The sequence below is a fragment of the Coregonus clupeaformis genome, chromosome 25 (genome assembly GCF_020615455.1).
Source record: "Coregonus clupeaformis isolate EN_2021a chromosome 25, ASM2061545v1, whole genome shotgun sequence".
NCBI lineage: Eukaryota > Metazoa > Chordata > Actinopteri > Salmoniformes > Salmonidae > Coregonus > Coregonus clupeaformis.
The window spans coordinates 4,084,654-4,228,832 of NC_059216.1; the positions used below are offsets into that span (position 1 = coordinate 4,084,654).

General features: G+C 45.2%; 2 protein-coding genes and 1 pseudogene across 7 annotated transcripts; 2 read left to right on the plus strand and 1 right to left on the minus strand.

Moving 5' to 3' along the window:
- The first annotated feature begins 18,488 nt into the window (after positions 1-18,488).
- Positions 18,489-56,090, plus strand: LOC121539391 (homeobox-containing protein 1-like). Of its 4 annotated transcripts, none has more exons than XM_041847859.2 (10): positions 18,489-18,709; positions 36,688-37,278; positions 44,269-44,354; positions 44,640-44,750; positions 46,873-47,029; positions 47,244-47,326; positions 49,667-49,762; positions 49,853-49,947; positions 50,152-50,235; positions 50,725-56,090. In XM_041847859.2, the coding sequence occupies exons 2-10, from the start codon at positions 36,689-36,691 to the stop codon at positions 51,091-51,093; spliced, it is 1,671 nt and encodes a 556-aa protein (XP_041703793.1). In that variant the 5' UTR covers positions 18,489-18,709; position 36,688; the 3' UTR covers positions 51,094-56,090. The 4 variants fall into 4 exon arrangements, with proteins under 4 accessions (XP_041703793.1, XP_041703794.1, XP_041703795.1 ...); XM_041847860.2 differs by having other exon boundaries at positions 49,856-49,947; XM_041847861.2 differs by having other exon boundaries at positions 49,859-49,947.
- Positions 56,091-57,728: 1,638 nt separating this feature from the next.
- Positions 57,729-117,872, minus strand: LOC121539392 (kinesin-like protein KIF13B). Of its 3 annotated transcripts, none has more exons than XM_041847863.2 (40): positions 117,700-117,871; positions 116,737-117,076; positions 110,620-110,713; positions 87,123-87,135; positions 86,709-86,769; positions 85,952-86,044; positions 85,614-85,794; positions 84,170-84,257; positions 83,334-83,468; positions 79,214-79,326; positions 78,914-79,025; positions 77,966-78,178; positions 77,445-77,555; positions 77,120-77,254; positions 76,898-77,028; positions 76,197-76,283; positions 74,198-74,391; positions 73,675-73,954; positions 73,281-73,443; positions 72,763-72,909; positions 72,135-72,284; positions 71,640-71,765; positions 71,036-71,209; positions 70,519-70,676; positions 70,260-70,392; positions 69,751-69,900; positions 68,897-68,926; positions 68,541-68,640; positions 68,164-68,290; positions 67,962-68,017; positions 67,589-67,713; positions 67,014-67,289; positions 66,564-66,716; positions 66,156-66,233; positions 65,927-65,980; positions 65,679-65,802; positions 64,177-64,277; positions 61,079-61,141; positions 59,905-60,622; positions 57,729-59,618 (listed from the first exon to the last, which is right to left on the minus strand). In XM_041847863.2, the coding sequence occupies exons 2-40, from the start codon at positions 116,804-116,806 to the stop codon at positions 59,410-59,412; spliced, it is 5,526 nt and encodes a 1,841-aa protein (XP_041703797.2). In that variant the 5' UTR covers positions 116,807-117,076; positions 117,700-117,871; the 3' UTR covers positions 57,729-59,409. The 3 variants fall into 3 exon arrangements, with proteins under 3 accessions (XP_041703797.2, XP_041703796.2, XP_041703799.2); XM_041847862.2 differs by having other exon boundaries at positions 59,914-60,622; positions 64,177-64,310; XM_041847865.2 differs by lacking the exon at positions 59,905-60,622 and having other exon boundaries at positions 59,506-59,618; positions 64,177-64,310; positions 117,700-117,872.
- Positions 117,873-127,705: 9,833 nt separating this feature from the next.
- On the plus strand, positions 127,706-129,758 carry LOC121539765 (annotated as a pseudogene).
- The last annotated feature ends 14,421 nt before the right edge of the window (positions 129,759-144,179 follow it).

Genomic DNA, 144,179 nt, shown 5'->3' on the forward strand with positions numbered 1-144,179 from the left:
AGAGATTTTTGGGGTTTGCGAATTTCTACCGCAGATTCATCCGGGATTACAGCCGTGTGGCCGCTCCGTTAACTGCCTTGACTTCCAGTATCAGGAGCTTCAAGTGGAATCGGAGGCGGATCGAGCGTTTCTGGATTTGAAGAGGCGATTCACCAACGCACCGATTCTCTCTCAACCGGACACGGCCCGTCAGTTCGTCGTTGAAGTGGACGCGTCTGATGTGGGAGTTGGCGCCATCCTGTCGCAGCGATGCTCCACGGACAGTAAACTCCATCCCTGCGCCTACTACTCTCGTCGCCTTTCGCCTGCGGAGAGGAATTACGATGTGGGTAACCGGGAGCTTCTCGCGGTGAAACTTGCCTTGGAGGAGTGGCGCCACTGGTTGGAGGGGGCGGAGCAACCGTTTATTGTCTGGACTGACCACAAGAATCTTGCTTACGTGCAATCGGCTAGACGTCTCAACTCCCGTCAGGCCAGGTGGTCGTTGTTTTTCGGACGATTCAATTTTTTCCCTGACGTTCCGACCTGGATCTAAGAACGGCAAGGCGGACGCCTTATCTCGGATGTTCTCCAAGACGGAGGAGGGTGGGTCCAAGACCGAGACAATTCTCCCCCGGAACTGCGTCGTGGGAGCTGTTAGGTGGAAGATTGAGGAGGAGGTGATGGCGGCTCTTCGGACGCAGCCCGGTCCCGGTAACGGTCCACCCGGTCGGTTGTTTGTGCCTGAGTCGGTTCGTCCTGCGGTCCTCAAATGGTCCCACGCCAGCAAGATGGCTTGTCACCCTGGCGTGGCTCGGACGATGGCGTTTCTTCGCAGACGTTTTTGGTGGCCTGCCATGGCCGAGGATACTCGGGGGTTATGTTGCTGCCTGTCCAGTGTGTGCGCAGAATAAGAGTACCAATCGGCCCAGCTCTGGACTACTTCACCCCCCTTCCTATTCCCCGGCGACCATGGTCGCATCTGGCCCTGGACTTTGTCACTGGGTTGCCCGCTTCTGAGGGGAACACGGTCGTTCTGACTATCGTGGACAGATTCAGCAAGTTCGCCCACTTTGTGCCAATTGCCAAGCTTCCCTCTGCCTCGGAGACGTCCGAGATCCTGGTTAGGGAGGTTTTCAGGGTCCACGGGTTGCCCAGTGATATCGTTTCCGACCGTGGCCCTCAGTTTACCTCTGCTGTCTGGAAGTCCTTCTGTTTGGCCATTGGAGCTACAGTCAGTCTCACATCTGGTTTTCACCCCCAATCTAATGGTCAGGCGGAGAGAGCCAACCAGAAGATGGAATCCACGCTACGCTGCCTGGCCTCTTCCAACCCCACCTCCTGGGTCTCTCAGTTGCCTTGGGTTGAGTATGCCCACAATACTCTCCCTACATCTGCCACTGGGATGTCTCCCTTCCAGTGCCTGTATGGCTATCAACCTCCCTTGTTCCCTTCTCAGGAGAAGGAGCTCTCAGTGCCTTCTGTTCAGACCCATATTCGTCGTTGCCACCGGACCTGGCATCGGGCCAGAAAGGCACTCCTTAGAGTTTCGGACCGGTATCAGCTCCAGGCGAATCGTCGCCGGATCCCCGCTCCCACCTACACCATCGGAGATAGGGTCTGGTTGGCCACACGGGATCTTCCTTTACGGACTGAGTCTAGGAAGTTGTTACCGAAGTTCATTGGTCCGTTTGTGGTGGAGAAGGTGATCAACCCGGTGGCAGTTCGACTCAAATTCCCGAGGACGCTCAGAGTCCATCCCACCTTTCATGTCTCCTGCCTCAAGCCTGTTTTCCTCAGTCCTCTGTTGCCTCCTCCGCCTCCTCCTCCTCCTCCTCGGATGATCGGAGGTGGTCCTGCCTACACGGTGCGACGCATCATGGATTCCAGACGGCGGGGCCGGGGTTTCCAGTATCTCGTGGACTGGGAGGGGTATGGTCCTGAAGAGAGGAGTTGGATTCCGCGGCGACAGATCCTAGATGCTGACCTCATCCGTGACTTCTACCGCCTCCATCCTGGCGCTCCGGGGAGTCCGCCCGGTGGCGTTCGTCGGAGGGGGGTACTGTAACGATCCCGGCAGTCTGAGTCAGGTCCTGTCTGTGGACTAGTTTTTTCTGCTCGGGATCTCCAGTTTCCCGAGGGTTCTGGAACGCTCCGGGGAGCTCTCTTGATTTCCGCACCTGCATCCCATCAGCAATCTGCACACCTGGTCCTGATCATCACCCTTCTTAGGCTCTGGCCTAACATCCATTCCCTGCCGGATCGTTAGCCATGAACAGTAGGTTTACCAGAGTATCAGTCTTAGAGCTTCTAGCGTTAGTTTTGTTGTTTTGCACCTTGTTGGTTTGTTGTTTACTTACCTCCGTTTTGTTCCATCTGCAGTCACTCGTCCGGAACCTTCATCCAACCTCTGCCTGGTGGTCGGCGGCTGCCGAGCCATGATTGGATCAACCACTGCACCCCCAACAACTAATCAACGCCGCCCGCTCTGTTCCCTGGATTATTCAGCATCACTCTTGAATTTGTAAATAAACACTCACCTTCGTTTCAACTTACCTTGTCCTGGTCTGCTTCTGGGTTCTGGCTTTGTAACTCGTGACACATTCCTCCTCCTCCAAACACGGTGAGTTGAGTTGATGCCAAAGAGCTCCATTTTGGTCTCATCTGACCACAACACTTTCACCCAGTTCTCCTCTGAATCATTCAGATGTTCATTGGCAAACTTCAGACGGGCCTGTATATGTGCTTTCTTGAGCAGGGGGACCTTGCGGGCGCTGCAGGATTTCAGTCCTTCACGGCGTAGTGTGTTACCAATTGTTTTCTTGGTGACTATGGTTCCAGCTGCCTTGAGATCATTGACAAGATCCTCCCGTGTAGTTCTGGGCTGATTCCTCACCGTTCTCATGATCATTGCAACTCCACGAGGTGAGATCTTGCATGGAGCCCCAGACATTTTTGACATGCGTTTTTCTGGATTTTTTTGTTGTTATTCTGTCTCTCACTGTTCAAATAAACCTACCATTAAAATTATAGACTGGTCATTTCTTTGTCAGTGGACAAACGTACAAAATCAGCAGGGGATCAAATACTTTTTTCCCTCACTGTATGACTTGTTTTACTGTGGATATAGATACTTTCTATTGAACCTGTTTCCTCTAGTATCTTCACAAGGTCCTTTGCTGTTGTTCTGGGATTGATTTGCACTTTTCGCACCAAAATACGTTCATCTCTAGGAGACAGAACGCGTCTCCTTCCTGAGCGGTATGACGGCTGCGTGGTCCCATGGTGTTTATACTTGCGTACTATTGTTTGTACAGATGAACATGGTACCTTCAGGCGTTTGGAAATTGCTCCCAATGATGAACCAGACTTGTAGAGGCTACTATTTTTTTTCTGAGGTCTTGGCTGATTTCTTTTGATTTTCCCATGATGTCAAGCAAAGAGGCACTGAGTTTGAAGTTAGGCCTTGAAATACATCCACAGGTACACCTCCAATTGACTCAAATGATGTCAATTAGCCTATCAGAAGCTTCTAAAGCCATGACATCATTTTCTGGAACAACAGGCTAGCTCCTCTGAACAACAGTGTCCTGAGGAGAGAGCACATTTTCTATGCCAGGCGAAATCGTGCCTCATTAGCTCATTGTTATGGATGCATCCAAATAAATGTCACTAGAAAACAGCTTAAACAAATGCAGCTACTGTTGTTATTCTGGCTGCACTGTTTGACGTGACTGTAAGTTAGCTGTAGTTGGCTAGCTAGCAAGCAAGGGATAAGAACTTTGCCAGCCAGTATGGCAATGGAACATTTAGAACGAACGACTGGGTCGCGTCCATAGATACAGATTTTTAGATTTTAGTCATTTAGCAGACGCTCTTATTCAGAGCGACTTACAGGAGCAATTAGGGTGAAGTGCCTTGCTCAAGGGCACATCGACAGATTTTTCACCTAGTCGGCTAGAACCAGCAACCTTTCGGTTACTGGCACAACGCTCTTAACCACTAAGCTACCTGCCTCCCTACAGAACATAAGACTGAACGACTGGGTCGCGTCTCTGGCAACCGAACTGATAGAACGAAAGACCAGCCGGCTTGAGTAGCAACCCTAGATTTGTGTCGGGACTATATCTTGTGGAAGGATTAAATAGTATGAATAAATTCTGAGAACATGGCAACCATGTTCTGTGTATGTTTGGTGGGACATTGATGGAATATTCTCCTAACTCTCAGAAAACTGGACGTATGAATGTTCTTGCAATGTCCCATGAAACGTGTCTAGAACATTAATATTGTATATTCTGAGAACATGGCAACATGGCAACTGAGTATACAAAACATTAAGAACACCTCATGCTCTTTCCATGACATAGACTGACCAGGTGAAACTAGGTGAAAGCTATGATCCCTTATTGATGTCACTTGTTAAATCCACTTCATTCAGTATAGATGACAATCCTGTCTGAATACTTATGTAAATGTGATATTTCATTTTTTATTTATTTTTAATACATTTTCAAAAATATCTAAAAACCTGTTTTTGTTTTGTCATTATGGGGTATTGTGTGTAGATTGATGAGGAAAAAAACGATTGAATCCATTTTAGAATAAGGCTGTAACATAACAAAATGTGGAAAAAGTCAAGGGGTCTGAATACTTTCCGAATGCACTGTAAGTACGTCTGATGATGATATAGTTTTCATAATCTAATAGTGGTCTAATTGGAGCACTAGTCTTGCTTGATCTAAAGGTAGTAAATTGATGGGCATCACTGACAGACAGACAAACAGACATACAGCTGGACAGACAGACAGCTGGACAGACAGACAGATGGGCAGACATACATTTTCCTCTCACTTATTAACAACTGTCTCCCCAACCCCTCTGGAACTTTAGGAGTGCACCCCACGACCAGCTTCTCAGATTAGTGTAATTCAGTTTGTCAAGTATAACATTATTAGTGTGTGGAGGTATGTGTCTCTCCAGCTCTGCCTGAGTCTAATCAAATCAAATCAAATCAAATTTTATTGGCCACATGCGCCAAATACAACAGGTGCAGACATTACAGTGAAATGCTTACTTACAGCCCTTAACCAACAGTGCATTTATTTTTAATAAAAAAGTAAAATAAAACAAGAACAAAAAAGTGTTGAGAAAAAAAGAGCAGAAGTAAAATAAAATAACAGTAGGGAGGCTATATATACAGGGGGGTACCGGTGCAGAGTCAATGTGCGGGGGCACCGGCTAGTTGAGGTAGTTGAAGTAATATGTACATGTGGGTAGAGTTAAAGTGACTATGCATAAATAATTAACAGAGTAGCAGCAGTGTAAAAAAGATGGGGTGGGGGGGCAGTGCAAATAGTCCGGGTAGCCATGATTAGCTGTTCAGGAGTCTTATGGCTTGGGGGTAGAAGCTGTTGAGAAGTCTTTTGGACCTAGACTTGGCACTCCGGTACCACTTGCCGTGCGGTAGCAAAGAGAACAGTCTATGACTAGGGTGGCTGGAGTCTTTGACAATTTTGAGGGCCTTCCTCTGACACCGCCTGGTATAGAGGTCCTGGATGGCAGGAAGCTTGGCCCCAGTGATGTACTGGGCCGTACGCACTACCCTCTGTAGTGCCTTGCGGTCGGAGGCCAAGCAGTTGCCATACCAGGCGGTGATGCAACCAGTCAGGATGCTCTCGATGGTGTAGCTGTATACCTTTTTGAGGATCTGAGGACCCATGCCGAATCTTTTCAGTCTCCTGAGGGGGAATAGGCTTTGTCGTGCCCTCTTCACGACTGTCTTGGTGTGTTTGGACCATGATAGTTCGTTGGTGATGTGGACACCAAGGAACTTGAAGCTCTCGACCTGTTCCACTACAGCCCCGTCGATGAGAATGGGGGCGTGCTCAGTCCTCTTTTTTTTCCTGTAGTCCACAATCATCTCCTTTGTCTTGGTCACGTTGAGGGAGAGGTTGTTATCCTGGCACTACACGGCCAGGTCTCAGACCTCCTCCCTATAGGCTGTCTACCCCCCCCACACCCCCCTCAGATTTAAATTGTTTCCTGATGAGGGATAGGCCTAGTAGGCTGGTCCCAGATCTGTTTTGTGCTCTTGCCAACTAACTTCATTAGTGTCATTGGCAAGCCAAACATTTGCAAGAGAGCAGCAAAACAGAAAGATTTGTACAGTACTTCAAATATTAATTTGTAGCCAATTTAATTGTAATGGTTAGCCTATGCAAAAAGTAGCTCTACAACTTTCTAGACGTATTTGTCACGCATTGCGCACAGAAAACATTGGGCCCGAATGATAGTCCCGAATGAGTGCCATTTGTAACGGGTGACGCTGATCCCATTTTTCACACATTCTACTGATGGGAGAGCACAGTTGCATTGACAATACACCATTTTAATCGACTCGTGTTGTGTATTGTCAATGCAACTGTGCTCTGAAACATAGATCAGCGTAGAGTTTGGAAGACGGGTTGTGAGAGGGATGCCTCTCCGCTCCTTCCAAGCCTGTTGGCAGAAGCTCTTCGGGTGAAAGTAAACAGACATTTCGATCCAGTTAATTAGAAATCAGAAAGTCCTCCCCAATCAACAGCACAGGTGTTATTGAAGGCCTATAGCAGGGGTAAGCAACCCTGTTCCTGGAGTGCTGCAGGTACTGCAGGATTTTGTTCCAACTAGGCGCCACACCTGACCATCTGAGCTAATTAATCAGCCAAAGAAATTCAACACGCCTGCGGCATTCCAGATTAGGTAAGTATTGTGGAGTAACTACAATGTTGTTGATCCATCCTCAGTTTTCTCCTATCACAGCCATTAAACTCTTTAACTGTTTTAAAGTCACCATTGGCCTCATTGTGAAATCCCTGAGCGGTTTCCTTCCTCTCTGGCAACTGAGTTCGGAAGGATGCCTGTATCTTTGTAGTGACTGGGTGTATTGATACACCATCAAAAGTGTAATTAATAACACCATGCTCAAAGGGACATTCAGTGTCTGCTTTTTTAATTTTTTTTACCCATCTACCAATAGGTGCCCTTCTTTGCGAGGCATTGGAAAACGTACCTGGTCTTTGTGGTTGAATCTGTATTTGAAATTCCCTGCTCGACTGAGGGACCTTACAGATAATTGAATGTTTGTGTTAAACACTATTATTGCACACAGAGTGAGTCCATGAAACTGATTATGTTACTTTTTAAGCAAATTATTTATCCTGAATGTATTTAAGCTTGCCATAACAAAGGGGCTGAATATGTATTGACTCAAGACATTTCAGCTTTTAATAAAAAAAAAAATTGTAATAGTTTTGAAAAACATAGTTCCACTTTGACATTGTGGGTTATTGTGTGTAGAACAGTGACAAAACATCTCAAATTTAAATTCAGGCTATAACTGTGGTCCTCTGTAGCTCAGCTGGTAGAGCACGGCGCTTGAAACGCCAAGGTAGTGGGTTCGATCCCCGGGACCACCCATACACAAAAATGTATGCACGCATGACTGTAAGTCGCTTTGGATAAAAGCGTCTGCTAAATTGCATATTATTATAACAATTTTTTGGGTTTAGAAAGTCAAGGGGTGTGTGTGAATACTTTCTGAAGGCACTGTATTTGTATATGATGGTGTGTATAGACATTATGGACAGTATATTAATAGAAAAGGTATGTACAGCAGTAGTTATATAGGATGAGCCATGACTAGGATGAGCCATGACATATACATACAGTGGCTTGCGAAAGTATTCACCCCCCTTGGCATTTTTCCTATTTTGTTGCCTTACAACCTGGAATTAACATTGATTTTTACTTTGTAGAGCCACCTTTTGCAGCAATTACAGCTGCAAGTCTCTTGGGGTATGTCTCTATAAGCTTGGCACATCTAGCCACTAGGATTTTTGCCCATTCTTCAAGGCAACACTGCTCCAGCTCCTTCAAGTTGGATGGGTTCTGCTGGTGTACAGCAATCTTTAAGTCATACCACAGATTCTCAATTGGATTGAGGTCTGGGCTTTGACTAGGCCATTCCAAGACATTTAAATGTTTCCCCTTAAACCACTCGAGTGTTGCTTTAGCAGTATGCTTAGGGTCATTGTCCTGTTGGAAGGTGAACCTCCGTCCCAGTCTCAAATCTCTGGAAGACTGAAACAGGTTTCCCTCAAGAATTTCCCTGTATTTAGCGCCATCCATCATTCCTTCAATTCTGACCAGTTTCCCAGTCCCTGCCGATGAAAAACTTGGGATGGTGTTCTCGGGGTGATGAGAAGTGTTGGGTTTGCGCCAGACATAGCGTTTTCCTTGATGGTCAAAAAGCTCAATTTTAGTCTCATCTGACCAGAGAACCTTCTTCCATATGTTTGGGGAGTCTCCCACATGCCTTTTGGCGAACATATTAGCATTGACATGAAATCAGTCAACGAGCTGAAACGAGCCACTTACTATTCCCCACATGGCAGTTTCTTGTCATTCTTGCTAGCAATCTGGCCATCCAGAATCTCAACAACATGCTGACTTCTGCCCCATGGAAGCGCGTACTTAATTTTTGTGACGTTGTCAGCTAACCCATCTATGGGCTGGAGATAGAAGCTGTTTTTCAGTCTCTCGGTCTCAGCTTTGATAAACCTGTACTGTATCCGCCTTCTAGATGGTAGCGTGGTGAACAGGCCATGGCCTGGATGACGGATCTTCTTGGCCTCCCTGTGACACCGGGTGCTGTAGATGTCCAGGAGGGCAGGCAGTGTGCCCCCGGTGATGCATTGGGCTGACCGCACCACTTTCTGGTTGTGGACGGTGCAATTGCCGTACCAGGCGATGATACAGCCCGACAGGATGCTCTCAATGGTGCATCTGTAGAAGTTTGTGAGGGTCTTAGGGCCCAAGACAAATTTGTTCAGCCTTCTGAGGTTGAAGAGGCGCTGTTGTGCCTCCTTCACCACACTGTCTCTGGGAATGGACCATTTCAGGTTGTGAGTGATGTGCACACTGAGGAACTTAAAGCTTTTCACCCTCTCCACTGCGGCCCGTCGATGTGGATGGGGGCGTGCTCTCTTTGCTGTCTCATGAAGTCCACGATCAGCTCCTTTGTTTTGTTGACATTGAGGGAGAGGTTATTTTCCTGGCACCACTCCTCCAGGGCCCTCACCTCCTCCCTGTAGGCTGTCTCGTCGTTGATGATAATCAGGCCTACCACTGTTGTGTCGTCAGCAAACTTAATGATTGAGTTGGAGACGTGCATGGCCACGCAGTCATGGGTGAACAGGAAGTACAGGAGGGGGCTGAGCACAGACCCTTGGGGGGCCCCGTGTTGAGGATGAGCATGGTGGAGGTGTTGTTGCCTACCTTCACCACCTGGGGTCGGCCCCGTCAGGAAGTCCAGGACCCAGTTGCGCAGGGCGAGGTTCAGACCCAGGGCCCCGAGCTTAGTGATGAGCTTGGAGGGCACTAGTGTGTTGAAGCCTGAGCTGTAGTCGATAAACAGCATTCTTACATAGGTATTCCTCTTGTCCAGATGGGATAGGGCAGTGTGCAGTGCGATGGCGATTGCGTCATCTGTAGATCTATTGAGGCGGTATGCAAATTGTAGTGGGTCTAGGGTGTCAGGTAAGTTGGAGGTGCTATGATCCTTAACCAGCCTCTCAAAGCACTTCATGATGACAGAAGTGTGTGCTATGGGGCGATAGTAATTTAGTCAAGTTACCTTCGCTTTCCTGGGTACAGGAACAATGGTGGACATCTTGAAGCAAGTGGGGACAACAGACTGGGATAGCAAAAGATTGAATATGTCCATAAACACTCCTGTCAGCTGGTCTGCACATGCTCTGAGAACGCGGCTTGGGATGCCGTCTGGGGACGGCAGCCTTGCAAGGGTTAACACGCCTAAATGTCTTACTCACGTCGGCCACGGAGAACAAGAGCTCAAAGTCCTCGTGAGCTGCAGTGGCCTGCGTCGGAGGCTCAGTGTTTTCCTCGAAGCGGACGAAGAAGGTATTTAGTTGGTCCAGGAGCGAGGAGTCGGTGTCCGCAACGTGGCTGGCTTTCCCTTTATAGTCCGTGATTGTCTGGAGTCCCTGCCACATATGTCTTGTCTGAGCCTTTGAATTGTGACTCCACTTTGTCCCTGCACTGTTGTTTTGGCTCTTTGATAGCCTTAAGGAGAGCATAGCTGGTATGTTTGTACACGTCCATGTTCCAAGTCACCTTGCCGTGGTTAAATGCGGTGGTTCGCGCTTTCAGTTTTGAGCGAATGCTGACATCTATCCACGGTTTTTGGTTTGGATAAGTTCTAATCGTCACAGTGGGAACAACATTCTCTATGCACTTCCTGATGAACTCAGTCACAGAGTCAGTGTATATGTTGATACTATTTGTAGCAAGGGGAGTAGCAATGGTCAAGAGTGCTCGATGCACGAGTAGCACGGGAGATGTGTTGATAGAACTTTGGTAGCGTTTTCCTCAGATTGCCTTTATTAAAGTCCCCAGCTACAATAAATGGGTGTCACGGATTCTGCCGAGGCTGCCCCTCCTCCTTGCTTGGGCAGGCTTCGGCGTTCGTCGTCACCGGAATACTAGCTACTGCCGATCTATGTTCTATGTTTCTATGTTCTACCTGTTGTTGTCTGATTGTCACACACCTGTTTCCCATCATGTAATTACTCCTTCCCTGTTTAACCCGGTGGCTCCCATTGTGTTTTGTGCGTGTTTGTTTTTCGTTTCGTGTGTCATTTGGTGAGCGGGTTTATTCCTCCCTGTGTGGAGGTATTTTGTATTGGTTTCTTTACTTATCAGTAAAGTACATTTTCATTGAGTTCTGTGTCCTGCGCCTGACTTCGACACACCGCATTACACTGACACTCGTGACAATGGGGCCTCAGGATATTCCAGTTTGCACCAAGTCCAGTGTAGTTCCTCGAGAGCCGTCGCGGTATTGGCTTGGAGGGAAATATACACGGCCATGACGATGACCGAATAAAATTATCTCGGGAGGTAATGCAGTCGGAATTTGATGGTGAGGTATTCCAAATTGGGAGAACAAAAGGACTTGAGTTGCTGTACGTTACCACAATCATACCATGAGTCATTAATCATGAAACATACACCTCCGCCTTTCTTTTTCCCAGAGAGTTCATTCTTCCTGTCCACGCGATGGACGGAGAACCCCGCTGGCTGAATGGATGGGGAAAGTATATCCGGAGGGAGCCATGATTCCGTAAAAACAGAGTATGTTACAGTCCCTGATGTCTCTCTGGAAGGAGATCCTCGCCCTGAGATCGTCGACTTTATTGTCCAGGGACTGAACGTTAGCGAGTAATATACTTGGAAGCGGTGGATGGTATGCACGCCTCCTGAGTCTGACTAGGAGCCCACTTATTTTTCCTCTTCTATGGCAACGACATCTTGGAGCAGCCCCTTGGGGAGTTCAAACAAAGGATCCAATTCAGGGAAGTCTAATTTCTGATCTAAATGCTGGTGAGTGATCGCTGATCTAATTTCCTAAAGTTATTTTCGTCTGTAGGTAATAATGCAAAAAAACGTTTTGAGCAAATTATGTAAGAAATAACACACAAACATTTTTTTTTGCAAAGTTGGCTAGGAGCTAGAAACAGGGTGACCATGTCATTTGATGAGAGATTAACTGCTTCTCTTCTAGTTTTTATGAGAAATATTACTATGATGAAAATTGTCTGCATAACCAAATATTATTCAACTCAGACACCAATACATACCCCACAAGCAATGCCACCAGGGGTCTCTTCACGGTCCCCAAGTCCAAAATGAATTCACGGCAACGCACAGTATTATAGAGCCATGATCCCATGGAACTCCCTTCCATCTCCAATTCCTCAAGCAAACAGCAAAATTACCTCTAAAAATTGATAAAACAACATCTCATTGCACAATAGGGTCTGAGTGATGAGCACACACACACAAACACACAGACACACTCTAACACACACAATGTACACACACATTATTCTTTAGTTATATTGTTTGTTCATTGTTACATTTTACATTTGTGTGATTGTCTATCAGTATATCAGTGTTTCTTTAAATTTATTTAAAAATGTATATATTTCCCTTTATTACTTTCCAACCCCACCACCCCTTCCCTAATTGGAGTAAACTATTGAACAACAATGCTTAGGCCTCTACTTCCAGCTTATACATACTATATACATTTTATGGACATAGTCAATTTTACAATAATTATATTTTGTTTGTTTTTACTCCTGAACTTCCTCTACCCTCAACCTCTCCGATCATTTTCATGATGTCCATCCAGTTTGCTTCTATATGCCATATCTTTCTAACTATGCTCTTTTCACGAAAGCTCTCAACCTATAACCTATATACTTATTATGGACACAGTATGCTTACATTATTAGTTATCTAGTTGTTATTAGTTGTTGTTAGTTGTTATTAGTCCCATCCTACAACTCCATTCAACACCATCCATCTATCTCTTAACACCATCCATATTGGATTTCTATTTGCCATATACAGTGGGGAAAAAAGTATTTAGTCAGCCACCAATTATGCAAGTTCTCCCACTTAAAAAGATGAGAGAGGCCTGTAATTTTCACCATAGGTACACGTCAACTATGACAGACAAAATGAGAAAAAAATATCCAGAAAATCACATTGTAGGATTTTTAATGAATTTATTTGCAAATTATGGTGGAAAATAAGTATTTGGTCAATAACAAAACTTTCTCAATACTTTGTTATATACCCTTTGTTGGCAATGACACAGGTCAAACGTTTTCTGTAAGTCTTCACAAGGTTTTCACACACTGTTGCTGGTATTTTGGCCCATTCCTCCATGCAGATCTCCTCTAGAGCAGTGATGTTTTGGGGCTGTCGCTGGGCAACACGGACTTTCAACTCCCTCCAAAGATTTTCTATGGGGTTGAGATCTGGAGACTGGCTAGGCCACTCCAGGACCTTGAAATGCTTCTTACGAAGCCACTCCTTCTTTGCCCGGGCGGTGTGTTTGGGATCATTGTCATGCTGAAAGACCCAGCCACGTTTCATCTTCAATGCCCTTGCTGATGGAAGGAGGTTTTCACTCAAAATCTCACGATACATGGCCCCATTCATTCTTTCCTTTACACGGATCAGTCGTCCTGGTCCCTTTGCAGAAAAACAGCCCCAAAGCATGATGTTTCCACCCCCATGCTTCACAGTAGGTATGGTGTTCTTTGGATGCAACTCAGCATTCTTTGTCCTCCAAACACGACAAGTTGAGTTTTTACCAAAAAGTTATATTTTGGTTTCATCTGACCATATGACATTCTCCCAATCCTCTTCTGGATCATCCAAATGCACTCTAGCAAACTTCAGACGGGCCTGGACATGTACTGGCTTAAGCAGGGGGGACACGTCTGGCACTGCAGGATTTGAGTCCCTGGCGGCGTAGTGTGTTACTGATGGTAGGCTTTGTTACTTTGGTCCCAGCTCTCTGCAGGTCATTCACTAGGTCCCCCCGTGTGGTTCTGGGATTTTTGCTCACCGTTCTTGTGATCATTTTGACCCCACGGGGTGAGATCTTGCGTGTAGCCCCAGATCGAGGGAGATTATCAGTGGTCTTGTATGTCTTCCATTTCCTAATAATTGCTCCCACAGTTGATTTCTTCAAACCAAGCTGCTTACCTATTGCAGATTCAGTCTTCCCAGCCTGGTGCAGGTCTACAATTTTGTTTCTGGTATCCTTTGACAGCTCTTTGGTCTTGGCCATAGTGGAGTTTGGAGTGTGACTGTTTGAGGTTGTGGACAGGTGTCTTTTATACTGATAACAAGTTCAAACAGGTGCCATTAATACAGGTAACGAGTGGAGGACAGAGGAGCCTCTTAAAGAAGAAGTTCCAGGTCTGTGAGAGCCAGAAATCTTGCTTGTTTGTAGGTGACCAAATACTTATTTTCCACCATAATTTGCAAATAAATTCATTAAAAATCCTACAATGTGATTTTCTGGATTTTTTTTTCTCAATTTGTCTGTCATAGTTGACGTGTACCTATGATGAAAATTACAGGCCTCTCTCATCTTTTTAAGTGGGAGAACTTGCACAATTGGTGGCTGACTAAATACTTTTTTCCCCCACTGTATATGATTAATGGGTTAAAGTGAAGTTGTCCTATTCTATAGGTCTAAGGCTGCGTTTACACAGGCAGCCTAATTCTGATCTGTTTTCCAATAATTGGTCTTTAGACCAATCACATCAGACCTTTTTCAGAGCAGAAACCGATTGGTCAAAAGACCAATTAGGTTAAAAAAAAAATCTGTATTGGACTGTCTGTGTAAACACAAACGTAAATCTGAACTAAATATGAGGGTAGAGGAAAACCACCCATTCACTCTGCTTGGTGCCACTGTCATGGTGCATTCACTTTGGTCATATTTTGTAAATATATATATATATATATAGTGCTTGAGACCATTTCAGATCTAAATATATAAATATATATATCTATTCAAATATCTTGCATATCTTATTTTCCATCATTATCAATAAATATGCGTAATAATGTTGGCAGTTCATGCGTAGGATTTTAACCTATAACCCGGATTGCCATTGTATTACATTACATTTTTGACAAGCAATTATTATTTTAGCAAACATTTATTGTGGTTCATCCTATATTCTCCCTAACATCCTTACCCCCTTGCAACAGATGTGGGATAAACACACATGCACATACTCTAACACACTCAACCCCTTTCCTCCACAATCAACCATACAATCAGATGCTCAACGGTTGTTACATTCCAGAGCCTAACTCAAGAAAGGACCTGATTTACGAATTCATTTACGAATGCATATACAGTTACAGTTGTTTGAGAAAGCATGCAAGATTTAGCAAAAATTGACAACAATGTGAGATTTGATTAATCTATTTAATCTATGTCAAGTCCTAGGTGATGGAGATCAGATCCATCCTCTTCACCTGAGACACAAACACTCTGGTCCCCCGTTTTAACAATTTTTTCCAAGCATCTCCGTGCAGTCAGACCTTTGATTATTTTTTGCCACCTGGGCCACAATGATAAGCCCCCTCTATGATTGTCAGAGTGTGACCCCCTCCCCATGGGTTACTGCAGCCAGTGTTGCCAGCACTGCCACTACCTGGGTGGGGGTACCCCACCGGAATCCCCACCGGCTAGGTACAAGGTCGTCAAGGTTCTCATTAGCAGCTTTGAGAATTTCCTTGTATATTATGCTCTCCCATCAGGGGGCTCTGGCTTTGTAGGACCAACCCTGCCAGGCAGGCTCAGAATCTTGAGGGGGCGGTGCTGCTCAAGTAGGTCTCTGACCGCATGTATTTTTCTGTTTTTGCTGCATATAGGCAACTCACAGCAGGTCCATAAAACAGATGGGCACTTCTCTTTGGTGTATGGGTCGCTCAGGTGGGTGTCTAGGATATAGGGTTGGGGATCGTTCCATCATGATAGGACAATAAAAAAAATAGATTAGATGTATACTATATTTTAAAAGGTATATCCCTCATCTGCACAAAATTGAAAGCTCTCTCTCACAACCCCTGCTCACAGACACACGTTGGTTCTGGGATATGCAACCATTTCCTTTCTCACTCACTTAATGCCACACTTATTCAAACACAAAAACGCACACCACACCTTCCATCACAATTAATCCACACATACCCACATACTGTGCCTTCTTTGTCTTCTGTTTGCTATGTTTTTATCTCCACTATGTTGATTGAGTACTTGTTCTAATTTAGTTGTATTTGCAGATGTATTATTTTGCTTGTTATCTTTTCTTGTAATACCGTCTTATCCCTTTATAAAATACTATACCTACAGTCGTGGTCAAAAGTTTTGAGAATGACACAAGGTCTTTTGGTCTTCACAAAGTTTGCTGCTTCAGTGTTATGATATATTTTTGTCAGATGTTACTATGGTATACTGAAGTATAATTACAAGCATTCCATAAGTGTCAAAGGCTTTTATTGACAATTACATTAAGTTTATGCAAAGAGTCAATATTTACAGTGTTGACCCTTCTTTTTCAAGACCTCTGCAATCCGCCCTGGCATGCTGTCAATTAACTCCTGGGCCACATCCTGACTGATGGCAGCCCATTCTTGCATAATCAATGCTTGGAGTTTGTCAGAATTTGTGGGTTTTTGTTTGTCCACCCGCCTCTTGAGGATCGACCACATGTTCTCAATGGGATTAAGGTCTGGGGAGTTTCCTGGCCATGGACCCAAAATGTCGATGTTTTGTTCCCCGAGCCACTTAGTTATCACTTTTGCCTTATGGCAAGGTGCTCCTTCATGCTGGAAAAGGCATTGGTTGTCACCAAACTGTTCTTGGATGGTTGGGAGAAGTTGCTCTCGGCGGATGTGTTGGTACCATTCTTTGTTCATGGCTGTGTTCTTAGGCAAAATTGTGAGTGAGCCCACTCCCTTGGCTGAGAAGCACCCCCACACATGAATGGTCTCAGAATGCTTTACTGTTGGCATGACACAGGACTGATGGTAGCGCTCACCTTGTCTTCTCCGGACAAGGTGTTTTCCGGATGCCCCAAACAATCGGAAAGGGGATTCATCAGAGAAAATGACTTTACCACAGTCCTCAGCAGTCCAATCCCTGTACCTTTTGCAGAATATCAGTCTGTCCCTGATGTTTTTCCTGGAGAGAAGTGGCTTCTTTGCTGCCCTTCTTGACACCAGGCCATCCTCCAAAAGTCTTCGCCTCACTGTGCGTGCAGATGCACTCACACCTACCTGCTGCCATTCCTGAGCAAGCTCTGCACTGGTGGTGCCCCGATCCTGCAGCTGAATCAACTTTAGGAGACGGTCCTGGCGCTTGCTGGACTTTCTTGGGCGCCCTGACGCCTTCTTCACAACAATTTAACCTCTCTCCTTGAAGTTCTTGATGATCCGATAAATGGTTGATTTAGGTGCAATCTTACTAGCAGCAATATCCTTGCCTGTGAATACCTTTTTGTGCAAAGCAATGATGACGGCACGTGTTTCCTTGCAGGTAACCATGGTTAACAGAGGAAGAACAATAATTTCAAGCACCACCCTCCTTTTAAAGCTTCCAGTTTGTTATTCTAACTCAATCAGCATGACAGAGTGATCTCCAGTCTTGTCCTCGTCAACACTCTCACCTGTGTTAACGAGAGAATCACTGTCAATGTTTTTTTGGGATTAAGTTCATTTTCATGGCAAAGAGGGACTTTGCAATTAATTGCAATTCATCTGATCACTCTTCATGACATTCTGGAGTATGTGCAAATTACCATCATCAAAACTGAGGCAGCAGACTTTGTGAAAATTAGTATTTGTGTCATTCTCAAAACTTTTGACCACGGATGTACTATAAATGTGCTTTATTATTACAATCCCTACCATGGCTAGTATTGGGTGTTCTATTATTCGACTCCTCAATTAGAACTTTCAGAATCACTGTATCAGTGTGTTACTTGTTGTGTTTTATATTTTTGTGATGACCCAAGGAAGAATAGCTGCTGCTTCGGCAAAAGCTCATGGGGATCCGATAAGCCAATGGGGTGCATCAGGGACTCTCGAAAAATCTTGCCGCCAGGACGTGGAAAGCCACCAACAAAGCCACCAACAAATTAACGAAGATAACATTTTAAAGCATCTCTTAATCAGTTCGGTCGCAAATTGAAAAAGCAACTACTCTCTAAAGAGGTAAGCGAGTTGTGGTGTTCAAAATGTTTGATTGGACTGTTGTGCCATACAGTGACCTATGATGTCATAAACGGCATCCAACATGTCACCCCAATCGAATTATTATGATCGCCCCTCCTTTATGACATCACTGCTATACGATCAAATTGAATGTTGATGATTTCAACAGGGTGATTGAAATGTGACTATGGAATAGAGTTTTCTCCAATCATAGTATTCCAGTATTGCCTGTAGTGAGACACCATGTAGTGAGTAGGTAGAGAACAACATGGCCAACAGAGAAAGGCTGTTTTAACACTTTGCTTCTTCACTTATAGAGAGCTTACTATTAAGTTAGGGTTGAAAGGGTGATTGGTGGTTCTCATGCCTGTGACTCCAAGCCTGCCCTTACCCTCTTCCTTACCCAGACCAACCTAACCATGGCCAAACTACACACTAAACAGGCACTCAGCTACCGTTTCTCCTCTCTCTCTCCCAGACCAGGACCACATAAGCACACACACACACACACACACACACACACACACACACACACACACACAGCCCCCAATGAGAACACATTAATAATGTGCAAAAGCATTTGATTGTGGTCTTATTTAGGTCTGTGGAAAAAATGTATGTGAAAAACTTTAAAAACTTTGTGGAAAGCAATACCTTCTGTATCACAGAAAAAGTTTGATTGTATCATTAGTCAACAAGTCCGCCAGGGGGCGGTCAAAGTAAATCAAATAGACTGCTACAAGCAACGCATTTATCAAGGGTGCATTCAAGATCATATGTTTCTGGGACGTTGCTGCAACAGCAATTTCCAAAACTACGAATCCCAGGGAACCTCACCGCACTTGCTATGTCAATATGGCCACTGTCAGACAGACAAAGGCAAATCAGTCTCGCCACGAAATGAAATCAAAAAGGCAGACTAGAAGAGGACGTCTGTCATTGTGAAAACCGACTGGTGCCTGTTCCGTGTCAGGGATATAGAAGAGGACTTGTCGCGAGGACCAACTAAACACCGGTTTATTAAATGCTGTAGTGGACGGGAGCTCTAGAGTCTAAGATCAAGGTAAGACTTGCAAGGCTGGCAGCTAGTGAGTTTGCTAGCATAACTAGCATTTCTGCAGGCTCGCCCGCACTCATTGGCACTGGTCCCAATGCTAGTCAGCAAGTTAACTTTAATAGCTAGCTGGATGAGCGTTGCTGGTCAGTGGTAGAGGCGGGGCGAGAGGTTTTACTCCGCCCAAAATCTGTCCACGAAAATAAACCCACGAAGTAAGGAATTTATCTATTGAAGTCAATGAGTGTCTAATTTGGTCAACAAAACATTTAATTGCTAATTTGCTACGTGAGGCTTATTTGACCGAATAGAAGTTTCGTAATGGTTAGGTTGTTACGAATGCACTGATATAAGTGGCCGCACGTGGTATTTCGGCAATTTGGAAAAAAATGACTTTATATTGGAATTGTGCCTGTTGTCATAGAGACAGATAGATGACTCATCATGGATATAACCCGTTTTGTCATGGACATTGCTATTGAGGACTTCCACCATGTAAAAGTAGTCAACTGGGTAGGACTCATTGTCCCTTGTAGCTCAGTTGGTAGAGCATGGCGCTGGGTTCGTTTCCCACGGGGGGCCAGTATGAAAATGTATGCACTCACTAACTGTAAATCGCTCTGGATAAGAGCGTCTGCTAAATGACTAAAATGTAGGGATTCCTATGAGTTAGGAGCAATCAGCCAATGAAGAAGAAGAAAATGGACTAAGCCTTAATGGCGCTGCCCAGGCTGTCACAGACGCTATAATGTCACATATAATCTACAAAGATGAGTCCTCTAGCTATCGCTGTGTCCTGTTGTTCACATGCATTATCTGCCTTCTCATTGGCTAGAGTGGTGGTGCATATTCATTAAGTAAACCGTTTACTGTTTAAGAAACAAACGGAAGCAAACAGAGCAAAACTTGTCTATTGGACAAGTTCAAGTAAGTCTGTCCCCGTTTTGTTCCGTTTGTTTCCGTTTAAGAAACGTTTTGTAACATAATTTGCGTAATGAATATGCCCCTGGTCTTGCCTCCTCCTGTCTGCCTTCTATCTTTTGATGACATGTAAATCAAATCAAATCAAATGATTGGCCACATGCGCCAAATACAACAGGTGCAGACATTACAGTGAAATGCTTACTTACAGCCCTTAACCAACAGTGCATTTATTTTTAATAAAAAAGTCGAATAAAACAACAAAAAAGTGTTGATAAAAAAAAGCAGAAGTAAAATAAAATAACTGTAGGGAGGCTATATATACAGGGTGGTACCGGTGCAGAGTCAATGTGCGAGGGCACTGGCTAGTTGAGGTAGTTGAAGTAATATGTACATGTGGGTAGAGTTAAAGTGACTATGCTTAAATAATTAACAGAGTAGCAGCAGCGTAAAAAGATGGGGTGGGGGGGGGGGGCAGTGCAAATAGTCCGGGTAGCCATGATTAGCTGTTCAGGAGTCTTATGGCTTGGGGGTAGAAGCTGTTGAGAAGTCTTTTGGACCTAGACTTGGCACTCCGGTACCGCTTGCCGTGCGGTAGCAGAGAGAACAGTCTATGACTAGGGTGGCTGGAGTCTTTGACGATTTTGAGGGCCTTCCTCTGACACCACCTGGTATAGAGGTCCTGGATGGCAGGAAGCTTGGCCCCAGTGATGTACTGGGCCGTACGCACTACCCTCTGTAGTGCCTTGCGGTCGGAGGCCAAGCAGTTGCCATACCAGGCGGTGATGCAACCAGTCAGGATGCTCTCGATGGTGCAGCTGTATAATTTTTTGAGGATCTGAGGACCCATGCCAAATCTTTTCAGTCTCCTGAGGGGGAATAGGCTTTGTCGTGCCCTCTTCACGACTGTCTTGGTGTGTTTGGACCATGATAGTTTGTTGGTGATGTGGACACCAAGGAACTTGAAGCTCTCAACCTGTTCCACTACAGCCCCGTCGATGAGAATGGGTGCGTGCTCAGTCCTCTTTTTTTTTCCTGTAGTCCACAATCATCTCCTTTGTCTTGGTCACGTTGAGGGAGAGGTTGTTATCCTGGCACCACATGGCCAGGTCTCTGACCTCCTCCCTATAGGCTGTCTCATCGTTGTCGGTGATCAGGCCTACCACTGTTATGTCGTCGGCAAACTTAATGATGGTGTTGGAGTCGTGCCTGGCCATGCAGTCATGGGTGAACAGGGAGTACAGGAGGGGACTGAGCACGCACCCCTGAGGGGCCCCCGTGTTGAGGATCAGTGTGGCAGAGGTGTTGTTACCTACCCTTACCACCTGGGGGCGGCCCGTCAGGAAGTCCAGGATCCAGTTGCAGAGGGAGGTGTTTAGTCCCAGGATCCCTAGCTTAGTGATGAGCTTTGAGGGCACTATGGTGTTGAATGCTGAGCTGTAGTCAATGAATAGCATTCTCACGTAGGTGTTCCTCTTGTCCAGGTGGGAAAGGGCAGTGTGGAGTGCAATAGAGATTGCATCATCTGTGGATCTGTTGGGGCGGTATGCAAATTGGAGTGGGTCTAGGGTTTCTGGGATAATGCTGTTGATGTGAGCCATGAGCAGCCTTTCAAAGCACTTCATGGCTATAGACGTCAGTGCTACGGGTCGGTAGTCATTTAGGCAGGTTATCTTAGTGTCCTTGGGCACGGGGACTATGGTGGTCTGCTTGAAACATGTTGGTATTACAGACTCAGTCAGGGACATGTTGAAAATGTCAGTGAAGACACTTGCCAGTTGGTCAGCACATGCTCGGAGTACACGTCCTGGTAATCCGTCTGGCCCTGCGGCCTTGTGAATGTTGACCTGCTTAAAAGTCTTACTCACATCGTCTACGGAGAGCGTGATCCAATAGTCATCCGGAACAGCTGGTGCTCTCATGCATGCTTCAGTGTTGCTTGCCTCGAAGCGAGCATAGAAGTGGTTTAGCTCGTCTGGAAGTCTTGTGTCACTGGGCAGCTCGCGGCTGTGCTTCCCTTTGTAGTCTGTAATAGTTTTCAAGCCCTGCCACATCCGACAAGCGTCAGAGCCGGTGTAGTACGATTCAATCTTAGTCCTGTATTGACTCTTTGCCTGTTTAATGGTTTGTTGGAGGGCATAGCGGGATTTCTTATAAGCGACCTGGTTAGAGTCCCGCTCCTTGAATGCGGCAGCTCTACCCTTTAGCTCAGTGCGGATGTTTCCTGTAATCCATGGCTTCTGGTTGGGGTATGTACGTACGGTCACTGTGGGGACGACATCATCGATGCACTTATTGATGAAGCCAGTGACTGATGTGGTGTACTCCTCAATGCTATCTGAAGAATCCCGGAACATGTTCCAGTCTGTGCTAGCAAAACAGTCCTGTAGCTTAGCATCTGCGTCATCTGACCACTTTTTTATTAACCGAGTCACTGGTGCTTCCTGCTTTAGTTTTTGCTTATAAGCAGGAATCAGGAGGATAGAGTTATGGTCAGATTTGCCAAATGGAGGGCGAGGGAGAGCTTTGTATGCGTCTCTGTGTGTGGAGTAAAGGTGGTCTAGAGTTTTTTTTCCTCTGGTTGCACATTTAACATGCTGGTAGAAATTAGGTAACACGGATTTAAGTTTCCCTGCATTAAAGTCCCCGGCCACTAGGAGCGCTGTCTCTGGATGAGCGTTTTCCTGTTGATTTATGGCCTTATACAGCTCATTCAGTGCAATCTTAATGCCAGCATTGGTTTGTGGTGGTAAATAGACAGCTATGAAAAATATAGATGAAAACTCTCTTGGTAAATAGTGTGGTCTACAGCTTATCATAAGATACTCTACCTCAGGCGAGCAAAACCTTGAGACTTCCTTAGTATTTGATTTTGTGCACCAGCTGTTGTTTACAAATATACAGACTGCCACCCCTTGCCTTACCGGAGTCAGCCGTTCTATCCTGCCGATGTAGCGTATAGTCCGCTAGCTGTATGTTGTCCATGTCGTTGTTCAGCCACGACTCGGTGAAACATAAGATATTACAGTTTTTAATGTCCCATTGGTAGGATAACCGTAATCTCTGGTCATCCAATTTATTCTCAAATGATTGAACATTGGCTAATAGGATTGATGGGAGAGGCAGTTTACTCGCTCGCCGTCGGATCCTTACAAGGCACCCCGACCTACGTCCACGATATCTCCGTCTCTTCCTCATGTGAATGACAGGGATTTGGGCCTTGTCGGGTATCTGTAGGATATCCTTTGTGGCCGCCTCGTTGAATAAAAAATCTTCGTCCAATACGAGGTGAGTAATCGCTGTCCTGATATCCAGAAGCTCTTTTTTGTTAAAGAGACGATGGCAGAAACATTATGTACAAAATAAATTACAAATAACGCGGAAAAACACACATAATAGTACAATTGGTTAGAGGGCTGTAAAACGGCAGCCATCTTCTCCGGCGCCATTCTTAATGGCCAGAGTTGGAGCGGTTTACTGTCATCCAATTTCCATTGTTAGAGTGGTGTTTGTCAGTGGGTACTTTATAGCTAATGCCAGTTCAGCTTTTATGAAGTCGTTGGAAAAGTCTGCTTGCTCTATAGAGGTTGTAAAGATTACTAGCTAGCTAACTAGCGAGATGTCATGTCATAGCTACAACAAAGATTTGTATAACTAAACCAAGATAGACTACAGTCTGTCGTTTCCAATGAGACCAAATGAGTCATAGTGGGCAGAACAAGCAAGGAGGTGGGCAGAGCCAAGCACGAGCTAGCGATATCCTAATGACGCGTTCTAGCATGCATCCGCATATTTCCGTTAGGGAACGCCTACTCTGTGAAGTGCTCGTGTGCAATAACTCAATTCGCCTTTGCACTCCTTCTAAACAATGCGATTTGTAAAAAACCTTTGCAAAGGGTAAAGTCTATAAAACTTGGTCCAACAGATTCTAGTTTGGGGAACAGAAAACTGTATTGAGATAAAATGTTTCATCGATGAGAGCATTTGCAGAATGTCTGCCTAAATCCATCTCGTTCCATCTTCTCCCAGTGCCGGCCAGTAGGCTTCCTCTCACTACCATATTTGGTAGTGAGTGGAAACACCAAGCGGCTCCTTCACATTTTATACATCCGGTGAAATATCTGTCTCATTGTTACATCTGTGGCTACAACGTTAGCTTATATATTTGTCAAGCAAACTAACTAGCTAGTAATTAACGGTACCCTGTAGCTTGTTGTCATTGAACAACCATGCTGCCATACTCAACTGGTTAGATCACTAGCTAGCAACATGAAGTTTGTGAACACAAGCCATGCCATACTCAACTGGTTAGATAGATCATGTCAAACAGAGCTATTTGCAAAGGATGGGCTAAGTAATCTAGAGCTGGACCGTGACCCCTCCTATTCCCAAACACTTTGCAAACAGTTATCAACTCTTACCCCTGGGGCGTTAGCTTGCTGTTTATCTACAGGTTATACAGTGGGGAAAAAAGTATTTAGTCAGCCACCAATTGTGCAAGTTCTCCCACTTAAAAAGATGAGAGAGGCCTGTAATTTTCATCATAGGTACACGTCAACTATGACAGACAAAATGAGAAAAATAAATCCAGAAAATCACATTGTAGGATTTTTAATGAATTTATTTGCAAATTATGGTGGAAAATAAGTATTTGGTCAATAACAAGTTTCTCAATACTTTGTTATATACCCTTTGTTCGTATCAGGTCAAACGTTTTCTGTAAGTCTTCACAAGGTTTTCACACACTGTTGCTCGTATTTTGGCCCATTCCTCCATGCATATCTCCTCTAGAGCAGTGATGTTTTGGGGCTGTCGCTGGGCAACACGGACTTTCAACTCCCTCCAAAGATTTTCTATGGGGTTGAGATCTGGAGACTGGCTAGGCCACTCCAGGACCTTGAAATGCTTCTTACGAAGCCACTCCTTCGTTGCCCGGGCGGTGTGTTTGGGATCATTGTCATGCTGAAAGACCCAGCCACGTTTCATCTTCAATGCCCTTGCTGATGGAAGGAGGTTTTCACTCAAAATCTCACGATACATGGCCCCATTCATTCTTTCCTTTACATGGATCAGTCGTCCTGGTCCCTTTGCAGAAAAACAGCCCCAAAGCATGATGTTTCCACCCCCATGCTTCACAGTAGGTATGGTGTTCTTTGGATGCAACTCAGCATTCTTTGTCCTCCAAACACGACGAGTTGAGTTTTTACCAAAAAGTTCTATTTTGGTTTCATCTGACCACATGACATTCTCCCAATCCTCTTCTGGATCATCCAAATGCACTCTAGCAAACTTCAGATGGGCCTGGACATGTACTGGCTTAAGCAGGGGGACACGTCTTGCACTGCAGGATTTTAGTCCCTGGCGGCGTAGTGTGTTACTGATGGTAGGCTTTGTTACTTTGGTCCCAGCTCTCTGCAGGTCATTCACTAGGTCCCCCCGTGTGGTTCTGGGATTTTTGCTCACTGTTCTTGTGATCATTTAGACCCCACGGGGTGAGATCTTGCGTGGAGCCCCAGATCGAGGGAGATTATCAGTGGTCTTGTATGTCTTCCATTTCCTAATAATTGCTCCCACAGTTGATTTCTTCAAACCAAGCTGCTTACCTGTTGCAGATTCAGTCTTCCCAGCCTGGTGCAGGTCTACAATTTTGTTTCTGGTGTCCTTTGACAGCTCTTTGGTCTTGGCCATAGTGGAGTTTGGAGTGTGACTGTTTGAGGTTGTGGACAGGTGTCTTTTATACTGATAACAAGTTCAAACAGGTGCCATTAATACAGGTAACGAGTGGAGGACAGAGGAGCCTCTTAAAGAAGAAGTTACAGGTCTGTGAGAGCCAGAAATCTTGCTTGTTTGTAGGTGACCAAATACTTATTTTCCACCATAATTTGCAAATAAATTCATAAAAAATCCTACAATGTGATCTTCTGGATTATTCTTTCTCCATTTGTATCTCATAGTTGACGTGTACCTATGATGAAAATTACAGGCCTCTCTCATCTTTTTAAGTGGGAGAACTTGCACAATTGGTGGCTGACTAAATACTTTTTTCCCCCACTGTACATATTTTTTTTTGCATTACATAACTGTCTGGACTGGGTTTGGGTTATTAGATTGTGCACGTGCGATTGTTATTGAGTGGAACGTCCGCGCCATATGATGGATGGGCGTTCGTTTCACTGTTGATTCACCGTGATTATGTCATTTGAGTCACCATGTTGAAAGCCCCCACTTAACATTAATCTAGACAGGCACCTTACCAAACTGACACCCCTCCTCTTTGAAATAAAACAACATTCTATTTTTTACATTATGCACTCTCATCACATACTTTGAGGCATTTGACTATAGCTTTTGAAAGTAGGCACCCCTAACAGGGGAAATAGTTTGGTTTAACTACAACCACCAGCTAAAGATTGACTTGTCAACCAAATGTTTGCTCGCCATTGATTAAACCAATTACTTGTCTTTGGATGACAGTAAACCACTCCAACTCTGGTCAATGTTTGAGTCTCCCTAGTTAAGCATGCACATGTTTCCTGTAGTCCAAATGTGTATATCATTACTCGGGTTACCCATTGCATTTCCTTGTGTAGGCTCTGTGTTGCAAGACTAGTTTAGCAGTCAGTGTTCGCAATACAAAACCAGCAGCACAGACAGACACCAAATTTACCAGCAGTGTTGGCCTTTTCAATTTGAACAGAAACAGTTTACTCCAAACGGAAAACATTTTGCAACGAAAACAAGAGTTTCTATTGGACAAATTCAGGTAGGTCCATCCCAGTTTCGTTCTGTTTGCTTCCGTTGGTTCCTAAACTGTAAACGGTTTCCGTTGCAAGATGATGTATAATGAATACACCTCATTATCCACCTTTCACCAGGTACCTGGTAATGCAAAAGGTTTCTAGGCACAGGGAGTCAGGGAACGTTTTCCATTTGCTGTGAAGCTAGTGGCTACCTTCCACATCTGGCTAAATACATCGTCCTGGCTCCTACTCTTTTCCAGGGGTCCTAACGATTCAACTAAACAGGTTACAAGCTTGGAATGGTTTATTAGGCATGGAAACATGTGTAGCTGCAGGCTAAGATCTTTTAGCTTGTGTACCAGTCTGTTCGTGCCATCATCTCACTCCTTTCCACTCCTTGTCATGCCAAACATGACAGGGAGTTGGAATGATGGCACAAACAGATCTGGGACCAGGCTAAGATCTTTTGCTCCTGAGGACTATAATTTTCTTGGCATTGCAGTTTCCAGCACAAACATAGTACAATGGATGCAAAGAGGTCAGTGGAATGAAGACCGTGGGGGATAGAAGAAGGACGCCGGATTGGCGCACATTCAACAAATCTCATCTAACAATCCATCATGATTGATGTATTGTAACAGGCTGACAATGTGGTTACTAAAGTCCGATTTGGATATATTTCACTGTTTTCACTGCATAACATTTAGAAGTTGTTACTTTTCAGATTTAGAAGAAGTGACTGCTAAATGCTAGCATACAAAATCTGTGGTGGTAGTCCAAGTCGTTTTTAACTGCAGTGCAGTTGATTGGTGATGATGACATGAACATGTATTGGGGTTGACATCAATACAAGCATTATACTCCAATTTTTTACCTCAACATAGTGTGAAATACACATATAAACAATAGCCTAAATTTAGGGAGGCAATGAGTAGATGGGGGATCTTTGCCCAAAGGCATCTTTCCCCCACGCATTTCCATGTTATTTCTATTGTTTGGGTGGAGTTCCATTGACCTCTTTACTGCATCTATGGTTTCACAATCGTAATATGCTAATAGTTGCGTCCATTTGTGTAGTATAAGTCACTCAGTCAGACCCAAACATACTCAGTGCATGTGTGAGAGTTAATGTTTTTTTTTTCTTCTGCTGAGTCAGATCTGACACACAGAAACTTTAAAAGCCATGAGGCTCTCAGGGCATAGATGTCTCTGTCTCTGTCTCTGTCTCTCTCTCTCTCTCTGTCTCTGTCTCTGTCTCTGTCTCTGTCTCTGTCTCTGTCTCTGTCTCTGTCTCTGTCTCTGTCTCTGTCTCTGTCTCTGTCTCTGTCTCTCTCTCTCTCTCTCTCTCTCTGTCTCTCTCTCTCTCTCTCTCTCTCTCTCGTAGAGATCTATAAAGACAATTGACCAGTGCTAGTCTGCTCAGCAGTATGAAACCTCTGTCCTCCCAGAGCCTCTGCGCCAGAGGAAGACAGGAAGGTCAGGGAGAGGAAAGAAGATTTGTGGAGAAACTTGTTTTATATTTAGTCATTTTAGCAGACGCTCTTATCCAGAGCGACTTCCAGTTAGTGAGTGCATACATTTTTCATACCGTGGGAAATGAACCCACAACCCTGGCGTTGCAAGCGCCATGCTCTACCAACTGAGCTACAGGGGACTACAGTTTTAGTGAACTAAGGAGCAGCAGCTTGACTCCAGCCCAGGGTTTGTAAATTACAGACTGACTAACTATAATTGTTTCTCATGGTTTCTTCTTTTTGTTCCTGCCCACACCTAGCTGGCTCACCTGATTCAACTAGTCAAGCCCTTGATGATTAGCCCAGTTCATTTTTAGTTGAGTCAGGCGCGTTTGCACTGGGCTAGAGCAGAAAATGTAGGGTAGGAGTTGGTGCATTGTATAAGGCTGTACATAACATATAGGTTATATGCAGATCTCATTAGCACAAATAGAACACTTACTACCAGATATGGTGATGAGAGGAAGCCCAGTGGCCGGCAGTGGGAGAATATGGAGCGAGATGGATTTTGGCCGACATTCAGCAAATTTTTTCATAGATGAAACATTTTGATCTTAATACAGTTTTATTTCCCCCAAACTAGAATCTATTATGAACAGAGTGGACTAAGTTTAGTAGACTTTACCCTTTGCGAAAGTTTATAAAAATTGCATTGTTTAGGAGTGCAAGGGCGAATTGAGTTATTGCACACGCGCACTTCAGAGTAGGCGTTCCCTAACGGAAATATGCGGATACATGCTAGAACGCGCCAAATAGGATCTCGCTAGCGCGTGCTTGGCTCTGCCCACCTCCTTGCTTGTTCTTCCTACTATGATTCATTTGCTCCCATTGGAAACAACAGGCTGCAGTCTATCTTGGGTTAGTTCTCTTTGTCACTACTGTGTAATATGGATGAAGACTATGGCTAGTCCTTCTCCACCAGCCTTCAGTCAGTAGGTCTAGACTCTAGCCTGTTTGTGTGTGTTGTGCGTGTGCATGTTTCTGTGCACGTGCGTCCGTGGTTGTGTGTGCCCTCTACTGTTTTGACCCTGTCTGTCTCTGTCTGCCTGTTTGTACTGTACTGCACTTTTTAATGCATGCAGCGTGTGTGTGTGTCTCATATCTGTGTGTGTGTGTGTGTGTGTCCTGGCTGTGTATGTATGTTTGCACAGTACTGTATGTATTCTATACACTGTCCTATGACTCATCCCCACCCTCTTGAAAGGGAAAATATGGAGGTTGGCTGCTTAGGATGGACATTTTTCTTGGCCTTTTTCCCAAGTCGCACTCACTCTTAACCTCCCTCCCTCCCTCCCTCCCTCCCTCCCTCCCGCCTCTCAATCTTTCTTCTCTCTCGCTCTCATGCATGTGTTCTCTGTCAGCTCTTTCTCTCTCACACACAGATGGGTTTCTCTCTCTCTTTCTATTTCCATCTCTCTCACCCTCCTCCCCCCATTCACTCTATCTAAGTCTGTCCGTATCTCTGTCCGTATGTCTGTCCGTATGTCTGTCCGTATCTCTCGCTCTCTATCTCTCTCTCTCTCTCTCTGTCTATGTCTCTGTCTCTGTGTGTGTTGGTCGGTCGAATAATCCATTTAATATCTGGGCTGCAGCTGCTGAACCAGTCTTCTCTAAGCATGCCGCTGATGAGGAGATAAAGCGTGTAAGCTGTATGATGTATGTTTCTGAGTGCATACATGTCTCAGCGTAGTCTTTTGTTAGAGCTGGCATAGTCTCCCGCATAATAAAAGCTTAGGTCCATACATGTCTTATGTCTATGTAGTAGTTTTCTGGATCTATACCAGGCAGTGCCTAAGGGAAGGGTCTGGGAGTAGTTTTCTGGATCTAGACCAGGCAGTGCCTAAGGGAAGGGTGTTACGGATACAGGTATCCTGTGTTTTTGTGTGTTTCTCTCCTTCTGCCCTAATCACAGGTGTCCTGTATGTTCCTGATTGGTGGTCGTTGAGGTGTCTGCTGATTGGACCAATCAGTGAACATTCCTGTGAATAGCACCACCTGTTACTCGTTTGTTCAATCACACAGCCCATTGTATAAAAACCAGTCTTGTGTTTGTTGAGAGAGAGAGATTTTTTCCATATGTGAGTATGGACACTGTTGTGTCCTGTGTGTTGTGTACTCACTAAGTTGTTGGTTACCCTGTTGGTAACTTTATTAGAAACTATTTCTTTACCTGAGTGTGGATACTGTTGTGTCCTGTGTGGTGTGTACTTATTTAATTGCTGATTACCCTGTTTGGTAGCTTTGTGTGTTTCTGGGAAAAGGGGAGTTTAAGCTAGTTGCCCTTGGGCGTACATTACCCGTAGGAAGAAATCTGTCTATAAACACTAGTTAGACCTGAGCGGACCACCCACTGTATTTTTGTATGGTAGCAGTAGCCTAGCGGTTCTTGAGGCAGGCAAGATCAGTTTAGGGGGTTTTACACTATTGTTTCATTTCTTGGGTCCTGCTCAGCCCTTTTTCCCAAACCCTTACCGTGTGTTCAGAAATAAACACTTTGTGTTTGACGGTAGTTCATGGTTGTTGGGTCATTTTTGGTTCTCACTGTTCCCTGCCACACTTATAATTTACATGAATTTATGTTACGGGTCTCATGTCCATCCACCCTAGATGTTTAGAGCCACGGGGTTCGTAACATAAAGTGGGGGGCTCGTCTGGGATCCTATCTATCCCATGCTACTCATGTAAATTAGTCAGTGTCTGGTTCAGTGTTGAGCTTGGCAGCTGTAACTACCTGTTTTTTTGTGTGTTCAGTAGTCGACGGCTCGTGTTGCTAGTAGGATGGCTACTTTTGAGTTGGAGGCATTTTTTGGAAAACCCTACGTGGGAGGTTTTTGATAATTGCCGTAGAGTGGATCTACAGGCTTTGGCTGACCACTTTTCTGTACCCATACCGAGGGGTTTAGTGAAAGCAGAAGTTAGGGAAGTAGTGCTAGCGATATTGTTAAACGAGCGAGTGCTTGAGTTACCGCCGCCTGAGTCTGCTGCTCCTGTAGGGGATGTGGTTGCTGTTCCTGTAAGTCCATCAGTGTCTGAGGACGAGGCTAAGGCTTCCTGCCACATTGCCCCGTTATGACCCACTCTCCCCACTGACTGACAGTGATGCCAGGATCGATGTCCGCTCGACACGGCTCCAAATGGAGGCGGAAGAGCGGGCACAAATCAGGCAAGACAAGCTGGAGATGCGTAAGCTAGAGGCAGAACAGGAGACGCGTAAGCTAGAGGCAGAACAGGAGACGCGTAAGCTAGAGGCAGAACAGGAGACGCGTAAGCTAGAGGCAGAACAGGAGACGCGTAAGCTAGAGGCAGAACTGGAGACGCGTAAGATGGAAATGGAGATGCGTAAGATGGAACTGGAGGTGCGTAAAATGGAACTAGAGGCAGAAACAGCGAGGTTAGTCTCTGCTAATACTATGCCTGCTAGTGAGCCATCCTCACCAGCTGTGTCATCTGCTACGTTTGATATTAGTAGGCAGATCACCTTGGTACCTGTGTTCAGGGAGTCAGAGGTTGATTCCTATTTCAGTGTGTTTGAACGTATAGCGGTAGCATTGAAATGGCCCGACGAGGTATGGTGCCTATTACTTCAGTGTAAACTAACAGGTAAAGCCCAAGAGGTTCTGGCAGCGCTACCTCTTGAAGACAGTTTGAATTATGAAGTGGTCAAAGCTACTGTTCTTCGTGCCTATGAGCTTGTTCCTGAGGCATATCGACAAAGATTTAGGTCTCATAAAAAGTCTCCTACACAGACTTATGTGGAGTTTGCTAGAGACAAAGGAAATCTGTTTGACAAATGGCACAGTGCTAGTAAGGTAACTGATTTTAACTCTCTACGGGAGTTAATCTTGTTAGAAGAGTTTAAAAATTGCTTACCGGAACGCATTGTAGTTTATCTGAACGAACAGAAAGTATCCTCACTGTCGGAAGCGTCTGTATTGGCAGACGAGTTTGTGTTGACGCATAAGAGCGTGTTTTCGGCTCGCACGGAGAGCAGGGCTGCGGAGTTGCTAACTTTTAGTCCTAGTCGACCAGCAGTACATCCAGCACGCCCAAAAGATGTGCGTCACTGTTTCTATTGTCATAAGGTGGGACATATGGTTAATGATTGCTTTCTGCTAAAAACGCAAACCGGGGATGCCTCAGCACGCCAGGCCGCCAACGGGTGTTGGGCTGATTCGTACGGTTGTAAGGCCGGAATCAAGACAGAGGCCTCATAGTGAATGTGGTTTGAAAGGCCCTGTCCCAGATCACAGTTATGAACCGTTCATTTTTGAGGGGTTTGTTTCTATATCAGATGACGAAGCGTCTCAGCGTCCAGTTAGAATCCTCAGAGATACTGGTGCGGCGCAGTCGTTCATACTCGCTGATGTGTTGCCCTTGTCCAGTAATACATATTGTGGTTCCAGTGTGTTAGTACAAGGAATTGAAATGGGTTTCGTCCCAGTGCCATTGCACTTTGTGAACGTACACTCTGAGTTAGTCAGTGGATTGTTCAGAGTTGGCGTACGTCCTATGTTGCCAGTAAAAGGTGTGACATTTATAATGGGCAACGATATTGCCGGAGGAAAGGTAATACCCATATTGGAGGTATTGGATAAAAGTGACCAGTCTCTCTCCGAGGAGCTGGCACAGGGTTATCCAGATGTGTTCCCCGCTTGTGCTGTCACACGTGCTCAAGCACGACAAGTGGGTGAAGTGATAGATTTGTCAGACACGATTCTATTCAGAGAGTGTGACCCAGAGGATAGTTCGGGTGCTACCTCTGGTAAGCTGGTGCAGTCTGACCAACAGTCCAGAGAAAGGAAGAAGGATGTGGAACTTGTTGCTGAGGCAATACAGTTACCAGTTACTCGTGAGCAGCTGATCGCTAACCAACAGGTTGACATTAGCCTGGCTAAATGTTTTTCTAGTGTTGTCTCAGAGGAGGAGCTAAAGAAGAAAAACATGGCATACTTCATTGATGGTAATCTCCTCATGCGTAAATGGACATCCCATGTTGACGCTGGCGGAGATTGGAATGCTGTTTACCAAATAGTGATTCCTACAGCCTTTCGACCAAATGTTTTATCCCTCGCTCATGATCACCAGTGGTCCGGACATCTGGGAGTCACCAAGACTTATGATCGTGTTTTGCGACATTTCTTTTGGCCTGGCTTAAAACAAGATGTGGTTCAGTTCTGTCGGACTTGCCACACCTGTCAAGTAGTTGGGAAACCGAACCAGGTTATTTCCCCGCGCCTCTTTGTCCCATACCGGCCATAGGTGAACCATTCGAACATGTGATGGTTGATTGTGTTGGACCATTACCAAAAACAAAATCTGGTAACCAGTTTATGTTGACAATTATGTGTGTGGCCACCAGGTACCCAGAGGCCATTCCTCTGCGAAGGATTACTGCTCCGGTGGTGAGTAAAGCGTTGATCAAATTCTTCTCAACTTTTGGATTACCTAAGGTGATACAAACTGATCAGGGTACGAATTTCCTTTCTAAACTTTTCAAACAAGTGTTAAAATCCTTGTCAGTTATACACCGTGTGTCAAGCGCATATCACCCAGAGTCTCAGGGTGCGCTTGAACGTTGGCATCAGACCCTGAAGTCTATGCTCCGTAAATATTGCTTGGAATCTGAGAAAGATTGGGATGAGGGGAGTTCCTCTAGTGTTGTTTGCTGTCCGTGAGACAGTACAGGAATCCCTAGGGTTCAGCCCAGCTGAACTGGTGTTTGGACACACCATGAGAGGACCTATGAAAGTCCTTAAGGATCAGTTTTTGTCACAAGAGTTGTGTGTGAAAGAAAATGTGTTGGACTACGTTAGTCGCTTTCGTGAGCGCCTACATGCTGCCTGTGCTCTAGCAAAGGAAGCGCTGTCTTCCTCACAGAAACGGATGAAACGACACTATGACACACAGGCTGTTTCTCGTTCACTGCAGCCAGGTGACCGAAGTTCTTGTGTTGTTGCCTGTGCCAGGAGCGTCATTGTCAGCACGTTTCTCTGGTCCTTATGTCATTGAAAAGAAACTAACTGAAACTGACTATGTGATACAGACTCCTGATAGAAAACGCCAATCTCGTGTGTGCCACGTTAACATGTTGAAGACATACCACAACAGACCCGTCACTCAGGTAGACAGTCCAGAGAAACTGGCCGAGTCGGCTGTCTCTGTTGCTGCTACGGCTGTAGTGGGAGGTCATGTTAATGATGTGGACGGAGATGGTTTGGAGTTGCGCAATACTCAGCAGCAGTGTGCTAGATTGCCCAATTCAGAGATGCTGCTGTCTCTCCCGTCAAGCCTGATTCATTTAACGGACAGACAGTCAGATGATATTGTGAGACTATTACACAGCTTTCCATGTCTTTTTAATGATGTTCCTACATGTACAAATGTGTTAGAACATGACATTAATGTTGGAAACGCTGCACCTATCAAGCAACATCCTTATCGTGTCAACGTCGCTAAGAGAAAGATAATGAGGGGTGAGGTCGGTTATTTGCTGGAGAATAACCTGGCTATGCCAAGTTCAAGTCCTTGGAGTTCTCCGTGCATTCTGGTTCCTAAACCTGATGGGACATCCAGATTATGTACGGACTATCGGAAAGTCAATGCGGTCACAGTGCCCGACTCGTTCCCGTTACCCAGACTGGATGACTGTATTGATACTGTTGGTGCTGCTACTTATGTAACCAAATTAGATCTTCTAAAAGGTTACTGGCAGGTGCCGTTAACCCCACGTGCCTCCGACATCTCTGCATTTGTGACCCCAGATCACTTCCTACAATATGCTGTCATGGCATTTGGGATGCGGAACGCACCAGCCACTTTCCAATGCCTGGTTAACACAGTATTGGCTGGAGTTCCTAATTGTAGTGCTTACCTTGATGATCTGGTAATTTATTCAACTGAGTGGTCTGATCATGTTAACACTCTAAGGGTAGTGTGTGAACGTCTAGCAACCGCTTCTCTAACCCTGAACTTAGCAAAGTGCGAGTTTGGGAAGGCCACTGTTACTTATCTTGGTAAACAGGTCGGCCATGGTCAGGTGCGCCCTCTAGATGCCAAGGTCTCAGCTATAAACGCATTTCCCGCACCTACCACCAGAAGAGAGCTACGCCGTTTTTTAGGGATGGTTGGCTACTACCGTAGTTTCTGTAAAAATTTCTCTGCGGTAGTTGCTCCATTAACGGATTTGCTCAGTCCGGCGAGAAAATTTGTATGGTCTGAAGATTGTTGTACTGCTTTCAACACTGCTAAAGCACTCTTGTGTAGTACTCCTGTTCTTGCTGCGCCAGATTTTGAGCGGCCGTTTAAACTGGAGGTAGATGCAAGTGCCAGAGGTGCTGGTGCTGTTCTACTGCAGCAAGACCAGAGTGGAGTGGACCATCCTGTCTGTTATTTTTCACGGAAATTTAGCAAATGTCAGACAAACTATTCCACCATTGAACAAGAAGCTCTAGCTTTGTTGTTAGCTCTGCAGTACTTTGAAGTTTATGTTGGTTCCAGTGCATTACCAGTGGTAGTGTATACTGACCATAACCCCTTAGTTTTTCTCCACCGGATGTACAACCAGAACCAACGCCTTATGCGTTGGGCACTTGTCGTGCAAAATTATAATTTGGAGATCCGCCACAAAAAGGGGTTAGATAATGTGATGGCAGATGCTTTGTCTCGTGTTTGATGATTTAGGTTTTTTTTTTGTTATCCTGGCAGGATGATTATTGAATTTTGGGTGTTGTGATAGTACGTGTGTCGCAAACCATTTTGGTTTGCTCTTTTAAGGGTGGGAGTGTTACGGATACAGGTATCCTGTGTTTTTGTGTGTTTCTCTCCTTCTGCCCTAATCACAGGTGTCCTGTATGTTCCTGATTGGTGGTCGTTGAGGTGTCTGCTGATTGGACCAATCAGTGAACATTCCTGTGAATAGCACCACCTGTTACTCGTTTGTTCAATCACACAGCCCATTGTATAAAAAACCAGTCTTGTGTTTGTTGAGAGAGAGAGATTTTTTCCATATGTGAGTATGGACACTGTTGTGTCCTGTGTGTTGTGTACTCACTAAGTTGTTGGTTACCCTGTTGGTAACTTTATTAGAAACTATTTCTTTACCTGAGTGTGGATACTGTTGTGTCCTGTGTGGTGTGTACTTATTTAATTGCTGATTACCCTGTTTGGTAGCTTTGTGTGTTTCTGGGAAAAGGGGAGTTTAAGCTAGTTGCCCTTGGGCGTACATTACCCGTAGGAAGAAATCTGTCTATAAACACTAGTTAGACCTGAGCGGACCACCCACTGTATTTTTGTATGGTAGCAGTAGCCTAGCGGTTCTTGAGGCAGGCAAGATCAGTTTAGGGGGTTTTACACTATTGTTTCATTTCTTGGGTCCTGCTCAGCCCTTTTTCCCAAACCCTTACCGTGTGTTCAGAAATAAACACTTTGTGTTTGACGGTAGTTCATGGTTGTTGGGTCATTTTTGGTTCTCACTGTTCCCTGCCACACTTATAATTTACATGAATTTATGTTACGGGTCTCATGTCCATCCACCCTAGATGTTTAGAGCCACGGGGTTCGTAACAAAGGGTCTGGGAGTCGTTTTCTGGATCTATACCAGGCAGTGCCTAAAGGGAAGGGTCTGGGAGTCGTTTTCTGGACAGGCTATATACAATACAGCAACAGCCCCCATCTCTCCAACATCCATCAATCCCTGAATGTCTCATCCACTGTCTTCTCCCTCTCTCCTCCTTTCTCCATTCATCCTATCTAAACTCTCCTCTCTCTCACTCCATCTAAACCCTTCTCCTCTCTCCTCTCTCTCTCTCTCCAGAATGTCTCGGTACACCGACGAGCCTCGTTTCACCATCGAGCAGATTGACCTGCTCCAGCGGCTGAGGAGGACGGGGATGAACAAGCCAGAGATCCTCCACGCCCTGGACACCCTGGACAGACTGGATCACCAGCACGGACACAAGTTCGGACGCCGTCCCCAGCCCCAGACGCAGCCCCACCCCGCCTATCAGGGGCCGACGCCCAATTGCAACACTAATACAACGTCTTCTCCCTCGTCCGATAACGTTGCAGCGTCCTCATCAACGTCCACGACCGCCACACAGACTGGTTACCTGGGGAATGGGAGAGGGAGTGGCCTGTCACCGTCACCTAGCAACAACTATGATATGTCTCCGCCCCCTCCGGTGGTTGTATCTGCCCCGGTGGCTATGGCAGTGGTGGCGCAGAACGGGCATGGGGTTGGTGGTGGCGGTGGCGAGCTGGTTGCCATGACGAACGGGAAGTTGTCTCCACCGCGGTTTCCTGTCAGTGTTAGTGCGGTGAGTGGCGGCGTGATGGGGAGCAGCTACGGGTTTGAGGCCAGCGAGGAGGAACTAGACGTGGAAGACAAAGTGGAGGAACTCCTGAGGTGAGGAGGAGGAGCCTGAGTCTTTTCTGAACACATCAATAGGCACAAAATGGTAACCAAACAAACTACCCTTTACACTACCTGAATGTGTCTAATAAGAATCCTCATTTTTGTTTTGGGTTTTTAGTGTTTTCTAGTGAACTAGACCTTGAGGCCAGAGTTTAGTAATGCATTAGGTGACACCTGTGTCTAAACACAGTCACCACATCAGGCCCACACACACACACACACACACACACACACACACACACACACACACACACACACACACACACACACACACACACACACACACACACACACACACGTCCTGTCTGTCAACCCTTTCGCTGCTCTTTTGTATTGTGTGTTGTTCGCAGTGATAAAGTCAGTATTGATTAGATGGAGTGATGAAAATGAAATGAAAGGGAGGGAGAGAAAAGTGGCAATGGATTTCTGGCAGCTCAGCACTGCCTCTGATTCTCTCTCACGTTTTCCATGAAGAGGAATCAATATAAATGTAAATGAGAAGGCAGTGTATCGACAGACAGAAGAAAGACTGTGTGTGTGTGTGTGTGGGCCAGTGTTTTCACAGACACGTCACATTTATGGGAATTGGTCTCTCTCTCGCCCCACTCTTTCTTTCCCTTCTCTCCCCCCCCCCTCTCTCTCGCTCGGTCTGTCTTTTGTTACATTCCCTCTCTGACAATCACACATACAGCGGCACTTTGTCACACTGGCTGGCACACACCAAGGTTATTATACTAAACGAAAACTGAAACTAAAATAAAAACTAAAATTGGAAAAACAATTAAACTGAAATAAAAACGAAAAACATTTGAAAAACTATACTGAAACGTATATTTGACTGCAAAACTAACTAAAATAAAAACCATAAATTATGTTTAGTTTTAGTTTTTTATCGAATGGGGTTTTCGAGCTTCTGAATCTGGCGGGTAAATGCTGCCAGTAGATGCCAACGTTTCAAATAGGCCTAGCTTGTGTGTCACTAGCTATCACCAGCTAACAGGGAAGAAATACGGAGGCGAACACGAAGTGTGACTGAGCCAAGCTAGAACAGCTTGTGAAGTTGCTGGAGCCTTTCGCAATCCACACCGACCAACTTCAAACTGACATCCAGTCGCTGTCTGATGTGGTTCCGTGCCTTCTCAACCTTGAGGCACACTTGCAGTCAACTACTGTTGCAAAACAGTTGCCACAGGTCCTCCTGAAGTCACTGCGTGAGCGCTTTGCGTGCATACTGACAACTTCGATCCAACCCCTGGAGCAGCTTGCCTGATGAGGCAAGCTGCTCAACAGAGATGACGTCACTGATGAGGCAAGCAGAGTATTTTGTACTTCAGCAAATCAGAGGGTACAGCCGTGGAGCAGCAAGACCCCAGGAAGATGCCAACACGATGAATCCAGCAAGCATCTCGATTACATTTTCATTTACATTTTCGTCATTTAGCAGACACTCTTATCCAGAGCGACTTACAAATTGGTGCATTCACCTTATGATAGCCAGTGGTACAACCACTTTACAATATATCCATTTTTTTGGGGGTGGGGGAGGGTAGAAGGATTACTTTTATCCTATCCCAGGTATTCCTTAAAGAGGTGGGGTTTCAAGTGTCTCCGGAAGGTGGTGAGTGACTCCGCTGTCCTGGTGTCGTGAGGGAGCTTGTTCCACCATTGGGGTGCCAGAGCAGCGAACAGTTCTGACTGGGCTGAGTGGGAACTGTGCTTCCGCAGAGGTAGGGGGGCCAGCAGGCCAGAGGTGGATGAACGCAATGCCCTCGTTTGGGTGTAGGGACTGATCAGAGCCTGAAGGTACGGAGGTGCCGTTCCCCTCACAGCTCCGTAGGCAAGCACCATGGTCTTGTAGCAAATGCGGGCTTCAACTGGAAGCCAGTGGAGTGTGCGGAGGAGCGGGGTGACGTGAGAGAACTTGGGAAGGTTGAACACCAGACAGGCTGCAGCGTTCTGGATGAGTTGTAGGGGTTTAATGGCACAGGCAGGGAGCCCAGCCAACAGCGAGTTGCAGTAATCCAGACGGGAGATGACAAGTGCCTGGATTATGACCTGTGCCGCTTCCTGTGTAAGATAGGGTCGTACTCTGTGAATGTTGTAGAGCATGAACCTACAGGATCGGGTCACCGCTTTGATGTTAGCGGAGAACGACAGGGTGTTGTTCAGGGTCACGCCAAGGTTCTTTGCACTCTGGGAGGAGGACACAACGGAGTTGTCAACCGTGATGGCGAGATCATGGAGCGGGCAGTCCTTCCCCGGGAGGAAGAGCAGCTCCGTCTTGCCGAGGTTCATCTTGAGGTGGTGATCCGTCATCCACACTGATATGTCTGCCAAACATGCAGAGATGTGATTCGCCACCTGGTTATCAGAAAGGGGAAAGGAGAAGATTAATTGTGTGTCGTCTGCGGAGCAATGATAGGAGAGACCATGTGAGGATATGACAGAGCCAAGTGACTTGGTGTATAGAGAGAATAGGAGAGGGCCTAGAACTGAGCCCTGGGGGACACCAGTGGTGAGAGCACGTGGTGTGGAGACAGATTCTCGCCACGCCACCTGGTAGGAGCGACCTGTGAGGTAGGACGCAATACAAGAGTGAGCCGCGCCGGAGATGCCCAACTCGGAGAGGGGGAGAGGAGGATCTGATGGTTCACAGTATCAAAGGCAGCAGATAGGTCTAGAAGGATGAGAGCAGAGGAGAGAGAGTTAGCTTTAGCAGTGCGGAGAGCCTCCGTGACACAGAGAAGAGCAGTCTCAGTTGAATGACCAGTCTTGAAACCTGACTGGTTTGGATCAAGAAGGTCATTCTGAGAGAGATAGCAAGAGAGTTGGCTAAAGACGGCACGCTCAAGAGTTTTGGAGAGAAAAGAAAGAAGGGATACTGGTCTGTAGTTGTTGACATCGGAGGGATCGAGTGTAGGTTTTTTGAGAAGGGGTGCAACTCTCGCTCTCTTGAAGACGGAAGGGACATAGCCAGTGGTCAAGGATGAGTTGATGAGCGAGGTGAGGTAAGGGAGAAGGTCTCCGGAAATGGTCTGGAGGAAAGAGGAGGGGATAGGGTCAAGCAGGCAGGTTGTTGGGCGGCTGGCCGTCACAAGTCGCACGATTTCATCTGGAGAGAGAGGGGAGAAAGAAGTCAAAGCATAGGTTAGGGCAGTGTGAGCAGGACCAGCAGTGTCATTTGACTTAATAAATGAGGATCGGATGTCGTCAACCTCCTTTTCAAAATGGTTGACGAAGTCATCCACAGAGAGGGAGGAGGGAGGGGGAGGAGGAGGATTCAGCAGGGAGGAGAAGGTGGCAAAGAGCTTCCTAGGGCAGTGCTTCAGAAATATAGCTTCCTCTCATCGAAGATTGTGTCTGAGGTCACTGTCCAGCCGGAGGGTCAGACTGGCAGAGAATGACATGCCCCATGTGAGCTGCCGAAATACCTGGAAGAGGTAAAGGTGGACATGTTTATATAGTCACTTCTCCAGTTCTGGCAGGCAAGGAGAGCTGGTTATCAAAAGCTGTGCCCTGTGGCACTGGATCTGGTATCTGCCCCTGCATGTTCGTGGAAAGAATATTCTCTGTGTGTGGACAACTGCCATCAGTCTTGAGAAACCGAACAACCAACTCTCTGGAACGCAGTCTTCTAGAAGATGAACCAGAATATTGTTTGGTTGAACAGAAACACACACAAGCTGGCTGCGAACTGATAGATTTGTGAAGAAGTGTTGTATTGCTTGTGTTTTTGCTGTTGTTGCAGCTGTTTTTATTAACCAGTGATAGTCAGTGATACATGTTTAATATTACATAAACATAACATGTCAAATGTGCCATGACTTCATTTGTTGTTTTTTCCTCTCTTTCCATCAGGTAAAGGTACTTGATTATTCTTACATCTACTACTAAAGTAAAAAAATGCATTGGATTGGTGTAAACATGGGCAAGAGAGTTTCCTTCCACCAGTCTAACCTTTAAATCCAAGTCACATTAGGATTGATTTATAATTTAAACCTAACCAAACCTATGTCCTGGCCATGGAGTTGTGTGGAGTCCTCAAGTGGCCAAAAGCCAATGTTAGCATGGGCAGCGCCATTGAGGACTTTCACCATTTTTATTTTGTAAACTCGGCGGGACTTCCAGCTTCATTGGCTGATCCCTCCTGATGACCGGGTTGGAGTTGTGACAGCCGGGTCATCAGGAGGGACCAGCCAATACATTTTACTTGTAAAGAAGAAAATTGTCTATTTCAGATGGAGAGGGCCTCAATGGGGCTGCCCATGCTCTCACAGACACCATCATGACACCGATACAAAGATGTTATGTCTTTCCAAGTCTATGGTCCTGGCCCATCACCTTATGTATTAGTGCCCCCCACATCACAAAAAAACTATAGGCCTACAACACCTAAATGGCTCCTAGCCTCCCACGCATAGGCTACTTTATGTCCATAATACTGAAACTGAAACTAAATAATATAAAAATGAAATAGAAATGTGTTTATCGAACTGAAACTATACTGAACAAAAATATAAACGCAACAATTTCAAAGATTTTACTGAGTTACAGTTCATATAATAAAATCAGTCAATTTAAATTAATTAATTAGGCCCTAATCTATGGATTTCACATGACTTGGAATACAGATATGCATCTGTTGGCCACAGATACCTAAAAAAAAAGGTAGGGGCGTGTATCAGAAAACCAGTCAGTGTTTGGTGTGACCATAATTTGCCTCATGCAGCGTGAGACATCTCCTTCGCATAGAGTTGATTAGGCTGTTGATTGTGGCCTGTGGAATGTTGTCCCACTCCCCTTCAATGGCTGTGCAAAGTTGCTGGATATTGGCGGGAACTGGAACACACTGTCGTACATGTCGATCCAGAGCATCCCAAACAGGGCCTAAAATTAACGTTTTGGTCCGCCAACCACTGTGGCAGCCACTCAGATTTTCTTTACCAGCAAAATAGTTTTTTCCCGCTAAAATTACACCAACAAAAAACACAAAAAAACAGTTAAGCATGCTTTGTAATGTTTCTAAAACAATAAATGTATTACTAGTAAGACGTAATGTGGTACAGTGCCTTTCGGAAAGTATTCAGACCCCTTGACCTTTTCCACATTTTGTTACGTTACAGCCTTATTCTAAATTGTATTTCAAAATAATAAATCCTCAGGAATCTACACACAATACCCCATAATGACAAAGCGAAAACAGGTTTATAGAAATGTTAGCAAATTTATAAAACAAATAAAACTGAGCTCAGGTGCATCCTGTTTCCGTTGATCATCCTTGAGATGTTTCTACAACTTGATTGGTGTCCACCTGTGGTAAATTCAATTTATTGGACGTGATTTGGAAAGGCACACCCCTGTCTATATAAGGACCCACAGTTGACAGTGCATGTCAGAGCAAAAACCAAGGAATTGAGGTCGAAGGAATTGTCCATAGAGCTTTGAGACAGGATTGTGTCGGCACAGATTTGGGGAAGGGTACCAAAACATTTCTGCAGCATTGAAGGTCCCCAAGAACAGTGGCCTCCATCATTCTTAAATGGAAGAAGTTCAGAACCACCAAGACTCTAGAGTTCCTCTGTGGGGATGGGAGAACCTTCCAGAAGGACAACCATCTCTGCAACACTCCACCAATCAGGCCTTTATGGTAGAGTGGCCAGACGGAAGCCACTCCTCAGTAAAAGGCACATGATGCCCGCTTGGAGTTTGCCTAAAGGCACTTAAAAACTCTCAGACCATGAGAAACAAGATTCTCTGGTCTGATGAACGAAGATGTGGAGTGCTGTAAAGATGGTTGTCCTTCTGGAAGGTTCTCCCATCTCCACAGAGGAACTCTGGAGTTCTGTCAGAGTGACCACCGGATTCTTGGTCACCTCCCTGAGCAAGGCCCTTCTACCCTGATTGCTCAGTTTGGCCAGGCGGCCAGCTCTAGGAAGAGTTTTGGTGGTTCCAAACTTTTTCCCATTTTAAGAATGATCGAGGCCACTGTGTTCTTGGGGACCTTGAATGCTGCAGAAATGTTTTGGTACCCTTCCCCAGATCTGTGCCGCCACACAATCCTGTCTCGGAGCTCTACGGACAATTCCTTCTACCTCATGGCTTGGTTTCTGCTCTGACATACACTGTAAACTGTGGGACCTTATATAGACAGGTGTGTGCCTTTACAAATCATGTCCAATCAATTGAATTTACCACAGGTAGACTCCTATTAAGTTGTAGAATTAATTAATTATTAATTAATATGCCATTTAGCAGACGCTTTTATCCAAAGCGACTTACAGTCATGCGTGCATACATTTTTGTGTATGGGTGGTCCCGGGGATCGAACCCACTACCTTGGCGTTACAAGCGCCGTGCTCTACCAGCTGAGCTACAGAGGACCACGCAGAAACATCTCAAGGATAATAAATGGAAACAGGATGCACCTGAGCTCAATTTCGAGTCTCATAGGAAAGGGTCTGAATACTTATGTAAATGTGATATTTAAGTTTTTACTTTTTTAATACATTTGCAACATTCTAAAAACCTGTTTTTCGCTTTGTAATTATGGGGTATTGTGTGTAGATTGATGAGAAAACACCCAATTTAATCAATTTTAGAATAAAGCTGTAACGTAACAAAATGTGGGAAAAGTCAAGGGGTCTGAATACTTTCCGAATGCACTGTATTTCCTTTTTTTTTATTCAGTCTTTCCTTCCTATCCAACTCAATTGTACTTTCCGGTCTCCCGCTCTTCATGGCTTATCTTCATTTTCTCATTTCCTCTCCCTTTATCTCCCTATTTCCACAGTCATCTCTCTCACTTCCTTTCCCTTTCTCTCCCTATTTCCACAGTCATCTCTCTCATTTCCACACTAGTCACCTTTCTCTCTGTTCCTTGCACCATCCTCTTTCTAGCTTCCTAGCAAAGGGAACAATGTTGTCTTTCTTTTGTATTTTTCCTCTCTCATTCGTTCTCTCTCTCCCTCTCTCTCCCTCCAGAAGGGACAGTGCCATAATCAAGGAGGAGATCAAGGCGTTCCTGGGGAACAGGCGCATCTCTCAGGCTGTGGTGGCTCAGGTCACAGGTCAGTATGCTCCCTAGTGGCTAATACAGCACACTACACTCAGTTGGAGTGGAACTGTGCTCACTTTGGTGTACACTAAACACAGAATCGTCATCATGATTTCTATGAGTGTTAGTGTGGCTTGAATGACAAATAGCAAGTACTTCATCCACTGTATATGCATTGGCTACTTAATGAATCTTGCTTTCTGTGCTCTTTCTTTCTTTCCCTCCCCCTGGTCCATCCTCTCTGTCTGTCTGTCTCTCTTTCTCTCTGTCTCCCTCTCTTCCTCCCGCCTCCCTCCAGGTATCAGTCAGAGTCGTATCTCCCACTGGCTGCTGCAGCAGGGCTCTGACCTCAGCGAACAGAAGAAGAGGGCCTTCTATCGCTGGTACCAGCTGGAGAAGACCACCCCTGGTAATGCCCACCACCATCACCCCCATGCCCAGCCCCCCGCCCAGTCCCACCACGCCCCCCACCTCCAGCCCCTCCTCAGCCCCCCCACCTCCAGCCTCCCCCCTTCTGTCCAGTCCCTCTTCAGTTGTTCCACCCGTTCCATCCACTATTAGAGGACTCTTTCTGACTCTGCCCAAACTAGAGAGGGCAGAACGGGTTATACAATGAGAACTGATGGGTGAGTCCATTAACTATTTCTTGGCATTCTAGGGCTGGAAAGTAATGATGGCCCATCCAAATCCTCCCTATGTATCCCTAAACTGTTACTTTGGCCCAATGTAATGCACTTTTCTAGGGGGCACTAATGCCACATCTGTCTTTGTTTGTAGTCACTACATGTGACTACACTACCCATATGCCCTCTTGCGCCCCCTCTGTTTCAATAGGCATAGCTACTCCGCAGACACGCACCATGCAGTATTGAAGTCCTTCCCCAAAAATTTTCCAGTCAGTATTTGTCCTGCCCAAATCCTTGAGCTGTTACAGCACCTTTCGAACTCCCCTACAACCTGTTTCTGCCCCCACAACCCCATTGTGTGTCTAACTCCATCCTGTGTCCAAATGTGTCACTTCCCATTTCCTGTGTCCCTCCCTTCCCTCTGGGTGCAGCAGCCAATAAGCTATCACAACCACAAATATTAAAATGCTCATTAGTGGCTGGTGTTTATGAGTAGGAGTACTTGTAGTTGTATAGCTATGATGTTGCTACTACAATTGAGTAGAAATGTAAAGTGCTTTAAGCGCTGTATAAACCTCATTAATACGTTATTATGATGACTATACCTATACCTTAAAGAGTACTGGTTTCTGACTGTATATGACCATGGTGAAAAACAGATTTTTAATAAAAAGCAAACTTGTGAAATCACACCGGCCTCACCTCTCTGTCTGTGTGGAGGGGAGGGTGTAGTGGCGCGCCCTGGTGGACTGTGTATGTCACAGCACCTATAGACTATTACTGTAAGTGTGTACAGTGCTACATACAGCAGAGCTATTCACATCTGGGCCTCCAGCTCTGCTGTACTGCAGGTTGTTCTTCTTTCTCCCAAGTCATTGATTGATTGATTGATCCATGCCATTGATTGGCCCAATAGTCCACTTAAAGGTCTGAATCAGTCCCTGGTTGGAGGGGGTGAAACGACAGTGGTGGGGAACTCGAGGTCCCGATTTGAAACCTGCTGATCTGTGTTGACTGTCTCTATCAAGATGGATAACATATTATTGTAGTTATTATTTTAGTTACAATAAAAAAACATGCATAGATGTGAGTCATAGATTTGCAGTCAGAAAAATTATACATGTAGGTTCTAGTCTCAAGCAAGAACATCCATAGATCATTACATGAGTTACATATTTATATGTAAACAATCACATTCCCAACCCACCTTTCCCTGGCGGTGTGTGTGTCACAGCCATCCATCAGCATTACTTGTTCATTAGGTTAATGCTCTTGCTGTGGAGCCATGCCACCAACACTCACTACATAAACGAGTCCATATTACTGTCCAGGCACACACACACTCACACACATTCACACACACACACACACACACATTCACACTCACACACATTCACACACACACACACACTCACACACACATTCACACACACACACATTCACACACACACACATTCACTCACACACACAAACACACACACACACACACACACACTCACACACATTCACACACACACACATTCACACACACACACATTCACTCACACACACAAACACACACACACTCACACACACACACACACACACACATTCACACACATTCACACACACACACACACACTACATTTGATGAGGCTTCAGAGGGGGTTGACTGTGAATTACTGTCCACAGTCCAGGTTCTTCGTTTATAGTCGCCACACAGCCAATATAACACTCTATAAAGTTATTGTTCTTCTAAACAATAGGGTGCTGAATCATCATAAATGGACTCATCAACAATGAAAATGACAGCATTTTCCAAATAGTAGATTTCAAACATTCTGAACGTTTCACCTCACTAAATACACCCATGGCTAGTTACATCATGGTTGTGTTTCCATGGTTACATCATGGTTGTGTCTCCAGGTGCAACTCTGACGATGCAACCCGCCCCCATGGCTCTGGAGGACGTGGTGGAGTTGCGGCAGACTCCGCCCCCTATATGCTCCACCCCCGGGAGCTTCCGTCTGCGCCGAGGCAGTCGCTTTACCTGGAGGAAAGAATGTCTGTCTGTGATGGAGAGGTGAGGAGGAGAGCGAGAGAGCGAGAGAGAGAGAAAGAGTGGTGATGGGGAAATAGTTGAGGAGGGAAAGGGTGTAAGGGAGGCAGATGTGATGAGTTGTTGTTGTTGTGCTTGATAACGGGTGTGAGTGGGGAAAGGAGCATTCGTTACCTTTGGAAGAAAGTGAATGTTGCCTAATAAATAATGTTGTGGTTATTTGTGTTTTCTCTTCCAGTTACTTCAATAAGAACCAGTACCCTGATGAAGCTAAAAGAGAGGAGATCGCTAACGCCTGCAACGCTGTCATCCAGAAGCCAGGTGAGAACCAGCAGGAGGAAAGCGGTACTTACAGTGCCTTCAGAAAGTATTCACACCGCTTGACTTTTCCCCCAAAAAATTGTTACAAAGTAAGATTCAAATGGATTTAATTGTAATATTGTGTCAACGATCTACACAAAATACTCACATTTAATGTAATTTTTTTATTAATGGACAATAAAACACTATCTTGATAAGTATTCAACCCCCTGAGTCAATACATGTTAGAATCACCTTTGGCAGCGATTACAGCTGTGAATCTTTCTGGGTAAGTCTCTAAGAGCTTTGCACACCAGGGGGCTCATTTATCAATCATGCGTAGGCACAAATCTGTGCGTAAACCATGCGTGGGATCATTTCCATGAAAAGTGTGAGATTTATCAATATGATTGTTTGCTCGAGAGTGTGCGTAAATTTACGCACAGCCAATACCATGAGTACGCACAGTGCCAAGTGGTGGAATAAGGGAACTGCTTGTCAAACGTAGAATGGGGAAAACATATGTTGAAAAGAATTGAGAGTAATAATTAAATCATTCTCGATTTCATTGTGAATTCATGTAACACATCTTGACAGGCTATATATAATTTGACCACATCAGTGCATTTGTTACGATAATAATCCATATAAAGTAGGTCTACAGTCATTAAATTCGAGGCACGTGTGAATATTGTTGAAATACTATTAAATACTGAGATCTTGCTCTGTTGGAAGATTTGACACACGCTGCATTTCTCAGAGACAAAAGCAAACGTCAGCGGGAGATTGAAGATCGGCATCTCACAGCCCTCGATGAGCCAATGTTTTGGAGGCAATCATCAGCAAAACCAACTGTAACATACAATTTCCTTTCACCATCGCACAACAGGTTGACGTAGAGGGGTTTCTTTGCCATCAATGGGTTCCCAAATACGAAGGGAAAAATAGACGGCACCCACATTGCCATAAAAGCGCCATCCCAAGACGAGTTCAACTATGTGAACAGAAAAGGCTTCCACTCTTAATGTGCAGGTGATAGGTTATGTGATGTGCCAAAAACACTGCTGAATGTAGTGGCCAGGTGGAACGCACGACTCGTTCATTCTGCAGAACAGAAATGTTGGCCTACAGCCTGCAGGTGGAGCTGTTGAGGATGGATGTCTTATTGGTGAGTGTTGCCTACTCATCTGAAGTATACTGAACAAAAATAGAAACACCAGCTGAAATAAAAGATCCCAGAATTTTTCCATAAGCACAAAAACCTTATTTCTCTCAAATTTTGGACACAAATTTGTTTACATCCCTGTGAGTGAGAATTTCTCATTTTCCAACATAATCCATCCACCTGACAGGTGTGGCATATCAAGAAGCTGATTAAACAGCATGATCATTACACAGGTGCACCTTGTGCTGGCGATAATAAAAGGTAACTCTAAAATGTGCAGTTTTGTCACACAATGCCACAGATGTCTCAAGTTTTGAGGGAGCGTGCAATTGGCATGCTGATAGAGCACGGCGCTTGTAACGCCAAGGTAGTGGGTTCGATCCCCGGGACCACCCATACAAAAAAAAATAAAAAATGTATGCACGCATGACTGTGAGTCGCTTTGGATAAAAGCGTCTGCTAAATGGCATATTATATTATATTATAATGTCTACCAGAGCTGTTTCCAGAGAATTTAATGTTCATTTGGCAGTACGTCCAACCGGCCTCACAACTGCAGACCACGTGTAGCCACTCCAGCCCAGGACCTCCACATCCGGCTTCTTCAGTTGCGGGATCGTCTGAGACCATACACCCAGACAGCTGATGAAACTGAGGAGTATTTCTGTCTGTAATAAAGGCCTTTTGTGGGGAAAAACTCATTCTGATTGGCTGGGCCTGGCTCCCCAGTGAGTGTGGCCTGTCTCCCCAGTGGGTCCCTCCCAGGCACAACCATGGCTGCGCCCCTGCCCAGTCATGTGAAATCCATAGATTAGGGCCTAATTTATTTATTTCCTTATATGAACTGTAACTCAGTAAAATTGTTGAAATGTTGCGTTTATATTTTTGTTCAGTATATGTGACTTGTTTAGCACAATTTTAGTCCTGAACTTATTTAGGCTTGCCATAACAAAAGGGTTGAATACTTACTGACTCTAGACATTTCAGCTTTACATTTTTTATTAATTTATAAACATTTCTAAAAACATAATTCCACTTTGACATTATGAGGTATTGTGTGTAGACACAAAATTCAGGCTGTAACACAACAAAGTGTAAAAAGTAAAGGGGTATGAATACTTTCTGAAGGCACTGTATATTGAGTAAGGTCACTTTCAAGACTGAGTATGTGTGAGTGCATGTGTTTGTGTGTGCAGGGAAGAAGCTGTCTGATCTGGAGAAGGTCACGTCTCTGAAGGTCTACAACTGGTTCGCCAACCGCCGCAAAGAGATCAAGAGACGTGCCAACATAGGTAACGTTTACGACCCCCTCGGGGTGTGTGTCTGTGTGTGCGTGCATGTGAGCTCAGATATGTTATGGCGAGGTCTATTTTTTCCCGAAGAAGCAGCAATCCTGGAGAACCATGGGATCAAAGTCCAGAGCCCTGGAGGACACTCCAACAGCGATGAAATCGACGGGAATGACTTCCCTGACCAGGTAACCACCCGTAAGAAAGTGGAATGGTCCAGAACCCATGCACTTTGTGTTGTATCTGACAGCCAAGACCAATCTACCTTTTTAGGGGTGGATCACCCCTGAGAAATTGAAATGGTCTCTCCCAGTTTGTGTTGTATATTGTAGCCAAGACCATTGTGCCATTATAGGGGTGGTTTAACACCTTGCCTCTTTGTTTTCCTACAGGGCTGTGAGGTCCCTCTGTTTGAGAAGAGAGTTGGGACCAGACCTTTCAGTATCAGCCGACTAGACCTGTCCTCTCCCACACAGGTACTGTATGGACTGTATAATGTTAGGAGAACTCCTATCGTATTGGATTACGTTATGGGTTACATATTCATACTGTACTCCATGTTTGGTACAGAACTCTATACCAAATCTGTTAGACGGGTAGCTAACCAGCAAGTGGGGGAAAACTAATTATTATAATTTGTTTGCATGCGTTTGACCATGCTAACCAGTTGGCTTCCGTAACCGAACAAGGGTGCATCTCAATAGTCTAAAGCAGATTCTCGATCTGAAAACACAGGACAGTGGAAAGCAACCTGGTAGACTTTGCTTTAGCTCTCCATGTCTTTCAGGTCAGTGTAGGTCAGGGGTCTCAAACTCAGTGCCCGCGGGCCAAATGTGGTCTGTGAACTGATTTAATGCGGCCCGTGGTTTTGCTTAGTAAATGCGCCACACAGTTGTCTGTCTCAGGGTTGAAGACCACAGATGTGTAAACATGACCCATGACTCCTCCCCCTCTTGCGGTTGCAGGTGCCCACCCTGCTGCCCAGTTGGCTGGCGGCTTGGCCTGGCTCGGGCAGGGGGGGCTTGGCCGCCCAGAGGGCCAGCTCTCTGATTTGCCGCTCCTTGCTCTCGGGAGCGGGTCTCGCTCAGGGGGCAGGGATGGAAGGTTCCAGACTGACAGGTGTGTCCTGGTCTGTCCCCTCCCCCCCCTCCCTCCAGGACGACTCCTCCACCAATCACAGCAATGCCCTGGAGCACCAGGACCCCATCGCTCTCGCTGTGGAGATGGCGGCGGTCAATCATAGCATCCTCGCCCTGGCAACGCAGGCGGGGGGAGGATTGGCCCTGGGTGGGACAGGCAGTGACATCAAGACAGAGGTGGTGGAGGACAACTAGTGGGTGGGGGGGAGAGACTGAGGAGGAGAGGGAGGGAAAGGTGTTTATGTATACGTGACAGTGAGAAAGAGAGAGTGCACATGGGGATGAGGCCTATAGTAGAGTATGAAAACATTACGTTTGGGAGTTTGTCAAGGTGCAAGTAGAGCTTATTGGAATGTTATACTGTAAATCAGGGGTGTCAAACTATTATTTTTTTTGCCCCACGGGTCCTACCTCCACCCCATCCCCTAATACCTCTACCACCCTACTCCCTAGTAAACACTTTTAGACTGTTGGAGGTGTTGGGAGGCCTGGTTCTACCTCCACCCCTATCCCCTATAATACCTCTACCACCCTACTCCCTAGTAAACACTTTTAGACTGTTCTAGAGGTGTTGGGAGGCCTGGTTCTACCTCCACCCCTATTCCCTAATACCTCTACCACCCTACCCCTTGTACTCCCTTTAGACTGTTCTAGAGGCATTGTGTTGGAAAGTCTGGTCCTAAAGTTGTGGGTGTATGTATGGTATATACTCTTGTCTGTGTGGGTCTAAAGAATCAGAATAGGTTATTATGGAACCCTGCACACCTCACTCTAAGCATGGAGGACCCCTGCCTTGGCTTTCTGAGTTTGGCACCTCTTCCCCAAGGTGCACTGCACACTTTGATTATCTTACTCCTTTTACTACTCTCTCATTGCTCTCACTCCATCTTTCTCTTACTCCTGTCATCACTCTATCCCTCGCTCTTTGTCTCCCCCCTCCAGCTTGTCAGTATGAGGGAGACGGGAAGTGGTGAGAGTTTTGAACAGGCCTCTGTAGAAGCCTTATATATTCCCTAAAATATATTCACTTGTTGTAGCACTACCTAAACTGGTTAGGTTTAAAGCCAATGAGATCAGACATTCATTATATTATTGCTCACGAATTATGATAACAAACTGCCCCTGAATTCTTAATAATGAAGGGAGTAGATAGAGGGAATCATGCTAGCTAGTGAGAGGGGCTTTATGTGTATGTGGTTGTTATGGGGATAACTATAAGCATATTGAAGCTGTACCCAAAGCATTTGTTTTTAGCTTTTAACCTTAATTTAAGGCTGCTGATGTTATAAACATGTTCCCCAGTTGAAAGGAAATTATTTACGCTTTTAAAAGATTGCCAATCAAGGGTGCATTATACATTTCCCTATTATTATTGGTACTGGGAGTAACACTTCTTTTTCTATCTTTTCTATATGCATTATATGTTCTACACACAAGCTGTTATCTAAGATACTTACTTTTAGATTGTATTTTCTCTTTTGAAAAAACACTTTATGGGAGAAACTACCATGTAAATGGCGCTTCAGTTTCCTCCCCTCGTAGCTTATTGGTCATCCTGAGTAATTGACAGACCAGGCAGGCAATAGGAGGAAGGAAGACTGATCTGCTGGCTGACATGTGTTCAAAGGTAAGGGGTCAAGGGTTAGGGGTCATTTGGTGTTTCAACAAACACCTTCCCCCCACCACCCCTTCCCTATAAGCTAATTCCCAGGTCACTGCTTTTAATGAGAAATAATAACTTTGTTTTGCTAACCTTACAGGGGTAATTCAAGTTGACTAGTTTTGTTGTGTAGGCCCTTCTATTATGATGAAATCTACAGACCTCAATTCCCAACGATTAGGAAACTTTCTCATTGCCAGATCTACACAATGATTGGAGTGATGGGATATGGCCCCAGTCTATCGTTAGACCAATTCTAAAGTATTGACAAGTGTCTCTTGTGACAGACTGTTGGCTGACCAGCATGCATGCAAGATTCAAGGTGCAGAGACTAACGTTGATGTTTGGGGTGAACTGTCCCTTTAAGTCATCCAGTATGTATTGAATGACAGACCTGAGGATGGTTCCTGCTGCTTCAGAGATTGTGAATCTGAGGTTCTGCTAGCCATTAACCTAGTGCTTTGTTCTAATCAAATATGTATCTTACAAGATAAAAAAAGACTATTCTAAAGAGAGGCAGAAAAACATTTTTATTTTCAGTTTGTTACTTAAATTTTTCCATGTGTAAAATACTGCCAAACAGGAATGTATATTAGATTAATCGTTTGATTCATGAAATGCTTTTTATTTTTTATATCATGTTTTGTGTTGTTCGTTTTCCATTTTGATATGCACAATCTGCCCTGTGTGTTTTGTATTGCATCACTCAAAGGCAAAGCTTCTTCCTTCAGGTTTCTGAGGTCTTTACTAGTCTCTTGAGACTTAATGCCATATCAAGTAGCTCGCTAGCACACACTATTTGGTTTTGCATCTGACATCACCCTGTCAAATCTCTACAAATTAAATTGGTACTGTTTACAAAACCAGGTGAAAAGGTTGCATTTGCTGAAGACTGATACTCAATGAACTTTAACCTTTGTGGGAGGTGCTTTGCCTTTGACATTCCGAAGGAACAGCTATTGCCAGTCCTTGTTCATACATAAAACTTGAATACATGAAATATAACGACAAATGTTCTATAAGATGAATATCAATCAAATAAATCACTGTTGTATCAGATTTAAATAGTTAAATTAGTCCTGTTATCTCCTACTTCAGAATTTAGTGCCTTTTTTGGACAGTAGACTGTTCTGTAATGGAATATGTAGAAAACTATGCCTTTGTTACATTTTCTCATTTGTTTACTGTACCTACTAGAGAATAAAGAATGATCGATGAACAATGCGTGTTTTTGTTGAGCAACTGAAGTCTAACTGCATGATTTCACAAAATATGTATCAATTGGTTAAAATCCTAACTTGAGCTACACGTTTAACTCGAATTGCCATTGACATCAATGCATGACTTGAAAGGATTCTGGAAGTTTACGCAGCCTTATCCATAAAATAACAGCAGACGATAGAAATCTGTAAATCAATTCATTTTTTAAATTATTTCCTTTACAGGGAGATTATTGTCCAGGCGATAAAAAAGACAAATGAATTATAATACATGATTATTCTTTGGATTTCAGCATAGAATTACACAGAACAATTAAATTAATCAAAACCCAAACTTGCGCTCAGATTGTTAAGTCTTAATATATACATCCAGTCACACCTACACACATTCGCTCACAGAAATACTCAAATAATACACTTCACAACAACACAATCAGATACGCAAATTATTGTTGAAGATTATTAAAAATGATAATAATAACGATAACTCAAGACTCCAGGACGAGGCACAAACCAGAGCTGGTCTCAAGTGAGTCGTGTCCAAATTGGCACCCTATCTATTTTCTATGCACTCTATGGGGAGTAGGGTGCCATTTCAGACGCAACCATTGTGAAAGGAGAGTTGTACAAACGGTCTGAAGATCGGGCCCAATTCCATTTCTGTCCCTGGCCCCTTCCTCCAGCTCCTACCCCTTTAGTATTGAACACCTGAGAGATAGCTCAGGACAGAAATGGAACGTGGCCGCTGAGAGTTGGAGGTAAAAATTCTCTACTCTAGTTGACGTCTCTGTTGGAGAAAAATATTCTCTGCTCTAGTTGATGTCTCTGTTGGAGGTAAAGATTCTCTGCTCTAGTTGATGTCTCTGTTGGAGGTAAAGATTCTCTACTCTAGTTGACGTCTCTGTTGGAGGTAAAGATTCTCTACTCTAGTTGATGTCTCTGTTGGAGGTAAAGATTCTTTACTCTAGTTGACGTCTCCGTTGGAGGTAAAGATTCTCTACTCTAGTTGACGTCTGTGTTAGTATCCTCTACTAACATGAGCTCCCATTGTCCCATAAGCCAGTGGCTGAATGTGTACAGTGAGTCTGACGTGGTCCACGTGTAGATTGAAGTAATTCTTACAGTATACAGGTTTCTCTATGGCGGGAGTTAGGGTTTGTAGTTATTGAGTCTCGCATTGCCAGACAGAGGTTTTTAGTTATTAAACCCAGAGGGGGACAGACGGACAGACTGACTGACTTGAAGACTATCTTGTAGACTGAAGGCCACATAAAGGCAGGTGTCATATTGCTCTGAGCTCTGGACCAGGGTTGCCATAGATACAGATATACAGGAAATGCATATATTAGAAAGGCAGATAAACAAATATATAGTCTTGAAATATTATTTCCCCCATAACGGTTTGTTGCATCTGTGTCCTTGGGCCTTTAAAAATCTATGCTCACAGTAGCACTTGATTAAAAATATTCTTTAAAAACACAGAACATGCCTTCTGTGGAATGATGAAAGAGTAACAGTATAGATGGATCCTTAATCAGGTATAGACAGTCGATAAGGGTCAAACTCAATAGAATACCTGGGGTGTATTCATTAGTTGCAGGCCGTAGCAAAAAGCGGTTTTCCATTTACTCCAAACAAGAGTTTCTATTGGACCAATTCAGGTAGGTCCCTCCCCGCTTTGTTTCGTTTGCTTCATGTTCCTAGTGAATACACCCCTGGTGTGGTTCTGAGCACGTACAGTCACAACCAGATATGTTAAAGTCCATGATGACGACTATTGAAATGAAAGCCAGAGGATGCCTGTATGACAGGCACGACAAATGGAGGTCACTTCCCCTTCCTGGCGTTACACAGCATTCAGGTACACGTGTACCTGCTTTTCAGTACAAAAATGTATGCACTCACTACTGTAAATCGCACTGGATAAGAGCGTCTGCTAAATTACAAAATAAATATATTACTGTGAATTTTTACGTATAGCTTTTACGGTGAATGAAGTCTCCGCGAATGCGGGAACATTGCCTTTAAAAGGTGCATAGCTGACAAAGCCTGAACAGCTTGAATCCCGGCCTTACTGCCTGTGAACGAGCAGATCTGTAACTGTATTTTGAGTCAGAAGCGAAGACTCCACCGGCAATGTCAAATATTCAGTATCTCAAAAGAGCTAACAGTTAGAAATATGAACCGATAAAAGTTACTGAATAATGAAATGTGTTTGAATCAGAACTACTTGCGTGTATCATCCAACTTCCGGATAGGAGCGAGAGAGAGAGAGAGAGAGACAGAGACACACACAGAGAGAGAGAGAGAGAGAGAGACAGAGAGACACACAGAGCGAGAGAGAGAGAGAGAGACAGAGAGACACACAGAGAGAGAGAGAGACACAGAGAGACAGAGACACAGAGAGAGAGAGAGACAGACACAGAGAGAGAGACAGACAGAGACACAGAGAGAGACAGAGACACAGAGAGAGACAGAGACACAGAGACAGAGAGAGACAGAGAGAGAGAGACAGAGAGAGAGACACAGAGAGAGAGACAGACAGAGACAGACAGAGACAGAGAGAGAGAGAGAGACAGAGACACACAGAGAGAGAGAGAGAGAGAGAGAGAGAGAGAGAGAGAGAGAGAGAGAGAGAGAGAGAGAGAGAGAGAGAGAGAGAGAGAGACAGACAGACACAGAGAGAGAGAGACAGACACGGAGAGAGAGAGAGAGACAGAGACACAGAGACACAGAGAGAGAGAGACAGAGAGAGAGAGACAGAGAGAGAGAGAGAGAGACAGACAGACAGACAGAGACAGACAGACAGACAGACAGACAGACAGACAGACAGACAGAGAGAGAGAGAGAGAGAGAGCGAGAGCGAGAGAGAGAGAGAGAGAGAGAGAGAGAGAGAGAGAGAGAGAGAGAGAGGGGGATATAAAGAAATAGATAAGACTGAAGTGATCTCAAACACTCTTCAGTCTCTGTGCAAAGAGGTGTGGAGACGCCAAATCCATCCGATACACCACCTGCTCTCTCACTCTTCATTACAACACCGCACACATACACACCAGGGAGACTCAGTTCCCCTCCTATTACCACAAGTATGATCACTCGGTGAAGGCTTGACGACAAACTTTAAAAAACGCCTAGCTATAGTAAGAGCAACGTAAAGGGTCCGAGCAACTTGGGGCCAGTACATAAAAGGCAACCATGACAATAAATAAGCACTTGCTCGTCCCATCTCTCTACCAACTGGCCACTCATCAGCCCATAGACAACTCCTCCTTACTCTCTCCCATCTCAAGTGGTGTATAGAAGGCTAAAAATCAAGACTAGAATCAAGATCAACTCCCAATAAGAATTATAATGTCAATGATCTAATCAATTTACAGTTATATTACAGTGGCTATAGCAGCGCCATTTCTCATAGAATCACTTGTGCAATCAACAACTTTTTTTCAGTACAATTTAGAAGGCTTTGTCTATTTCACATGATAAAGGCATATGTACAACCATTAAAATATAAGAAACATTGCAAATTTAGGCTTCTCTTAAAGCATATGATAAAGACTCGAAAGAAATGTCATGGTGAAGGGGTATATCTTTCAGATCCTTCATATTTGTGACTCTGCTCCATGCTTTCTGAATGGACTAGTGTTAAAACACATTCTGCATCCCGTTACAGCTTGTACCTCGGCTCACTAGGTGAGACTACACAGTTTACATTTTTATTCAATGGATTTAAAGGGGCAATCTGCAGTTGTTACATCCATTTTTGGATGTTTAAATTAATGATATACACCCATTGATTGATTTGAGAGTGGTTACATTTCTCCAGCCCCATTCCTATTTACCAAAACTGTGGCGGGGACCCCACTTTGTTGTTGTTTGAACTGCAGATTGCCCCTTTAAGTATTAACTTCAAATGTCTAATAAAAATGAGATTCATTACATTTTGGAGGAACTTCAGGGATCAATTAACATTTTAATTAAAATTCCATAGTTTCAAACCAAATTGCTTGTAAAACTTAAACTAAAAAAAACGATCTCCCACATCCTTGCCTTCTTCATCTCCCAAAGCCATTGAGTCAGTATGTAAATGTTAGACCCTATTACAGATCTGTAGCTTCACACACATTAAGAGCACCTTTCTAAAAAATAAATGGTGAACATATGCAGAGATCTTTTTTCCCCAAACACAAATCAATGACCAGCATAAAACATACCAGTCCTAACTTCCATTCAACTTCCGCTCCACACGTTACATAAAGCTCCACAACATGAACACAATGTTACCACAAAGTTACATACACACAAGACCAGCAGTCCAGTACACACCACTGCTACTTCCTCAAACAGTTCTAGAACCAAAGACAACCATTCTGCTAACACCTCTAACGTGCAAAATCTCCCAGTAAGCACCCGGATGTTAAAAATACATTTAAGAAAAGCAATTTCAACTAATTTTGCTCTCTGGGCTTCTCATAGTGGAAACATCCTTCAACTGACTTCTCAACTTACAATTTAAAACCAATGGCTATTACTGTTGCACAAACCACGTCGTCATAACGACGGTGCTTCATATTTCAGATCAGCCGGAGACGTGCATACACACACACACACAGACAGAGGGATCATTTTTCTCCCAGCCTACTGTACATGGCCATGGTTAAAATCAGCTTCAAGGGCCAAACTTCTAAAACACAGGCACACACACACACACATCTTCTCACAGGTACGTCCACGTCCACTCTACAGTCCAGGAGATCACCTCACACTTACACAAGGCATTCTCGTCAAAGCTCAACAGAGGGCAAAATGTGCATTAAATAAAACCACTAAGAAACATTACAAAGGAAAATCAACTCATGAATCATGAAGGCACATTCTGGAAGAATCGATCACTTCAGATGAATGACTTCACATGGGGGAAACAGATATAGTAACTGCTAAAATGTCAGTCCACAAAAAGGACCGATAATATCATTTAGTTAAAAGGGACCGTTCCATTCAAAAATAAGGGGGGAGGAGGGGAGTAAAATGGACAGTTCCATCGAAAAAGAGGAGGGATGGGGGTTCCGGTCAGAGTCTGGTGGAATAGCAGTCTCATTCTTTCAGAAGGATTCTCGAAGTGTGACCAGAGTTTGATGACATCAGAGGAAATGATGTCATCACTTCAGAACCTGAACCTTGGCCCGCGGACAAACAGTCCCCATTGGCCACCCTGTGGGTCACTTCATATAGACAGCAACACTCTGTAGCCTACTTCAGGTGCTGTGGAACCACTCAGGTCCTGTGCCCAATCCATGCCACAGGCGGCACCACCAGTGCTGTGTCCAGATGGGGAGACAGCACAGCAGCAGCAGGGGCTTGTTGGGTAAAGGTCTTCCCTATTGAAATGAATCCAGACAGATCTAACCCAGAGCACTAAGGTACTGTTACATAGCTATGAGTGGGCACAGGACAGGGACCGTTTTCCATTAGATGCAGTAGTATTGCATAGTTAGGGGGAGATTGAGAGAGAGGGGGCTGAGTGAGACGGAGGCTTAGAAACAGGATGTGTGGGTTTTCTAGTTGATCCGAGCCAGGAGACAGAGGGATGTGTGGAATAATGGTCTCTCCCTGCCAGACCTGTTTCTCTCCAGTTCAGCTGCTCCAGGACTTGCGGTTCTCCCCTCGCCTGTTAGTGGACTCTCCCCGCAGAACGGGCTGGTAGAACTCGCCGCTGCGCCGGTTCTCCGGGTTCCGTTTGGTGGAACGCTCCCGTCTGAAAACCCGGTCGGGACGCACCAGGACACCGTAACCAGGGTTACAGCGGAAGTAGTGGCGCCCGCCTACGGAGCCGTCGTTCTTACCTGTAGAGAGAGGGAGGAAAGAGGGAGAGGAAGATAAGAGGGAGAGAGGAAGGAGGGAGGGAGAGAATGAAGGGAAAGGAGTGAGGGGTAGACAAGGAAGAGAGTTGGTTTAGTATTTAGAATTTCCTAAACTAAGCATTGCCTGCTCTGATGAGTCTCATGTGCATGCGGACAAGGACACGGTCCTCTAGATTTTTATTTTCAGGCTATTTGCATAGATTCAATTTCTTACGGTGTTATTATGTTGAGTCATGCAATTCTGTGTAAACAGTAAACACACACACACCAAACACACCTGAGGGCGAGTCGAGCTCCACCCCGACCCACACACCCTCGGCGAACTCAGTGTTGCCCACGTAGCGCACAGTCCCGCCCTTATTGGCTCCCACCGTCACGCACACCCCCTCTCTCAGCCAATCAGGTAGCACGTAGTCGCGGCCGCCATCCTCGTCGTCCAGGACGATCTCCAGTCTCTCCAGACTCCCCTGTCTTCCTCCTCCTCTCGCCTCCACTTCCTCCCCCAGGATGCGCTGCTGGAACGACTTCAGGTCCGACGTCGACACCCTCTGCACGGAGAAGGGCTTGTTGCCCGTGGTGACGCTGTTGACGTTGGAGCCGGGACCGGTGGTGGCCATTTTGTTGTCATACTGAGGAGAGGCAGCAGTAACACCGTTCTGTTCAGCTCGCTGCTGGGTTCTGGGTAACGTAGTTTCAGGAGCATCAATCCCCTTTAGCCCCACCCCTGCATCTAGGAGGGTGAGAGAGGAGGAGGTGTGGAGGGGGGTGGCAGGGTGGTCGCCACTGGCGCTGGCTGAAGCCTCTGACAGGGTTGCCATGGAAACGCTAGTGGAGAAGTAGCCGCTGGAGGCCTCGCTGATGGGGCTGAGGGGGTAGTCATGCGGGTCATGCTGGGAGGACTGAACAGGAAGAGGGGCGTCGGTGGATTCCGACCACCTGTCATTGGTCAGGGCCGGGATAAGGGTGGTCCTCCCTACCATAGCAACCTACGGGGAGGAATCACGGCAACGGCAATCACACCACAACAGGAATTTAAGAACTCCATCAAACTTAAGACTGACTGGAGCAAACCAGGACATCATGTTGCATATCGCCACCACAATTTCCATCAATATCATAATGATCATCATCACCACCATCTTCATCATCATCATCATGAGATCCTTAGATCCCCTAACTTACTACCTACCATAGCTTCATAATACAGTCAATACACTGTCTGAGCCTGGAGAGATGTTGCAAACTAACTGATTTCAACTAATCAACTACAACTAGACTAATCTCTAACAAACTACAACTCCCAGTGAGCACAAGACGTTGAAAAGACGTCCTTTCAACCCAAAATATGTATTTTTAACGTATTGTGCTCATAGGGAGTAGAACACTAATAAAGGGGGAGCAGACAGGAGGAGAGTTGAAAAGAGATGACAGAGGGTTCTTACCGGTTCTATCCGGATCCTGCTGTCTTCAGGCCCCGTTGTCTGCATGATGATACGAGGCATGTGCTGCCAGGAAGACAGAGAAACACAATTATGTTCAAAGGTTTGAAGAAAAGATTCAATTGTTCATTGAAATACATCAGTATTCTCTCACATTGTCCATAACTTTAGGAGTTAATTTCAAAAGTCAAAAAGCTCAGTTGATTATATTCAGCTCTTTACAAAAATGGTTTTAATCCCCAAAAAATAATGACTAAATCCATTGTAGAATTATCTATCTTTAAAGAATGACAAACAGATGGTGGTATTACTAAATAACTAAACATATCGTCTTTATGGAAATTAAATAGCAAGCTTGGCATATCTTACATCCAGTGTTCAGCGACTTTAGACTTCATTATATATGGACATAACCAACTCAGTGGCATTTGGTGTGAGTGTCCGCCCTGGGTTTGGAAGGTTGGGAGTTCGATCCTCGGCCGAGTCAAACCAAAGACTGGCACTCAGCATTAAGGAGATAGATTGGGGGAAAGGCCCTGTCAAACTTTTTTTTGTTCTTCCTTTACCTTAAGGCTCGGACACACTGGTAGTGTTTGCCGGCCGAGAGTACTTAGCACCTCTAAACAAAGTGCTGGCACTTAATTTGAAAACATTTGCGCAAATCGATTCTACATGTAGAAACGCGCCAAAATGTCAGCAGTCAGATGTCCACCAGCTGGTTAGGGCTGGGCGATATGGCCTAAAAATCATCATTTCCCCCCCCTTTAACTTATGGCCGATTCACGAAACAGTGCATTCGGAAAGTATTCAGACCCCTTCCCCTTTTCCACATTTTGTTACGTTACAGCCTTATTCTAAAATCAATAATTGTTTTTTCCCTCATCAATCTACACACAATACCCCATAATGAAAAGCAAAAACAGGTTTTTAGAATTTTTTGCAAATGTATTAAAAATAAAAAACTGAAATATCACATTTATATAAGTATTCAGACCCTTTACTATGAGACTCAAAATTGACCTTAGACTCAAGGCTGTAATCGCTGCCAAAAGGGCTTCAACAAAGTACTGAGTAAAGGGTCTGAATACTTATGTAAATGTGATATTTTAAAACGGAAATATCACATTTACATAAGTATTTACTCTATTTTTAATACATTTGCAAAAATTTGTAAAAACCTGTTTTTACTTTGTCATTATGGGGTATTATGTGTAGAGTGTGTAAAAAAAAGTAATCCATTTTAGAATCAGGCTGTAACGTAACAAAATGTGGAAAAAGTCAAGGGGTCTGAATATTTTCAGAATGCACTGTATTTCACTCAATTATTTTTATGTTTTCTCTAAATAAGCTTTGTTGTACAATTAAAGGTAAACATTGAGCAATAATCCAATGAATTCAGGGCTCGTGAAACTATACCTTATTGCACATTTATAAAAACAGACTAGACAGCTAGTATAACAGTCTGTGGCTAAAATCCTGCTAGTGGTACATTGTACCGCAATGCCACACACAACAGAAACTGAGCAATCATTTTCCAGAATCAATCAATGTTCATTTTGAGGAGTTGAAACATAAAAAGGGTATCCTCTATTGCAGTAAAATAATGTCTCGATGTGTTTCGATGATCATATGACTGATTATGTTGAACCAAACTTCAAATGCAAATAGCGAGTTGAAACTGCTTGACCGAGAGGAAGAAGTGATCTCTCACTCTGCGAGTGGTGCAGTGGTCTAAGGCGCTGCATCGCAGTGCTAGCTGTGTCACTAGAGATCCTGGTTAGAATCCAGGCTCTGTCGTAGCCGGCCGCGACCGGGAGACCCATGGGCGGCGCACAATTGGCCCAGCGTCGTCCAGGGTAGGGGAGGAAATGGCCGGCAGGGATGTAGCTCAGTTGGTAGAGCATGGCGTTTGCAACGCCAGGGTTGTGGGTTCGATTCCCACGGGGGGCCAGTATGAAAAAATTATAATTTATGCACTCACTAACTGTAAGTCGCTCTGGATAAGAGCGTCTGCTAAATGACTAAAATGTAAAATGTAAAATGTCATCTTTGTTGTTGTGAGTGGCAGGGGGAAGGGCTTGGTGTGTGGGGGGGGGGGGGTCTTGGTGTGTGTGAGGGGGGTTGGTGTGTAAATGGGTAGGTGCCCAGTCACAGCAGAAGGAGTGAAGGAGGCGAGACCCAAAAAACAACAGGAGAACAAACGGACATAAACGCTCATAGAAAATGTAAAATAAGTTGATTTTCGCAATACAGGCATTTGGAATATCGTGCAAAAACATACATTCAAATGAATCTAAATTGATTTATCGCCCAGCCCTACAGCGGGTGGTCCCTAAAACACACCACGCCGAACAAACGGCAGATCAACAGCAGATCAACATTAGGTGCGGTGTGTGTGGTCCCTTAGACCAATGCTTTGAGGATCCTTTATAAAACTAAACAGCTCAAGAAGAAGAAAACATTATTGGAGAGATGTAGGAATTAGCGCTTTGTTTTTTGTGTTAAACCATTCATTCATGCTTACCTTCCATTGAAGTCATTGCATCACGGTGCTATAATGACTATAATACCACTAGACTCTACCCCCAGTCTGTCTTCTGAGAGCGGCTCGTCTAAAAGCCTATTATACAAGTGTGTTTCATCTGGAAGCTGAGTGTAACATTCACTGGTCTAGACGTGTCTTCCTTTGAATGCCCTAAAAACCATCTCCACTTTCCTCCGCTCAAATGCAGATGACGATGAGTCTCATAAAAGGCCTGATGGACAAAATAAAAATGGAAATATAGGCCACACTGAAAAGAAAGCATGGATTACAGCAATGGTTTCTGAGTCAGACAGAAATGTGTCTTTATGGAGGCAGAGGATGAGGAGACGGTGAACTATAGTGGATTATAGACTCACATCGACCGTCCAGTTTCTCTGGGCTCCCAGTTACTGACTGGTGCTGTGGCTAGAAACAGGGTTCGGTTTATTTGGTGGATCACAAGAAAATGGGAAAGGCTTCAGTGGGTTCACAACATAAAAAAGGGAACAATTTATTTCAACCAAAAGGTCAAAAGGTCACTGGATGACGGAAGGTCAGAGGGGTATGTGTGCCCTACCTGTAGAGAGTGGGGTGAAGGGCGTAGGGGCTCCTTCTTGTCCTCGCGGGCAGGGAACAGCGACTTGAGCAGCTTGGGCATCTGTGGCACCAGGGCTTTGACTGAAAGATAAGAGGCAGCAAGCCCTGAACGACCTGAGGGGAGAATCGGTGAGAGAAGAGAAGAGAAGAGGAGGGAGGAGGAGGAGGAGTAAAAGAGATGAGGAGCAGGAATAAAAGATGGGAGGATTGGAAGGTAGCGGAAGTGTGAGTGATTAAGACAGGAAGTTGAAAAGCAAGCCCAGGAAATGACATTGAAAAAAGACACACGATGAAGAAAATGGCTGGACCAGGTCAGAGACAAGACAAAGAATTGATTAAAATAACCGAAAATAATCAAATAAAGAAGATGATTTTAGCATGTGATAACATATTATAATCTCTGGATTATAATCATAAAATATTGCCAATTAATTTGAATAATTAACTGTCATTGGGTCACTCTCACATCCATTTCAATGACATCACTGAGAGAAAGTGAAATCAAACAAAGAACACTTAAAACAGGAGACAACCTAGTAGACAGGAAAGAGAACCACACCAAAGGTCTACTGCACAGAAAAGAGAGCGATGACAGGAGAAGAGAGAGAGAGCGATGACAGGAGAAGAGAGAGAGCGATGACAGGAGAAGAGAGAGAGAGCGATGACAGGAGGAGAGAGAGCGATGACAGGAGGAGAGAGAGAGCGATGACAGGAGAAGAGAGAGAGAGCGATGACAGGAGAAGAGAGAGAGAGCGATGACAGGAGAAGAGAGAGAGAGCGATGACAGGAGAAGAGAGAGAGAGCGATGACAGGAGAAGAGAGAGAGCGATGACAGGAGAAGAGAGAGAGCGATGACAGGAGAAGAGAGAGAGAGCGATGACAGGAGGAGAGAGAGAGCGATGACAGGAGAAGAGAGAGAGAGCGATGACAGGAGAAGAGAGAGAGAGCGATGACAGGAGAAGAGAGAGCGATGACAGGGGAAGAGAGAGAGCGATGACAGGAGGAGAGAGAGCGATGACAGGAGGAGAGAGAGAGCGATGACAGGAGGAGAGAGAGAGCGATGACAGGAGGAGAGAGAGAGCGATGACAGGAGAAGAGAGAGCGATGACAGGAGGAGAGAGAGAGCGATGACAGGAGAAGAGAGAGAGCGATGACAGGAGAAGAGAGAGAGCGATGACAGGAGAAGAGAGAGAGCGATGACAGGAGAAGAGAGAGAGCGATGACAGGAGGAGAGAGAGAGAGCGATGACAGGAGGAGAGAGAGAGAGCGATGACAGGAGGAGAGAGAGAGAGCGATGACAGGAGGAGAGAGAGAGCGATGACAGGAGAAGAGAGAGATGATGAGAGAGAGAGAGAGAGAGGTGGAGACTGAGGTAGAGTCAGCAAGGCCAGGTTAGTAGAGCAGTCTCAGGGGGAGAAAGGTAGAGAGGAGAGGGGGGCAAGGGGAGGGGAGAGTAGAGGAGAGGGGGAGTCAGGCCCTTACCTTGCTCTGGGTCCTGGCTCAGGTTCTGTGAGGGAATAGTAGGGGGAGAGGAGGAGGGGCGAGGCAGGGTGTGGCTGAACTGGGGCGAGGTCATGAAGATGTCCTGCTGGCTCTCCCAGCGTGTCTGGAGAAGAGAAGAGAGAGAAAAAAACAAGAGTTAAAAGATGTGAGGGTTGATCCGTGTAGTTTGGGATGTGGGGTTGTTCAGATTGAATAGTAACAGTTCTACAGCTTCAACAGGGTTGTACCTTGTTGTCGTCCAGATTGCAGTTAGATGACAGGTCCTGTCTGCTGCCAGAGAGCTGAAGACGCCAAGGAGAGAGAAAGAGAGAGAGGGAGGAAGGAAGGAAGGAAGGCAGGGAAAAAGAGAAATGTCATGACCTCAGTGGCTTAAAACTATTCAATAAATCAATAGGACCCAGTAATACCCCAACATACTTTTTTGCTTTAGTTTTTTACAGAAAATGTGCCATTTACCCTGTGTACACTGGGGGAGCTGAGACTGCGTCTGTTGCCCTTCCCTTTGCCCGCCAGGTGCTCCTTCACCGCCACCTCCTACACACACTCACAAAACAGGAACATGAAATAAGCAACAGTACTGTTAATACAAATTTGTGTTAAGCATGTGACCAGCGTTTCCTGGGGACCCCAAGGGGTGCACATTTTGTTTTTTGCCCTAGTATTACACAGCTTTTTCAAATAACCAACTCATCATCAGCCTTTGATTAGTTTAATCATCTGTGTAGTGCTGGGGAAAAAACGAAATGTGCACACCTTGGTTCCCCAAAACCGAGTTTGGAAAAAGCTGCTGTAGATAGTCCTAGTGTGAAGGTGTATAGTGACCTGTCGTAGGTAGATAGTCCTAGTGTGAAGGTGTATAGTGACCTGTCGTAGGCGGTCCAGAGTGAGGACGTTCTCTACGGCCAGGACACTGCGGAGGTATTTCTCTATGGCTGCCTCGTTGTCGGCCGACTTGGGGTTCTCAGTGCTGGCAGCTAGACGAGCCAACATCTCCCTGTCCTCTGAACCCTGGGCATCCTGAGAGAGAGAGAGAGAGAGTAGAGCTGCCAAAAACACACAGACTATCTCAATTGCTAAAAAATCCCCTTCATCTGCACTGGTTGGAAAACACTACTTGACAGGTGAAAACAATATGGTCGTGCCAAGGGCATCATTAGGTTGGCATTTCACCTTCTTCATATCAGTGCAACGAAGGAGAGGACGTGAGGAGAGGACAGACTTGTAGCCATTGTAGTAAATCACTACCAAAAAGAGCCATAGTAATTGATGATAAATTAAGTCATTTCCTGTTTCCTTCCTGTGTCCCATCCTCACCCCGGGGATGTTGGAGACCACCTCAAAGGTGACCCCACAGCCGGGGATAGAGGAGCGCGTGGACATCCTCTTGAGGAGGTTCTGAGCGAAGCCCTGTCTGCTGGGGTTCAGGTTGACACAGATCCGTTTCCTCAGCACCAGCTGCATGTCTGCCGGATGGCTGAGCTGCACCACGCAGCGCACCGTCAGATAAACCCTCTGCTCCGTCCACGCTCCACCGCGGCTCAGCTGGGGACACTGGTGCACTGTGGAGTCCCACGACGCCTCAGCTTTTACCTAGTAGAAGGGGTGGGGATACAGGGTTGTGTTCATTAAGGATGCAAAATTCCAGTAACTTTCCCAAAATTCCCACGTTTTCCAGAAATCCTGGTTCATGGATTTCAGATTTCAAATTTCTGGAAAACCTGGGAATATTGGGAATTTTGCGACCCTGTTAGGGACCATATGGAGAACGGACTGCTGAAACGGGGGGGGATTAGGTGGACTTGCCCAATGAGAAACACTTGTTTTGGTTTTCCATTGCAAAACGTTTTACTACTACGCCGTGCCCTGATGAAAAGGACCCTGGTGCGCACCTCTTCATCGTAGTGTTTGACGATCTGCAGGTCGAAGAACTCTTCCTCATCCTCGCCGCTCAGAGTGGCGTCCCAACCCCCAGCCTCCGGGACCTCCAAGGCATCCTGGGAACTGAAGTCATCCGCTGGAGAGGAGAGAGAGAGGAGAGGACGAGGATGGGAGAGAAAGAGGGGGGTGGGGAAAGAGAGAAAGTGGGGATGGGGGGATGGGAGAGAAGGGGGGAGGGGAGATGGATAATGCGGGGATGGGAGAGAGAAAGGGGGGAGAGGGGGGAGTAGATGGAGAAGTAAGAGAAAAGTGAGGATTTGAATGATTTACTTATTGTCACTAAACCAGTCAGAGATATTATAACACTTAAGAAGGAGAACTTACCACTGAGGTCCAGGAAAAGCACAGGGGTATGGGTCTCCATTCCAGGTAAGGGCACCCTAAAGACACAAAAAATGTACACAATTGTCAGATTCACTTCCTGAACAATATTAACATTTATGATAAAATAACTGTGTGATCATTTTACATTTAAGTCTAGCCCCAACTCTCCCGCTCTCACACACACACACTCTCTCTCTCTCACCACTCTGCGGGAGCTCCAGGGATGCCACTCCCGGCTGAAGGCACCATGACGGCGTTCCTCTCCTCGGTCAGTGTCAGGCGCCATTCCAACAGCTGGGCCTCCCTCTCCACGTCATCCTCTGTCTTTTCTGTACAGGGAGCACAACAGTGTCAATGTCTTTCTTCTTCAACTCCACCCAGATGTTCACACAGATGTGTAGGCAATCAGAACGTGACTACCTTCCCTGAACAGAGGATTCTGTTTCCTGCCACCACTTCCTCTCCCTCATTTGCTGTGCCCTTTGACCTGCCGCCCAAACGCTACTCCAGTAAAGGTAGTTATACTTCCTCGTTCCTCCACTATACACTGACTGCAGTGTTTGTGTGTCGGTGTGTTACCTGGCTTGCTGACCAGGGTCTGGAGGTGTTGGTCCAGGTACTCCTGTCTCTTGGTGAGAGCCGTCAGCCACTGGCGACGCAGACGCTCCAGATCACGCTCCTATTGGACAGAACACACACCGATGACCAATCAGAGCGAGAACAGGACCAATCAACCAAAGCTAGTGCAGAGGTGGGAGACCAGACGAAACAATCACAAAAAAACAAGACACAGACATGACCAATCCATCACAGACCCACAGAAACAGGCACATGCATTTTAGCATCCTCTTCAGCGGAGTCGTCTGATTTGATCAGATACAGTGGGGATATATGAAAGAGATATTTCAGTCGAGACAGGACAGTGAAGTGTTTACCTGATAGCTGTCCATCTCATCCCCCTCCATCTGTGAGACAAACAACAAAATATACAATTATATTAGTACAGAACAGACATATCGTAAATGGCATTCGCAGCCATTGCCATCTTCCTGCATAGTACGGTGCATTCGGAAAGTATTCAGACATTTACATTTACATTTTAGTCATTTAGCAGACGCTCTTATCCAGAGCGACTTTCAGTTAGTGAGTGCATACATTATTATGATATTTTTTTCATACTGGCCCCCCGTGGGAATTGAACCCACAACCCTGGCGTTGCAAACGCCATGCTCTACCAACTGAGCTATATCCCTGCCGGCCATTCCCTCCCCTACCCTGGACGACGCTGGGCCAATTGTGCGCCGCCCCATGGGTCTCCCGGTCGCGGCCAGCTACGACCCCTTCCCCTTTTCCACATTTTGTTACATTACAGCCTTATTCTAAAATGGATTAAACATTTTCCTCATCAATCTACACACCGAAAGAGTTTGAGAGGATCTGCAGAGAAGAATGGGAGAATATCCCCAAATACATGTGTGCCAAGCTTGTAGCATCATACCCAAGAAGATTGCTGCCAAAAGTGCTTCAACAAAGTACTGAGTAAAGGGTCTAAATACTTATGTAAATGTGATATTTCCGGTTTTTATTTTTAATACATTTGTTAAAATTTCTAAAAACCTGTTTTTGCTTTGTCATTATGTGGTATTGTGTGTAGATTGATGAGGAGGAAAAAACAATTTAATCCATTTTAGAATAAGGCTGTAACGTAACAAAATGTGGAAAAAATCAAGGTGACTGAATACTTTCCGAATGCACTGTATGTGCATAGGTATGTGTCCGTGTGTGTTACCTGTATGGGTTGGTTGTTGGCCTTGGCCTGGCGTGTCGGTCTGATCTCCACACAGCCCACGGACACGGCCAGCAGAACCTCCGCTATCAGCGGCATGGTCCCGCTGTCCTGCACAGACTTCACCTCCACCTGCAGACGTCTCGACTGGCCCTGAGGGGGAGGGAGGGGGTGAAGGAGAGGGATAGAGGGAGCAAGAGATTACAGATAAAATTCCCTTACATGCCTTTGGACTGGCCCTGAGGGACACACATGGAAACAACACAACATAGAACATTAGTGGTGAAAACAGCTGGGCCTTCCTCTTACTGATTCAATAAACAATTCAGTTGGTTGACTTTCCTGTTTTTCTTCTCTGTGTATTGTTGTGTTCATGTTCCTGACGCAAATATGTAATGGATTGGTTTTTTCATTCTGAGGTAAAGGACAATTTGGAATTCCTGATTAAATAGGAAAAAAACATATTTGGGGATAGCCACACACAGACATGCACACACAGGCGTAACACCTACCTGCCGTAGTTGGAATATACCTCCTGTGCGTACGTCTCTGGCAGGTATGACCTCTACAGGCATGAAGTCTCCGTTCTCGTTGATCTCCAACACCTGGATCCACATCTCCAGACGACGTGTTACCTCACTCCACCTGTAGGGGGAGACAGACACACAACAGAACACCAATATGGAATTTAGAAGGTTGCTTTTATGTGGAAATGGAACCTCTGGCATGTGTTGGTGTCACTTTGTGCTGTGTGACTGTGTGTGTGTGCACCTGTCCCGTAGCGTGCGTGTCTTGGCCTGTATAATGCTGAGGTCCCAGAGGGCAGGGTTTCTGCCGGCGTCGGCCTGTCTGTGTCCGTACACCTCGATGGCCACTGCCCCCTCTGTCAGATACTCTATAAACTCCTCTGTTACTGCCACACCTATCTCCTATAGGGGGAGATACAGAGAGAAAGAAAAACAGAATTAGAAAGGGCAGAAAGAATAGCATAGAAAACCGAAAGAAAATAGGTCCATTAGCAGAAACACACTACAGCGGAACAATACAAATACTGTAAGAAGATAGGAAGGGTCCTGATACATAACCTGGTTAAACTAGACTGAATGCTGCGCTCACCACTGGTTTAACCAGGCTACCTGATTCATCCTGAACCATAAGAACTATCTGCAACATGACTGAGATGTACATTCATTTTATATCCTGTTGGATTTTTCAACATTGTTGCTTTTACAATACAAGTACTTTTACCATGCCAATAAAGCATTTTAAATTGAATTGGATGTCTGACCTTGCAGCTGTCAAAGACCACCATGCAGTGAGGGTCCTTGCTGCTGGGGGACGAGGCAGAGGGGTCCACCTCTGGGGCCACAATTACGGGCTCCGCCTGGTCCCAGAACGAGTATTGGCAGAAGACAAAGTTGGACAGGTACTGGGGGAGACCTGTTGCCTGAAGAATCTTGATCTGGAGAGAGAGAGAGAGAGAGAGAGAGAGGGGGTGGAGAGAGGGAGGGAGAGAGGAGGAGGGATAGAGAGAGAAGAGGAGAGAGAGAGGAGAGAGAAGGGGAGAGAGAGAGAAGAGGAGAGAGAGAGGAGAGAGAAGGGGAGAGAGAGAGAAGGGAGAGAGAGAGAGAGAGAGAGAGAGAAAGAGAGAGAGAGATCGGGCGGGAGAGAGAGAGAGAGATCGGGCGGGAGAGAGAGAGAGAGAGAGAGAGAGATCGGGCAGGAGAGAGAGGATATGATTAAATATGATTCGAAAGAGAACAAGCAAACTATATTGCTTGGCATTCCAGACGAACCATATAAAAAAGTGACTTTCCTGTGTGTGTGTGTGTGTGTGTGTAAGCATGTGTGTATTCTATGAGTGTTTCCGCTCGTATCCAAAACGGACTCACCATGCAGACCAGTTTCCTCTCCTGCACCTCTCCGTCGGGGCTGGCCTCATTGTCCTCTCCCCCAGCCATGCTGTCCTCAAACCCACCCGCCACTCTCACCACCTCCACGTGTAACCTCCCAACCACCTACAAGACAACCAACGCCTGGATGAAACACCATTGATTCTGTGCTGCATCATCACTGTGCGACAATGTGAGGTTTTCATTTCAGCACATCACCAAGACACCTTGGGCAGTTGTCAATCTAGATGAAGATTCGTTTTATCAGGTGTGTTAGTGCTGGGCTGGAACACAAGTTGGACATCACTGGTTGAGAAACAGGATTGTATTCATTTGGCGATTAACAGAATAAAACAGACTGAAACAGGGAGGAACTACCTGAATTTGTCCAATAGGAAATGCTTTTTTTCTAATTCCGTTGCAAAAAAGTTCTGCTACGCTGTCTCTAATGAATACAACCCTGGTGTTATGTGATTCTGAAGGCCGTCTCTTTACCTCCCCCTTCTGGTTGATGATGGGTACTGCATATTGCAGCTTGACATCATAGAACAGACAGGACAGGAAGACGTTGGCTACGCCGATCAGACTGTGGTTCTCTTGCTCGTCAAAGAACGGGTCGGCACGCTTAAAGTAGGAACGCATCACCTGGAGAGGAGGGGGAGAGAGGAGAGAGGATAAATGAGAGATCTCAAATGGAGCCCTTACAGCACGTTTTAACTGAAGATGATGTGGGTTTCCATTCATTTTCAAGGGAGGGAAGTGAAGTGGGCGTGGCAGCGTTGGGCATTGCAAGCAAATACTCTGCGATATCTTGGCCCGATTAACCAATCGAAGCGCACTATAGCTTCCAGCCACTAGTCAATTGGCTGTTGATACCTAGCATGCTTGCTAGCACCACCTTACATGGCGTTTGTGTACATCTGAATGGACTAGACTCTCAAAAACAACAATTTGTCACACAGGGTTCGTCTTCGTTGTAGTCCAAGTTCTCACCACCACACTCACACTCCATCAACACTGACTGGATGGGTTACCACGCACACACACACACACACACACACACACACACACACACACACACACACTCATCCACCCTTATGCACAACCACCCTCACACACTCACGGGGTTGTCATCGTCATAGTCCTTCCATTCCTGGTACAGTTCTCTCATGTCCACCAGTCTGTTCTCCATCTTCTCCAGAGCCCAGATCTGTTTCCCTTTCCCCTTGCGCCTCACCTGCACCGCAGGCTCACTCAGCACTGCATCACGCTATGAGGAGGGAGGGAGAGAGACAGAGGGGGTTAGGGTGTGTGTGTGTCTTTATGTGAGAGAGAGAGAGAGAGAGAGAGAGAGAGAGAGAGAGACAGAGACAGAGAGACAGAGAGACAGAGAGAGAGAGAGACAGTGACAGAGAGACAGAGAGACAGAGTGACAGAGAGACAGAGTGACAGAGAGACAGAGTGACAGAGAGACAGAGAGAGAGACAGAGAGAGAGACAGAGAGAGAGACAGAGAGAGAGACAGAGACAGAGACAGAGACAGAGACAGAGACAGAGAGAGAGAGAGAGAGAAGCTATACACTGCACAAAGTGTGTGTGCGTGCCTATGTATACATATGTGCATGCTAATGCTTGTGTGTACCTTGCGGTTGGCGTTGAGGTTAGCAGCAGGTATCTGCAAGGTGACTCTGTACTCGGTGCGTTTATCCAGCTCCTCTGCTATGAAGCCAGCCTCCTGCACCAGCAGGTTAGCTCTCACTATCTGCTCCCTCAGCTTACGCAAGCTCCGGGTCAACACTGCCTCTCTGAGGGGGGAATCATCATCATCATCATCATCATCATAATACACACACACACACACACACACACACACACAGAGAGACACACACACAGGCCAACACTGCCTCTTTAGAGAAGAGACCACTGTCATCATCAACACTTTCAATCATTGTGCCTAGTATTTGACAAGATCAGCCACACACACAGCCCATCTCCCCAACCCTGTGTTCCACACACACCCTCCCTCTCCCACTCACCTCTCCTCGCTCCACTGCCTCAGCCTGCTCTGTGCGCTGGGTGAGTTGGACATGCTGAGTCTCTCCAGGCTGCGGTAGTGGGGCTGTCCCGGCCTGTCGGCCTGGCCCTGTGATTGGTTGGGGGCCGTGCCTGTCTGTCCTACAGACGGTCTGTCCGGGTGCAGCCGTCGTCTCAGCTGTTGCAGCTCCTGTTCGTACATCAGCCTCTGTCTCTCCAGCGCCGAGCGCTTCTCCTCCTCGTGCTGCCTCTCTAGGGAATGTAGCACCGCCTGCATGGGGTCTGAAGGTGATGGACAGGGACGAGAGCCAAACAAGAACGGGGGTTTCGGATAAGCAACCAATCGTGATTCATATGCGGTGTGACGGACAGAAGTTGCAGTCAATCAGTGATTCTCAACATGTTATTTGTTTCTGAGGGCGTTTATCATTAGTTCTCCCTTCCTCCTTTCCCTCCTTTATACACATCCCTCCATTGTCATCGTTGTTTGTAAGGACCTGTGTCTGTGTGTGTGTGTGTGCTCACCGTTGTTGCCCAGGGCCTTCATCATGACCTCTGTCTGGGCGAACTCGTAGGAGAAGGAGACCTCAGAGGAAACCTCACTGTTGTTGTCTCCGTCCCCCTCCAGCTGTTCACTACTGCTACTGTTCTTCATCAGGCCCCCCTCAGCCTCCTCTTCCTCACCGCCACACCGCGACCGCCACTTAGGCAGGTTGATCCTGTGGGGGAGAGAGGAGGAAAGGGGAGAGAGAAGGGAGGGAGGGGGGAGAGAAGGGGAGGAGAGAGGAGGGAGGGAGGGATGGAGAGGGGAGAGGAGGGAAGAGAGAGAAGGGAGGAGAGGAGGGAGGGAGGAGAGAAGGGAGAAGAGGGAGGGAGGGAGGGAGGGGGAGAGAATGGGAGGAGAGAGGAGGAGGGGAGAGGAGAGAGAGGAGGGGAGGAGAGAGGAGGAAAGAGAGAGAAGGGAGGAGAGGAGGGAGGGGGGAGAGAAGGGGAGAGAGGAGGGAAGAGAGAGAAGGGAGGGGAGAGAAGAGGGAGGAGAGGGAGGGAGGAGAGAGGAGGAGGGGAGAGGAGAGGAGAGAGAGGAGGGGAGGAGAGAGGAGGGAAGAGAGAGAAGGGAGGAGAGGAGGGAGAGAAGAGGAGAGAGGAGGGAAGAGAGAGAAGGGAGGGAAGAGAGAGAAGGGAGGGGAGAGAAGAGGGAGGAGAGGGAGGGAGGGAGAGGAGGAGGGGGAGAGGAGAGAGAGAGAGGAGGGCAGGAGAGAGGAGGGAAGAGAGAGAAGGGAGGAGAGGAGGGAGAGAAGAGGAGAGAGGAGGGAAGAGAGAGAAGGGAGGGAAGAGAGAGAAGGGAGGGGAGAGAAGAGGGAGGAGAGGGAGGGAGGAGAGAGGAGGAGGGGAGAGGAGAGGAGAGAGAGGAGGGGAGGAGAGAGGAGGGAAGAGAGAGAAGGGAGGAGAGGAGGGAGAGAAGAGGAGAGAGGAGGGAAGAGAGAGAAGGGAGGGAAGAGAGAGAAGGGAGGGGAGAGAAGAGGGAGGAGAGGGAGGGAGGAGAGAGGAGGAGGGGAGAGGAGAGGAGAGAGAGGAGGGAGGAGAGAGGAGGGAAGAGAGAGAAGGGAGGAGAGGAGGGAGAGAAGAGGAGAGAGGAGGGAAGAGAGAGAAGGGAGGGAAGAGAGAGAAGGGAGGGGAGAGAAGAGGGAGGAGAGGGAGGGAGGAGAGAGGAGAGAGAAGGGAGAGGAGAGAGGAGAGAGAAGGGAGGGGAGAAAGACAGAAGAGAGAGAAGGGAGGGGAGAGAGGAAAGAGGGGAGAGGAGGGAAGGGAGAGAGAGAGAGAAGGGAAGAGAGGAGGGAGGGGAGAGAGAGAAGGGAGAGAGAGGAGGGAAGGGAGAGAGGAGGGAGGGGAGAGAGGAGGGAAGGGGAGAGGAGGGAAGGGAGAGAGGAGGGAGGGGAGAGAGAGAAGGGAAGAGAGAAGGGAAGGGAGGGAGAGAAGGGAGAGAGGAGGGAAGGGAGAGTGGAGGGAGGGGAGAGAGGAGAGAGAGGAGGGAGGGGAGAGAGGAGGGAGGGGGAGAGGAGGGAGGGAGAGAGGAGGGAGGGAGAGGAGGGAAGGAGAGAGAGGAGGGAAGGGAGAGAGAGGAGGGAAGGAGAGAGAGGAGGGAGGGGAGAGAGGAGGGAGGGGAGAGAGAGGAGGGAGGGGAGAGAGAGGAGGGAAGGGAGAGAGGAGGGAAGGGAGAGAGGAGGGAAGGGAGAGAGGAGGGAAGGGAGAGAGAGGAGGGAAGGGAGAGAGAGGAGGGAGGGGAGAGAGGAGGGAGGGAGAGAGGAGGGAAGGGAGAGAGAGGAGGGAGGGGAGAGAGAGAGAGAGAAGGGAAGAGAGGAGGGAGGGGAGAGAGAGCGAGGGGTTTCAGTACTATGGTGAATACACAGTATAACAGGTGAATTGTTTTAAACCAGGACCAGTAGCTGAGGGAGACATTGTGATTTGCAGTATTGTCATAACTGTTCCAAGATACACACGTGTGCATGCGCACAAAGACACACACCTGAAGAAGTGGTTGTTTCCCCACAGGATACGATCTCCATGGTGGAGCTGCTGAGGGCTGGTGCAAGGAGAGCCGTTCACACACGTTCTGCAACATAAACACAACATCATAAAAACATGATAATGCACACGTTCTGTAACATCAACAATTAAACCACAAGAAGATTACCATACAGTTAACTCATTCAAGCAGGCAGTGGAGGCTGGTGGGAGGAGCTATAGGAGGATGGGCACATTGTAATGGCTGGAATGGAATATTGGGAAGGAGTCAAACGTGGTTTCCATATGTTTGATGTGTTTGATACCGTTCCATTGATTCCATTCCAGCCATTACAACCAGCCTGTCCTCCTATAGCTCCTCCCACCAGCCTCCTCTGCAAGCAGGCCATGTAATCCCTAAGGGCCTAAAGGCAACATGATATCATCCTTATCTGGAAGCAGGGGAGTCATGAGGTGAGGAGTCACAGTGGGGGTGACCAGGATAAAGATGTCAACAATGACCATTCTGATGATGTGGTGCGTTGAGATGATATTGATGACTACGCTGGTGTACCGTGACTCCTTGTGGCGTGCCAGGTGCCAGGGGGCAAAATTGGTAACAAATGACCTTTTTTACAACCAGATTTCAACCAGTTGGTTGTAGTTTTGCCCCACTGGGAATGATGGTGATGTTGGAGACGAAGAGGAGTGTTCTAGACATACCTTGAGTTCCTGTGAGGAGTGAGGACCACCCCTTGGTCAGCTGTGATGTCTATGATGCAGTGTTCAGCCTGGATACCCATCCCACACAGCTGGATGTCCTGGGAGTCTGCTGAACCAACCTTAGTGTGCTCCTACAGTACACAACAATACATTATCACACACACAATGTTACAATGCTGTGTGTGTGTGTGTGTGTGTACGTGCATGCACCCTTGTGTGTACCTTCAGGTAGTAGACCAGCAGTTCGTTGAGAGCGGGGTCAGCATTGAGGTTGACTAGGAAACACTTGTCTTCTCCTACTCTGATGCCAGACGACTGGAGAGAGATGCCAAGGGACTCCAACTGTTTCTGACGCTCCTACAGGACACACAACAACGACAAACTATTGATCCAGACTCCAGCCTTGTGTTAATTAGGGCACACTTTTCAAAACGTTGTTCAACAGAAAATTGGACAATTTCAGAAAGTCCCAGTTTCAGAACGTTCTCTTCTGTTTCGTGCCTAATGAACACAACCCAGCACAGAATGTACAAAGGTGTGTGTGTACCTGTGCGATCTCCTCAGTCTTGCGTAGTTTCTCCTCCCAGGTGACGGTCATCTCCTGGATGAGTTTCTCAGACTCCTCCAGCCTCTCCTTCAGCTCTGGGGCCTTCATAGACTGGACAGGAGACAAGAAAACACTATTTGTTTTGTTCTATCTCTCCAAGCAGGCAATATGTAGAAGCCCATGTCATTTTGTGGTTGTAAACTGATGTTCTGGTTAAAAAGTATTCATACAACCAAATTACAACCAACTGGTCCCTGCTACAAGCAGATGAATACATTGTTTTCTGGATGCAAAGAAATAGCTAAAACACATCCTTACACGACCACAACGCAACCTTGCCGTGACCAGTTTTGCCAGCTGGAATAGCCAGGCTCTCTCTCCACTCATTCATCCTTACCCTGGACTTTATCAGTTGATCTCACTCTTCCCCCTCTTTCTCTACTCCCATCCCTCTACCTCCCCCTCTCTTCTTTCCTCCTCTCACCCCCTACTTCCTTTTCTACCTCTCTTCCCCCCCTCACCTCTGCCTGTGTCAGCTGGTCCCGTAGTTTTTCCACTTCCTCTCGGAGCTCCCTGATGATGCGTGCGTTGGGGTCCTCATTGACCACGGCGTGGTTGACAATGCTCTTGGCCCGGTCGGCGTAGCGCAGCGTGGACAGCGTCTCGTCATAGTTGTCCGCCGCCGGGCTCACTGTGGCCACCATGGCCGTGCGGCTGTTACCGCCCAGGCTGTCCTGGAGACGTGGGAGAAAGAGAGAGGAGAGAGACGAGGGAGAAAGAGAGAGGAGAGAGACGAGAGAGAAAGAGAGAGGAGAGAGACGAGGGAGAAAGAGAGAAGAGAGAGGCGAGGGAGAAAGAGAGAGGAGAGAGGCGAGGGAGAAAGAGAGAGGAGAGAGACGAGGGAGAAAGAGAGAGGAGAGAGACGAGGGAGAAAGAGAGAGGAGAGAGACGAGGGAGAAAGAGAGAGGAGAGAGACGAGGGAGAAAGAGAGAGGAGAGAGACGAGGGAGAAAGAGAGAGGAGAGAGACGAGGGAGAAAGAGAGAGAGAGAGACGAGGGAGAAAGAGAGAGGAGAGAGACGAGGGAGAAAGAGAGAGGAGAGAGACGAGGGAGAAAGAGAGAGGAGAGAGACGAGGGAGAAAGAGAGAGGAGAGAGACGAGGGAGAAAGAGAGAGGAGAGAGACGAAAGAGAGAGGAGAGAGATGAAAGAGAGAGGAGAGAGACGAGGGAGAAAGAGAGAGGAGAGAGACGAGGGAGAAAGAGAGGAGAGAGTGTTAGTGAGAGAGGGGGAATGAAAGAGGAGGAAGAGACCAAATCTTTAATATGATTGTAGGGGCAGATGTGTTTAAATCTCTAAAAGGAAACAGGAAGATAAGCCTCCATCCCTCTCATGTTGAGCGGGAGAGAGAGAGGGAGGACGAGATAAGTTATTGTAAGAGCAGGGAAAAAGACAAAAGATGTCTCTCTTACCTTTAGCAGCCATGTTAGTACAGAGTCTCTGTAAGGGACAAATTTGGTCTTGTTCTTCCCACATCCCTGTTCTGCCAGAGCAGATATGACCAGGCCTAGAGTAGTCAGAGACCTGCAGAGACACACAGAACACACACAACAACCCACTAAGTGTGCATCTTTATTTAATTGGGGACCTTGAAGCTAGAACTAGAACACTTGGAGCTGCGTGTGTGTTGTATTGTGGTCTCATTGAGGACGTACCTTGAAAACTGTGTGTATGTATGAATGGGTGTGTTATCAAAGTGCTTGGTGACATACTTGTTGATGTTGCTGCCCTCCTTCATCCTCTCTCCAGTAGCTCCAGTCTTAGCTGCTCTCTCACTGCCAGCCAGGTCAACCAGACTCAGCTTACTCACCTTCTCACCACTCGTCTACAGAGAGGGGGAGAGGAAAGGAGGGGGAGAGCAGATAGAAAGTAATCTTAGTAGATTTACATTTTGATAACATCCTTCATTTTAAACTGTTAAAATGACTCCAATCCTGCACACCGCATAAACCTTCGGAATGCAAACAAATGCAACAGTTTCAGTCAAAGATTTACCATCTCATCCCAGTCATTTCCATGCAGGATACAACCATCATGTCTCCCTGCTCTAACATAAAGGGCCAGGAAGGACGATATATATGAAAGGATTCATTAACCAGACTATCAACTATTCCTATGGAGAACAGAGGCCAAAAGCCACACACAGCGAGGCAGAGACAGACAGAGATAGAGAAAGAGAGCGAGCGAGCGCAAGACAGTGCGAGAGAGCGAGAAAGAGAGACCGAGAGAGTGTGAGTGTGCAAGAGACTGAGTGTGCGAGAGCGTGCGAGAAAGAGAGAGTGAGGAGAGAAAGAAAGAGAGAAAGAAAGAGAGCGAGCGAGAGAGCTAGAGAGAACGAGCGAGAGAGAGTAACAAGCTCCCATTGTTCTCTGTGATTTACAATCTTAGCTGCAGGGGTGGAGCTTTACTCACTGTATTTGTCGTGTGTGTGTGTGTGTGTGTGTGTGTGTGTGTGTGTGTGTGTACACATGTAAAGGGGTCCTTATTTACATTTACATTTTAGTCATTTAGCAGACGCTCTTATCCAGAGCGACTTATCTTAAATAAGGTATGTGTGCATTAAGGCCTGGAGCTTGACTGGGAGACGGAGAGCTAATGGAGATATGAGAGAGTAGGGGAGGTAGGGAGGGGAGGGGAGGAGAGGAGTTATTGGAAGGAGAGATCGTGTAAGAGAGAGGAAGAACAGAGAGAAAATGCAGGAATGCAGTAGTGGAAGGAAAGAATGTAAGAGCGAGAATGTACGAGATAGATATAGAAAAAGAGAGAGAGAGATGGGGTGAGTGAATGATTTGAGTGAGAAATGTGTGAGAGAGATGGGGGTGGGGGTAGAGAGACAAAGGGCAGCGGGGGCAGAGGGGGTGTGCATTATGTTTGGGGTCGTGTGTGTGTGTGTTATGTCCGGCGTCGTGCTGAGTGGGAATAGAGCGGGAAGAGATTACAGTGAGTTGTGAAAACAAAGACTGCCCTTGTCCCCAGAGAGAGAGAGAGAGAGAGAGCGCGAGCGAATGAGTGAGAGAGAGGAGAGAGAAAGAGAGAGGAGAGAGAAAGAGAAAGAGAGAGGAGAGAGAAAGAGCGAGGAGAGAACGAGAGAAGAGAGAAAGAGAGAAGGAGAAAAAGCATGAACCGGGGTGGGCCTGAGTCAAAAATGATTGGAAGTATTTGGCTGATACCTCATTAAATGTGGAATACAGTTCATTTTAAAACTTGTGTAATCTAGTTGAGTAACAATCTTGTAGGATTTTCCCTAGTATTTGCCTACGGTTTAGTTAATGTGCTGTTCCAACTTCATCACCCTTTTATAAAGATGCCAAACTTCCTTCTCTCTCACCATGGCACCCCCAAAGCGACATCTCAGACACACATTCTTAGATCACTCTGTCAACAGGCCCCTGTGAATTTGCATAGGACTGAGTTTCCATGGAGATTAGTAAAGGGAGGATAAAGCCAAGTGAACCTCAGCAGAAATAGGAGGCCCAAAGACGCTCCCGCTCTTTATCTCACTCTGTGTGTGTGTGAGAGTGTGAGTGAGCGCACGCACACTGAGGCATGGCCAGCCTTTATTTGTGCATTTGTTTAAATGATCCGTCTCTAGGTCTGTGTTCCAGTCCACCACAGGTGCACCTGGGGCTGCGTTCAGCAACACAACACGGTATCAAACTGTTACAGCCTCCAAAGGGGAGGCTCAGTCCGCAACACTTTAGATCAGTGATGGGCAACTTTGATGGGGGTGGGGGCCACAAAAAATGTGAAAGCATCATGAGGGGCCGCAGTGGCTCGCGGGTCCGCTACCGACCGACATCAATACCCACACATGCAGACCCTAGCGTTTTGGGGGTCCTAAGCACCACCCACATCAAGATATTTTTTGTTGTTGAAAAAATGAAGTTTTCAAGGTAATTTCCTGCAATTGTACACATTTTGCCATGGGGCGTAAAGAAAATGTTTCAGTTTTAAAGCAAGTTTGCTGCAATTGTACATATTTTCCCGTGGGTCGGAGAGAAGATTATATAACACATTTCATGCAGTTCTACTAATTTAGCCATAGGATGGAGAGAAATGTTTGCAGTTTTAATATATCTGAGTGACTCTGACTAACAAAATCAATGGGGGCCGCCCGGTCGGTAATTCAACCATTATTACTACAAGTTTAGATAGCTGGCTAGACTAACTTATATATATATATATTTTTTAAGCTAATTGAGTGACTATAAGTGACTGACATAACATGAGAAAAACTGCTGATGCACAACCACATTTCAAAATTGCACCTTGTGCATCGTACTATTCTAACTCTCAATAGTAAGAAGATCCCCTGACTGAGTTTTTTTGGGTAATCGATCTGCGGGCCTACAGCGGGCCGCCAATTGCCCATCCCTGCTTTAGATCAACTGCCTGCGTTACATTCGTTAGGCAGAGTGTTCTCCAAAATTCTGAAATGTGTTTTTGTAACTCATTTGAATTAGCATTTTTGAAATACCGATGTGGATAATAACATATGACTGTCCTTATGAGGAAAATAGAGGTTCACTTGTCTTTTCCAGCCTTAATTTAGCCTTATTTGACCCGAACTAGAATCAACTGTTCCAGCCATTTTTGATCCGAACTAGAATCAACTGTTCCAGCCATTTTTGATCCGAACTAGAATCAACTGTTCCAGCCATTTTTGATCCGAACTAGAATCAACTGTTCCAGCCCTTTGACCCGAACTAGAATCAACTGTTCCAGCCATTTTTGACCCGAACTAGAATCAACTGTTCCAGCCATTTTTGATCCGAACTAGAATCAACTGTTCCAGCCATTTTTTATCCGAACTAGAATCAACTGTTCCAGCCTTATTTGACCCGAACTAGAATCAACTGTTCCAGCCATTTTTGTCCTCAACTAGAATCAACTGTTCCACTAAAGCATTATTCACCCTGTGTGCTTCCGATATAATGCGGTGAGACCAGGGTTGGGTGATCAGGTCACACACACGCACAGACTCAAGCTCGCAACACACACACACACCACCACACAAACATACAGGACCAGGGTTGGATGACCGACCAGGTGTAGTGTGGATAAAAGAGGACCAGGGTTGGATGACCGACCAGGTGTAGTGTGGATAAAAGAGGACCAGGGTTGGATGACCGACCAGGTGTAGTGTGGATAAAAGAGGACCAGGGTTGGATGACCGACCAGGTGTAGTGTGGATAAAAGAGGACCAGGGTTGGATGACCGACCAGGTGTAGTGTGGATAAAAGAGGACCAGGGTTTTATGACCGACCAGGTGTAGTGTGGATAAAAGAGGACCAGGGTTGGATGACCGACCAGGTTTAGTGTGGATAAAAGAGGACCAGGGTTGGATGACCGACCAGGTGTAGTGTGGGTAAAAGAGGACCAGGGTTGGATGACCGACCAGGTGTAGTGTGGATAAAAGAGGACCAGGGTTGGATGACAGACCAGGTGTAGTGTGGATAAAAGAGGACCAGGCTGACACAGCAGATCAGCTGACATCAAGACAGACATAGAGAGAACTTCATTACTTATTTACAGTTTTCCTAGAGGCTGACAGTGACATCACTAGCTAGTTCCTGAACAGTGCTCACTGACAGGACAGACAGTCTCTCTGGGACACGTTTACAGTCAGTGGCCCAGTTAGGCAGTGCTTTAGAACTAGGGGGAGAGGAAGACAGAGTGATATGACGAATAAGATGCAGTATTCACAAAACATTACAGCAGTCGACTAAGATGTTATGTGGGAGAGGTTGGACTGACCGCGGCGTAAGAATCAGTTGGAGAGTGTGTGTGTGTGCGTGAGTGTTTGTGTATGTCCGTGTGTGTCTGTCTTACCCCAGACTGCAGGTCTTTGAGTGTGTGTGTGAGGATGATGTTGAAGACAGCGTGAGATCTGCTACTCTCCTCGTTCATGTTGGTGGCAGCCACCGTACGAGACTTATTCCCCTCCGACATCAGAGACTCAATGTCCTAGAGAAGAGATAGGAGAGAGGGATGGATGGAGGGAGGGAGAGAGGGGAGAAGAGGGGATGGGAGAAATATTTTGGGGAGAGGACAGTGGAGAGGGGGAGTAAGAAGAGGTACAGGGAACAGAAGGAGGCAGGAGAGGGATGGGAGAATAGAGAAAGGAAGGAAGGAAGGAAGGAAGGAAGGAAGGAAGGAAGGAAGGAAGGAAGGAAGGAAGGAAGGAAGATGAATAAATACATGTATATTTTCTCCAGAGAAACCATCCCTCTTGAGCAGGGCTGCATGGTAACTTACCACCGATATGTGAACAGCTGTCAAAGTCATTAGCCACGGTAAGCCTTGAATCCAGGGAGTGTGACGTGAGAGACAGAGTGTGTGTGTTTGTGTGTGTGTTTGTGTGTGCGTGCAGTCAGCCTTCAAGGCAGTGTGTTGATTAAATAAGTCTGTGGATGTGTGTGGGTTAACACAGTTTTGTGAATTGTTTTCATTCTGACATGGCTCATCTTAACAAAGCTCTCAGCTACCACAACCATCCCTACGCTATCCTCTACACTCCAACCTAGAACATGAATATTTCATAGACTATTATTAACCATACCATAATATCAATTCTGTTGTTTATGAATATTGAATAAAGCTTAAATCATCAGTAGCATGGTCATATCAGTAGTCATTCTACTAGTGATGGTAGTGGTGTGGCGTACCTTGTAGCTGGCCACAGCCAGGCGTGAAAGGCCGTCCACGTACGGCCCCAACACCTTGTGTTCCCTCACTCTAAGAGCCTGCCTGCTCCTGGGGGGACGACACATATGAATGCGGTTTACTTCAGAAAGAAAACTGGCATCATCCTTCCATGCTCTATAAATGAATCTCAAATAGTATTTTATTTGAGACGTATCCCGCTACACCAGGGTTGTGCATCGGCAGTCACTTAATTAGCCCATGTCAGCAAACATCTTTTAGATTGGTAAGTTAGTCTAGCGGCCAGCTATCTAAACTTGGCGTAAGCATGGTCGAATTACTGACTGGTGTGGGGCCCATTGATCATCAGTTATCATATTAAAAACTGCAAACATTTGCCTCCACCCTATTGCAAAATAAGTAGAATTTCAGCAAACTTGCTTTAAAAATGGCATCATTTTCTCTACGCCCCATTGCAAAATGCGCAGAATTGCAGAAAATGAACTTTAAAAGGTACATGTTTTGTCTTCGCTGTCACGAGGGGGAGCCGCTAAAATGTTTTGCTCGCAACGTGGTGGGTGGGTATTTACATTTTAGTCATTTAGCAGACGCTCTTATCCAGAGCGTCTTACAGTTAGTGAGTGCATACATTTTCATATGTATGGATGTGGGTACGCATGAGTTCCGTTTTTTTGTGGCCCCCACCTCCATCAAAGTTTCCCATCCCTGCTCTACACTCTCCTACGTTCTGTGTAAAAGCAACAGTTCTCCAAATAGAATCTGCAATAGCCAGATCAACACAAGTGGAATATCAATCAGTTCTAGACTCCATATAGAGCTAGAGGCTCTCTACATCCTCCTGTGTAGTGTGGCAGACTGCCTCCATATGGCTGGACGATGTGGAGCCTCCTACTCCTGTGACATGCAGCTCTGTTATCTTTTTTTATTTTACCTTTATTTAACTAGGCAAGTCAGTTAAGAACAAATTCTTATTTACAATGACGGACTACACCGGCCAAACCCGGACGACGCTGGGCCAATTGTGCGCCGCCCTATGGGACCGCTGCGCCACTCGGGAGCCCAATTATTCTATAGGTTGTTTTAACAGAGGTGACAGGGTCATAACCTTTGGGGTCAAGCAGGGTGCCATAGGAGCTCTGAACAGACAAGCATGTGCAAATGTGTGCGAAAGCACTGGGGCCCTGTTCTGAAATATGTTTGGAAATGATGTACTTGATTCCTCAGAGTTGAATCACTAATATGACATGACTGGATAGGTGAAAGCTATGTCATGGAACCCCTCCTCATACCCATCTAATTGTGTTAGATCAGTGACTAGACTTCAAGGAAGGGAGGAAGCATGTTTAAACTATCTTAAAATGGGGCCACGGACAAATTGTAGTATATTCCAACAAATAAAACTAAAACAAAACAAGAGTCCAAGAGGTGGTTAAAGGTCATACATACCCTTTGGGGTCGAGGAGGTCACGGACCTTCTCGTTGTATATCTCCATGTAGGAGACCTCTATGGTGAAGCCTTCACCCTCCCTCTGCTCCAGCAGGGTGCGGTCAAACAGAGAGCTGCAGAGCCGCGGGATCAGACCTGGAGAGTCCACAGAGCCCATCATGGTGTATGACTTCCCCGAACCTGGAGGGACACACACGCAGCCAATGGACGAGAGCAGCCGTTAGGAGACAGCCACTGAACTTCAACCTGTTTTAAACTTGAAACCGTAAAGATCTGTTCCATGCCAATCATATGAGGCCAGTTAGTAGTATCATAATGTACCAATGTCATAACATACCTGTCTGTCCGTAGGCGAAGATGCAGGCGTTGTAGCCCTGGAAGGCATTGTGCAAAAGACTCTCCCCAAGGCACTGAAACACCACGTCCTGACCTGGAGACAACCACCAGGCAACGTTACAACACCACACAATACGATCATATTAATTATACAATATAAAACCCTACAATAGGACTTTGTTGATGCCCTTCGGGGTGATTTAGAAATCACCTGGAACACAAACACAATTACAAGATAATCTACACGCTATTCATGTTCAGCATGTGTTCATTCATATAGGACCTTCAGACTGTATATATGAACAGTGTGAGAAACAGCATAGGTACAATAGGCCCTAGTTGGGTTTAGATGACTAGCAGGTCTGACACGAATATTTGACATTTAAATTAAGCCAAACACCTACAGATCCATCCAAGCAAGTACACAACAAAGATAATTCAGGTGGGATCCTTAGTCACTGTAGAGAAAAACTTCTGAATATACCTGAAAACCACCTGGACAGACGTATACCTGGGGTGTGTTCAGCAGGACGTAGCATTTTGGAACATTCAGATAGAAATATGTTACGTAGAACAAACAGGCCTCTGTAGGCCGTCATGTAGAACAAGGAATTGTGTCGCTCTATTCGTGTCATTTCTACCTGCAACGTTCGACAACGTTTGGCAACTGAATGTGGCCTACTAAATATACAGGAGGAGGAAGAGCAGAGGGAAGGAAGTGAGGATGAGGGGTTAACGTGAGGGAAACAAAAACTGACCCGCAAACTTGTCCTTTTCCGACTCGTCCATGGACCAGAAACAGTAGTCGTAGGCGAAGGTCTGGGGGGACGAGAGACCAAGGACACAATGAAACAAAATAGTTTAGAACACATTTATAACAGCTGTTATCCAGCGGGCAAAACACCTTGAAATTATCAGTTGAAATGACACTTATGACATTATGATATTTCAAACAGTTTTGCCCGTTGGGTGGTTCTTCTTGAGCACAGGCAGTGATAAACATGCCATACAAATTAGCCTAACAGTTTGTGTACATGTCAATATACAAGTACAATGATTGCTTTATAAATCACATGAATTCAAAGTAGCTAGTCTGTCAACACAGAGACATTAACAGCATTGACAACCAAGCATTAACACACATCAGTAGTAATGTACTGGACTGGGCTTACCTTGGTCTGACTCCTGATGAAGTTCACACAGGGGATAGAGGTCAAAGGATGGTTACATGGGTAGAGAGAGAGAAGGATCATATCTTAGACACCATGTAAACAAACACCAGAGGTGTAATCATTAGTGCACACCGTAGCAAACGGTTGCAAACAAGAAAACTCTTTGCAACAAAAACAAGAGTTTCTATTGGACAAATTCAGGTAAGTCCCTCCCGGTTTAGTTCTGTTTGCTTCTGTCTGGTTCCTAGTGAATACACCCCAGGACATTTTGATGTACTGTAGTATACATCCAGACAGACAGTCACACTGTAAACAGGATTTTCTAAGACAGGTAAAAAAAAAGAAAATCTGTCACTGCGTCATGGATACACATTGGTGAATATGACAGATTATTATCCATCAATAAAGACCAAAGACCACTTGAGGTTGTAGGCCTGTCTGCCAATAACCCTTTATTTGAAGAAGTAGGCTACACAGTTTGAGCACAATATGGTCTATCAGACTGGTGAAAGAGATTACATTCTACTATCATAGATGTGATCAGCACTAGATAACAACAGAGGAAAATAAAGACTACGTGTCTGTCTCAATGATAGGATAGGCCTACAGATCATAAAATAAACAGTATTCATATTGTCAGAGGTCTGCAAATCCGCCCTTCCTGATAAATGAGGGGGAAAAAAATCATATATCCCAACTTAAACAGGATGCAGCATAGGTAATATAGCTAACATTAATTAAGATGCTTATTCACATGTATGTAAGCTTGCTTCCAATCAAACTTCCTGCTCTCTCTCGCTCCATGTATCTCTCAGTCTTTGACACTCTCTCTCTCGCTCTCTAAAATGTTCAGTCCTGTGGGTGCCGAGGCCTGGAGTTGATAAACCCTTGTTTACGACAATGTTTCAATGTTACTCAACCAGGGTGGGATTTTAACACACGCTAAATGCGGGTAGATTTTGTCATTGGCGGGTAAGAATGTCTATTTCACCAGCCACATTTGCAGGTGGCCACACAGAGCATTTGGAAACAGTCTTTTCCCCCATCCAAAGCACACATGTAGAAGTTGGTTGAATTGACCCGAACAGCTACTAAAATGTGACTTTGTCCTCGTGTTTCTTGGCTAGTTACATCATTTAGTTCACATGCTAGGTTGTTTTTCAATGTTAGTTTGAGTTTGCTGCAACTCATCTGCTTTTTGGTGATTTGTGGTGTAATTATTATATTTTGTGGCAGGTAGATCTTTATATATACCTGCCACAGTGGCTAGTGGACCAAAAAGTGAATTTCCCACCCTGTACTCAACAACCTGCCGTCAACCCCTAAGGAGGGGGGGAGAAAGAGAAGAAAAAAAAAAGAGAGAGAGAGAGAGGAGAAAGGGAAAGGGATATTCACAGAGGCAGAGAAAGAGTCGAGCAGCAGGATAAATTAAGGATGTGCATCTTTCCATTTTAAGACGATTCGATACGTATTTAGACAATACATGAACGATACGTTTTAGTTTTAAATGACTCGGTTTATTAGAGAACCAACCGATGCGATTCCGTTCGATGCACTAACATTTGTTGCATAAACACATTAGATTTCCATTCTAAAGTTGCTGATGGAGCTGATGAGCTGGGCCTCTGAGCTGGATCTGTCTGAGCTAACTTCTCTCTCTGTGTGTGTGTGTGTGTGTGTGTGTAAACAGGGGTGCAACTTTGGTTTTAGAAGTGGTGGTGGGGGTGGGGGGGGGGCATTCTTATATATTTTTTATCCAGTCAGATAAAAACTTAAAAACAGCCTACCCGACCGCTCGGAGGCGTCCGTATGGTCCTAAATCACACCGTTGCCTCGTTTTGTATCACATTCCAATTATAAAACTGGGGGGGACAAAAATGCAATTTCTAAATGTGGGGGGTACATGTCCCCCCCGTCCCCAGTGAAAGTTGCGCCCCTGTGTGTAAATGACGTATGCCTGTGGTGTACGTACTATGTAGGAACCTGAGCTGAGCCATAAGGGAGACAAGGCATCTACCACCCCACTACCACTATCAAATTAGGCAGGGCAAATCACTATTATTTTTATTATTTTATTTTTATTTTACGTCATTTAGCAGACGCTCTTATCCAGAGCGACTTACATTATTATTTTTTTCATACCCCCTGTGGGAATGAAAAATCACCCAGTAATTAACTTGTCATATTTGCAGATTAAGTGTTTGAGCTATTAATGCCTCAATATTTATCGTCTACAAAATAGCTATGACATAGCCAATAAATACAGTACCAGTCAAACGTTTGGTCACACCTACTCATTCAAGGGTTTTTCCTTTATTTTTACTATTTTCTACATTGTAGAATAATAGTGAAGACATCAAAACTATGAAATAACACATATAGAATCATGTAGTAACCAAAAAATTTTAAACAAATCAAAATATATTTTATCTTTTAGATTATTCAAAGTAGCCACCCTTTGCCTTGACAGATTTGCACACTCTTGGCATTCTCTCAACCAGCTTCACCTGGAATGCTTTTCCAACAGTCTTGAAGGAGTTCCCACATATGCTGAGCACTTGCTGGCTGCTTTTCCTTCACTCTGCGGTCCAACTCATCCCAAACCATCTCAATTGGGTTGAGGTCGGGTGATTGTGGAGGCCAGGTCATCTGATGCAGCACTCCATCACTCTCCTTCTTGGTAAAATAGCCCTTACACAGCCTGGAGGTGTGTGTTGGGTCATTGTCCTGTTAAAAAACAAATGATAGTCCCACTAAGCGCAAACCAGATGGGATGGCGTATCGCTGCAGAATGCTGTGGTAGTCATGCTGGTTAAGTGTGCCTTGAATTCTAAATAAATCACATACAGTGTCACCAGCAAAGCACCCCCACACCATCACACCACCTCCTCCTCCATTCTTCCAAGGAGGGAACCACATGCGGAGATCATCCGTTCACCTACTCTGCGTCTCACAAAGACACGGCGGTTGGAACCAAAAATCTCAAATTTGGACTCATCAGACCAAAGGACAGAAATCCACCAGCCTAATGTCCATTGCTGGTGTTTCTTGGCCCAAGCAAGTCTCTTATTCTTATTGGTGTCCTTTAGTAGTGGTTTCTTTGCAGCAATTCGACCATGAAGGCCTGATTCACACAGTCCCCTCTGAACAGTTGGCAGGTAGCTTAGTGGGTAAGAGCGTTGTGCCAGTAACCGAAAGGTCGTTGGTTCTAATCCCCGAGCCGACTAGGCGAAAAATCTGTTGATGTGCCCTTAAGCAAGGCACTTAACCCTAATTGCTCCTGTAAGTCGCTCTGGATAAGAGTGTCTGCTAAATGACTAAAATAAAATAAATAAAAATAATGTGTCTGTTACTTGAACTCTGTGAAGCATTTATTTGGGCTGCAATTTCTGAGGCTGGTAACTCTAATAAACGTATCCTCTACAGCAGAGGTAACTCTGGGTCTTCCTTTTCTGTAGCGGTCCTCATGAGAGCCAGTTTCATCATAGCGCTTAATGGGTTTTGCGACTGCACTTGAAGAAACGTTCAAAGTTCTTGAAATGTTCCGTATTGACTGACCTTCATGTCTTAAAGTAATGATGGACTGTCGTTCCTATTTGCTTATTTGAACTGTTCTTGCCATAATAAGGACTTGGTCTTTTACCAAATAGGGCTATCTTCTGTATACCACCCATACCTTGTCACAACACAACTGACTGGCTCAAATGCATTAACAAGGAAAGAAATTCCACAAATGACCTTTTAACAAGGCACACCTGTTAATTGAAATGCATTCCAGGTGACTACTTCATGAAGCTGGTTGAGAGAATGTCAAGAGTGTGCAAAGCTGTCATCAAGGCAAAGGGTGGCTATTTGAAGAATCTCAAATATAAAATATATTTTCATTTGTTTAACACTGTTTGTTACTACATGATTCCATATGTGTGATTTCATAGTTTTTAATGTCTTCACTATTATTCTACAATGTAGAAAATAGTAAAAAATAAAGAAACACCCTGGAATAAGTAGGTGTGTCCAAACTTTTGACTGGTACTGTATACAGCACAATTTTGGATTTCACCCCCCCATCTCAAAATCAAATGGTTTTGACCGTTTAGACGTTTTTACGGAGTGATCTCCTCTCGCTTCAGCCATGCAGTGTGCCTCGCAAACGTAAGTGCTGTCCTCATTAAATTATCATCTTTACCGTGTATATCTAAAAATGACCATACAGTGCATTCGGAAAGTATTCGGACTCCTACCCTTTCTCCACATTTTGTTACGTTACAGCCTTATTCTAAAATTGATTAAATTAACTTTTTTCCTCATCAATCTACACACAATACCCCATAATGACAAAGCGAAAAACAGGTTTTTAGAAATCTTTTCAAATTTGTTAAAAAATAATAACAGAAATACCTTATTTACATATGTATTTGGACCCTTTGCTATGAGACTCCAAACTGAGCTCAGGTGCATCCTGTTTCCATTGATCATCCTTGAGATGTTTCTACAACTTGTCTGGAGTCCACCTGTGGTAAATTACATTGATTGGCACACACCTGTCTATATAAGATCCCACAATTGACAGTGCATGTCCGAGCAAAAACCAAGCCATGAGGTCAAAGGAATTGTTCGTAGCTCCGAGACAGGATCTGGGGGAGGGTACCAAAAAATTTCTGCAGCATTGAAGGTCCCCAAGACCTCAGTGGCATCCATCATTTTTAAATGGAAGAGGTTTTGAACCACCAAGTCTCTTCCTAGAGCTGGCTGCCCGGCCAAACTGAGCAATCGGGGGAGAAGGGCCTTGGTCAGGGAGGTGACCAAGAACCCGAGGTCACTCTGACAGAGCTCCAGAGTTCCTCTGTGGAGATGGGAGAACCTTCCAGAAGAACAACCATCTCTGCAGCACTCCACCAATCAGGCCTTTATGGTAGAGTGGCCAGACAGAAGCCATTCTTCAGTTAAATGCACATGACAGCCCGCTTGGAGTTTGCCAAAAGGCACCTAAAGGACTCTGACCATAAGAAACAATATTCTCTGATCTGATGAAACCAAGATTGAACTCTTTGGCCTGAATGCCAAGCGTTAAGTCTGGAGGAAACCTGGCACCATCCCTACGGTGAAGCATGGTGGTGGCAGCATCATGCTGTGGGGATGTTTTTCAGCGGCAGGGACTGGGAGACTAGTCAGGATCAAGGGAAAGATGAATGGAGCAAGTACAGAGAGATCCTTGATGAAAACCTGCTCCAGAGTGCTCAGGACCTCAGACTGGGGCGAAGGTTCACCTTCCAACAGGAATGACCCTAAGCACACAGCCAAGACAACGCAGGAGTGGCTTTGGGACATTTAATTGTTTTAAACATTTAAGTAATTTAGCGGACGCTCTTATCCAGAGCGACTTACAGTTAGTGAGTGCATACATTTTCATACTGGTCTCCCGTGGGAAACGAACCCACAACCCTGGCGTTGCAAGCGCCATGCTCTATCAACTGAGCTACAGGGGACATTCAGTCTCTGAATGTCCTTGAGTGGCCCAGCCAGAGCCCGGACTTGAACCCGATCGAACATCTCTGGAGAGACCTGAAAATAGCTGTGCAGCGACACTCCCCATCCAATCTGACAGAGCTTGAGATTATCTGCAGAGAAGAATTGCAGAAACTCTCCAAATACAGGTCTGCCAAGCTTGTAGCATCATACCCAAGAAGACTCGAGGCTGAGTAAAGGGTCTGAATACTTATGTATATGTAATATCAATTTCTAAAAACCTGTTTTTGCTTTCTCATTATGGGTTATTGTGTGTAGATTTATGAGGGGGGAAAAAACTAATGTAATCCATTTTAGAATAAGGCTGTAACGTAACAAAATGTGGAAAAAGTCAAGGGGTCTGAATACTTTCTGAATGCACTGTATACACTGATTGTTTAAATCAAAACTACCAAAACTATTGCTGATGGTAAAGCTGAACACATTTTTTTAAATATATTGTTAAGCCCCGCTCAGCATGTATAGCCAGATGAGAGTTGTGTCTCCGGTAGCGTACGATTATTCCGGTAAAACACAATTTTCAACACCACATAGATAACAATAACCCAGCAAGTAACAAAAGTTGTCACTCAACTAATAAAGCCTAATATCACGCAAGCCATTTTAGCATTTGAATGCTGAAGTTGCCACGCAGATGTGCAAAATCAGGAACAGCTCGCTTCCTCGCGATGGTAAGGGCAGGAAGCTGGACACAGCGCGCAGTTTGACTAGGCTACTGATATTGTCTGGTTTGTTCGGCATGCTAAATGACTTGTAGATATATGACCGGCAACACAGTTACATGCAGTTCGACAGAAGGAGAGGACGCATTAGTTGTCACAAAAGACTAGGTCTTTTCGGAAGTTAGAAAGAATGTAATATGAGCAAAACTAAATTTGGGAACCGCCGATTTGTAACATTCAAATTTGGGATTTTCCGACCGATGCATGCTACATTTGGATCGGTTTGGGGTTTGCGGACTGATGCACTTGTATCTTAAACATTTAAATCAGGGACCGATGTGTATCGGTGAAGCTTACAATCTTCCCTAGTAAAATGCATTTGAGTACTCCCTTATCTACCCCGTGGCTGAGCAGAAGCTTTGCACAGCACTGCATGAACACAATGACCTATAGAAACATTACACACTAACACACACTAACTCACAGGCAGAGGGAGAGAGACAAGTTGACACTCAGTTTCTACATTGCATTCACGAAATGCTGGGTATGTTCCTCTCTAGCTCTCACACTCAGTGGCTCCCATCTGAGAGAGCATGCATGCATGAGACACGTATTTACACACACTTTCAGTCATTTTGTGTGTGCTTTAAAGGCCCCACACACTGATTGGCCATCAATACAGGAGTCTAATAGACATGTTACTTCTGGTTTCTGAACATCATCCTACAGAAATTCATAATGACCACAGTAAACATGGTATGAGTACTAGCTAACACATCAGGCCTCCATCTCACAGAGCTGGGTGGTGGACATGGACCTCCAGGATGGGACCAGCATAGCCAATCAGGCTTTAGTGACTGGACCAGTATAGCCAAATCAGAGCTCAGGTTCAAGCCCAGTGCAGCTATCTGACGATATGCGGACACACCCATTTTAACAGGCAATTGGCAGAGAATACAATAGTTTAGCTTGCATGTTAGATCAAATCTGTCGTCTGACACATAGGCCATTCTCAATAGGAGATAAGAACTAATCTCACAGAGACAGTTGTTTGAGGCTAGGGGTGTGTCAGTAGCTGCAATAGGCTAGCCCAGGGCCTATAAAGGATGATTGGCTTATTAAAGATGTACTCTCTATATAAAGCCATGCCTGCGACCTCAGGCCTACGTTGCTGACTGCTGAATCAGAGGGAAGAAGGGTGTGAATGAGTGAGTGAGTGAATGAGAGTGAATGAGAGAGAGAGAGAGAGAGAAAGAGAGAGCGAGAGAGAGAGGGTGCAAGCACTTCATCCAAGCGGTTTGCTACATGTTCTCACACACACCCCAGCCAACTCCCTTCCTAAACAATGTAGCAATAGTTAGTTTGCCCTTGTCCTATCACTGTGACTGCTCCCTCTAGCCTATGGCCCTGTTCTTATCAGATCATCTCACAACACCAACACATGGCCAGAGACACATGGCCAGAGACACATGGCCAGAGACACATGGCCAGAGACACATGGCCAGAGACACATGGCCAGAGACACATGGCCAGAGACACATGGCCAGAGACACATGGCCAGAGACACATGGCCAGAGACACATGGCCAGAGACACTGCTCAGTCAGCAAGGTGGACCACCACGCCTATATGGATGGTTAGGTAGGGGAAAAACTAATTACCACTACTGTCAGATGGATTCTATGCAGAGACTGTAGATTATCCTTGTGCCACCGGAAATTATTTGAAAACCCTAGGGCTGACAACAAGTAGTCGACTGGTCGATTGTTTGGTTGATAGGCTGTTGTTCAAAAACATTTTTTTTTGGGGTCGAGCAGTAACAAATGTGTATATATACAGTGGGGAGAACAAGTATTTGATACAATTACATTTACATTTTAGTCATTTAGCAGACGCTCTTATCCAGAGCGACTTACAGTTAGTGAGTGCATACATTTTCATACTGGCCCCCCGTGGGAAACACACAGTGATATGTGTCTAATTTAGGCCAGACTGGGACTGTCTACAGTGATATGTGTTTGCAGGTTTTCCTACTTACAAAGCATGTAGAGGTCTGTAATTTTTATCATAGGTACACTTCAACTGTGAGAGACAGAATCTAAAACAAAAATCCAGAAAATCACATTGTATGATTTTTAAGTAATTAACTTGCATTTTATTGCATGACATAAGTATTTGATCACCTACCAACCAGTAAGAATTCCGTCTCTCACAGACCTGTTAGTTTTTCTTTAAGAAGCCCTCCTGTTCTCCACTCATTACCTGTATTAACTGCACCTGTTTGAACTCGTTACCTGTATAAAAGACACCTGTCCACACACTCAATCAAACAGACTCCAACCTCTCCACAATGGCCAAGACCAGAGAGCTGTGTAAGGACATCGGGGATAAAATTGTAGACCTGCACAAGGCTGGAATGGGCTACAGGACAATAGGCAAACAGCTTGGTGAGAAGGCAACAACTGTTGGCGCAATTATTAGAAAATGGAAGAAGTTCAAGTTGACGGTCAATCACCCTCGGTCTGGGGCTCCATGCAAGATCTCACCTCGTGGGGCATCAATGATCATGTGGAAGGTGAGGGATCAGCCCAGAACTACACGGCAGGACCTGGTCAATGACCTAAAGAGAGCTGGGACCACAGTCTCAAAGAAAACCATTAGTAACACACTACGCCGTCATGGATTAAAATCCTGCAGCGCAAGCAAGGTCCCCCTGCTCAAGCCAGCGCATGTCCAGGCCCGTCTGAAGTTTGCGAATGACCAACTAGATGATCCAGAGGAGGAATGGGAGAAGGTCATGTGGTCTGATGAGACAAAAATAGAGCTTTTTGGTCTAAACTCCACTCGCCGTGTTTGGAGGAAGAAGAAGGATGAGTACAACCCCAAGAACACCATCCCAACCGTGAAGCATGGAGGTGGAAACATCATTCTTTGGGGATGCTTTTCTGCAAAGGGGACAGGACGACTGCACCGTATTGAGGGGAGGATGGATGGGGCCATGTATCGCGAGATCTTGGCCAACAACCTCCTTCCCTCAGTAAGAGCATTGAAGATGGGTCGTGGCTGGGTCTTCCAGCATGACAACGACCCGAAACACACAGCCAGGGCAACTAAGGAGTGGCTCCGTAAGAAGCATCTCAAGGTCCTGGAGTGGCCTAGCCAGTCTCCAGATCTGAACCCAATAGAAAATCTTTGGAGGGAGCTGAAAGTCCGTATTGCCCAGCGACAGCCCCGAAACCTGAAGGATCTGGAGAAGGTCTGTATGGAGGAGTGGGCCAAAATCCCTGCTGCAGTGTGTGCAAACCTGGTCAAGACCTACAGGAAACGTATGATCTCTGTAATTGCAAACAAAGGTTTTTGTACCAAATATTAAGTTCTGCTTTTCTGATGTATCATACTTATGTCATGCAATAAAATGCAAATGAATTACTTAAAAATCATACAATGTGATTTTCTGGATTTTTGTTTTAGATTCCGTCTCTCACAGTTGAAGTGTACCTATGATAAAAATGACAGACCTCTACATGCTTTGTAAGTAGGAAAACCTGCAAAATCGGCAGTGTACCAAATACTTGTTCTCCCCACTGTATATATATATTTTATGGCACACGAGACATGGTCTTATTCGCGCCCATCTCAGTGAACTAATCCATTGCGAAGGCCGAGACTAATCCATTGCGGAGGCCGCGGGAATGGCACCGTCCATGAAGAAGGGGATTGTGACTAAGATGCAGGGGCGGCAGGTAGCTTAGTGGTTAAGAGCGTTGTGCCAGTAACCGAAAGGCCGCTGGTTGTAATCCCCGAGCCGAATAGGTGAAAAATCTGTTGATGTGCCCTTGAGCAAGGCACTTAACCCTAATTGCTCTGGATAAGAGCGTCTGCTAAATGACTAAAAATGTAAATGCACATCTCTCTCCAGAATGCGCTCTCTTCTGCCAATTTGTGCACATTTATCGTTTCATAACTTTATTATGTGAATTGGTTGCGTTTGATTGTTAGGGTCTATCAATTCCCCATTAAATATATCAATAGTAGTACATTTACCGTTAATTCCGATCATTTCTAATCTACAACGTTTATTTAGTTACAGTAATTTCCGTTAATGCATTCAATATATTATTATTCCAGTCTTTTACCGTTCTCATTGTCGGACTGGACACGTTGTTTGCGGAGTGCACAACCTATTGTGAGAAACAAGTTTTGGTTTATTTCATTCCATTTACGAGTTTTGTCAATTTAGTCACTGTCTTTGGTTTGGAGCGCTCCTGTCAATGTTGAGTAAGGACGTGCACCTGATTACGCATAGAAATAGGTCTATAGGCTACCTGGGCTGCGCGCAAATGTAGACATATAAATGTGCCCATTTGGGGATCTGATAGTATTTTTGATTGGCTTAACGCACCACCACTAACTGAAGGCCAAGAATATTTTATACAATGTTGCAAATTTGGTGGCACAAGCTTCCTGGCAGACCCAAGTTAATAGTTTATACAATGTTTCAAGTTCGTTGCAGACAAGCCATGTGTAGCCAATGTGATTTATATGATATTTATTTTTATCCGGATATTTTCTACCTGCGGGGCTGCAATGTTTTTATTTGTTGGCTTCTACATAGTTGGCAATGATCATTTTCATTTAGATTTGGATATCATTTTTATCATTATAAATTAAATGAAAATGTCCCACGGAAATGTGCATATGAAAACCATAACTGGCACGTAGATCAGTAGAAATGGTAAGATAAATTGTCATTCCACATGAGAAAGGTTGCAGACTCCTCGTGTAGATAAGATTCTGGTCGACCAAGATTTGTTTTTGTCGGGGATAGCCCTAGAATACCCAAATATCCAGAATAACGTCTGCCACATTCACTTGTACACGAATACCATCTGCCACAACACATTGATTAGCCTAAACAAAACATTAATATTTTTATATTAAAATCAAATAGGTCTACAGCTTTAAAGATTTCATTTGCAAGCAATGTTATAATGGCATTGACCATAGGAAAACATCTGTGCAGATTCCGTCTGGCACTAGGCTGGGGTCCCAAATGGCACCTTATTCCCTATTTAGTGCACTACTTTTGACCAGGGCTCATAGGGAACACTATATAGGGAAAAGGGTGCCATTTGGGACGCAGGCCAGTGTTGAGCTGACAAGTCCTGCCATGGACAGCGAGTTACCCCAGGCTTAGCTCTCTGACAGTCAGGGAGGGAGGGAAGGTGTGGGCGATGGAAGGATGGTCGGTAAGGGAGTGGTAGTATTTGGCAGCTGCTTTCCAGTCCTCTCCCCACCACCCACGTCCCACTAGCTTGCTCTCCTCATCCCCTGGTATGCCTATTCCCCACTGGGGCCTGGCTACAGCATGCTGTTACAGCATCAGCAGACCAGCATACTGTCTCAACCTGTCTGGGTAGTGAGAGTAGAAGACATCTGCCAGCTTAGCATCTTTGCCCGCCAGGCACGCCGACTGCACCCATAAAGCATAAAACATGTGGGCCTTATGAATCATGATATGTGGGCTGTGAAAAAAAAAGTTGTCTGATACGGGCTGGAAAATCATTCTAAATACAGTGAGGGAAAAAAGTATTTGATCCCCAGCTGATTTTGTACATTGTCCCACTGACAAAGACATGATCAGTCTATAATTTTAATGGTAGGTTTATTTGAACAGTGAGAGAAAGAATAACAACAAAATAATCCAGAAAAACGCATGTCAAAAATGTTAGAAATTGATTTGGATTTTAATGAGGGAAATAAGTATTTGACCTTGTTGGCAATCACAGAGGTCAGACGTTTCTTGTAGTTGGCCACCAGGTTTGCACACATCTAAGGAGGGATTTTTTCCCACTCCTCTTTGCAGATCTTCTCCAAGTTATTAAGGTTTCGTGGCTGACGTTTGGCAACTCGAACCTTCAGCTCCCTCCACATATTTTCTATGGGATAAACGTCTGGAGACTGGCTAGACCACTCCAGGACCTTAATGTGCTTCTTCTTGAGCCACTCCTTTGTTGCCTTGGCCGTGTGTTTTGGGTCATTGTCATGCTTGAATACCCATCCACGACCCATTTCCAATGCCCTGGCTGAGGGAAGGAGGTTTTCACCCAAGATTTGACAGTACATGGCCCCGTCCATCGTCCCTTTGATGCGGTGAAGTTGTCCTGTCCCCTAGGCAGAAAAACATCTCCAAAGCATAATGTTTCCACCTCCATGTTTGACGGTGGGGATGGTGTTCTTGGGGTCATAGGCAGCATTCCTCCTCCTCCAAACACGGCAAGTTGAGTTGATGCCAAAGAGCTCGATTTTGGTCTCATCTGACCACAACACTTTCACCAAGTTCTCCTCTGAATCATTCAGATGTTCATTGGCAAACTTCAGACAGCCCTGTATATGTGCTTTCTTGAGCAGGGGGACCTTGCGGGCGCTGCAGGTTTTCAGTCCTTCACGGCGTAGTGTGTTACCAATTGTTTTCTTGGTGACTATGGTCCCAGCTGCCTTGAGATCATTGACAAGATCCTCCCGTGTAGTTCTGGGCTGATTCCTCACCGTTCTCATGGTCATTGCAACTCCACGAGGTGAGATCTTCCATGGAGCCCCAGGCCAAGGGAGATTGACAGTTATTTTGTGTTTCTTCCATTTGCGAATAATCGCACCAACCATTGTCACCTTCTCACCAAGCTGCTTGGCGATGGTCTTGTAGCCCATTCCAGCCTTGTATAGGTCTAAAATCTTGTCCCTGACATCCTTGGAGAGCTCTTTGGTCTTGGCCATGGTGGAGAGTTTGGAATCTGATTGATTGATTGCTTCTGTGGACAGGTGTCTTTTATACAGGTAACAAGCTGAGATTAGGAGCACTCCCTTTAAGAGTGTGCTCCTAATCTCAGCTCGTTACCTGTATAAAAGACACCTGGGAGCCAGAAATCTTTCTGATTGAGAGGGGGTTAAATACTTATTTCCCTCATTAAAATGGAAATCAATTTCTAACATTTTTGACATGCGTTTTTCTGGATTTCTTTGATGTTATTCTGTCTCTCACTGTTCAAATAAACCTACTATTAAAATGATAGACTGATCATTTCTTTGTCGGTGGGCAACCAAATCAGCAGGGGATCAAATACTTTTTTCCCTCACTGTAGTTCTCCAGATCATCAGTCTGTGTGGCTGTGTGTTTGTTCACTCCCATTGGCAGAGCTGTGACAACCAGGTAGGCGAGATATAAGCAAACGGCTCTAACTTCTCCGATCCTGTCCTAGAAGATTCCTGAAGGAAATTGTCTTACAATTGGACATTCAATCAAACTCAACAATAAAAACAGAGGATTGTGGAGTCGGAACAGAACCTACCATTCCCAGCCTGCAGTTAAAGCTAGTGTCCTCTAGCCAGCCAACTTCCCTCTATCTAGCGGGCTGTGCCTAAGACCTCACTTAGTTTATTTGGTAGTTTAGGAGTTTATTGGCCAGGCTGTTAAGTTCAGTTCATGCCCCAATTAACCCTGGAGTGGTCCCAATGAAGCCAGGCATCGACTACTGGAGGCAGGGGGAATCCTCTCCACTCTACTCTACTGTGACGTGCTGCTTTGTTTACTATCATTCCGGCCAATAGATTTTCTCCTGTCGCAGAGTCCCTGTAAAACTGTTTGGGAGCATTTATCCTCAATTTAGGACGGAGCTCTGCTATAACAGCAGCTGCTGCTCTGGCATTCCCCAACACGTGTGCACACTCACCCACACCCACACGCACAGCTTATATAGGCCTGGCTACATACCACCGAGACAAGGGGAGGAAGAGATGGGAGGGGAATGTAACCCCCTAGGAGTTGATAGTCCTGTTACTACAGCTGTACAATCTAAACCATCGGAAGAGTCATGAATTTCTCACTAACCTAATCCAATTCAATCTAAAAAGGGCTGCACCACCATGCACGTCAACATTTTTTGCGGGTGACTGTCAAAAATATGTAATTTCTTCATTAGGCTTATGAGATTAAATACAGTCAATCTGAAAGTTTCTGCTCAACTGCAGCCAAACACAAGCTAGCATAGGCTAGTTCTAGTGGGAACTAACATCACATGAAATGATACACAGTATATGCTAGCTCTAGTGTTCAGCAGCATCAACATCAATCGACCTTCTCATTCACAGGTGCTCTGTCAATCCCTACCCCCTCCCTCTGCTCTCTACCTCTTTTTCTACTCCCTTCATTTCTACCCTTGCCTAGCAGTTAGAGCGTTGGGCCAGTAACCGAAAAGTTGCTGGTTCGAATAGCTGAGCTGACGAGGTGAAAAATCAGTCTACGTGCCCTTGATCAAGGCACTTAACCCTAATTCACTCCAGGTGTGCTGTACTACTATGTCTGACCCTGTAAAACAACACATTTCACTGCACCTATCTGCTGTATGTGACAATAACAATAAAACATATTGCACTTGCAGGCTCAATACACTGAGTGTACAAAACATTAAGAACACTATCCTAATATTGAGTTATGCACCCCACCCCTCAGAACAGCCTCAATCGTTGGGGCATGGACTTTACAAGGTGTCGAAAGCCTTCCACAGGGATGCTGGCCCATGTTGACTCGAATGCTTCCCACAGTTGTGTCAAGTTGGCTGGATGTCCTTTGGGTGGTGGACCATTCTTGATACACACGGGAAACTGTTGAGCATGAAAAACCCAGCAGCGTTGCAGTTCTTGACACAAACCGGTGCGCCTGGCACCTACTACCATACCCTGTTCAAAGGCACTTACATCCTTTGTCTTGCCCATTCACCCTCTGAATGGCACACATACACAATCCATGTCTCAATTGTCTCTAGGCTTAAAAATCCTTCTTTCACCTGTCTCCTCCCCTTCACCTACACTGATTGAAGTGGATCATAGCTTTCACCTGGTCAGTCTGTCATGGAAAGAGCATAGTTCTTAATGTTTTGTACACAGTCCTCTCCTCTCTCCCCTTGTCATCCCTCCATTTCTCTCCTCCCCCATAACATCAGCCTCGACCCCTTTCTTGTCCTCTACTTCACTCATCCCTTCATGACCCCATGACCCCTGTCAGACCAGACAGGATGGAATCAGACTCATAAGAGGAGCACTACAGGCATAGACGAGACACACACACACTACATGGAAAAAACACATACAAGCACATACACTCAAAGTGGCACACGCTAGAAGTGGCGCACGCACACACACACACACAAAAACCACACTTCACGCAAAAGAGATTGTTTACAGACAATCGAAACACACACAGAGATATTCACCAACTAATATATTTCACTTTGTGATATGCCCAACAGCAGTTAACACAGGCACACACACACACCTGTTTCCCTTTATCCATGCACATTCTTCGAAAATGCCTCAGCTGCACTTCTTCAGCTCTTTAAAAACACCCAAAACACTGGCAGGTGACAATTCTATGCACAAGGACGACTTTGAACAATTTCCACTGAACATTTTACAAAAACATTTACTTGAACAGTGCAGATGTAAAGTTTGGTAACATGATGACGGCACCAACAGCACAAACCGTCATTCTCTTACAAAATGTTGCATCTTGGTATTGGTATTCCAGACGCAGCAGCTACTCTTCCTGGGGTCCACACAAAACACCAACAAAATACAGAACACCAACAGACAGGAACAGCCACACACATTTAAAATAAGAACAAAACATCTACCCTGTTCAAGCAAATGTGTTTTGTAAAATTCTGTGGATATTTTTAAAAGTCGTCCCTGTGCATAGAGTTGTATGGTTTGTATAACTTTGCAATCATTGGTTTTTGTTTTACATACATTTGAAAGTGTAAAATCTGAGTCTCAGCATCACTCCATCACCGTGGAATTGCCCTATGTCATTTCACTGACAATAGGCTACATAGAACAACTGACTTAAGCCTACATAGCCTATTTCCCTAGTAACTCCAACTGACAGTAGGCTACATAGCCTATTTCCCTAGTAACTCCAACTGACAGTAGGCTACATAGAACAACGGACATATAGACATAGTCCCGTGTAGCTCAGTTGGTAGAGCATGGCGCTTGCAACGCCAGGGTTGTGGGTTCGATTCCCACGGGGGACCAGTGTGAAAAAAATGTATGCACTCACTAACTGTAAGTCGCTCTGGATAAGAGCGTCTGCTAAATGACTCTAATGTAAATCTAGGCCTGCCTAGCATATCACCCCAGTAACTCAAACTGTTGTGCCATTCTCCAATACAGAGAGTAGATAGGCTGTGTGATTTACACTCTGGTTAGGAATAGGCTTGAACATGTCTCTTAAACATGTCTCCTCTGTTTTCCATCAGGTCTCTCACTCAGTCTCTCTCTTTTATCCTTCATCCGTCTTCCATCACCATGTCTCTCTGTCTCTCGTCCATCCTTCCACTACCCCCCTTCCTTTCATCTCCGGCTTTTCCAGTCAAACTCATCACGTCTTCCAGATCAGGAGCCGTGCCTCGTATACACACAGGCACCCACCTGCACACACACACACAGAGTGAGAGAAAACCCCACAGCGCAGCCCATCATTTCCCCCAGTTTCTTCCAAGAACTTAGTGAACACTATATAGTGCAGTGAGTCAGTAAAAACCCTGCAGCCCCACAGCACAGCTCAATCAAACCAACCCTCCCCAATGCATTGTTACTGGAAGTCTTTCTTGCCCAGTTTCTTCCAAGAGATCAGTGAGTGTTGAACCGCTTTGCACCGTAAAGGAGAGGAGAAGAGAACCCTCCCGCCCCCCCAGCAATAACCCACTCAGAGGTTGACGGTCGCCACACTGACAGCTGTCACGGCGACTCAGGGGCCGGTATCCGGCACTGGGTTTGGGGGGGGGTTTCAGACTCCAGAGAGCCAAGAGGGGCCCCGTCCTGCACCCCATAACCCAGTCACACATCACGTGACACGGCCCACCGGCCAATGAGAGGAGAGGGAGGCAGTCAGGAGACCGAGTGCCCGCCCGCCAGCCTGCCCTCATTCGTTTGTTCTCTGGTTCTCTAGATTACGATCCCGTCATTTAAAAAATAAGTTTACGCGTGGATGCACACTGGCCGCTTGCTCCCATCTCCTGTGACTGTGCATGCCATGGTTGTGGAAGGCATAGGGAGGGTGAGTATGGAGAGGGACGAGGTTCAGCCTGGGCTACAGCATACTACAGGTAAGGGTTAGGGAGGACAAGGGAGGGGGAGGAAGGATGGGGTAGGGGACACCCTCCCCTGTGCTCCTTACTGTACTATTGACCTAAATAAAGTGATGCAAACTGGTGACCACTCCAATTTGCATACTGCCCCAACAGACCCATAGATTATGCAATCTATATTGCACTCAACACTGCCCTTTCCCACCTGGACAAAAGGAACACCTACGTGAGAATGCTATTCATTGACTACATGTAGCTCAGCATTCAACACCATAGTGCTCTCAAAGCTCATCACTAAGCTAAGGACCCTGGGACTAAAACACCTACCTCTGTAACTGGATCCTGGACTTCCTAACGGGCCACCTCCAGGTGGTAAGGGTAGGCAACAACACATATGCCACGCTGATCCTCAACACGGGGGCCCTTTAGGGGTGCATGCTTAGTCCCCTCCTGTACTCCCTGTTCACCCATGACTGCGTGGCCAAGCACGACTCCAACACCATCATTAAGTTTGCTGACGACACAACGGTGGTAGGCCTGATCACCGACAACGATGAGACAGCCTATAGGGAGGTGGTCAAAGACCTGGCAGTGTGGTGCCAGGACAACAACCTCTCCCTCAACGTGATCAAGACAAAGGAGTTGATCGTGGACTACAGGAAAAGGAGGGCCGAGCACGCCCCCATTCTCAACGACGGGGCTGTAGTGGAGCAGGTTGAGAGCTTCAAGTTCCTTGGTGTCCACATCACCAACAAACTATCATGGTCCAAACACACCAAGACAGTCGTGAGGAGGGCATGACTAAGCATATTCCCCCTCAGGAGACTGAAAAGATTTGGCATGGGTCCTCAGATCCTCAAAAAGTTATACAGCTGCACCATCGAGAGCATCCTGACTGGTTGCATCACTGCCTGCTATGGCAACTGCTCGGCCTCCGACCACAAAGCGCTACAGAGGGTAGTGCGTACTTCCCAGTACATCACTGGGGCCAAGCTTCCTGCCATCCAGGACCTCTCTACCAGGCGGTGTCAGAGGAAGGCCCCCTTAAATTCCAAAGACTTCAGCCACCCTAGACTGTTCTCTCTGCTACAGCACAGCAAGCGGTACCAGAGCACCAAGTCTAGGTCCAAAAGGCTTCTTAACAGCTTCTACCCCCCAAGCCATAAGACTGCTGAACAGCTAATCAAATGGCTGCCCGGACTATTTGCATTGACCCCCCCCCCCCCCCCAAAAAAAGAATTACGCTGTTGCTACTCGCTGTTTATTATCAATGCATAGTCACTTTACCCATACCTACGTGTACATATCACTAAAAATTACCTTGACTAACCTGTACCCATGCACATTGACTTGGTACCGGTACCCCCTGTGTATAGCCTCGTTATAGTTATTTTATTGTTGCTCTTTAATTTTTTGCTTTAGTTTATTTAGTAAATATTTTTCTTAAAACTGCATTGTTGGTTAAGGGCTTGTAAGTAAGCATTTCACAGTAAGGTCTACACCCATTGTATTCGGCGCATGTGACAAATAACATTTGATTTGATGGCCCAAAAAGATGATGATGATAATAATAATAATAATAATAATAATAATAATAATAATAATAATAATAATAATAAGCCATTTAGCAGACGCTTTTATCCAAAGCGACTTACAATCATGTATGCATACATTTTTACGTATGGGTGGTCCCGGGGATCGAACCCACTACCCTGGCGTTACAAGCACCATGCTCTACCAATTGAGCTACAGAGGATGACAATATTTTTTTGTGCGGAAACACGCGAAACATCTGTGTAAACTGCAAGACATTTTTTGTAATGAGGTTGTCACAAAAGCAAAATGTTTCTAACGATGTGATACCAGGCCAAGTATCACGAGTAGTATTGTGATACCACAGGGTTTGCCCCCTCATATATACCGGAAAAAATTTAACCGCAACATGCAACAATTTCAGCGATTTTACAGTTCATAAAAGGATATCAGTAAATTGAAATGAATGAATTAGTCCCTAATCTATGGATTTCACATTACTGGGCAGGGGCGCAGCCATGGGTGGGCCTGGGAGGGCTCAGCCAATCAGAATGAGTTTTTTTCCCACAAAAGGGCTTTATTACAGACAGAAACACTCCTCTGTTTCATCAGGGTGGCTGGTGTCAGACGATCCCGCAGGTGAAGAAGCCGGATTTGGAGGTCCTGGGCTGGTGCTGTTATACATGGTCTGCGGTTGTGAGGCCGGTTGGACGTAATGCCAAATTCTCTAAAACGACATTCAATTCTCTGGCAACAGCTCTGGTGGACATTGCTCACTCCCTGAAAACGTAAGACATTGGGCTCCCGAGTGGCGCAGCGGTCTAAGGCACTGCATCGCAGTGCTTGAGGCGTCACTACAGACCCGGGTTCGATCCCAGGCTGTCACAGCCGGCCGTGACCGGTAGACCCATGAGGCGGCGCACAATTGCCCCAGTGTCGGGGGAGGGTTTGGCCAGCAGGAATTTTCCTTGTCACATCGTGCTCTAGCGACTCCTTGTGGCGGGCCGGGCGCCTGCAAGCTGACTCGGTCGCCAGCTGGACGGTGTTTACACCAACACATTGGTGCAGCTGGCTTCCGGGTTAAGCGAGCAGTGTGTCAAGAAGCAGTGTGGCTTGCCAGGGTTGTGTTTCGGAGGACGCATGGCTCTCGACCTTTGCCTCTCCCAAGTCCGTAGTGGAGTTGCAGCGATGGGACAAGACTAACTACCAAATGGATATCACGAAATTGGGGAGAAACATTTGTAAAAAATAAGATTTAGACATCTGTGGCATTGTGTGACAAAACGTATCATTTTATTGTTCCCAGATCATGCCGTTTAATCAGCTTCTTGATATGCCACACCTGTCAGGTGGATGGATTATCTTGGCAAAGGATAAATGCTCACTAACAGGGATGTAAACAAATTTGTGCACAACATTTCAGAGAAATAAGCTTTTTGTGCGTATGGAACATTTCTGGTATCTTTTATTTCAACTCATGAAACATGGGACCAACACTTTTCTGTTCAGTATAAATGCATTATGATCTGCATTTTCATTGTGTCAGTAAGGGGAAAACACACTAGGCCTATATGAAACCATCTTCAGCCTACTCTTCAGACAACTTTACACACATAGCCTACACACTCTCCCTGCCTCCCTCACCTACACTCTCGCTCACTCACTCCCACACACACATCCTCCTCTCTCGCTCACTCACTCCCACACACATCCTCTTTCTTTCTCTCTCGCTCACCCTCACATCCTCCTCTCTCCCTCTCCCACACACATCCTCCCCTCTCCCACCCTCCTTTCTCACACACACGCACGCGCACGCACACACACACAGCCGTGGTATATTGGCCATATACCACACCCCCTCGGGCCTTATTGCTTACATATATCAAATAAAATGAATAATGACATGTTGAGAGTTTGATCCCAGGTCTGACTGAATGAGTCAACACTGCATTCCAACACTTATGCAAATAAAGCCTTACATCACTATGCAAACTCCAATGGCAGCAGGAAGGATGAGCGAGTCAGCTGTCGGTCCACCTAGCCTCAGCCAGGTTATCAACAATAGACAGTCAGCCAGTCTGGTTGTCAGAGAAATGCAACAGACAGGGAGAGAGGAGTCTAGAGGAGTGGAGTTGGAGCCAGCGCGTTGGCAGTAACCTGCCTGTCTATGAGACATTTATGACACTGTGTGCAACAGGTCGGCCATATTGGAACAACAGTCACCCTCCCATCAGAGGTCCTCTGGCCTCGGTTGCTACAGTCTCATAACTCATTGTTGAGCCTTATGGCATAAAGGGCTGTCGTGTGTGTGTGTGTATGTGCCTGTCCTGTGTGCGTGCTTCCATGTTCTTCATGTAGTGAAAGTCCTTGAAGGTAGTGTTCGACTACAAGGACTGCGTGAGCAAGCGGCCAGTTCGTCTTGATGAAGCACATTCAGTTCCAGCCAGGGAGGGACACTCGGGGAGTGTCAGTGTACTGTAGGCCTATTGACCATTCATTAGACAGGCCCTATCTGACATGATCCTTTTCCACTCATGAATCACAATACACCAGATCAGGCAACACAGAAGCTGCTCCAGTTTCAACTGTTCTGCCTATGGAAACCTGACCTGTTCACCGGACGTGCAACGTTGTCCCGGAACTGCTGCTTTCAACTCTCCCTCTCTCTACTGCACCTGCAGTCTTGACCTCTGAATGCTCGGCTATGAAAAGCCAACTGACATTTACTCCTGAGGTGCTGACCTGTTGCACCCTCTATAACCACTGTGATTATTATTTGACCCTGCTGGTTATCTATGAGCGTTTGAACATCTTGAAGAACGATCTGGCCTTAATGGCCATGTACTGTTATAATCTGCACCCGGCACAGCCAGAAGAGGACTGGCCACCCCTCAGAGCCTGGTTCCTCTAGATTTCCTCCTAGGTTCCTGCCTTTCTAGGGAGTTTTTCCTAGCCACCGTGCTTCTACATCTACGCTTTCTGTTTGGGGTTTTAGGCTGGGTTTGGTATAAGCACTTTGTGACGTCTGCTGACAAGCATTTCGCTACACCCGCAATAACATCTGCTAAACACATGTACATGACCAAAACATTTGATTTGATGTAAAAAGGGCTTTATAAATACATTTGATTGATTGACAGATTGTTTGTAACTATGGCTACAGGGGAGAACACACCTTTATGGTCGTTAACTTTAAGACACAGGAACAGAGACAAAACATTAGCAGTTCAATGTTCCACTAGTCACAATGGAGAGAAATCAGTCAGACAGGCAACAAGGTCCCATGCTGGGAGCAGGAAAAAGGAAAGGGGTGTGGAGGGATACAGATTGGGTTAGGCCTACGTCGTCTGAGAGAAAGCTCCAGTGGAAGCGCTGTCTGCTACTGGAGCTCATGGGGAGTGGGGTGGATATCTGGGAGTGGGGTGGATATCTGGGAGTGGGGTGGATATCTGGGAGTGGGGTGGATATCTGGGAGTGGGGTGGATATCTGGGAGTGGGACCCCCTCCGCCACCACAGGCACAGATCAACTCAAAAATCAAATAAAATGTTATTTTCCACATGTGCCGAATACAACAGGTGTAGACCTTACAGTGAAATGCTTACTTACAAGCTCATACTGCAGTCGTGTGAACTGGGGCCATAGGAGGCATCTGGGGCCCTATGGCAATGAAAGCCTATGGGAGTGGGAGAGGAGCCTCTGTCCTAAATAAACCAAAGAAACTGGGCACAACACTGAGCTGTGTATACTGCAGACAGTTGTGTGAACTGGGGCCATAGGAAGGCATCTGGTGCCATGGGAGTTAGTAGAGGCTCTATAGGAGTGAGTGAATGAGTGAGGAGGGCCTCTCTCTACCATTCATCTCTTCATCCCAGCCTGAGCCCCAGCAGCAGGTCCCACAACATTTAAGTGTCTGCAGTGTGATGGGGAGCAGCCGGCTCCGTCTTTCTCCTCCAAGTTTGAAACCTGGTCCCCCCCACCCACCGCCACCTCTCTCCCCATGGTCTCCCAGCTGGAAAGAAAGAAAGAAAGAAAAGGAGGCAGAGAAAGAGAGAAATGATAGCGCATCCCTTGTTTAACCCCATAAAAGTCAGTGGAGGATCTTTATGGCCGACAGATGCTAAAGCAAACGTGTGCTTCTTCTTTCTCTTCCTTTTTTGAATGTCTCTCGCTCCCTTGCTTCTCCAAAAGTAAAGTTCTCCAAAAGCAAAAGGGGGTTCCGTAAAAGGGGGTTCCGTGGTCGCCTACTATTGACCTGTGTGACCTCCCCCCTGCGTTGTCAGGGCAACGGAAGAGCTGAGAAACAGAGAGGAAGTCAGCCGGAGGAGAGTTATGCCCCAACACAGGCAGGATGAGGAGCAGCAGGCAGCCTGGGAGAGAGAGGGCTGGGCCGTTGACTGACACACACACACTTTCACAAACACACTCTCTCCCTAGCTCTCACACACAGAACTGCTCAACCCATCTTCCTGACCCAAATCATTGTTCACTCAGCAGGCGATACAGCCAGACTGTTGACACGCATACATAGTCATGTGACACTCTCTAAATCCCTTTACTGGACTCCCACTCTCTTTCAACAACTGAAACTGAGTCCCATGGGTTTGCGCGCACACACACACACACACACCAACCTGGAGTCTCCCTTGCCCAGGTTTCCTCCTCCTGGGTGAAGGATGGTCTGGTTGCCTTCCATATCCACAATACATTTTGTGTTCAGGTCCTTTTCTGTGAGGGAGAGAGAAGGGAAAAGGTTCACGGTACTGTACAAACAATCAGAACAACCTCCAGTTGCAGGGTAGGTACTCCATCGTGTGGGCATCATGTGGGTACATCATCATGTGACTAGAAAGGAGAATAACCGTACACTGTTTACACTGTGGACCTGTATGGCTCAGTTGGTAGAGCATGGCGCCTGCAACGGCAGAATTGTGGGTTCGATTCCCAGAGCCACCCATGCGAAAAATTTATGCACACATGACTAAGTCGCTTCGGATAAAATGTCTGCTAAATGGAATTTGAATTCAATCACTTTTTGACAGCATCCCCTATGATTTAAACAAAACTTTCCATTAGGACGGTCCCTGACTTTCAAAAATCTTGGTCGACCGAAAGCCTCCGTTCTTTCGACCAATCGATTGGTCGAAATTGTTAAACATGTATTTTTCAATTTATAGACACCCTAAGTTTTTTAATAAAATGTACTAAACTCAGCAAAAAAAGAAACGTCCTCTCACTGTCAACTGCGTTTATTTTCAGCAAACTTAACATGTGTAAATATTTGTATGAACATAAGATTCAACAACTGAGACATAAACTGAACAAGTTCAACAGACATGTGACTAACAGAAATTGAATAATGTGTCCCTGAACAAAGGGGGGGTCAAAATCAAAAGTATCTTACTCCACTCTTCCACCAAGGCACCTGCAAGATCCCGGACAATTCTGGGGGATGGCCCTAGCCCTCACCCTCCGATCCAACAGGTCCCAGACGTGCTCAATGGGATTGCAATCCGGGCTCTTCGCTGGCCATGGCAGAACACTGACATTCCTGTCTTGCAGGAAATCACGCACAGAACGAGCAGTATGGCTGGTGGCATTGTCATGCTGGAGGGTCATGTCAGGATGAGCCTGCAGGAAGGGTACCACATGAGGGAGGAGGATGTCTTCCCTGTAACGCACAGCGTTGAGATTGCCTGCAATGACAACAAGCTCAGTCCGATGACGCTGTGACACACCGCCCCAGACCATGATGGACCCTCCACCTCCAAATCGATCCCGCTCCAGATTACAGGCCTCGGTGTAACGCTCATTCCTTCGACGATAAATGCGAATCCGACCATCACCCCTGGTGAGACAAAACCGCGACTCATCAGTGAAGATCACTTTTTGCCAGTCCTGTCTGGTCCAGCGACGGTGGGTTTGTGCCCATAGGCGACATTGTTTCCAGTGATGTCTGGTGAGGACAAGCCTTACAACAGGCCTACAGGCCCTCAGTCCAGCCTCTTCAGCCCATTGCGGACAGTCTGAGCACTGATGAAGGGATTGCGCATTCCTGGTGTAACTCGGGCAGTTGTTGCTATCCTGTACCTGTCCCGCAGGTGTGATGTTCGGATGTACCGATCCTGTGCAGGTGTTGTTACATGTGGTCTGCCACTGCGAGGACGATTAGCTGTACGTCCTGTCTCCCTGTAGCGCTGTCTTAGGCGTCTCACAGTACGGACATTGCAATTTATTGCCCTGGCCACATCTGCAGTCCTCATGCCTTCTTGCAACATGCCTAAGACACGTTCACGCAGATGAGCAGGGACCCTGGGCATCTTTCTTTTGGTGTTTTTCATAGTCAGTAGAAAGGCCTCTTTAGTGTCCTAAGTTTTCATAACTGTAACCTTAATTGCCTACAGTCTGTAAGCTGTTAGTGTCTTAACGACCGTTCCACAGGTGCATGTTCATTAATTGTTTATGGTTCATTGAACAAGCATGGGAAACAGTGTTTAAACCCTTTACAATGAAGATCTGTGAAGTTATTTGGATTTTTACGAATTATCTTTGAAAGACAGGGTCCTGACAAAGGGAAGTTTCTTTTTTTGCTGAGTTTTATGCATTGAGCTTGTCTGATGCTTAAAGCTAACTGTTTGATGAAATAGGACAAATGACTCAAGAGGGCGCCAGAGATCTAGATAACCAGAAGAAAAAAAACGTAACCTGACCCAACTATTCTCTTTCCGCTCCTGCTGGCTTTCGCAGATTCTGTCATTACTCTACTGAAGTTGCCGGTAGTTGGCCTCGCGAGGAGTCGGCAACCTTTCTCATGTGGAATGCCAATTTATCTTACCATTTCTACTGATCTGCGTGCCAGTTATGGTTTTCATGTGCACATTTTCATTTAATAACGTCTTCATATCTCAAAATCATTGTCATGTGGTTAATCAAAATTCTATCCAAATCTAAATGAAAATGATACAAACCTAAAAAGTAACTTCTATTGCCATTGTCAACTATGTAAAAATAGCCTACCTAAAGCCAACAAATAAAAACATTGCAGCTTGGAGGTAGAAAGTATCCTGATAAAAATAAAAATCCTATAAATCACATTGGCTACACATGGCCTGTCTGCAACAAACTTGAAACATTGTATCAACTATTAAACTTGGGTCTGGCCTGAAGCTAGCGAACATGCAACATTGTATAAAATATTCTGGGCCCTCAGAGTTTCCAGCTCCAGTGAGCTCGGGACAGACAGCTTTAGGCTATTTGCGCAAGGGATAAGAAGCAGTGCTTGACTTGGGCAGGAGCTCACCGGAGCGGAGTACCGGTGCCTCAAATGTTCTACTGTTTGAGCTCCTGTTCTTCTTATAGAATATTAGCTCAAAAGTATTGTGGAGCTCCTGCACCTACAGTTCAAGTCAGAAGTTTACATACACTTAGGTTGGAGTCATTAAAACTCGTTTTTCAACCACTCCACACATTTCTTGTTAACGAACTATAGTTTTGGCAAGTCGGTTAGGACATCTACTTTGTGCATGACACAAGTAATTTTTCCAACAATTGTTTACAGACAGATTACTTCACTTATAATTCACTGTATCACAATTCCAGTGGGTCAGAAGTTGACATACACTAAGTTGACTGTGCCTTTAAACAGCTTGGTAAATTCCAGAAAATTATGTCATGGCTTTAGAAGCTTCTGATAGGCTAATTGACATCATTTTAGTCAATTGGATGTGTACCTGTGGATGTATTTCAAGGCCTACCTTCAAACTCAGTGCCTCTTTGCTTGACATCATGGGAAAATCAAAAGAAATCAGCCAAGACCTCTGAAAAAGAATTGTAGACTTCCACAAGTCTGGTTCATCCTTGGGAGCAATTTCCAAACGCATGAAGGTACCACGTTCATCTGTACAATGCAAGTATAAACACCATGGGACCATGCAGCCATCATACCGCTCAGGAAGGAGACGCGTTCTGTCTCCTAGAGATGAACGTACTTTGGTGCGAAAAGTGCAAATCAATCCCAGAACAACAGCAACGGACCTTGTGAAGATGCTGGAGGAAACAGGTACAAAAGTATCTATATCCACAGTAAAACGAGTCCTATATTGACATAACCTGAAAGGTCGCTCAGCAAGGAAGAAGCCACTGCTCCAAAACTGCCATAAAAAAGCCAGACTACGGTTTGCAAATGCACATGGGGACAAAGATCGTACTTTTTGGAGAAATGTCCTCTGGTCTGATGAAACATAAATAGAACTGCTTGGCCATAATGACCATCGTTATGTTTGGAAGAAAAAGGGTGTTGCTTGCAAGCCGAAGAACACCATCCCAACCGTAAAGCACAGGGGTGGCAGCATCATGCTGTGGGGGTGCTTTGCTGCAGGAGGGACTGGTGCACTTCACAAAATAGATGGCATCATGAGGAAGGAAAATTATGCGGATATATTAAAGCAACATCTTAAGACATCAGTCAGGAAGTTAAAGCTTGGTCGCAAATGGGTCTTCCAAATGGACAATGACCCCAAGCATACTTCCAAAGTTGTGGCAAAATGGCTTAAGGACAACAAAGTCAAGGTATTGGAGTGGCCATCACAAAGCCCTGACCTCAATCCTATAGAACATTTGTGGGCAGAACTGAAAAAGCAACTGCAAGGAGGCATACAAACCTGACTCAGTTACACCAGCTCTGTCAGGAGGAATGGGCCAAAATTCACCCAACTTATTGTGGGAAGCTTGTGGAAGGCTACCCGAAACGTTTGACCCAAGTTAAACAATTTAAAGGCAATGCTACCAAATACTAATTGAGTGTATGTAAACTTCTGACCCACTGGGAATGTGATGAAAGAAATAAACGCTGAAATAAATAATTATATCTACTATTATTCTGACATTTCACATTCTTAAAATAAAGTGGTGATCCTAACTGACCTAAGAGAGGGAATGTATACTAGGATTAAATGTCAGGAATTGTGAAAAACTGAGTTTAAATGTATTTGGCTAAGGTGTATGTAAACTTCCGACTTCAACTGTATATGGTAAAATAAGGTATACCACCAAGCCCTAATTCAAATGATGTTAACTGATGTGGCAAATGCAATGGAATGTCTTTTTTCTAATGTCAGTCGAGTTGAATCAACAAATCAAAGCACATATTGATGGATACACTTCCTGCTTTTACCTCCTCGCAATGACCGCCAGTCCACCCATTATGCCATCATTGACTTGAATGGGGAGGCCCGTTATATTCATTCCGGAGGAGAAGAGAACATGTGAGTCAAAATGTTTTTTTTTTTTTTTACAGTGACTGGAGTCATTTTGCTGGCAATTACCGCCATCCAAAATGCCATTACCGTCACAGCCCTAGTGTGTGTGTGTGTGTGTGAGGGGCATCATCACATGGGCCACACAGAGTTCACTGGTAGTACGGATCAGTGTGTGTGTTCATACACCTGCTAATCATGTTATAACCAGTTATGACTGTTCTATGACTTTCAGGAATAGCATTGAGATCTTCCTTTTCTCAAAGGAAATGGATGGAAGAAAAATATCTGAAATGAAATGCAACGGAGAAGAGACTAATATCCTGTTGGTATTCATCTCTCATCTTCCACCAGATTCCCTCCAGTACCAGCACATTTTCCATTGGCACTTTCGCTTTCTTCCATGCGGTAAGTGAAACAGCACTGGGCTTGGTTGGTGGTACAATGGGCATGACATCAGTGTGGAAATGGAAAAGCCATGTCTATGCTGTGACTGGGATGGAGCCGATGGGGCTGTTCTTCCAAGGCCTCTCAGTAACTCCTCTACCGCCATGGGAACGTGGTCAGTTATGCAATGCTAGCAAATAGTCATTTCAAACTGACTCCCTTCCTGCCTTTGTCCAGCACAGCCAGAGACCAGCTAGCTCCGACTGCCACACACATTTATTAGAGGCCAAGGTTGAAAGAGAAATATGATGCCTTGCCATAACACCAGGGATACATTTCTCGAGATGTCAGTAACGCATAAACCATCATCAGTGTGAAAGATATAATGAAGTTATGTTCTGATTTGTGTGGTTATTAACAATTCTATTACAGTTTATCTTCAAAGAAGCGGCTTCAGTCTATGGTCTGTTTTGGTGGGAATTCAATTCATTTGCAGACAGTGGGCTACTATCAAAATGGACAAGGATATGAGTAGTGGGGGATATAACTGTCTGAATGGGTACATACTGATTTTGCCCTGGGCTTGTTTCACTGCATGCTAAACCGCTTTGGATGGAGGCTACGAGAGCGAAAGCTAGTCAAGTTCCCCGTCTTGTGACCGATTTCTATGCTATGTGAGAAGGAACACGTGACCGCTACATTGTAGCTAGACAGTATTTTCTGCCTCAGTAGACTCCTGTACCTCCAGACATGTTCTCCCAAGGCTAAATTCGACTTGGCACACACGGCTAAAATGTAATTTATTTCCCCCGAGCGGCATTCATAGCCCGCATTATAATTGATCGAATCATTTGAGTGTGCGCGCACAGATTCATTAACGGGAGGCATGTCACTGTGCATTCATTACCGCGGCTTATGTTATGAAAGGGTGACTACACATGTTCAGGCCGATCACATTAACTTCTTCCATAGGCAGCTAGTTTGTGTATTATGGACCAGGGTGTCCAAAACCATTTAGTACCGTGGATTTTAGGCCCGTTTCACAACAACTGAGCCGAGTGTCAAGTGTCATGTCATCAATTTAGCGATTAGCCAGCTAATGTTACTCACCTCTCCTGTTCATGGGACGAACACGGACTGCGACCTTCACATTCGAGTCGTTGAGACTGGTCTCCCCCATTGTGTCCACTGTCTCGGAGATAAGTTACAGGTCCGCTCCGGTAGATTATAATGATCCCCAATGGACTCAAGTCGAAGAATCATCCAGAATCCTTGATATGTGGTGCTAGCTGCCTGGTCAGCCAGCTAGTTACAAAGGTTCGTCCTCATATATGGCACTTTCCATCATCACACAATGGCTTGCTACTAGGAGGGGAATTCTCTCTCCTTCTTCAGCAAATCTTCAATAAACGGCTGTCCTCCAGATCATGCATGTCCCGAGGGGTTTGATCTGTAAAATACAATCCAGAAAATGCGTCAATAAATGCTGAAAACAAGCAATAACTCTTATGAGCTTCACACTGGATCAATTTGATTGTCTTCCTAAGACAAGAGTCCACACATGACAGGTTAGCTGTTGGTGCTAATAAGGTCGCTAATAGTTGCTTTTGCGATGTACATGTCTTTGGCATTCACCTGTAAGCATTTAAGACTCAGCTAAACATTTTCAATTAAGTTAATTAACGCGTAAGAAAGCATATTCATGGATACCTTGGCTATGAGCTAACCAAGCAAAATTATCGTTCGTTTTGATACGCTAACACTGACATCTTGCCCTCGGAAAAAACTATTGTCTGTGTCTTCAAACAACAGAATGACAGCAACTATTGATTAAAGGACACACCCAACAAGCATACCTAATAACTGAATAGTTTATACCAAGATAGTTTCGATATGCAAACAACGTAATATATTTGCTTTGCGACCGAACCCCCTTGGCTGACAAAATTAGGTCGTTAGCGAGCTACATAGCTAATAATGCAATGCTAACTAGCTAGCCAAATAACTAACGGGCTGGGTCGAGGAACTCAACTTCGCGACATAGCTACAAGAAAGTGCTGGGGTTCAATATACCGGCTAACGACGCTGTTCCATGTTTTAAAATACACTCTTCTTCGGAACGGAAGTTCAATGGTGCTGTGTGGTTTCAGATTCAGTGTCAGATTAGTGTCTCCGTTCTCTTCGCCAAATGTTCCACCTGTTTGCCGAACAACTCCCTGTCTCAGCACCGTGTTCTATTCCGATGATTCTGTTGGCGAGCTCTCAACCTGGGGAAAACCTCGTGCCCGCCCCTTCCTGCAGGGAAGGTCGGTAGCAAATCTTAAGCAAGGTTTAACTGCCATAACATTGCAGGAAAAATTGTGATTTTTGTGTTCGAAAACAGTCATGTCATTTGAAACAAATGAAATGTTTCTCTTAGGTGAAATACATTATATTTAGAAGTGCAACGTTGAAGAACATTGTAGAAAGAAATGCGGAAAGACTCCCTCGCCATAATGGTAAGGTCAAACACATATAACATTTTGTGTAGGTAGGCTACACAAATCTATTTAGGCCTACAATTGATTTGTTTACAATAGGCTAGGCCTACATGTTCACCATTGTTGATCTTAGGTATAATGTTGTGTGTTTGACCGCCACATTCCTCTTCTACTGTACTGTTTTTAATTGGATGAATGTCAGTCAGTGCTAGCTGGCTGCCAACAAAGCAGTGCTGTCACCATTTCTCTGTGTCAATCATAAAACACCATAACATGACCGCGAGAGTTAATCATTTATTATAACGAGCTGGCACCCTGCTTATGACTGAGTCAACTGGCCTATAAAAGAGGGATCGCCCCTTTCAACACGCCTATCATTCATCAATGCAAACGTATGTCAAGGTCCAAAAGGTAATCTTTTAAAGGGCCATGTGCTGCAGGCCTTTAGTGCTTCCTGGTTCAATGCAAACCACATGGTGTGACAGCTGGCACCTTATGCAACTGGTTAGTTGACCTGCATGGGTCGATAAAGAGCTATGCAAACTACTGAAATAGTTTCAAAACAAGGAAGGGGACATGGGACAACTGCTGCTTATGTTTATACAGCAGAAGGGATTTATTTTACAGCGATATGGCGACACCTGCTGGTAATAGCCGTATAGTGAAGTAAGCACCAGAGTTGGGCTCAACTCAGACTTGAATTGACAATGCCTTATAAATTACAATTCAATTCTTGAATTTGAATTGAAGTAGTAAACATAATACAGAATTGCAATTTGAATTTGATAATACAGAATTGCAATTCGAATTTGATTTAAAGGAAATATAATTCAGTGAAATTCAATGAAATTCAAATGCCTCTTCCATATTAGGTGTAGTGTATACAAATATGCATATTGTACATAAAACATCAAACATTTCGTTGTATAGGCCTACATGCATATAACATATTGTTGTAACAATTGATTTTCAGGACAAACTCTTAAAATGAATGATCAAGGAAAACAAATTGGCTATTCTAAGCACTAAGGTTAAAAGAGTATATGAACATTGTTTCCAGAGAAAAGTTATATATTCTTTAGTATCTGGAAGTGTGACCTGTCAGATTCAATGAAACTCTATGACTGAGTTTAATTGCACTGAATTAAATTCTACTTCCAGTGAGGTGTGGCGAATATAATTCAAATTTCAACTCATGAGTTGAATGGGAGTAAATTCCTAAATTTTGAATTGAGCTCAACCCTGGTATGAACCCCTTCACACATTTTAAAGGAATAGATTGGAGTGGAAACTCTGTCAATTCACTCCATGAGGGGGAGTATCAAGTGCACATGTAAGGGTGAAGGTTGAGAATCAGATTGCAGCCAGTGGGTGAATCTCAATTGTATTTCCTTTATTTTTTGTGTCCTTTTTCCCTTGAAACGCATTTGGTACCACTAGTTAGTAGAATATGTAGTGCATCTACACTGGACAGCACTAGAGGGAGCCATGCTACCAGACTCAAACACTAGAGGGAGCCATGCTACCAGACTCAAACACTAGAGGGAGCCATGCTACCAGACACAAACACTAGAGGGAGCCATGCTACCAGACTCAAGCACTAGAGGGAGCCATGCTACCAGACTCAAACACTAGAGGGAGCCATGCTACCAGACTCAAGCACTAGAGGGAGCCATGCTACCAGACTCAAGCACTAGAGGGAGCCATGCTACCAGACTCAAGCACTAGAGGGAGCAATGTTACCAGACTCAGAACCGTGCTATTCTATTGCGCTCATTTCAGAGAAAACTATTGCAGTCATTCATCTCATAGTTCAAATTAAATATTTGTGTGAAGGTGCTAGACACTCCCATAACCAATTAGGGATCCCCATAATCTTGCAAAGATTAGAATTCTTGGATCATGATCTCCTACATGTTTAGAAAACCCCTCTTGCTCTTTCTTTCCCCTTCAGTGTTGACATATTTGAAGGAACATATTTGAAGGAACACATTTGAAGGAACTGTGGAAGCAATGGTGGAAGCTTGTCTCTTCAGGTCTGCAAACAACATGGGTTGGGATAAGTGGCTCTACTTTCTTAACATAACTCTCTCTCTCTCTCTCTCTCTCTCTCTCTCTCTCTCTCTCTCTCTCTCTCTCTCTCTCTCTCTCTCTCTCTCTCTCTCTCTCTCTCTCTCTCTCTCTCTCTTTCTGTTTCTGTTGGAGCAAAATGTGAATGCCCTTGCTGCTGCCTTGTCCCTTGGTCAACTATAGAGCAAAAGGCTGTCGGTTGAGTAAGATGTTGAAGGACCTGTTCATTGTGTAACGCTAAGAGCTCTCCAGACCCACTAATGGAGTGAAATTACAAGGACAGACAGAGCTGTGCAGTAAGTTATTGCAGTTTGTGTGTGTGTGTATGTGTTTGTGTTATTGCGGTGAGGTGTCTCCATCCTCTCCTCAACTGCTTATGACTCACAAAAGACGTTTGAACCAAAGTGAACTTCTGCCAAAGAAAGTTGGTCTGGGGAACTCCACTAACATAGATCTAAAGTGGCTTTGTGTAGCTGCAGTGGTTCAAGGGTTCATCTCCCTCTTTCTTGCAAAATGCCACAAAAATCTGTTATCATAGTTACCGCAAATCAAATCACATTTTATTGGTCGCATACACATATTTAGCAGATGTTATTGCGGGTGTAGCGAAATGCTTGTGTTCCTAGCTCCAACAGTGCAGTAATATCTAACAATACACACGAATCTAGAATGTAAAAGAATGGAATTAAGAAATATATAAATATTAGAGTCATTGATTAGAGATTAGACGCATTAAATGTCTCTTGCATTTGTGTGTGTGTGTTTACAGATGTTGTGTGTACAGACTCAGAGTGTCTTTGAAGCTGGCTAATTTAATGTAAATGTTACGGCTGTTGTAGCACTCTGGATAGCCGGTGGTAACCACGACCCCCTGGCAGGACCTGGGAAGGAGAGGCTATGATGTGAGCAGCCAAGCGCTGAGGGGTTTCCTATGCAAAGGGAAAGGGCTTTGAACCTGGTCTCCTTTCCACTCAGGCCCTCTACCTCTCTTTCTCATTTTACCGCTCTCTCTCTCTCTGTCTCTCTCTCTGTTTACCTCTTCTCTGTCTCTCGATGCCTGTGGGTGTGCGCCCGTGGGTGTGCCTGTCTGCGTCAGTGCGCCCGCGCGCGTGTGTGTGTGTGATGATGGCAGCTGATATAATGCGTAGGCGAAGGTCTCCTGGATTAAGGGGCCAACGTGGTCTCTCCTTATCAGCTGCTTCATTAAGATGACATGATTAGAGTAAATGTTCCGGCCACTGATCAGACGGAAGCATGGCAGGGGACGTGCGTGTGTGTAAGCTGGGAAGAGAAAGGGGCGGTGTTGATTGATTTTAAGAATGACCCTTATCTTTCCTTTGGCAGTTCAGAGAGCAAGGACAATAGGTAACAACACATCTGCCACACTGATCCTCAACACGGGGGCCCCTCAGGGGTGCGTGCTCAGTCCCCTCCTGTACTCCCTGTTCACCCATGACTGCATGGCCAGGCACGACTCCAACACCATCATTAAGTTTGCAGACGACACAACAGTGGTAGGCCTGATCACCGACAACGATGAGACAGCCTATAGGGAGGAGGCCAGAGACCTGGCCGTGTGGTGCCAGGATAACAACCTCTCCCTCAACGTGACCAAGACAAAGGAGATGATTGTGGACTACAGGAAAAAAAAGAGGACTGAGCACGCCCCCATTCTCATCGACGGGGCTGTAGTGGAACAGGTTGAGAGCTTCAAGTTCCTTGGTGTCCACATCACCAACGAACTATCATGGTCCAAACACACCAAGACAGTCGTGAAGAGGGCACAACAAAGCCTATTCCCCCTCAGGAGACTGAAAAGATTTGGCATGGGTCCTCAGATCCTCAAAAAATTCTACAGCTGCACCATCGAGAGCATCCTGACTGGTTGCATCACCGCCTGGCATGGCAACTGCTTGGCCTCCGACCGCAAGGCACTACAGAGGGTAGTGCGTATGGCCCAGTACATCACTGGGGCCAAGCTTCCTGCCATCCAGGACCTCTATACCAGGCGGTGTCAGAGGAAGGCCCTCAAAATTGTCAAAGACTCCAGCCACCCTAGTCATAGACTGTTCTCTCTGCTACCGCACGGCAAGCGGTACCGGAGTGCCAAGTCTAGGTCCAAAAGACTTCTCAACAGCTTCTACCCCCAAGACATAAGACTCCTGAACAGCTAATCATGGCTACCCGGACTATTTGCACTGCCCCCCCCACCCCATCCTTTTACGCTGCTGCTACTCTGTTAATTATTTATGCATAGTCACTTTAACTCTACCCACATGTACATATTACTTCAACTACCTCAACTAGCTCCCTACTGTTATTTTATTTTACTTCTGCTCTTTTTTTCTCAACACTTTTTTTTTTGTTGTTTTATTTTTACTTTTTTGTTAAAAATAAATGCACTGTTGGTTAAGGGCTGTAAGTAAGCATTTCACTGTAATGTCTGCACCTGTTGTATTCGGCGCATGTGGCCAATACAATTTGATTTGATTTGATTTGATCACGTGGGTGCCAAATGGAGATTTCAATATTACTCAAAACTCAGCTACAAATCAGAACCAAATGTAGCTATTTCTTCAACCACAGCATGATATCTCCCAGTGGGTAATGCACAGGTGAAAGGTTTCATGTTGTATGTTTTTCAGCACAGTACGGTTCCAGCAACTATGGTGGATGCGTAACCAGGCCAGTATAGCTTGGCTTGGCTTGGCTTGGTTTGTCCTTATGTGAATCAGGCAAAACATTTGCCACTACTGTTTTTCTTTGAATCTCTTTTACCCGTAGCATGACCCGATAGCAGTGAATGCAGAACCACTTTCTCCCTCTTAAGAACTATTCAACCTCAACTAATGCACCTTCAGATCAATAGGGAATTACATAGAGAGTTGGCCTTGAAGACCAGGTTTGTAATTGGTGGTAAGTAACCAGGTCAACGATTTGATTAACCTCTGAGAAGTAAATAGAAACCGCAGTCTATTTGTGGTTGTGAAATGGAAATGGAGAGGAGAGAGGTTTTTAAGTCAGCATAATTTCAAGGAGGATTCCAGTATCTCATTCGGGCAAATGACACACACACACACACACACACACACACTTCTGCAATTGCAGTGGAACAAAGTAATGCTACTTTGTTCCACTGCAATTGCAGAAGTGTGTGTGTGTGTGTGTGTGTGTGTGTGTGTGTGTCTGCAAGCGAGCTAGCCTATGTATGTATGCGTGCCAGCGAGCAAGTGTATGTGTTTGTGTGTGTGTCTGAGTGAGTCATGCAGGCCCAAAATGCTGTGTCCAAATAGAGGATTAGAGGCAGAAGCCTGGAGAGTCAGAGGTGGATGCTCATCTTCTCACGGTGAGGGAACATTCAAAAAGAGAGAGAGAGAGAGAGTATGTGTTCATTGTATGCTAAAGGTGATAGAGTGAGTGTTTATTCAGTGCCTTGCAAAAGTATTCATCCCCCTTGGCGTTTTTCCTATTTTGTTGCATTACAACCTGTAATTTAAATGGATTTTTATTTGGATTTCATGTAATGGACATACACAAAATCTCAGTATATATACACCTGTTCTGAATGGCCCCAGAGTCTGCAACACCACTAAGCAAGGGGCACCACCAGGCAAGCGGCACCATGAAGACCAAGGAGCCCACCAAAACTCACGGCCAGGCAAGGAGGGCATTAATCAGAGAGGCAACAAAGATACCAACTATAACCCTGAAGGAGCTGCAAAGCTCCACAGCGGAGATTGGAGTATCTGTCCATAGGACCACTTTAAGCCATACACTCCACAGAGCTGGGCTTAACGTAAGAGTGGCCAGAAAAAAGCCATTGCTTAAAGAAAAAAATAAGCAAACACGTTTGGTGTTCGCCAAAAGGCATGTGGAAGACTCCCCAAACATATGGAAGAAGTTACTCTGGTCAGATGAGACTAAAATTGAGCTTTTTGGCCATGAAGGAAAACGCTATGTCTGGCGCAAACCCAACACCTCTCATCACCCTGAGAACACCATCACCACAGTGAAGCATGGTGGTGGCAGCATCATGCTGTGGGGATGTTTTTCACCGGCAGGGACTGGGAAACTGGTTAGAATTGAAGGAATGATGGAAGGTGCTAAATACAGGGAAATTCTTGAGGGAAACCTGTTTCAGTCTTCCAGAGATTTGAGACTGGGACGGAGGTTCACCTTCCAGCAGGACAATGACCCTAAACATACTGCTAAAGCAACACTCGAGTGGTTTAAGGAGAAACATTTAAATGTCTTGGAATGGCCTTGTCAAAGCCCAGACCTCAATCCAATTGAGAATCTGTGGTATGACTTAAAGATTGCTGTACACCAGCAGAACCCATCCAACTTGAAGGAGCTGGAGCAGTTTTGCCTTGAAGAATGGGCAAAAATCTCAGTGGCTAGATGTGCCAAGCTTATAGAGACATACCCCGAGAGACTTGAAGCTGTAATTTCTGAAAAAGGTTGCTCTACAAAGTATTGACTTTGGGGGGTGAATAGTTATGCACGCTCAAGCTTTCTTTTCTTTGGTCTTATTTCTAGTTTGTTTCACAATAAAAAATATTTTGCATCTTCAAAGTGGTAGGCATGTTGTGTAAATCAAATGATACAACCCCCCCCAAAAATCCATTTAAATTCCAGGTTGTAAGGTAACAAAATAGGAAAAATGCCAAGGGGGGTGAATACTTTCGCAAGCCACTGTATATGGTCTCACAAGCACTCTACATTGTGTGAGGGTAACTCATATTGAACAGCAGCACACAGATGCCGTCCATATGTGGAAGAGATACAGTTCCTAATCCTCTATATGTAAAGCTTGGATGGCAACCTCTCTTCTCCATCATCCCCTATTTCCATCCCTTCATCTTCAGGCCATTTCCCTTTATCCAACCTAATCACCATATCCATTCCATTCATGGCCCAACTTCTGATTGCAACTCCATTTCATTTCAAAATGAAACGCTGCCATTTTTTCAGTTACCTCAGTGGCTAATATCCTAAACGTCAGGTGATAGCTGAGACTGAGAGTGGTTTGACGCAGACAATAGTATTTTATGGTCGTTGGTTGCAGCCAGCGATGACCGTATAGACTCCCATTATTGAGGGTTCTATTAAGACAGATGAATTGAGAGGGTTTATGGATAGGGGGTAATTACTTAAGCAAGGGAATTGAATCTGTTGTCTAACCGCTGCCCGCTTGCGGTCACACAGAATGGCATTGTGGGTAAATTGGTCCCGGAGGTGTCCCCTGTGGGTTTAGAGACTGAGGAAATGGAGAAAAAAAAACAGACACATATTGACTGATATCTTTCATCTGCTGTAAGTGATTTATTTTCATATTTTCAAGTGGAAAAAAGTGGAGAAAAATCTTCTTAACAAAGACCTGTTTTTTTGTTTGTTTGTGAGTATTACATTGCATTGATTAGTTTGTTCCTGGCCATGGATGGTTTTCTCTCTCACGCTACAGTCACTGTGTTGTCCTCTCTTCTCCCTTTATCCTCTCCTCCATTCACCTTCTTCAAACCTCTCCACCCTGCTCACCATCTCTTCTGAACTTCAGGGTCATTGTGTCATTCAAAACAGTGCTATTGCCCTATACAGAATGCTCAATCCAATACTGCACTGTAATATGTAATAGCACAACAGTGACTGGAGAACCTTCGAAATGAGTGACGCTCATTAGCCAACAAATCGTGCATTGAGTGAAAATAAATAAATAAAATATTAGTAATGATCAAACTAATTAGGCATGGTCTGGATGTTGTCCTGGGAGACCTTTGAGCATAATGGAAGAATTAAGTTGTGTTGTACTATAGGTAATGTACGCCATTATGTCAGACTGAGAAGTATTAGCATGAGAGCTTGTATATACAGTGATGATTGTGGATGTGCAGAGACAATCAGAGACAAAGCGTGCAGATCTTTCTTTCCTATTTCTTTCTTTCTACCTTTCTGTCTCCCTACCTTTCTGTTACCCCGCCATCACTATCTCCCTTTTTTCATGTCTCCCACCTCTCCCTTCAACCTTCCTTCCCTGCATCCACCCAGCTTTGCTGAACGTAGTACAATTAATGCTAAATGTCTAGCTAGATAGATAGATATAAAGTATGATTTATGGCATTGAGGTGTCATAGAAAAACATTTGCACCCCCCTCCCCAAAGTTACAAATATTTTCACATGACCCTACCTTGTACTGTAAAAAAAAATGGCACACCGTCCCCCCTCATACTCATAGAATTAACTCAAAATCATGTTTACGACCACAGATAACAATAACTGTAGCGACCCTGTGTTTATAAACGTGGCTATCGACTTCAGCATGCTTTTGTGGCACAGTCAAAGCCGCGCAGGGATACAGGCCAGAAGGATGAGGGTTCGCTGACCACCACGCACTAACTCACTCACTCTCCCTGCCTGTTTCATTACACAGCACATCTCATTATCAGAAGTAAAAAATACAGCAGGACTGGCCTGCTACTGTGCCTTTCTAGACCTTAGAAATTGCCTAGAGTAGACCCACAACTGATCCAAATGGAATAAAACATTCAAATCATAGGCCTTTATGCAAATAACATTTTTCACTGCAGCCTAGAGTAGAATTGTGTACTCGCTTGAAAACAATAATGCAGTTAATCATTGCATTGTGGTGTTGTAGGCTAGTCTAGGTAGGATCATTGCATTGTGGTGTTGTAGGCTAGTCTAGGTAGGATCATTGTATTGTGGTTTTGTAGACTAGTCTAGGTAGGATCATTGTATTGTGGCCCTAATCTCTCTCTCTGAAATCAAAGTAGATGATAATAGTTTCCCTATAGCTCCATCCTCTACCCTTTTCAGAAATGCAGGAAGTAGTCACCTGTTCAGGGTGAAGTGCAGTACAACACTGACATTCATGCCGTGCTGTTAATTTACCTGGTCAGACCTGAAGACAAGATTTATAATAATCACAATGGGTAAGAGACCATAGCGAAGGGGAAGCATAACAAAACTTTAATCTAAACTCTAACATTGGAATGTTGCTGACTTTGGTTCAGTGAGCAACATAAAAGTGAAAGTAGATTTGATATAACCTCAGAAGCCGTTACAGAGAGAGAAAATGGCTTCCAGATCGTCTCTCCTAGAGGAGGATCTCTCCTGTCCTGTGTGCTATGGCATCTTCAAGGATCCTGTGCGCCTGTCGTGTAGCCACAGCTTCTGTAAAGCCTGTCTGCAGGAATACTGGAAAGGAAAGGAAACTCGGGAATGTCCAGTTTGTAGCAGATCATCAAAACACGAGCCTCCATGTAACCTGGTTTTAAAGAACCTGTGTGAGGCCTTACAGGAGAGGAGTCAAAGAGCTTCAGCAGGGTCTGAGGTGCTCTGTAGTCTGCACAGCGAGAAACTCAAGCTCTTCTGTCTGGAGGATAAACAGCCTGTCTGTTTTGTGTGTCAGACTTCCAGAAAACACAAAAGCTACACCTTCTGTCCCATAGATGAAGCTGCACAGGATTATACAGTGAGAAAGTAACTGTGAGGACATACCTAATCATTCAGAATGAGGGTATAGTGTATATAATACAGATATATAAGGAACTAATATATGGACCTATATGAGGATATATAAGGAACTAATAGATGGACCTATAAGGACCTATATGAGGATATATAAGGAACTAATATATGGACCTATATGAGGATATATAAGGACCTATAGAATCTGGTATACTTATCTACAAACTGGGTGTGTTAGAAATGAAACTCACGTGATCTGGCACCTATAGTCAGTGGTGGTTCAGCCTGCTTTGCAAGTTTCTTATTGTGTGGATTTAAGTAAAAACATAAAAGAGCTAAATCAGTGTCAGAATAGTAAACAAATGCCACTTGAATCGATGAAATAAATCACCTGATCCGAAGTTGTAAAATGTAACCCTGCTCCTCCACACCATCCAGATACAGACCAGGGGTGCACTACACCTGTCTTGGAAGGCTATTGACTACCTAGGTAGCCTATTGATTACATTCATTAATCAGTGTCATGCAGAAACAAAATCGGAACGACTAACATCCTTGTGGATTAAAGAGTGTTATGTACCCCTGACATTGACACTGTGTTATTTCGTTGCAGGAGGAACTCAAGATTGCACTGAAACCCTTACAATAGAAGCTAAAGATCTTTAACGTAGTTAAAGTAACGTGATCGAACAGCAGACCACATTAAGGTAAGAATACTGAGTGCTGCTAGTATGCAATATTTTGTATATATTTAATTCACCAACAGTTACCCACATATTCCTCTCACTGTATCCAGAGCCAGGTTAAGAAGGAGTTTGAGAAGCTTCACCAGTTTCTACGAGAGGAAGAGGCAGCCAGGATAGCTGCTCTGAAGGAGGAAGAGGAGCAGAAGAGTCAGATGATGAAGAAGAAGAAGATTGAGGAGATGAGCAGAGAGATATCATGCCTTTCAGACACAATCAGAGAGGAGGAGCTGGGAGCTGAAGATATCTCATTTCTACAGGTAAGAACCAACATATTTGTCCTTTGTAGACATTATTTTATGATAAATTGATGGATAACATTGACAACCTTCTATCCTTCTGCAGAACTACACAGCCACGGTGGTTCTGAATCTGAACCCTCACAACAGCACTGACTCTTCAATGTTCTTCCAGAGCCAAGTGCACACTGCCAGATCCACAGCTGGTCTTAGGAGCACTGATAGATGTGGCCAAACATCTAGGCAACCTGAAGTTCAGAGTCTGGGAGAAGATGCAGGAAATGGTTCAGTACAGTGAGTATTGTGTTATGATTATACAAAGAATCATGAAGAAAATGGCTTATTATATATTTGTACCTAAGAAACAAACAGAACTAGATAGTCATGGATATGCACATTTATAATTGTATTGAAAATTATGCAATGTATTATATTAATCATAGTATAAAAGTAGTGTTGTTAAAAAAAATAAACATCATATGAAATGTCCTTGTTTTAGTCATACTATATGTTTCCTGTTCTATCTCTTTAGGTCCTGTCATTCTGGACCACAACACTGGTCACCCAGGTCTCCTCCTCTCTGATGATCTGACCAGTGTGAGACACATTGGAGAGACACAGCAGTTTCCTGACAACCCAGAGAGGTTTGATAAATCTAACGTCCTGGTCTCAGAGGGCACACAGCTGGGACATTGAGGTTGCAGATAGTACATTCTTTGTTGTAGTTGTGGCCCCAGAGTCTTTCTCCAGGAAAGGACATGGTCACTGGGTTAGAATGTGTGGAATACAGTGGTGTGATACTAGATACATACCATATTTTTCACCCACCCTATTCACACTGAGGTTCAGAGTACAACTGGACAGGGACAGAGGAAACTGTCATTCTCTGACCCTGATAACAACACACACCTACACACATCAACACACACTGGAGACAGACTCACTGAGAGAGTCTTTCCGTTCTACTTGAATTGTTCTACTTTCTCACATTCACTAAGAATCTTACCAGTGGAAACCTCTGTAACAGTGGAACAGCACAACTAGAGGAGGGAGGGTGAATGAATGGGCTTCTGCACAGTCATAATGGGAACTCTTTCTTAAGCTCCTGGTTAAATTGCGCATAAGAAAAATAAAAACTCTCTAAAAGGTTAAACCAGTAAGAAATATATGTGATTATTGTAAAAATCAGTGAGTTTGCTTAATTTACTATCATCCTAAATTAAGATGTTTAATTATTTTGCTATATCTAATTAATGTATATTATGCTACTATCCATGATGTGGACAGTATGTGTTACTACATTACACAAGCTGATGTTTTGACCACATTGAATTGGGGGGAATTACACATCTTAGTATAAAAGTTTAAAGTCAGCAAGATAACACAAGATCAAAGCATAAAACAGATCAATATCTTTGGTTTTGTACTGCTGATTTTGTCATACGTGCTGGAGGTCGCAGGACTCTTGCTGTCAGTAGCTAGGTTTCCATCCAATTGCCGACAGATTTTCATGCAATTAATCTCAAATCTGCAAAAAGAAAATATGCGCATTTTCCCACCAGTGGTGTGTTCCACCAAATGGACTTGTTGCTGATAAAAATCTGTGTGTGATGACATAGTGCACACAAAATGCACGTGCGCTCTAGCCAACAGCTCGCAGGTACAGTGTGGGGTAGGCTGTGGGGGTAGGCTGTATGGGTAGGCTGTGGGGTTAGGCTCTGGGGGTAGGCTGTGGTGGTAGGCTGTAGGGGTAGGCTGTGGGGGTAGGCTGTGGGGGTAGGCTCTGGGGGTAGGCTGTAGGGGTAGGCTGTGGGGGTAGGTTGTAGGGGTAGCTGTGGGGGTAGGCTGTGGGGGTAGGCTGTAGTGGTAGGCTGTAGTGGTAGGCTGTAGGGGTAGGCTGTAGTGGTAGGCTGTGGGGGTAGGCTGTGGGGGTAGGCTAGTCTACATGATGAGATTATTATCAATAAGGGCGAGAATATGTTTTATTTGTCAACAGCAGTCAAGCATCGATCATCATGTCACCAGAATAAGACCCTCAATATTTATTGGAAAGGAGCATCAAGCTCATCACCGTGCACTTTCACCATCCTGTGAAGTTCATATAACTTATTTCAACTGTAGCCTAATAAGTGGGAGACCACACACCATATCATTGCGTGACTCCAAGTTTACTGCGATATGATGTTTTTTTTATCAATATTTGCGCATAAAAGCGTTTCCACCGCCATTTCTCGCATAATTAATGTTACCGACACAAAAAGATCCCACCATGTCGAACGAACAAATGATGTCTGTATTTATGAAATTATACCGAAACTTCCTGTTTCCATCATAGCTGTCATGATTTTTTTTTTTAAGGTATGACTTTACTTGCATAAAAACTGTGGATGGAAATGTGGTTCTTTTCTCAAATGGTACGGAGAAATCGGGGCTGTCTATCTATAAAAGTCGCTGGCCTCACACCAATTCACGGATTTGAGAGTCAAACTATCACTTATATAACAGCCAACCCTTGTCACTGTTGATATCCTATGCCGGGTCGTGATTCGTTGAAGTTAAATAACAAAGCAACATATTTGTTTCTTCCCTGTTTCAGCATAATATCCTGCTGCCAGAAGAATGGTAATGGCAAATGCGCCTATCTACTACTTGACAGGCAGATCTGAGCCCACAAAGGATGAGAAATTAACCTAAACCTCTCATCCCACTGGGCACAGACATAAATTCACCGTCTATTCCAAGTTGGTTCCGTGGAAACAATGTTGATTTAACCAGTGTAGGCCGAGGGGGATACTTGTCAGGTATAGTTCACTTTTATTTTATATCACTCAAATATCCAATTAATGGTGGCCAATATTGAGATATACAGTATCCTGAGGCTACCCTCACGTATCTGAAATTACATGATCAATTGATATTTATAGACCATGAAAAGCATGCAGTTACTTGCTATATAACTCTGATGATGAAGCTAATGTACGCAATTGTTTTGCATGGAATAATCTGAAATGTCTAGTTATGACTATGCTCTTCAAGACGTGATGATATTACAAACAAATAGTTAACATTTATTTAACAACCCCTTGAAAACGGGACACATGGCGGCAGGTATACTAGCGGTTAAGAGCGTTGGGCCAGTAACCAAAAGGTCGCTGGTTTGAATCTCAGAGCTGACTAGGTGAAAAAGCAAGGCACTTAACACTAATTGCTCCTGTAAGTCGCTCTGGATAATAGCATCTGCTAAATTAGTCAAATGTACATGTAAAATGTAATAGTTTTAGCGGAGTTGGGGGTCTCCTTTAGCCCAGGTACCAGTCTCTTTAGCTAACATTCCACTCCTTGCCACGCCTTGTCATTGCCAAAGAGACTGGCCTTTCGGCAATCTTCAAATATTAACATTCTATCATTAATGAGCTTGTGGATATCAGAGGATTTTATTCTGATTTGATAACCCTCACAGCTGTCTTTCCAATCACAATATATATGCAAATTAGAACGATAGGAAAACGTTCTAACTTAATTCATGAATTTGATTGGAAAGACATTGGGCATTCTGATGTAATACATTTAATTGTAAACATAAACATTGGGCGCGGGGAGAACAGAAGATTCCCTTTTATTGCATTTTTACCACCAGCCAATGTGGTCACATTACACCAGAGAAGCTTTAGACATTCAAACTTCCCCACCAGTTCATTGTGAACACTTTAGCCTATTTTATATCCAGCAAGCAAGAGTAAGGCGTGTCTTTCTTCGATTATACAGTACTAGTCAAAAGTTTGGACACACCTACTCATTCAAGGATTTTTCTTTATTTTTACTGTTTTCTACATTGTAGAATAATAGTGAAGACATCAAAACTATTAAATAACACATATGGAATCATGTAGTAACCAAAAAAGTGTTATACAAATCAAAATATATTTTATATTTGAGATTCTTCAAATAGCCACCCTTTGCCTTGATGACAGCTTTGGACACTCTTGGCATTCTCTCAACCAGCTTCATGAGGTAGTCACCTGGAATGCATTTCAATTAACAGGTGTGCCTTCTTAAAAGTTAATTTGTGGAATTTCTTTCCTTCTTAATGTGTTTTAGCCAATAAGTTGTGTTGTGACAAGGTAGGGGGATATACAGAAGATAGCCCTATTTGGTAAAATACCAAGTCCATATTATGGCAAGAACAGCTCAAATAAGCAAAGAGAAACAACAGTCCATCATTACTTTCAGACATGAATGTCAGTCAATATGGAACATTTCAAGAACTTTGAACATTTCTTGAATTGCAGTCGCAAAAACCATCAAGCGCTATGATGAAACTGGCTCTCATGAGGACCGCCACAGGAATGGAAGACCCAGAGTTACCTCTGCTGCAGAGGATAAGTTCATTAGAGTTACCAGCCTCAGAAATTGCAGCCCAAATAAATGCTTCACAGAGTTCAAGTAACAGACACATCTCAACATCAACTGTTCAGAGGGGACTGTGTGAATCAGGCCTTCATGGTCGAATTGCTGCAAAAAAACACTACTAAAGGACACCAATAAGAAGAAGAGACCTGCTTGGGCCAAGATACATGAGCAATGGACATTAGACCGGTGGAAATGTGTCCTTTGGTCTGGAGTCCAAATTGGTGATTTTTGGTTCCAACCGCCGTGTCTTTGTGAGAAGCGGTGTGGGTGAACGGATGATCTCCGCATGTGTATTTCCCACTGTAAAGCATGGAGGAGGAGGTGTTATGGTGTGGGGGTGCTTTGCTACCACTCAAAAGTTTGGACACACCTACTCTTTCAAGGGTTTTTCTTTATTTGTACTATTTTTTACATTGTAGAATAATATCAAGACATCAAAACTATGAAATAACACATATGGAAGCCAAAATAACATGCAAAACAGGCCAATTATTATATTTATTTTATTTATATATACAGAACCAGTCAAAAGTTTGGACACACCTACTCATTCCAGGGTTTTTCTTTATTTTTACTATTTTCTACATGAGGTAGTTCACCTGTGAACAGGAAAACGACCCTAAGCACACAGCCAAGACAACGCAGGAGTGGCTTCGGGACAAGTCTATGAATGTCCTTGAGTAGCCCAGCTAGAGCTCTGGAGAGACCTGTAAATAGCTGTGCAGCGACGCTCCCAATCCAACTTGACAGAGCTTGAGAGGATCTGCAGAGAAGAATGTGAGAAAGTCCCCAAATACAGGTGTGCCAAGTTTGTAGCGTCATACCGAAGAAGACTTGAGGCTGTAATCCCTGCCAAAGGTCCTTCAACAAAGTACTGAGTAAAGGGTCTGAATACTTATGTAAATGTGATATTTCAGTTTTTAGTTTTTGCCTTGTCATTATGGGGTATTGTGTGTAGATTGATGAGGGGAAAAAAACAATTTAATCAATTTTAGAAAAGGCTGTAACCTACCAAAATGTGGAAAAAGTCAAGGGGTCTGAATACTTTCAGAAGGCACTGTGTGCGTATATATATATTATTATTATTAATTTATTTTTTTCTTGCTCAAAATAAGTGGCCAAACTATAGTGAACAAAAATATAAACACAACATGTTACAATTTCATTGATTTTACTGAGTTACAGTTCATATGAGGGAATCAGTCAATTGAAATACATTAATTAGGCCCTAATCTATGGATTTCACATGACTGGGAATACAGAAATGCTTCTGTCGGTCATATCACATGACGATGCAATCTCCATCACTCTGCACACGGCCCTATCCCATCTGGACAAGAGGAATACCTATGTAAGAATGCTGTTCGTTGACTATAGCTCAGCATTCAACACCATAGTACCCTCCAAGCTCATCATTAAGCTTGAGGCCCTGGGTCTGATCCCCGCCCTGTGCAACTGGGTCCTGGACTTCCTGACCGGCCACCCCCAGATGGTGAAGGTAGGAAACAACACCTCCACTTCGCTGATCCTCAACAGCCCACTCCTGTACTCCCTGTTCACCCATGACTGCGTGGCCAAGCACGCCTCCAACACAATCATCAAGTTTGCAGTAGTAGGTTTGATTACCAACAATGACGAGACAGCCTACAGGGAGGAGGTGAGGGCTCTGGGAGTGTGGGGCCAGGAAAAGAACCTCTCACTCAATGTCAACAAAACAAAGGAGATGATCGTGGACTTCAGGAAACAGCAGAGGGTGCACCCCCCTATCCACATAGACGGGACTGCAGTGGAGAAGGTGGAAAGCTTCTAGTTTCTTGGCGTACACATCACTGACAAACTGAAATGGAACACCCACACACACAATGTGGTGAAGAAGGTGCAACAGAGCCTCTTCAACCTCAGGAGGCTAAAGAAATTTGGCATGGCACCTAAAACCCTCACAAACTTTTACAGATGCACAATTGAGAGCATCCTGTTGGGCTGTATCACCGCCTGGTACGGCAACTGCACCGCCCGCAACCACAAGGCTCTCCAGAGGGTGGTGCGGTTTGCACAACGCATTACTGGGTGCAAACTACCCGCCCTCCAGGACAACTACAGCACCCGATGTCACAGGAAGGCCAAAAAGATAATCAAGGACATCAACACCCTAGCCACTGCCTGTTCACCCCGCTATCATCCAGAAGGCGAGGTCAGTACAGGTGCATCAAAGCTGGGACCGAGAGACTGAATAAACAGCTTCTATCTCAAAGCCATCAGACTGTTAAACAGCACATTAGAGGCTGCTGCCTTTAGACATAGACTAGAAATCACTGGCCACTTTAAGAAATGGAACACTAGCCACTTCAATAATGTTTACATATCTTGCATTACTCATCTCATCTCGTGGTCAAAAGTTTTGAGAATGACACAAATACTAATTTTCACAAAGTCTGCTGCCTCAATTTGGATGATGGCAATTTGCACATAATCCAGAATGTCATGAAGAGTGATCAGGTGAATTGCAAATAATTGCAAAGTCCCTCTTTGCCATGAAAATGAACTTAATCCCCAAAAAACATTTCCACTGCATTTCAGCCCTGCCACAAAAGGACAGCTGCCATCGTGTCAGTGATTCTCTCGTTAACACAGTATGTTGACGAGGACAAGGCTGGAGATCACTCTGTCATGCTGATTGAGTTAGAATAACAGACTGGAAGCTTTAAAAGGAGGGTGGTGCTTGAAATCGTTGTTCTTCCTCTGTTAACCATGGTTACCTGCAAGGAAACACGTGCCGTCATCATTGCTTTGCACAAAAAGGTCTTCACAGGCAAGGATATTGCTGCTAGTAAGATTGCACCTAAATCAACCATTTATCGGATCAAGAACTTCAAGGAGAGAGGTTCAATTGTTGTGAAGAAGGTGTCAGGGCGCCAAAGAAAGTCCAGCAAACCCCAGGACCGTCTCCTAAAGTTGATTCAGCTGCGGGATCGGAGCACCACCAGTACAGAGCTTGCTCAGGAATGGCAGCAGGCAGGTGCGAGTGCATCTGCACGCACAGTGAGGCGAAGACTTTTGGAGGATGGCCTGGTGTCAAGAAGGGCAGCAAAGAAGCCACTTCTCTTCAGGAAAAAACCCAGGGACAGACTGAAAGTCCTGATCCAGTCTGACCAATAAACAGCCGTCAGAATCATGACAGGACTGAACGCTTTAAAAGTGGATGCTAATGTAGTAGTTCTTGGGACAGACAAGGTTGGCAGAGGAGCGATGGGGTCAGGTTGCAGAGGAGCGATGGGGTGAGGTTGTGTTCCTCAAAGCAGGGAGGTAAGCTTGGCTTCTTCTTTATATGTGTCGAGTAAGCTTAAACCATGCATTTAGATTGTAGGTAGGTATTGTAGTTAGGTATTGTAGGTAGTTTATCCAGGTAGTTATTGTAGGTAGTTATTGTAGGTAAGTAATGTAATGTATTCGGCTGAGCCCGGTGAAGGACGAGGCTAGCTAGCTAACCCACTACCTGGACCATTAAAGCTAGCTAGCTAGCAGGTAGCAACACCGCAGCCACTGCTAGCTGGCCAACTATACCAGCTAGCAGTACTGTAGCAACTAAATACATTTCAACGGAACGATTTGATTAGTGTAAAGTTAGCTAGCTACATAGTTGTCTTGGTATCAAAGACAAAGGTGTAGTATAGAGAAACTATCGAGGTTTGCTAGCCAGCTACATTTACAAACAGTCAACACCGCAGCCACTGCTAGCTAGCCAATATTACCAGCTAGCAGTACTGTATCATTTTAGTCAATGAGAATTTTGCAACGTAAGCTTCACTTTCTGAACATTCGAGATGTGTAGTCCACTTGTGTAGCTAGCATGACTGACTTTGTGCTAGCTAGCCAACGTTTAATTACTTCTGCGTAATCAAAGGAACTAGACACGGACATGAATGATCCATTGGTAGTTTGTTGTAACCAAGTATTGGTGCTAAACCGTGTGTTATTGGATGCTAGCATGCTAGTTAGCTATGGCGTCATAGGATACGGTGCCCTGGGCGGTTTTCACAGAAGAATACTGTACCAAGTTAGCTAGCTGAATAAACTAAGTTAGTATATTCCTGGAAACATTGAACTACTGTAGATTACAGCAATTATAATTTCTAAAGTGGAAGTTGGAAGAGAAAGGTTAGTGAGGGAGGCCTCGTTTCCCCAGATGTTTATTTAATTTCATTCCGATCTCCTTTGCATTAGTGTAGCCTTTTCTGTAGCCTGTCAACTATGTGTCTCTCTATCCCTGTTCTCTCCTCTCAGCACAGGTCATTCAAACGCTGCACACCGCGTGGCTGCTGCCTCTCTAACCTGGTGGTCCCTGCACGCACGACCCACGTGGAGTTCCAGGTCTCCGGCAGCCTCTGGAACTGCCGTTCTGCGGCCAACAAGGCAGAGTTCATCTCAGCCTATGCTGAGCGGGGCGGTGGCACAGGAATCCTCATCTCTCCCAAGTGGACATTCTCTCTTTCTCCCCTGACCCATTTGTCTATCTCCTCATTTGAATTCCATGCTGTCACAGTCACTAGCCCATTCAAGCTTAACATCCTTATCATTTATCGCCCTCCAGGTTCCCTTGGAGAGTTCATCAATGAGCTTGATAGGTTCCTTTCCTGAGGATGGCTCACCCCTCACAGTTCTGGGTGACTTTAACCTCCCTACGTCTACCTTTGACTCATTTCTCTCTGCCTCCTTCTTTCCACTCCTCTCCTCTTTTGACCTCACCCTCTCACCGTCTCCCCCTACTCACAAGGCAGTCAATACGCTTGACCTCATCTTTACTCGATGCTGTTCTTCTACTAATCTCACTGCAACTCCCCTCCAAGTCTCCGACCACTACTTTGTATCCTTTTCTCTCTCGCTCTCCTCCAACACTACTCACTCTGCCCCTACTCAGATGGTAATGCACTGTCGCAACCTTCACTCTCTTTCTCCCGCTACTCTCTCCTATTCCATCCTATCATCTCTTCCCTCTGCTCAATCCAATCTCCTGATTCTGCCTCCTCAACCCTCCTCTCCTCCCTTTCTGCATCTTTTGACTCTCTATGTCCCCTATCCTACCAGCCGGCTCGGTCCTCCACTCCTGCTCCATGGCTTGACGACTCATTGCGAGCTCACAGAACAGGGCTCCGGGCAGCCGAGCGGAAATGGAGGAAAACTAGACTCCCTGCCGACCTGTCATCTTTTCACTCCCTCCTCTCTACATTTTCTTCCTCTGTTTCTGATGCTAAAGCCACTTTCTACCACTCTAAATTTCAAGCCTCTGCCTCTAACCCTAGGAAGCTCTTTGCCACCTTCTCCTCCCTGCTGAATCCTCCTCCTCCTCCCCCTCCCTCCTCCCTCTCTGGGGATGACTTCGTCAACCATTTTGAAAAGAAGGTTGACGACATCCGATCCTCATTTATTAAGTCAAATGACACCGCTGGTCCTGCTCACACTGCCCTACCCTATGCTTTGACTTCTTTCTCCCCTCTCTCTCCAGATGAAATCTTGCGACTTGTGACGGCCGGCCGCCCAACAACCTGCCCGCTTGACCCTATCCCCTCCTCTCTTCTCCAGACCATTTCCGGAGACCTTCTCCCTTACCTCACCTCGCTCATCAACTCATCCTTGACCACTGGCTATGTCCCTTCCGTCTTCAAGAGAGCGAGAGTTGCACCCCTTCTCAAAAAACCTACACTCGATCCCTCCCATGTCAACAACTACAGACCAGTATCCCTTCTTTCTTTTCTCTCCAAAACTCTTGAGCGTGCCGTCTTTAGCCAACTCTCTTGCTATCTCTCTCAGAATGACCTTCTTGATCCAAACCAGTCAGGTTTCAAGACTGGTCATTCAACTGAGACTGCTCTTCTCTGTGTCACGGAGGCTCTCCGCACTGCTAAAGCTAACTCTCTCTCCTCTGCTCTCATACTTATTGACCTATCTGCTGCCTTTGATACTGTGAACCATCAGATCCTCCTCTCCACCCTCTCCGAGTTGGGCATCTCCGGCGCGGCTCACTCTTGGATTGCGTCCTACCTCACAGGTCGCTCCTACCAGGTGGCGTGGCGAGAATCTGTCTCCGCACCACGTGCTCTCACCACTGGTGTCCCCCAGGGCTCAGTTCTAGGCCCTCTCCTATTCTCTCTATACACCAAGTCACTTGGCTCTGTCATTGCTACGCAGACGACACACAATTAACTTTCTCCTTTCCCCCTTCTGATAACCAGGTGGCGAATCGCATCTCTGCATGTCTGGCAGACATATCAGTGTGGATGACGGATGACCACCTCAAGCTGAACCTCGGCAAGACGGAGCTGCTCTTCCTCCCGGGGAAGGAGTGCCCGCTCCATGATCTCGCCATCACGGTTGACAACTCTGTTGTGTCCTCCTCCCAGAGTGCAAAGAACCTTGGCGTGACCCTGAACAACACCCTGTCGTTCTCCGCTAACATCAAAGCGGTGACCCGATCCTGTAGGTTCATGCTCTACAACATTCGCAGAGTACCACCCTACCTTACACAAGAAGCGGCACAGGTCCTAATCCAGGCACTTGTCATCTCCCGTCTGGACTACTGCAACTCGCTGTTGGCTGGGCTCCCTGCCTGTGCCATTAAACCCCTACAAGTCATCCAGAATGCTGCAGCCCGTCTGGTGTTCAACCTTCCCAAGTTCTCTCAAGTCACCCCGCTCCTCCGCACACTCCACTGGCTTCCAGTTGAAGCCCGCATCTGCTACAAGACCATGGTGCTTGCCTACGGAGCTGTGAGGGGAACGGCACCTCCGTACCTTCAGGCTCTGATCAGTCCCTACACCCAAACGAGGGCATTACGTTCATCCACCTCTGGCCTGCTGGCCCCCCTACCTCTGCGGAAGCACAGTTCCCGCTCAGCCCAGTCAAAACTGTTCGCTGCTCTGGCACCCCAATGGTGGAACAAGCTCCCTCACGACGCCAGGACAGCGGAGTCACTCACCACCTTCCGGAGACACTTGAAACCCCACCTCTTTAAGGAATACCTGGGATCGGATAAAAGTAATCCTTCTACCCTCCACCTACCCCCCACACACACATATATGTATATATATTGTAAAGTGGTTGTCCCACTGGCTATCATAAGGTGAATGCACCAATTTGTAAGTCGCTCTGGATAAGAGGGTCTGCTAAATGACGAAAATGAAATGAAATGAATATTCTGCAAAAGGTACAGGGATTGGACTGCTGAGGACTGGGGTAAAGACATTTTCTCTGATGAATCCCATTTCCAATAGTTTGGGGCATCCGGGAAAACACCTTGTCCGGAGAAGACAAGGTGAGCGCTACCATCAGTCCTGTGTCATGCCAACAGTAAAGCATCCTGAGACCATTCATGTGTGGGGTTGCTTCTCAGCCAAGGGAGTGGGCTCACTCACAATTTTGCCTAAGAACACAGCCATGAATAAAGAATGGTACCAACACATCCTCCGAGAGCAATTTCTCCCAACCATCCAAGAACAGTTTGGTGACGACCAATGCCTTTTCCAGCATGTTGGAGCACCTTGCCATAAGGCAAAAATGATAACTAAGTGGCTCGGGGAACAAAACATTGAAATGTTGTGTCCATGGTCAGGAAACTCCCCAGACCTTAATCCCATTGAGGGATTAAGGTCTGACTTGTGGTCAATCCTCAAGAGGCGGGTGGACAAACAAAAACCCACAAATTCTGACAAACTCCAAGCATTGATTATGCAAGAATGGGCTGCCATCAGTCAGGATGTGGCCCAGAAGTTAATTGACAGCATGCCAGGGCGGATTGCAGAGGTCTTGAAAAAGAAGGGTCAACACTGTAAATATTGACACTTTGCATAAACTTAATGTAATTGTCAATAAAAGCCTTTGACACTTATGGAATGCTTGTAATTATACTTCAGTATACCATAGTAACATCTGACAAAAATATCTCATAACACTGAAGCAGCGAACTTTGTGAAGACCAATACTTGTGTCATTCTCAAAACTTTTGACCACGACTTTATATACTGTATTCTATTCTATTCTACTGTATCTTAGTCCATGCCGCTCTAACGTCGCTCGTCCATTTATGTATATATTCTTAATTAATTCCTTACTTAGTGTGTATTGGGTACATGTTGTGAAATTGTTAGATATTACTTGTTAGATATTACTGCACTGTTGGAGCTAGAAGCGCAAGCATTTCGCTACACCCGCAATTACATCTGCTAAACACGTGTATGTGACCAATACAATTTGATTTAATTTGATACCTTTAAAAAAATTGGCCTCAGGATCTCGTTCCGGTATTTTTGTGCAATCAAATTGCCATCAATAAAATGCAATTGTGTTCGTTGTCCGTAACTTATGCCTGCCCATACCATAACCCCACCGCCACCATGGGGCACTTTGTTCACAACGTTGACATCAACAAACTGCTTGCGCACATGACGCCATACACGTGGTCTGCGGTTGTGAGGCCGGTTGGACGTACTGCCAAATTCTCTTAAACGACGTTGAATGCGGCTTATGGTAGAGACATGAACATTCAATTATCTGGCAACAGCTCTGGTGAACATTTCTGCAGTCAGCATGCAAATTGCACGCTCCCTCAAAACTTGAGACATCTGTGGCATTGTGTTGTGTGACAAAACTGCACATTTTGGAGTGGCCTTTTATTGTCCCCAGCACAAGGTGCACCTGTGTAATGATCATGATGTTTAATCAGCTTCTTGATATGCCACACCTTTCAGGTGGATGGATTATCTTGTCAAAGGAGAAATGCTCACTAACAGGGATGTAAACAAATTTGTCCACAAAATTTGAGAGAAATAAGCTTTTTGTGCGTATGGAAAATATTTGGGATCTTTTATTTCAGCTCATCAAACATGGGACCAACAGTTTATATTTTTGTTCAGTATATATTGCTACTTCTGGGACATGCATTGAGCTAGGCTACTGGTTCAAGAGCTTTAAGAGAAATAGAGAGAGGATGGAAGAGAGAGGCCAGGAGAGAGGCCAGTGGTGATGCCAGTAAAGATGCCAGATGAGATGCATGTATTGCGCATGAAGGGAATGTTGAAGACAGATATGTAAATTAGAAGTTAAGTCATAGGCTGGGCTATTAATCCACCATTCGTCTTCTAGCTTGTACACTGAGTGTACAAAACATTAGGAACACCTGCTCTTACCATGACATAGACTGACCAGGTGAATCCAGGTGAAGGATATGATCCCTTATTGATGTCACCTGTTAACGAAGGATTTTTAAGGCTTGAGACAGTTGAGATATAGATTGTGTATGTGTGCCATTCAGAGGGTGAATGGGCAAGACAAAATATTTAAGTACCTTTGAACGGGTTATGGTAGTAGGTGCCAGGCTCACCGGTGTGTGTGTATCAAGAACTGCAATGGTGCTGGGTTTTTCACGCTCAACAGTTTCCCGTGTGTATCAAGAATGGTCCACCACCCAAAGGACATCCAGCCAACTTGTCACAACTGTGGGAAGCATTGTAGTCAACATGGGCCAGCATCCCTGTGGAACCTTGTAGAGTCCATGCCCAGACGAATTGAGGCTGTTCTGAGGGCAAAATGGGGTGCAACTCAATATTAGGAAGGTGTTCCTAATGTTTTGTACACTCAGTGTATATTAGGCCTAGCCTACTACAGTGAATTTAGGCGACCACCACCTGTGCGATGCAAGCCAGAGACAAACAAATATTTTGGTTGAATTGAAGTTGAACATTGCCAAATGCGTCAGTTAAATTATATAACTGTTGAATAAAAAAGTATAGTGCCTAGGCCAATTGAATGAAACCCTGGCTGTTGACGTAGACAACAGATCGCAAAGCAGGGAATCCCCATTTTCCACTGAGCACATGTTTGTAAATGGCAAGTTCACGTTCTCATCCATGAGCACTGTCCAGCAGCTCACATCAGCAGGATGGGGCGCCTTTTCATTAGAAGGGACATCTATCGTGGATCACTAAAATAATTATGATTGCATTTCCACAATTTAAATATTAGCCTATGGGGACAGAATTGCAGGAAATTCGCTGTAATGGTCGACTTTGTGCACAAAAAACGGTCCAACCCCTCCTCTTTATAAATTTTCAAAGAGAAATGGAGTGTGCCTTTGGTGGTTCATCTATGTGTCATTCTGGTCATGTGCGCTGCGACCGACATAGCTAGTTCGTTAGCTAAGCTAGCCACTTGTAGCTAGCCAGTAACTCCTCCAGTATGTGTTGACATGATTTCTCAGAATTTGTTTTTAGACGGAAGCTGTAGAGATCGGTAAGAAATGGCACTTCTGTAGCTAAATATTGTATTAATATGTATATTTTTTAAGCATTATATGACCTGGTATGATGATATGTTGATCCGTTATACAGTTTAAAGCCATTATTTTTGTGTTTTTGTCCAAAGTCGACCTTTAAAGTAACTGTCCGGTCAAAAAAAAGAATCATGCAAGTAGACCGCTGATTGGCCAGCTGTGAGGAAATAGTAATCATTTTTGAAACCGTCTGTTTGAGATACATGTCTGAGGTGTGGTTTTTATAGTGAATACCCTGAAATGAGCATAAGAAATTGTAAAAGTCATGATGATCAGCATACAGTATGTGCGAGGAATGACGACAGTTGCCGGTTTTGCATTTTTTTCTCTCATTAAAGGAGCTACGTGTAGAATGTTTGCATTGTAACTTCAGAAAATGTCTATAATAAATCTGCAGTAATAGTGGAATGATAGTGTTTCACAATATTCTTCCCAAAAAAAAGTGTGGGGCCAATACAAAATTGCACTCTAAAATGCAGACTTTCGATTTGACAACAAAAGCGAGACCGGCTTCTGTTGACAAGAAGGGAAAATTACACCCACCCTCTCTTATATCGGCATCACTAAGAGGCATGGTCATCTTCTCCTTGAGCACAACGAACAATGGCAGACTGGGGAAAGCGGCCATTATAGAAATCGCTCTGTCTTTTCCTAGTTGCTAAAATTTTACACTCTTCGCTCAATTTCAGTTTATGTGAGAAAACAATCACTGAATGATATAGGGAATACTTGTACCATCTAAATATATTTTCAATAAAAAAAATTGAGTTTTTACAGATGTTTGAAGTTGGTGGATGAAACTGAAAG

Excerpts from the sequence above, each read along its gene's own strand:
- LOC121539391 (XM_041847858.2), top strand. The coding sequence starts at position 36,689 with ATGTCTCGGTACACCGACGAGCCTCGTTTCACCATCGAGCAGATTGAC. Across the intron at positions 47,327-49,666 it reads CGCTGTCATCCAGAAGCCAG|GGAAGAAGCTGTCTGATCTG; the intron begins GTGAGAACCAGC and ends TTGTGTGTGCAG. Across the intron at positions 49,948-50,151 it reads GGAATGACTTCCCTGACCAG|GGCTGTGAGGTCCCTCTGTT; the intron begins GTAACCACCCGT and ends GTTTTCCTACAG.
- LOC121539392 (XM_041847862.2), bottom strand. The coding sequence starts at position 116,806 with ATGGGGGAGACCAGTCTCAACGACTCGAATGTGAAGGTCGCAGTCCGT. Across the intron at positions 71,766-72,134 it reads TCATCAACCAGAAGGGGGAG|GTGGTTGGGAGGTTACACGT; the intron begins GTAAAGAGACGG and ends GTTGTCTTGTAG. Across the intron at positions 65,803-65,926 it reads GCAATCTGGACGACAACAAG|ACACGCTGGGAGAGCCAGCA; the intron begins GTACAACCCTGT and ends TCTCTTCTCCAG.